A 127672-nucleotide genomic window follows, 5' to 3' on the forward strand; every position below is an offset into this window, starting at 1 on the left:
AACAAGAAGAAGAAAAGCCAGCCAAGTAATGGCTTCCAAAGGCTCTCTCCTCCTCTTTTTGATTTCCGTCATTGCACTCAAGTCCAAAGGTTCTCTGAGTTCTCCTAGCTACCTAACCTCCTGGACAATTTGGATTTATTTTCCTTTTAAAAAGTGCTTGAAGTTGGTGCAGAAATAGCTTGGATCTCATAGTTCTGGAAAGAAGCAAAAGATGGGACACCCCATTCTTTCCCCCCACGAGTTCTAAGCTAGTCTGTTCCCCCACCCCCAAAGTTTCTGACTTTAGCAAGATGCTGCCCCATTACCAGTGTGTGATTGGGAAGGAATAAATCCCAGCCTGACAGCTGCTCCTCCCAACCTCCTGATCTGCAGAACTACCACCCAACCCACCATCAAGAGACACCGCCACTTTTGGGAACAGATCTGAATTGGACATGGGATCGTGTTGCCTTACAGGGGCCTGATCCAAACCTCACTGAGGTCCATGGTCCCGTTTGCTCCAACCAGCCCTGCCTCAGACTGTCCATGTGGTGATAGGCCCTCTGCTATCTCCAGGCTAGCCAAGGGAAGAGCAATGGGCTGTCTAGCTGACAGGCTGTCATTAAAGAACCGGGCTTCAGACCTTCTGTCTGCCATGGGAATCTGGGAAAGGGGTCTGATGCTCCCTTCTCCATCCCCTTACATGGAGGTGGGGGGGGGGCGAGAATAAAGGAGGAAAAGGGATGGAGAGGAAATGGGGGAAAGAGACTGAGTGTCCCCAAAATGCTACAGTCAGCCCTGCTGACTTGGAGAGTTCCTCAGGACACTGGGCATACGCTTTCTGGACAGGACCAGAACAGCCCACCCCCCCCTTTCCTGGCCCATGTTCTACCAGGCCGCTCCAGAAGCAAGAGTTGCTCCCAGGGACACTTTGTATCTGGTAAAAGTCGTACAAATCCTAGAAGCGTGCGGACTGTGCTCTTCTCCTGACCCATGGGCTGGGCTGGGGATTATGGGAATGAGAACCAGGGCAGGGGCCAGCCCCACCGCCTGGCTGAGCTCACACATAATCCTGGCAGCCTTCCCAGGGCAGCAGAGTGTCACAATCACAGTCAACGTAGCTGTTGTCAGCACCCAATGGCAACGGTCACTGGGGGCTATAACGTGAGAGGGAATTTGCTGCCCTCACGGGGCGAAGGACTGGCTGATTGTCCTACCTGGCCCCAGCAGATAATTCTGTGCCACCTCTGCCACTCCAGGTCCCAGTCCCACCAACTTCCCTCTGCTTCCCTCAGGATGGGCAGGCGTAGCCAGAGGCCACAACTCAGAAGTCCATTTGAGACATTTTTAGCTGCTCTAGCCTCCCACAAAGGGAGCGCTGAGAAGACTCCTGGGCCAAGCTCATCCCTAGTGAAACTCTACTGATTCAGAGAGTGCCACCAGTGAGAAATTTGGTCTGTTGGGAGGTTAAGGACTGAGACCCTCAGCGGGGGCTTTAGCTTTTCCTATGCATGGGCCTCAAGGCTCCCTCAGCTGGTGAGGCTTCTAACAAGTTTAAAACAGGGAGGAGATCTTGGCACGAACGCGCCGCAGAGGCGGACGGTGATTTTTAGGAGGCGTTCAGAATAGGGGATAAAGCTCCTCCTTCTCAGCCCTCCCATCGGGGTCAGGGAGAAAGCTGGGAAGGGAATGTTTTGCCCATCCAGTTTTTAAGATTTAAAAAAAAAAAAAAAATTCCATTCGGCACTGGGACAAAAAACTGAGAGCTTTCAGAGCTTCTCAAAAAAGAGAGAGCCCCCGCTCCCAGAATACGCCATAGCCCCATGGCAAGGGCACTCAGCTGGGCTATGGGAGATCCAGGGTCAAGTCCATGTGTATCCTAGCAATGGAGGTTATAAGGAATTCTGGGATCTCTCTCTGGTTTTGACCAGAAATTCCATCCTGGACCTGAGGAACCTTCCCACCAAAAGTTTAATCAGACCTGGTATGTTCCCGCCAAAAGTTTCAATTTTGATGAGTCAACTTTTTCTGACAAAAAAACATCTAGATGATAATTCCCAACCAGTTCCAATCAGGGAAGGGCTGTCCTTCTGCCCCCACATCCAGCTGCTGCCACATGGCCAGCTGTTCACATCTCAAGAACCACATCCCTTCAGTGAAGAGAGCATGCCACAAAAAACAGAGTTGGACAAACAGTAGACGAAATAGCATCAATAGATTTTCTCGCTCTGTCTCACATACACACACTGCTTTGGGTTTTTGTCTTTTTAAGAAAAAAACGTTACAAGCTTTAACAGTATATAGCCCTTGGCCGTCTACAAAATCTGCATTTCTCTCACCCAGACCAATTCAGAAGCTTCATACCTCAAAGGTCAGGAAATAGTCAACCCAAGAGGGAAATGGACTTATGGTTGAGGCAGCAGCTAAGCGAGCATGACATAAGAATGCTGTCATTAACACAGACACACACACACACACAGACACACACACACTCTATCTCACTTCACATTTCCAGTGAGGATCATCTTCTTGGAGAGCTCTGACCCGAGAGACTCCCCCGAGAGACCATTCCTACAGGTGGGCATACCAGTCCAGTCTGATCTGTGTCCGAGGTTACACTGCAAGGACATGAGAAAGCAGTTCAGGTAAATCTCCTAGAAGCTGTATGAAAGGGTTGGATGGGCACAGTTTAGCCGTGGAGCTCTCAGGTGGCTACAGCCTACAGTCTCAGCAGGAATCAGGAAGTTAGTTTCACAGGAGCCCAGAAATCCAGCTGAAAGTCTGTAAGGTGTCAGGTAGCCAGAGAACAGCTCACCCAGTGTCTCAGTAATAGAACAGGAGATTTAATCCCATTGGCCATTGAGATTCTAGGGAGACAATCCTGGGCGGACATTTACAGCTCCTGTTCCCTTCAAAATGGGCCCACTTATTGGAACAGCTTCCATAGTAACCAACCACTCGATCTTTTATTGTAGCTTCAAATGCAGAGCACAACTCAGGCATCTGACACTCCATTCGAGTGCCAAACCCAGAGTGCCCCTCCGGCATCCAGCCAGCACTGCTTAGCTCACCTTTAGCTAAAAGACAAATGTAGTCACTTAGCAGGTTGAGATGGAGCTGATGAGAACAGGAGACTTCTTCCTTTCTTTCTCTGCAGTATATGCCTCCTATAAAGACACTGACTGAGCCTTGTACGGGGATATAACGAGCTAACCAGGATACTTGCTTGCGTTCAGGATGAAGTTTGGAAATATTTCAGGGGAAGTTGATATGGAGAGTCCCAAAGCTGAAGCCATGTTTGTATCCCAAAGTCACTCCTCATCTTTCTCTCCTCCCAACCAACAACAGCCCAGGAGAAGAGGTCCTCTTTGGATGTGGAGGCCGGTTTGGCACCATTTGCTGAGGATCAGACTGCATCAATGGAAGGATTGGGTCCAGAGCCCACAACTCCTCTCCTCCCATTTCGCTTCTCCCCGCAGATGAACATATGGCAGCATATGAATGAATGGAAGAAAATGAATGGGAAGGAAAGAGAACTTGCAAAACACACCCAAACACTTACAAAAAACCCCCATAAATTGTGTAAAAATCTCTCATGAATGGCAAGCAGCAAACATTGGAATGACAGGTCAAATGTGACCCCAAAGAGTCAATAATAAAAAGAGTCAAAATGCTGCATTTCCATGGGAAGCCTAGCATGAATTTGACCCATATGTACATGAAAGTGGACTTCATATGCCATGTTGCTATGAGACATGTTGCTGGTGCATATGGTAGGAGCTTTCATCCCCGCCTTCAATGACTGGGGAGAGGGGAGGGAAGCAAAGGAAAAGGTCCATTCCTTTAAGGAATTGCAGACCTTGGAAATGCAAATGTTTCTAACCTGACAGAGCGCGGATTGGGGACTGTGGTCCCTCTGTCCAGCCTACACCTCTTCTGATTGGTCCTTCAGGAAGTTTTTACGTGGCTGGAGTAAAGGCAATTGGTCACATGCCATCACATAACCTACACTGACCTTTTCTTAGCCAATCCCAAGATACTGTCTCATTAATAACCAGCAGGTGATTGTCTTTTGAAAAAGCAGTTTGCAAGTCTTATCCTAAGGGGATGTGTGTCAAGTAGCTAAGAACAAAAATTTGGCCCACCTTAAATTTCTTACAGTTTGATGGCAAAGGGCTGCTGAGATCTGAAAATAAAAACCCCACTATTGAGACAGAAAGGAAAAAGCCATTCTAACTCTGCAAAGGATGTCTGTGCTACAGAGCAGCCACCTACCCAGCAGAGTGGGCACAACTTAACTGACTAGCCTTATTCCAGAGCTGTGCTGATGTGGCTAGTATATTTATACTTAGGCTGTAAGCTCTTTGGGGCAGGGTCCACTGTTGTGTTCTGTGTTTGTACAGCCCCTAGCGCAGTGGGGTCCTGGTCCATGACTTGGGCTCCTAGCTGCTACTGCAACACAAATAATAAATAGTAATAAAAGACTGACTCCCCCAGCAGCAAAGAGATCTGCAGCATAAATAGCACTATGGACTCGTTCCCCATGAGAAACAGAAGGAAATGGAAGAAAATTCAAGTTGGCCTCATGGCAAAGGTGAACCAGGGCGGGGGCAAAGTAAAGTTACTGCCCAACTTCAAAGGGAGAGTCACAAAAACTGGAGAGAAAACAAATGGAATGTTATCAAAAGTTACTTGAGAATGTCCCATTGAAAAAGCGTTAAATACCCACCCCCAACGCAGTGAAATATGCTGGGAAAATCCTCTTCAATTGCTAAGAAAAGGGAAAATGAGTCATTCCTCTAAACAAGCATGTGTGCACACTCACGTATGTGAGAGAAGGGGCGTTTGGAGGCAACTTATTTCTTATGAGATCACCAAAATTTCTGATCTTGGTTTCTTGAGCAGCACCACCATCCCTCAGCCCCCACACCTTCTCCCCAGTACCTCATTGGTCCTGAAACACACACACACACACACACACACACACACACGCCATCCTATGGAACAGGGTCAGTCAGAAGCGCTTGAAAGGTAGGGGGGTCATCCCGTCTCAAGTCCACATTCTGTCTTTTTAAAAGCATCAGTGGGAGAGAGCACTGGTCAGCAGTACCCCAACTGGAGCTCCCCCGCCAGGCCGGAGGAGAAGTGTAACAGGGCAGGGGAAGAGAAAGACAGAGAGAGATGGGTTTGGTGCAAGGACAGAGAAGGTGACTCAGAGAGAGAAGGAGCGTGCAGGATTTTACAACTGCTGCAGTGGGGAAGGTCTCTGCTCCAGTGAGCCAGACAGACAACTTGGCAGCTGCAGTGCTGAGGGCAGTCCCAGGCTGTGGGGCATGGTCACTTTAAGGTGTCGTCGACATTTTTGAACATGAGGATGGCGTTGTAGATCTTGAGTGCTGGGCCCAGTTTGACGCTCATGATCTTGACGATGTCGGCCTGCGTCAGCAGAAGGAACGCTTCCCCGTCAATCATCTGCAGAAGAGATGTGGGTGGGTCCAGCATGCGTACCAGGCTTGCGGGAAATCTGGGCTCTAGAGCTGCCCATCCCCACTCCCACCCCTCAGGGCTGTGTGCTCAAACAAGAAGCACGCCCTTCAAAGCCGGGGTGGAGACACATAGTTGTGGCTAGCAAGGTGGCTCTTGGGATGGACTAGCTAGGGATGCTACAAGCACGGGACATATGATCCTGACTCTTCTCAGTGAAAAGCCCAGCCTCCTCCCCAGCCCTATCACACTAAGAGGCTGGTAAGTGGCAATGGAAAATGGTGGAACAGAAGGTAAAAATGCAGCCATCTACTAGACAGGGTGGGGTGCTTCTAGCAACCGAAGCACCCACAGTCAGCCGGCCCCAGCAGCTCTGCAAAAATGTCTGAGTGATTCTCTCTCTGCCAACAAGTCTGGGTCAGACGTGCTCTGTGTGTGGGTCAAAATCTTTGCAACCACTGGAGCTGCAAACACAGCCTGGGACGTGGGACTCCAGCTGGGCACATAATCCCCAGTAACAGAGATCCAGCAATAGAAACTGAGGGAGGGTGCGGTGCACCTGGGACTAAGCAGACCCATCAGCCTTTTGGGAGAAGGCTGCAGCACTGCCTACAGAGCAACTCTGCTTCTGCTTCCCCACAGACCCCTTGGAGCTCTCCTACCCCAAGCTCCCATTCACAGGGGACTAGACTTGCCCCATACATGGAGTGTCACCAGATCTATCTATTGACTGTATCTGGATAGATCCATGAGATGCCTTATGTGCACGATAGACAGAAAGACGTCTGAGGTCACTATCAGTGGGTTCTGCTGTAATCGGCTGCCGGTGTTATCCCAAACAAATGCTCTCAAGGACTGTTGCTTTAGCAGCAACAGGGCAGAGTCCCAGAGGCTGGTGGCAGGAAACCATGTAGGCAGTCTGTTCTCCCACCCCCCTCCAACTGCAAATGGGCTTCCTTTGTTCCCCTCACCGACACACTGAGCCCCATTCCCCTTACCTCATCCTTGAAGAGTTTGGCTTGGTCCTCGCAACCTGTTAGCGTCTGAACAAAGCTAAAGACCTTCGAAAGAGACAAGGAGAGAAACACAGAACCATGGAATTAGCCTGCCTGAAATTCCACCAGCAGAGCTCCCTTTTCAGGGTCTAAGAGGACATGCCACAGAGCTAGGAGTCTCCAGAATTCTGCATGCCCTGCTCCAGCCAAGATCTGCTGCTTTCTATATCAGTCGAATGGGATGCAAAGAACCTTTTATTCTAACATACTTGAGTGGAAATGCCTGCTGTCCACAGAAAGGCAACACATGACAGCAGGTATCTCATAAATACACTCACCAAACAATGGGCCCTGGAGCATTTGGGGCCGAGGCCTTAGATCTCTGACAACAGAGCGCAGTGCGAGGCAGCATGGCGAGAGTGTCCGAGAGTGGCTGGGTGGAGGAGTACAGCAATGTTTATCAACAGCAACAGGTGTTAATAAGGAGCTCAGATAGAACTGTGGGTAGGAAGGGGTTGGGATTGACTCTTGGCTCTTTCTCTGCTGATTTGAGGTTTATGTTTTGACTTTAAGTTGTCACTTACCAAAAAGAAAAAAAACCTGATTTATTGGAAAATGTGTAATAAAATAAGTAAGTAAATAGCTGGCTGCTGGCCATGTCCTTGCACAGCCTCAAGCGACGGGTTCTAGCCAAGCTGAAAACTGCTCATCACATGAGAAGAGCGGTACCTCTCAATCAGACTGGTGGCTGGGATGAGTGAGGGCAGCGAGGCCGAGTCTGTGAGATGAGTGGTTCACAGGGAGCAGAGAGCTGGGAGGAATCCAAGGCTGTGGAACCTGTACAACTCCCACTGGCAACCCTCCCTGTTTCCCCCCTGGGGGAAAAGGACACCCTCACAGTCTCCTAACCCTGACACGAACCACAGCATGTGAGCATGCCAGGGAGGGCATGTGCACACAATGAGTCATGTGCACTGGGGGATCTGCACATCTGCCTTTGGAAATCTGACCCTATATTTCTTTCATGCTGTTCTACATTTTTCTCTACTTTACCAGCCCTCCCTGAAACCCCCTCACCTCATCAATGGTCCACTTGGCCACAGTAGCTGCTGTGATGCCAGCCACCCCTGGCAGGAGTTTGCAGTGTTGCTCCCAGCAGAGGGACAGGGAGCGGTCAGGGTGAGCAGATAAGGCCGACATGAAGAGGGCCTGGTGCATATTGTCCGAGGAAATAGCTGGCAAAGAAATTCAAAATGTTATACAAGGCGGAGGGCCAAGGAAATCCAGTATCATCCTGAAGGTCCTACAATGCCTGAAAGAAGTGCTGAGGAGGCATCAGGGCTGAAGGCAGAAGCTGGAGGGGTTTCAGGTATCAGATAAGAACAGTTTGTGCTGTGCTAACTATTGCTAAACAGACAGCATTCTTCTCCGATACAGCAGAACCTCAACCGTGTCAGAATAAAGAGATATTATCAAGATTTCTATTGTGATGGTGTCTTTTTTATTAGAGAGACAAAGTGGGTCAGGTAATATCTTTTATTGGGCCAACTTCTGTTGGTGAAAAAAACAAATTTTTGAGCTTACACAGAACTCTTCTTCAGGTCTGGGAAAGGTACCCCAGGCCTGAAGAAGAGCTCTGTGTAAGCTCAAAAGCTTGTTTCACCAACAGAAGTTGGTCCAATAAAAGATATTACCAGACCCACTTTGTCTTTCTAATATCCTGAGACGAGTATGGCTACAGTAACACTGGAAATCTCTTTATCATGACATTATTGAGGTTACGCTGTATCAGAGAGAAAAAACTGTCTATTTAGCAATAGTTAATGCAGAACAAACTGCGCTTATTTAACTTGATTGTGTCCCTCTATTACAAGAGGTACATATATTTTATAAGTACATATGTAAGGACAATTTATATATCTATCTTTCTATCCATCTCCTTACTTGGATTACTATTAGTTAAACTGAGAAGAATTTAAAGATATGATTTATGTCTCACCATTTCTGCTGTTTGTTTACCTTTTGCATTTTACTTACAGTAGATTTGGGCTGTGACACTAGACTGGTCAGTTTCACTTTCTGTTTATAGCTGGTGTCACTTTCTGCTTCTCCTGCCCAAGCCCCTGGCTGTTGTGTTGTAGGTTCCCAGTGCTATAAGGCGGGGGTATGTTTACATTCAAAAAGTTGGTTCTGTGAATTTTTTTTAGTTAATTATGAAAACCCTTCTGTTCAACAGTCCGTTTTGCAAACACCCACCCACCAACTTTCATTTCAAACCGAAGCTGAATTTCAGGCCAAACTCTGTCCCTTTAATTTTTTACCAAGGTTGGTCTCTTCCCTCACTAAAGGAGTTTAGTAAGGACTTTCCTGAGTTCATTATCAGTGATCTCATTGATTTCACTCATTCAGAATTCTGGAGGAGGGCTCTAGGCATGGCCATTGTCAGATCAGCTCTTGCTGTAAAAGCCATTGTCCCCTAGTGGCCACTCAGCAGCTCATTCCGCTCACAGTGATAATGCACAAAGGGATGGCATGGAATTAGCTTTCAGGTTGTGGCACGAAAGATTAAAAAAAACATTCCAATACATTTGGCTATATTGGTCAGATGCTGAAGTATCGGCAAACCCTCTGGTGGTAAGAGAGGGGACTGCAGGGCAGAAAGAGGGAAAGAAGAGAGCTGGACTGGGATTATATTCAAAGACGCCAGTAAGCATTCATGCCAGCCAGCTACAGTGAAGGGGCACTGCTACAAGGGGGGGGGGGTTGCAGTTTACAATCAGTATACATGCAGAAGGGGCCAGATCCTCCATTGGTGGAAATCAGGGTAGCTCCACTGAAGTCATGGGCAGCTATGTCCATTTACATCACCTGAGGACCTGGCCCCACATCTTGATCTTCACTTTGGTCTCCATTTCCAATCCCAGGGCAGTCCAGCCAAGGCACACCAGCCATTCCAAGGCCACCCCCACGGGTTCAGCACAGGATCCTTCCCAGTCTCTCTCCTGCTGATTTGGAGTGAACATACTGCCTGGGCAAGCGCCTGGTTGACAGCCCTGCAGAGCAAAGCTTTCTGCATCCACAGAACAGGGATAGCAGGAGCAGCACCAGTGGCAGCATTTCCAGACTGCTTTGCCAATGTGCCTTGCTCAGCCCTGCCACTTGGGCTCTAGCCATGAGGGTGGCTCATTCTTTGGCCTCTCAGCTGAGACTGCCATCAGTGCTGGATTTTTTGTTATTGGTGATGCAACATGCCCACCAGGAAATGGACCAATGCTCACCAACTCATTGCACAGAGGCCATCAAAGAGCCTTCAGTGTTGAGGCTTACTGCTGACCTGGGCCAGGTCCAATCTGGTGATATTGGGGTCAAAATCTTTCTAACCCCTTCCCAAGACCTTGGGCCACCCTGACCCTCCCCCCCTCCATGAAAAGACAGCAGCATGGGAAAAATGTGCTTACTTTGGAAATCTTCCTGCTGGATCTTCCGATACTTTGGAGGTCGCCCTCTAGAAAGATGAGAGAGGATTTATTTGCAAGCTGTCTGCTTTACCATTTCAGAGGTGCTGTAGGAACCAGCGTGTTCATTAACTGAACCGCCTATCGGCATAGCGAGGACAGCGCCGTCAAATGACCAACCGCGGTAACAATCCCTTAGCAGGTATTGAACCAAGGACCTCTAAGGCTATGTCTACACTTGTGATTTTAACGGTTATATGTGCATTGTTGTGCCATAACCCCCTATTGTCCACATCTGAAGCAGGTTCCTGAAGGACAGTGTAGTGCAGGAAAGCTAACACGAATGGGGAGTCTGGGTATGTACATGACAGTGCTGTGGCATGGCCCCAGATCTGTTCTACCGCCCAGTGTGGACATGGACAAGGGGTATGTACCAGGTCCACCAGCCCCATTCCCACCATGCATTGATACCTTTGCTGCTTCACCCTTTCCCAAATCTAAAGATCCCTAACGCTGTTGCCAACGGTAGTAGCAACCTGCGCTGAGCTCTTAAGAGGAGTTCTCCCTCAAACTGTATTAATTAGCACCGGCAACCATGGCTTATGCTCCAAGAGCTGAAGTATGGTCTGCAGAGCACACGCGGGTGCTGATCAATGTGTGGTCAGAGTACACCGCCCTCCACGACTTCACCTGGATCAGCAGGAACACACCCCTCTACCGGGAGGTTTCACAGAGGCGGCATTCACCAGACTCCATCCCAGTGCCAGGAGCACATGAAGCCCCTCAGGCTGCTGTACTGAAGAGTGAAGGACTCCAACGATTGCTCCAGGAGAGGCCCTAACACATGACTCTGCTATGATGAGCTGGCCCGGGTGCTCTCCGGGTCTGTGAGAAGTGAGCCTGAAGTGAATCATGACCCCTCCTCAGCTTTGCTGGCCTCAGACAATGGGAAGCTGATGAAAGGCAAGACAATGAAGCAGCGGGGACCACGGGGGAAGTCCCGGAGACCTGGAGGAACAGGAGTGTGGGATTGTGCACCTTGACCCCTGAGCAGCCTGAGGGGGACCCCGAGCCATGAAAGGAACCAGAATCTGAGGCTGGTAAATTACAATAAATCCCCATGCTCCCTGGAAATATCCCCTCTTGCTCCAGAAACACATGCCTGAAGGCGGCCCATCATCTGTCCTGCTGCACCCCAATATGGCTCCCGAACGAGGCACAGCTGCAAATCAATGATTTTACTGAAATGCTATGAACCAGTGTAAAGCATGTAGTGGGAGCTATAACAGATTATTAACAAGCAGTCACTGTGCCCCATGTCTGTGTATTTCTCAGCCAGCACTCTGAACAGCGATAGTCCCTGGGCCATGTGGACTGAGGGGGAAGGGAATAGAACAGTTTTATGACATTTATGATTGCTCAAAGACTTCCAAAACACCCTCTCCCTCTCTCTTTCCCTCTTGCAAACGGGTGTCGTGCAGAAGGGGGTGGAGTGGTTGGTGGCTTGGGTGGTGGCCCGCCTAGGTCCGGGAAGGGAAAAGGAACCATTCGTCTGACCGAGGAAAGCCAAAGCGGTCCATTCTCCCTGTGTCCACTGCAAATATTTATTACTGTTCCCAGTCCCTGCTGCTGGTCTCTCCTCATGCAAAGTCTCTCTGAAGTAGCCAGGAGAAGCATGAGTGGGTGAAGCATCTGCTTTTGTGGTTCTACAAACACAGCGCCTTGTCCCTTAGCAGTGGAGAGGCAACTGGCGTGCAGTGTTAATCCAAAAGTTTAGGGAAGAATATACACTTGGGACTGTTTCCCTGCGCCTTTCAATGGTGTTTGCTGGACACAGGGGCCGGACTTGCTGGCAAGGTGAGGTTAGCGGTTGGATGGATCTTTTCTGTGGTTCTCTGTTCCTCTTCCATGGGAGCTCAATCTGCTAGCTGAGAATACAGTCAGTCAATTGCCTCCCAGGCCTTTAAGCATAATTCAGAAAAATTCTGGTGTAGCAGAAATTCAAGGTGATTCTCCAGATTTAGTGGCAGGACAAATGTGCTTGGTCCACCTTCGTAGCTCACCAGACTCCTCCACTCAGCATTATGTAGAGGGGTGACCATTAACAGAAGCATCTCTGTCACAGATGGCCAGGTTTCCTCCATGAGAGTGAAAAACCTCTTCTCTCTTTTCCATTCCAGTGTCTTGAATGCTGCTAAATTCTCCAGATGATGGCCAGCCATTAAAGAAGAAAGAGGTAACTAGGAACGTAACCCCTGAAAGGAACCGAACACCACCCCAACCAGCCCATTGTTGCACTGTCAATTTGAACAACAGTACTGCAGGTATCTTAACATTTCTGCCCTCAGATCCTTCCTCGTAGGCTGCAAACGCTGTCTGACAGAAGGAGGCTGTGACAGTAGCCTTCCTGGGATCCTGACAAGTATCAATAGTGTGGCCTTCGGCAGCAGAGCTACATGATGTGGGGGGATTCTAGAGGCTCCTTCAAAAGGAGAAATGAAATGGGACGCTGTCCTTGTCTTCGATGTGCCAGGACATTCTATAGGGAACCCGTTCCAGCAGGAGCAGCAGAGGCAGGGAGAGGACGACTCTGGAGGACCTGCTCATTGGCACTGACAGAAGGTGTCAGCAGCACTTCGAGTTCTTAGTGCAAGGGAGGAGCAGGCTCTTAGGCGGGAGGAGGCACTGACAAATCAGTTCATGGAGGGGGAGCAATGCCCAGGGAGAATGGGACCACGCACTCATACAGCCACTGGTACAACTGGTGGGGGAAAGCTTTTGGGGCCTGCCTGCCACCATGGCTGCTGCTCCTCTCAGGAACAGGCAGCACTCCTCCTCCATCTGCCATCCAGGCTGCTGCTGAGGTGGTGAATCCCAGCTGCCCCTGACGGGAGGAGTGTGCTGGACATGTGGCACAACATCCTCCACTGGCACCCAAACCCTCTCACAGGGGAACCCCGAGAGCAAGCAGGAGGGGAACCATGAGCCTGATCCAGTCCCTGTAGCCCAGCCTGCATTCAGTCCCGCAACCCATGCAGGAGACGTCCCCGTTTGTCCCCCCCACAATATTCCACAGCCGTTCCCTCCTTGTTGGGGGAGGGGAAGGAGACACCCACAGACCCTGATGTTTGCCCACTTGCAGGAGATTTTACCTATTTCTGGTTAATTTGTTACTGTTACAAACTGTTTTAACCCTACGTTCAATGTATGTTTGCAAGCAAAAGTTACTGTTCACATCACTCATGTGTACACCTTGCTTTCCAAGTATGATCAAACATGATATTTCCCACACATTAGGGATGGGTCAGCAGGATTCACAGCACGTGACTGGTTGTCTTCTTTAAATGTGTGGTGCCAAAGAAATACAATGAATACTGTCCCAGCCACTCCCCACTCCCCCCCAGCTATGTATTTCCTAATGTTAAAACAAAAAACAACCACAACACAGTTCAAGGGCAATGAGCTAAGCTGTGAAATAACTGTTGCTGTCCAAAGCACCGGAATGAAAATCAGAAGAGAAATTAACAGCCATAAAAGGTGTTTTAGTTAATGATTTAACAGATAATACAAAAGGAAATGAACAGTGAAGATACATGACACTGAACAGAGCTTTTACCACCCACCAACCCCACCCTCCAACAAATCATCACCACTGGCAGCCATGTGTGTACTCGTGCATAGCACTGTATAAGTACTGTGAGCAATGGTGTCAGAAAACACTGTGAAGAAGGAATGTATGAAGCCCCTCCCAAAATCCATACAGAACTGTTTTCAAGCGACTTTAACAATGCTTAATTACTCCCCATTAAGCACCGGGACATAGAACAAAACATTGCTCAATGATTACACTCTCTGCAGCACAAAACCACAGCCAGAAGTGTTAACCTTGAGGGCCTTCACCCAATTTTCTGCTTTCAGTTAGTCACTATCAGCTGCAGGGGATCCCAATCCACCAAGGTATGTCAAAATACCAGTATGTGACAATGCTCTACTGAGCTTTTCCAGCAGTGCCATATCATCACAATAGTGTCCCTCAGCCCAGTCCCAAGTCATCTTCTGGCTCTATGCTGATCCACAATGTACTAGCAAACAGCATCATGAATTTCCTTTGCCCACCAGGAACTAGGAGCAGTGTGCACATAGGTGGGCACCAGCTGCCTGTACAGGCTCTGTGAGCCAGATCTGTCCTGTGCCCACTTGTTCTGAAAGTATTCCCCTTTGGCCTCACATGTTATGCCAGGCACTCCACGATAATGCAAGCTGTGTTGACTTCATTGGCATCCAGACAGGTTTTCAGGCATCGCCAATGAGCTTTCAGCTGCCCAAGGGTGCACTCCACCATCATTCTGCAGCTACTCAGTCTATAGTTGAATTCCCTTTTCTTGGATTGGAAACGTTGGGGTACAGCTTCCTGAGCCACATTAGAAGCAGGTACATGACGAATGGGGGGAAAGAAGCACGTTGTTTCAGGGGAATAGAATCCCTTCTTCTCCCCGTGGTACAATTCCGATCTCCAGAGCATCCTTGTGTCATGAATCTTTCCCGTGAGTCCAACGTTAGGTCTTCCACTAAGCCTTGGAGAATTGTGAATAGTAATCTTTATGGTTCACGTATTCTCTGACCCTTTTTGGTGGTCAAAGGATTGGGATGTGTTCCATTAATGGCCCCTGCACATTTCAGAAACCTCCTCCTCTGAAATAATTTCAGGGACTTTGATTATGGCAACTGCCTGTGTGTAGATTACAGTATTACTATCTTGGCAAACCTGTAAAATCACTATCCTGACAGCTGACTTCCCAACTCAAGACTCTTTTGCAACTGAACAATAGCTGGCAGGTGTTGTCAGCTTACAAAAGGGCAATAGCCACCTGTACTGTACTGGTATGGTTTTCTGAAAATGAGAGATCTGGCAGTGAAAGGTGGGTGTGAGCAGCTTGTACAACTCCATGAAGCTCTGCTTCTTCATTTGGAAGTTCTGCAGCCCCTGGTCATCATCCCAGGTTTCCAAAACAATGTGGTCCCACCACACTGTGCTGGTTCTTCGGGACCAGAAGCAGTAGCCCACTCATGGGAATTCCATTGCTATCCTGCCATTCAACACAACTATTCTATGGGACTAAGTGGATTTTCCTTCACCCTCTCGGTCACCTATGTATCTCTCTATCGTCTTCAATTTTTCTGGACCCATTCTGTCCAATAGCCAATACCGGACTACATGAACTTTTGTCAGCAGGAGCAGAACACTATCTTCATAGACTTGCTTCATTTCTTCAATGCAGTTAGGCAGAAGGGAGAGATAACCGGGAGCTGCTGATGCCAATCGTGTGAAGACAGCATACAGTACCAACAAGGCGGTTTCCCAGAATGTCTCCTGTGCTTCACCCCTACAATAGTAGTGCTATCATCGCATACTGAAAAAGGGCCATGTGGATGCCAGTATATGCCTGTGCACAGAATACACTCACGCTCGGCACAGCATATATGGTCACTCGGCACGGATACATGTGCTAACGGTACCTGGACTATTATCCAGGGCAGCATGCAAATGTAGACATAGCCTAACTCCAAAGCATAGTTTTCTCCCCCCTGAGCTAAAGTACTAACTTCCATTAGTCAGGAACAGCATTACAATAGCTCCCTCAAGCCCCACCTGAGGTCAGGACCCCACAGTCTGTACAAACGCACTGTGGGAGGGAGTCCCTGCCCAAAAGAGTTGCCAGTCAAAGCAGATGAAACTGACAAAGAGCAGGAGGAGAAACTGAAGCACATAGAGATGCCCAAAGTCACCAGCAAAGCCAGGGATGGAACCCATCTCTCAACCCAGCGCCTTGTCCAGTGGGCTGTGCTGCCTCTCATAAGAGCAACATAAGAACATCAGAATGGACCATCTAGCCCAGTATTCTATCTTTCAACAATGGCCAACGCCAGGTGCCCCAGAGGGAATGAACAAAACAGGTAATCAAGTGATCTATTCCCTGTTGCCCATTCCTAGCTTCTGGCAAACAGAGGCTAGGGATACCATCCCTGTTCATCCTGGCTAATAGCCATTGATGGACCTATCCTCCATGAATGTATCTATTTCTTTTTTGAACCCTGTTATAGTCTTGGCCTTCACAACATCCTCTGGCAAAGAGTTCCACAGTTTGACTGTGTATTGTGTGAAGAAATACTTCCTTTTATTTGTTTTAAACCTGCTGCCTATTCATTTCATTTGGTGACCCCTGGTTCGTGTGTTATGAGAAGGAGTAAATAACACTTCCTCATTCACTTTCTCCACATCAGTCATGATTTTATAGACCTCTATCATATCCCCCTTTGGTCGTCTCTTTTCCAAGCTGAAAAGTCACAGTCTTGTTAATCTCTCCTCATATGGCAGCTGTTCCATACCCCTTATCATTTTTGTTGCCCTTTTCTGAACCTTTTCCAATTCCAATATATCTTTTTTGAGATGGGGCAACCACATCTGCACGCAGTATTCAAGATGTGGGTGTACCATGGATTTACATAGGGGTAAAACGATATTTTATGTCTTATTATCTATCCCTTTCTTAATGATTCCCAACATTCTGTTCACTTTTTTGACTGCCGCTGCACATTGAGTGAATGTTTTCAGAGAACTATCCGCAATGACTCCAAGATCTCTTTCTTGAGTGGTAAGAGCTAATTTAGACCCCATCATTTTATGTGTATAGTTGGGATTATGCTTTCCAATGTGCATTACTTTGCATTTATCAGCATGGAATTTCATCTGCCATTTTGTTGCCCAGTCACCCAGTTTTGAGAGATCCTTTTGTAGCTCTTCGCAGTCTGCCTGGGATTTAACTATCTTGAGTAATTTTGTAACATCTGCAACTTTTGCCACCTCACTGTTTACCCCTTTTTCCAGATCGTTTATGAATATGTTGAATAGGACTCGTCCCAGAACAGACCCCTGGGGTACACCACTATTTATCCCTCCATTCTGAAAACTGACCATTTATTCCCACCCTTTGTTTCCTATCTTTTAACCAGTTACCAATCCACGAGAGGACCTTCCCTCTTATCCCATGACAGTTTACTTTGCTTAAGAGCCTTTGGTGAGGGACCTTGTCAAAGGCTTTCTGAAAATCTAAGTATACTATATCCACTGTATCCCCCTTGTCCACATGCTTGTTGACCCCTTCAATGAATTCCAGTAGATTGGGGAGGTATGATTTCCCTTTACAAAAACCATGTTGACTCTTCTCCAACAAGTTATGTTCATCTATGTGTCTGAAAATTTTGTTCTTTATTATAGTTTCAACTAGTTTGCCCAATACTGAAGTCTAGCTTACTAGCCTGTTATTGTTGGGATCGCCTCTGGAGCCCTTTTTAAAAATCGGTATCACATTAGCTATCCTCCAGTCATTTGGTACAGACGCTGATTTAAATGATAGGTTACAAACAACAGTTAATAGTTCTGCAATTTCACATTTGAGTTCCTTGAGAACTCTTGGGTGAATACCATCTGGTCCTGGTGACTTATTACTGTTTAGTTTATCAATTTGTTCCAAAACCTCCTCTAATGACACCTCAATTTGGGACAGTTCCTCAGATCTGTCACCTAAAAAGAATGGCTCAGGTCTGGGAATCTCCCTCACATCCTCAACTGTGAAGACGGATGCAAAGAATTAATTTAGTCTCTCCGCAATGGTCTTATCGTCCTTGAGTGCTCGCTCCTTTAGCATCTCGATCGTCCAGTGACTCCACTGGTTGTTTAGCAGACTTCCTGCTTCTGATGTACTTAAAAACATTTTTGCTATTACTTTTTGAGTCTTCGGCTGTTCTTCAAATTCTTTTTTGGCCTTCCCAATTATATTTTTACACTTCGTTTGCCAGAGTTTATGCTCCTTTCTATTTTCCTCACTAAGATTTAACTTCGACTTTTTAAAGGTTGCCTTTTTGCCTCTCACCACTTCTTTTACTTTGTTGTTTAGCCACAGTGGCTCTTTTTTGGTTCTCTTACTAAGTTTTTTTAATTTGGGGTATACATTTAAGTTGAGCCTCTATTATGGTGTTTTTAAAAGGTTTCCATGCAGCTTGTAGGGATTTTACTTTTGGTGCTGTACCTTTTAATTTGCGTTTCACTAACCTCCTCATTTTTGTGTAGTTCCCCTTTCTGAAATTAAATGCTACATATTGGGTCGCTGTGGATTTTTTTCCCCACCACAGGGATGTTAAATTTAACTATATTATGGTCACTATTACCAAGCGGTCCAGCTATATTCACCACTTGGACCTGATCCTGTGCTCCAATTAGGATTAAATCAAGAGTTGCCGGTCCTCTTGTGGGTTCCAGGACTAGCTGCTCCAAGAAGCAGTCATTTAAAGTGTCAAGAAACTTTATCTCTGCATCCCATCCTGAAGTGACATGTACCCAGTCAATATGGGGATAGCTGAAATCCCCCATTATTACTGAGTTTTTTATTGCAATAGCCTCTCTAAACTCCCTGAGCATTTCACAGTCACTATCACCATCCTGGTCAAGTGTTTGGTAATATATCCTTACTGCTATATTCTTATTATTCGAGCATGGAATTATTATCCACAGAGATTCTATGGTACAGTTTGGTTCAGGCAGGTGGCCATTGTCTGTTGGCCAGCCACAGAGCAGGACAAAGTCTCACTAAACCAGGGCGTCACACAGATGCTCCTCTGTGCGAGGCTGTCCGTTCCGCTGGGCCAGGCTTCTTTTCCGCGCTCCCCCTACCTTCCGTGGTGTCGGGATTTCTTTCGCTGAGGGAAGCCGATCAGGTTCCTCTTGCGGGCCGAGGCCTCAGTGTCTGAGAGATCGGCCTTGAGCCTCCCCTGGTTCTTCTCTGCCAAGGGGCACCCTGAGAGGCAGTAGTGCGCCGTGAATCTCCCCGTCACGTGTCCAGAGCCGTCACAGCCTGGTGTTGGACACTTCCTGGAGAACAGAGGGTAAGTGGGGAGTTACACTCAGAAGAGGCACTTTAAATGAGTACCAGCCCTGGAGAGAGATGGGCAGAGCAGAAGACAGGGAGCCCTGCTGCTTCCCATGCTGCTCGTTACCCCATCTCTGCCCCACCAAACAGCCTCAGCCTTGGGCACTCAGAGCGTGTTTGACGGATAAGGACAAAGTTCCCTGCACAAATCCCTCAGGACTCCAGTCACATGGGCATGCTGCCTACCTGACAGGTCCCCTGTAGCCTGCACAAGCTGAAATAACCCCCATGCCTCATTAACAGCGTCACACTTCCCATGGGAATACCCTGGCACTGCGCGCACTCGCTGAGCAGATCACAGGCACCAGGGGTCATACCATTTCAACTCCTCCCCACTACCCAGACGACTCCTTAGGCTCCAAAGCCAGCGGAGTGAGGAGGGGCGAGGTCTCAGGGGATAAGCTAATGGGCTGGGGCTAGGGAAATCCTCAGGGGCCAGAAGATCCGAGTTCCTCACGACTTGTGGCTTTGCAGCATACCTCTCCCACTGCTCTGGTTCTATGCTGCAGTGCAGGGGCCGGGCTCCCACCATTCCCGATTCAATGGGAGCCTCCTAGAAGTCCCAGGAGAATGGGCCAGAAAAGCATTTGAAAGGGCATAAGGAAGTTTATTGCTACATCTCAATAAACCTACAGTGCTTTATAGTGCTCACTTATCTCAGCTTCTACAACAGAGGGCTAAGCTCCCGCAGTAATGCCCTGCCTCATCAGCCAGGCTACAGATATGATGTTGCACCTAAAGCTGCCTGGCAGGGTGCAGGACCATGAGGCTGCCACTGGTGAGATTCCTGGTGCACATGGGGCTTTTCCAGCCCCACTAGGCTTCTCCACTGTATGTGGGCTTCCAGTAGCAGACGGGGGCAGGTCCAGCACAGAGAATACAAGCCCAGTGGGGGTTAATTTAGCACATGCTACCCCTGCTCCCTGCAGCTACGGGGTCTGTCTGCTCTTGTTTCTCTGGGCCCAGAGGGAGGAGAGAAGGGGTTGCCTTAAGCTAGGGTAGCATCAAGTGGGGCGGAAGGGAGGGCTGCCAGCTGGGTGGGAGGAGTCTGAGGGGTCAGGTGGATATGTGGGCTCGTGGATCTGGAGCCCAGGGGACCCATAGCCAGGTGGGGGCTTCTGAGCTCTGGGAGGCTCCACGGGGCACAGGTCTGCAGCTGCACAGAAGAGCCCCCAGTTGCTGCTCCCACTGCCCGCTGCTGGCCCAGCTGGGCTACAGCCTCCTGCAGCAGCAAGCAGGAGGCCTGGACTGACCCCTGGGCTGCCTGTGGGGAGCTCACCTGTGGTGAAAGCTGTACTTGGAGCCTTTGGTATGAGGGATGCTCTTGCAACCCAAGGTAGGGCAGCCCCCGTGGGCAGAAGCGGCTGGTTCCTTTGGCCCTAGAGCAAATGAGAGACAGGAGAGATGAGGTCATGAGTTCAGAGACCCACCTGCTACCTCAGACTAGCAACGAAGCTGCCAGGTGCCAGCACTTCCCACCATAGGTGCTTGGTGAACACGCTGATTTTAAAAGACTGGTGGCTCTGCAAGTTGGAGCGCTCCTCTGGAACTCCAGCCAGGGCTTTCCCTGCTTCTGGCAGCCAGCCTGCAGGTGAGACAGCTCTTAGCGCTGCAGAAGATCCCAGGCCTCACAGCCCCTAGTGGTGCTAGCTGTGCAGTGTTGAGAGTACTGAACCCCCATATGGGCCCAATCCTTCGCTCCCTCCTCTGCTGGAACTCACATTGAGCTCAGGGAGCTGTGCCCAGGGTCTGCCCCAGAGCCAACTGACAGGTTGCAGGCACGCAGGGAGCAGATCTGCCGAGTGTGAAGGTGCCAAAGGTTGTTACTGCTACTGGCGGTAAGAATAAAAACCTGCTGTTATCAGCGCAGGGACCAATACACACCGAGGGCTTGATCTTGCTTCCGTTGGAGCCAACGGTCCAGTTTCTGCTCTCACTGACACTGGTGTAAAGCTGGAGTAAGTCCATTGACTTCAATGGCCCAACTGCAGATTTGGTCCATTGACAAAACACCTACTGCCGTCACAAGGCGGTGCGGGGCTATGAGATTTGCCGTGGGCATGCTGGTGCCAGCTGCCATTGAGAGGGGTGCACAGTGGGTGCAGCTGGTGTCTGTTCGGATACCAGCCCCGCTCTGTTGGCTTTGCACTGTGGAGTGGGTATTCCTGCACTGCTCACGGCGTCAGTGTGCTCACTGGCCCAGGGGGCAGGGAAAGCACAGGGTTGCTACACGTTCTAGCACTTACCGGGCAGGCGATGTCAGAGCAAACGCTCTCAGGGTGAGGCCTCAGGCACAGCGCCAGCAGGATGGGGCCACGGGGACAGCACTGGCATCGGCACCGGTACTTACTGAGAGGAGGCTGCAGTGGATGTCCAGTTTTTGAGCACCATCCCACGGGATGGATATCCGGATGATCTGCATCGATCCAGAAATCGTAGACATGACTCCAGCCATCAAAATGGACCTGAGGAGACAAAATGACAGGTCACTGTTTAACCAGCACAGTCCCTCTCTAATGAGTATTAAACCCACGTGGACTTCTTGGCAGGGTGGGATTAAAACAGAGGCACTGGAGGGCTGTGCTCCAGGCCCCAGCTCCTGGAGTCATGTGAGAATATCAGAATTTCTAGCCTCTTGGATGATGAAAATGTACCCAGTGTAACAGATGTGTACCAGAGTCTGCAGAGAGCCTGAATCAATCATTCCAAGAGGTGTGAACTGCCCCCATTCATCCTAAACTTGCTGCCACACCAAGGAGGGTCATAGATGTCCTCATGTGGTGATGCCTTAATCTGGGTCTGCTCCTGGGAAGAGAAAAGCGCCAGATTCCCTACGGGGGGGGAGGGGGAGCAAGTGAGCTGGCTGGCCCGTGCGCACACACACACACGTATTTTGCACTGAAATCTTTCTATTAGTCACTATAAGATGGGGGTGGGCAGGAGGTGCAAGCTACAGGGGCAGTTAAGCACAGGCACCAAGCAGAAAGCATGAAACCCACCTTTATCCGGTAATCCTCCACATCTTCCACGCTGGCCACGCGGATGAGGGAGGGAGTCCGCCTGTCCACCACCTCCAGCTTCATGTTGACCAGAAAGCTGTGGGGTGGCCGCTGGGGCAGAGAATGCAGAGGGTCAAAGGGCAGCCCATGAGCTCCTATTTCCTTCACTCTCACTCTCTGTATACCTCCCGCAAACCCTCCCTCCTTGTGGGCGGGGTCTGCCACATCCATCATGGAGCTCTGATCACCCCCTGCTTCTCTCCAACACACTTGCCATCACAGGCTATGTCTACACTTAAAAAAAAACTAAAGGGCCACAGCTACAACTACATTTACCACACACTGTAGACAGAAAGGTGTCACCGTTGCTGTAGGTATTCCACCTCCCTGAGAGGCAATAGCTAGGTCAATGGAGGTTAGGTTGGCTTAACTATGTCACTCAGGAGTGTGGATTTTTCACATCCCAGAGAGATGTAGCTTTTCAGTGTAAGCCAGCCCAGAGCCACAGACCTTCTGGCTTTAGAGGCCTCGGAGCTTAACGAGGTGAACAGAGAGGATAATGGCAATTTCCTGCAATATCTTTGGGAAATCGTACTGCATTATGTATCTGTGACAGAGGGCCATTGGTGGTTCACTACTCTGCATCAGCAACTCTCCTCAGGCCTGACATGCTTACTACTCCTAAAATGCTGTTGTTAAAACCTGTATCTAAAAGATATCACATGAGGTACCACATACAAACTGGTAACACTGTTGTGTGGTGTACATATGGGGTATGTACAAAGAGTTATAAATATGTGCTAAAACTAGGTTCTTAAAATGTGTTTGATAAGCACTTCATTCGCCCAGTCTGCCCTAGAGAAAGGAATGTGTATTTGCCTGTCTGATCAGCCTGGTTGTTAGGCACAGACAATAAAGGTACATTTAAACAAAGCTATCAAGCTAATGAGTGTGGGAGAAGACACCATGGTGTCTACACCCCTGCAAGAGAGAGAAAGGTATCTGGGTTTACTTTTCAAAGAATACATTACAATGGTTTACTGGACTATAAAAAGGAGCGGAGAAAACCTCATAGTTATCCTTCACCAGAGGAGTCAAAGACACCGAGCGCTTTGAGTGCCATGTGTGGCTAAAGAACAGGCCAGCCATGCTGGAAGAATCACTGTGATGATAAAAACTTCTTTGAACAAAAGACTGTAGTTGGTTAAGCCAAGATTCAATCTTAGGGGTGTGTTTTTATTTTTGTTTGTAACCCTTTCTGTCTCAATGCCTTCTACTTGGTAACACGGAAACCTTTGTCCTTGTGTTAATAAACTTGTTTTAATTTTACTGTAAGCCAATGCAGTGCTGCGATTGGAGTAAAGGGTCTGTCAACCCCAGTTACATTAATAAGCTGCTTTGTACTATCTCTTGAAAGAAGCAGTGAACTTGACAAGGTTTTGCGAGTGTTACAGTGAGCAGGGGCTGTGCACTGCAGAAAGACGGCTCTGAAGAACTCGGGAATTGGAGTTCACTGATTATTACCTGCTAGGAAAAGTTTGGACTTGCAGAGTCCTGAATTGTTTGCTGTCAGGGCAGACAACCTGGTTTGTCAGGGAGCTGACACATAGCTTAGCAGCAGCAAAGCTCTCAGTTACTGAGGCTGAAAGGGTGACACAGTAGCTCACAGTTTTGAGAACCCCAGCAGGGTGTCACAATATCACTGTGGGACGGCGATAGTCTGTAATTCCACGGAGGAGGGGGGCCACAGTCCTCCAGGAACTAACAAGAGGGGGGTGATTGGGACAATTCACTCAGGTTGTTACACCTCCAGAGAGCTGCCATCACCTGGAGAGGCTCACAAATACTGGGTCAAAATAGAATATCCAGAGACCAACAGAGAAAGGACTTGGATAAATGCAGGCTGTTTATCCAAGACTCAGGGCCTTCTTTCTGATCCAGCGAATGAACAGGACCCTCTGTCCAAGCAGGTCCCAATCCTTCCCAGCAAGGGTTGGATCGACTTCGGTCTCCTGAAACTCCATAAGATTGATGGGTGAGCTTTTAGCTGGTAAGCTTTTAGCATGCATATAGGAACTTCTATTGTTTTTAATATGTTTTATCTATAATGCTCCCACGTTAAGAATAAATGGGCTTGCTTAGAAAAAGCTGGGTGGTAACTTGCGACTGCTGGCAGTTACATTGTTTATAGCCTTTGGAGAGAAAACAAAGCCCAAACAAAACAGTTAGGCAGTCTGGCTTGCTGGAGATATCACACTGCAGGTGGGGAACCATGCAGCCTGGAAAAAAACCCGTCAGAAGGGAGAGAGACACAGGTCTCTCCCCAAGAGAGGTGATAACTGAGGGGCTGGGAGCCCAGAATCGGTCTCTGGAGTTTAATGGGTTGAACAGGGAGGACAATGGGCATGGTGGGAGCAAGGTTGGATTAAGCCAATGAGAGGCCCAGATCAATGCTGTGCTGATGCATGATGAAAAACACTTTGCTCGGGGCGAGGGGCCTTTTGGGCTGGTTGGATGCTGCTATTTTCTGTCTGAAGGCAGCTTTCAGTGCATTGCGATTATCTCCCATCACCCCTGGTCCTAACAAACCAGGCTGACAATCTGGTTTCCTGGTATCACGCCCCAAAGCCCAGGAGAGAGGGATTCTACACAGCTGCTGTTTCCTTCCCCCACCCAGGAGGCGGCACTTCCCAGGCTAGGGACAATATGTGGCAATGGTTTCTGTGGCTCAGCCCACCAGGCAAACCTCGCAAGGCACAGGCCCAGTTTCCAAATACGAGATCTGGAGCGTGAATTCAAATCCAGTGTCTGCAGGGGGCACGGGCCCAGCACCCCTGCTTTAATGGCCCATGCCAGCATGGCTGAGACTCTATATGAGGGAGTGGCTATGTCAGATGACACTTTAAAGACCCACATGGGAACAGCTGTCTCTCCCAGAGGCCCAGTGCTCACTGGCCCAGGACTGCACCGGCAGAGCTAGCAGCAGGGCCGGGCCCTGGCACTCACCACTTTAAAGGCCCAAGCTGGCACTGCAGATGCTCCGGTTTCCATCAGGTATTTTTCCCAGTTGAAGCTGTCAGGGTCAGGATAGTCTGGACAAGAAAACATGGGCAGGTTGACACCTCTGGGGGTGTCTCACAATTCCCTGCTCCCGCACGGGACTAGTGCAACATTTGGTCTGCACTGGTACCGGAGGGAACTCTGGAAACTCCTGGATGTGTGTCAATTCCTTCTGCGCCCCAAAGTCCACTTCGGGGAGGGGACATGTTAGTGAGTGACACCTGGGCCAGCATCCAAACAGCTTGGGCTCTCCTTTAACTCACTGACAGGCCTGACAGAACCAGCACTCTGCAGGTGGACTATCACGGATACATCCAGGGCAGGGTTTTTTCAGCTCCTCCCCTTCTCCTTAACATTGGCTCCAGCTGGCTGTGGCATGGGGGTAAGACATGGTGTTTTGAGTGCCCTCTAGTGGTAGTTGTCATTATAGTACTTCTTGGTACAGGAAATGCCTGTTGGACTACAGTACCCAGAATCCTTAGCAAGGAGCTGGGTGTGTTCTGTGTTGGGAAAGTGAGAAATAACACATGAGGGATTGCTGGCAGCAGCCTCAAGGCCTGTCCTTATTTTAAAAGATCCCATGGGTAAAATCCTGAGATCCTTATTACTCATGCAAAACTCCCCCAGCTTTCAGCTAAGTCAGGGCGTTAGCACGTGGTCCCAAGTGTGTTTAACATACCACAGTGGGAGTTCTCTAGGGTTCAGCTCACGGAAGCCAGCGACAGCCTGGGATACAGACCCTGGCTGCGTACTCACCTTGAGGAGGCGTGAGGGGTTTCCCATGTGCCTGACACCAGCCGACTGGGTGGATGTACGGACTGCTGGGGTCGCACCTGCAGCACACACATACACGTTCATGGGGGATGCAGGTACAACTCACAACCAGGGCATGCACATGGCAGTCACAACCATGGCAGCACACAGGACCTCAGGAGCCAGGGCAGGTGTCCTGCCACAGGGATGGCACCAGTTGGGACAGCACAACACATTGGTGGCCAGAGCACGGCCTAATAGCCATGTGCCAATCTAAGCATTCTACAACACAGCCTCCTCCTCAACAGAGAGAAGTGGTCCCTATGACTACAAGTCCTGGCAGGGTCAGAGCTACAATATATGGGGCACCAAATTTCCGAGGGGGAAATAAACAAAGCCCCGAGTTTCACAATGGGCCTGTGTGCAAGTCAGGTCTCACTACTCCTATGGTCCCACTGCTGGGAAACGCAAAGCAGTGAATTATTCCCTGCCCCTTTATTACTGGAGAGAAAGACAGGGCCAGCCTGTGAAGTTTCAGAGTGAAGTGGTCCACAGGGCTAAGTAGTGTGTGGGGCTTGAGGCCAATCCTGGACCGTACACTCAGATCCCCGTGGAGCACAGCACACTGGCACCTATAGTTTCCACAGGTCCCACCTCCATATTACAGACAAGGGTGGCGTGGCGGAAATCTGTTTCATTTGTCTGTTCTGTGGGGGCAGCTCCTAGCCCCCTAGAATAGGCCTCAGCTGGACAAAATTTGGGCACCGTTGGCTTGGAGCTCTGCAGAGAACCACAACCCAAACAATAAAAAAACCTGAGTTTTTTAAGAGGAAGGACAGCAACCTTTCCTTCTCCCACAGACAGGGCACGAACAGAGTACTCCCTTGCTGAAGGGGACATGCCTGGAACATCTTCTGGATAAGAGATGAGAGATGGGCGTAATGGCTGAACATTCCCTCTCAGTGCTTTGAAACAAAGAAATTGGTATAATATTAAGAACATAAGAATGGCTCTACTGGGTCAGACCAATAGTCCATCTAGCTCAGTATCCTGTCTTCTGACAGCGATCGGAGCCAGATGCTTCAGAAGGAGTGAACAGAACTTGGCAATTATTGAGTGATGCATCCCCACTCGTCCAGTCCCAGCTTCTGGCAGTCAGAGGTTTAAGGACACCCAGACCATGGGGTCATGTCTATGACCATCTTGGCTAATACTCTTGATGGACCTATCCTTCATGAACTTACCTAGTTCTTTTTTGAACCCGCCTATGCTTTTTGGCCTTTACAACATCCCCCAGCAATGAGTTCCACAGATTGACTATGCATTGTGTGAAGAAATACTTCCTTATGTTGTTTTAAACCTGCTGCCTATTAATTTCATTTGGGGACTCCTAGTTCATGTGTTAGGAGAAGGAATAAATAACACTTCCTTATTTAATTTCTTCACACCAGTCATGATTTTATAGACTTCTATCATATCCCCCTCTTAGTAATCTCTTTTCTAAGATGAAAAGTCCCGGTTTTATTAATCTCTCCTCATGTGGAAGCTGTTCCATACCACTAATCATTTTTGTTGCCCTTCTCTGTACCTTTTCCAATATATCTTTTTTGAGATGAGGCGACCAGAACTGCATGCAGTATTCAAGGTGTGGGCGTATCATGGATTTATATAGTGGCATTAAGATATTTTCTGTCTTATTATCTATCCCTTTCCTAATGGTTCCTAACATTGTTAGCTTTTTTGACTGTTGCTGCACAGTGAGTGGATGTTTTCAGAGAACCATCCACGGTGACTACAAGATCTCTTTCCTGAGTTGTAACTGCTGTTTTAGACCCCATCATTTTATATTTATAGCTGGGATTATGTTTTCAGTGTGCACCGTTTTGCCCTTACTAACATTGAATTCCATCTGCCTTTTTTGTTGCCCAGTCACCCAATTTTGTGATATCCCTTTGTAATTCTTTGCAGTCAGCTTTAGACTTCACTAATTTGGGTAATTTTGTATTGTCTGCACATTTTGCCACCTCACTGTTTACCCATTTTTTCAGATAATTTATGAATATGTTAAACAGCTCAGGTCCCAGTACTGATCTTTGGGGGAACCTGCTATTGACTTCTCTCCACTGTGAAAACTGACCATTTATTCCTACTCTTTGTTTCCTATCTTTTAACCAGTTACTGACCCATGAGAGGACCCTCTTATCCCATGATTGCTTACTTCACTAAAGAGCATTTGGTGTGGGACCTTATCAAAGACTTTCTGAAAGTCCAAGTATATTATATCCACTGAATCACCTTTGCTCACATGTTTGTTGACCCCTCAAAGAATTCTAATAGATTGGTGAGGCATGATTTCCCTTTACAAAAGCTGTGTTGACTCTTCCCCATCCTACTGTGTTCATCTATGTGTGAGATAATTCTGTTCTTTCCCATAGATTCAACCAATTTGCCTGTTACTGAAGTTAGGCTTATTATCCTAACATTACCAGGATCGCCTTTTGATCCTTTTTAAAAAAACAAATCAGCATTACATTAGCTATCCTCCAGTCATCTGGTACAGAGGCTGATTTAAATGATAGATTACATACCACAGTTAGTCGTTCTGCAATTTCATATTTGAGTTCCTTCGGAACTCTTGGATGAATACCATCTGGTCCTGGTGACTTATTAGTGTTTGATTTAATCAATTTGTTCCAAAACTTCCTCTACTGACACCTCAATCTGAGACAATGGCTCAGATTTGTTACCTAAAAGAATGGCTCAGGAATGGGACTCTCCCTCACAACCTCTGCAGTGAAGATGGATGCAAAGAATTCATTTAGCTTCTCCACAATGGCCTTGTCTTCCTTGAGTGATCCTTTAGCACCTTGATCGTCCAGTGGCCCCACTCTTTGTTTGGCAGAGTTCCTGCTTCTGATGTACTTTAAAAAAATTTGCTGTTAGTTTTTGTATCTTTTGTTAGTTGCCCTTCAAATTATTTTTTGGCCTTCCTAATTATATTTGTACACTTGACTTGCCAGAGTTTATGCTCCTTTCTATTTTCCTAAGTAGGATGTGACTTCCAATTTTTAAAGGATGTCTTTTTGTCTCTAACTGCCTCTTCTACTCTGTTGTTTAGCCATGCTGGTACTTTTATGGTCCTCTTACTGTTTGTTTGTTTTTTAATTTGGGTATACATTTAGTTTGAGCCTCTAGTATGGTGTTTTTAAATAATTTTATGCTGCTTGCAGGCATTTCACTCATGATTATTTCTTTTAATTTTCATTTAACTAGCTTCCTCCTTTTTGTGTAGTTCCCCTTTTTCAAGTTAAATGCTACTGTGGATGGTTTCTTTGGTATTTTGCCCCATCAAGGATGTTAAATGTAATTACATTACAGTCACTATTACCGAGCGGTTCAGCTACATTCACTTCTTGGACTAGATTGTGCACCACTTAGGACTAAATCAAGAATTGCCTCTCCCCTTGTGGGTTCCAGGATTAGCTGCTCCAAGAAGCAGTCATTTATGGTGCCTAGAAATTTTATCTCTGTATCCCATCCTGAGGGGACATGTATCCAATCAATATGAGATAGTTGACATCCCCCATTATTATTGGGTTTTCTGGTTTTGTAGCCTCTCTAATCTCCCTGAGCATTTCAGTCACAATGAGGTGGTCAGTGATTTCTACTGCTATACTCATGATGAATTTCTATTCACAGAGATTCTATGGGACCATTTGAATCATTTAAGATTTTTACTATATTTAACTCTGTGCTTTCTTTCACATACAGTAGCAGTCCCCCACCAGCGCAACCTACTCTGTCATTCCTATATATTTTGCACATTCCTATGCATTTTGAACCCTGGTATTACCGTGTCCCACAGATATTCATCATTCCACCAAGTTTCTGTGATGATGCTGCTCTCCAGGTGACAGGATGGGGGTGTGGTGAGAGGGTCAGAGATTGCTGGTTATGATGTTGGACTTAGAGATTCTGCATTTGTAGCAGAATTTAATTGTGCAGAATTAATCCACAATGGGACGGAGCTCAGCTGCAAACTTTGGCTCGAGGACTGAACTTTCTCAAAGTTCAGGTGGGCTCAGAACCAGGGTTTGGTTCAGGCCTGTCTTTAGAGTTATTTTAATAAGACATAGAATCATGGACTAAAAGGGACTGTGGTGCAGAACGATAACACTTAGGCCTGCTTGCTCCCTTTAAGGTTTGACATTTCCTCATGCTTGCAGGAAGAAATTCACTTCCTCGGGACAGTACCAGACAACTGGCGAAGTGCATTATCGACCTCCTGGGAAGCATCCAGGATCAGTCACTGCAGGAGGCAGCACAGTGAGGCAGTGCTGGAAGGTCATGCCCATGTTCTTACCAGTAGTCATAAGTATCATCCCAGTTGTCAAAGTGCACCAGAAAACGATTGTCCACCACGTCCGTCACCGTGGCAACGCATATCAAGGAAGGGTTCATGCGGTCCACAGCTTCTAGTTTCGTGCCCACCTGGAATCCCGTGGGAACGGTGTTCTGGGGAAAGGAGAGAAACAGGGTAGGTGTGTCTGGGCACCAACTGGTTTGCTCTTACGGCTATGTCCCCAGCCCTTCCCCACCATGCCCTGAGCAGCTGCTGGCCGACACCATATGGAACGCTTGAGCGGTAACACTGTGCCCTTCATCTGAGGGGCTCAAAGTGCTTTTAACATTAGTGAATTTAGCCTCACAGCTCCCCTGGGAAGCAGGCACAGGTAAGGAAACTGAGGCACAGGGAATTTACATGACGTGGCTTAGGTACCAGGGGAAGTTGCTCACAGATCTGGGAAGATACAGATGCATCAAGACTGCCAGGCCCCTGCTAGATGCTGCAGTCCCAGACAAGAACAGCTTCCCTAAGAATTAGGGTCTGTAGTAACTCACTTGTTTCAACTATTGCTTTCAAATCTCTAGCAATAATCTTTATTACTAGGGGCTGACGTGAGGAAAGACAGTGGCAGTATTCTCATCCTAAACCTCCGACACCCGCACTCCCACCTCTTTCATAATTCCTGTACTCCCCTCTCATCATGCCCACCTGGTCCGGTCTTCTCAGATATAACATTTACATAAAACACTGTGTCATAAATACTGGACTGACGGAGCTGAATGAGAAATTGTTCCGATAATCACACATCATTTGTTGGTATTGATTTGATCAGTGAGACAATGATGGATTATTATTATTTATTCTTTAAGAGCTGATAAGGCTTTTTTTTTCCGAAAAATTTTGAAAATGTCAGCAAAAAGTATATTTTGTTCAGGGTTCTTTGTATAAATATTCCAGGTATCACCCGCCCCCCTCCCCTTTCTCTCCCTTTTCCATTCCATTTTGCTTCTGAAAAAAGGAGAGAACATGGAAGAAAGAGAGAGAAAGGAAGGATACAGGTGAAAAACTGACCTTTTATTGGTTTAAAAAAAAAATCTAGAAATTTTTTTAAAAAAAGAAAAAAGTTTTCCTGGAAATATTTAAAAAAAAATATTTTTGACCAGCTCTGTCTGTGACTACACATCTACATTTATGGCGGCAGATAGAGTATGGGCACTGCACGTCCAGCTAGCAGGGGTATAAGTAGCAGTGTAGGCAGTGATGGACAGATTAGGTGAGTAGAGTGGAGTAAGTGCGCTACATGCCTGAACCCCCTATTATAAACCCTACACAGTTCTCCACACACCAAGGCAGTGCCTCCCATGGTTATCCTGCTGCCTCCACCCTGCCAGAGCCTTTCTCCACTGCTGGAGCCTTTCACTGCAGCGTGTGTCGTGCCTGTACTCCACATGGCACCTTAAGTGTAGACACAGGCTGTATTAGAGATGGGTCCGAACAAACCTCCCTTATCTGAACAACCCCCAACATTGCTGATGCAGTGACACAGCCACTAACTTACAGTGTTCTTTGTGTGCACGATGCATGAACAGGTCGATACTGTTCTCTGTGGGTCACCCCCATTTCAGAAGCAGCATTACTATGGGGATTGGAAAGGGATTGGGGGGAAGCGGCCAAAGCAAAACTGGTGGGGAGATCCCCTCTGGGGGGAAATGCATGTGAATGTAGAGGAGTTCACTTGGAAGGATCTGCCACTCACATTGTTTGGGGTCACAAAGAGGTGCCTGGGAGCAGCCTGAGCCTTCGTTATCCTCAGATAGTTCATCCAGCTGAACTCCTCCTCCTTGTAACCTAAACACCCTCAGGAAAAGAAGAGACAGAAGCAAATGTACAGAGAGAGCAGCAGCTCCTCCATAGGCCAGCGGGACCTTCAAGGACAGGCGTGGTACCTCTATGCTGTACTTGAAAGCACTGCCTAAGCGTCAGACTGGGGAGCCAACATCCACCCACTGCCTCCTGCCCAGCATCTACCCTTCCACCATCCTGCAGCCCTCATCATTCCCGAATGGGTGCATATGGCAGCAGGGCCGTCCCTCACTGTTCTGGGGCCCTACGCAGCACCCCCGTGGGGGGGCTGGCTTGGGAGGTGGGGGGAACCACCCCCCAGTACTCACTGGCAGCGCAGACTGGGGCCGGGTCGCTGCACTTCCCACCACCAGTGAGTGCAGACCCAACCCTGTTGCAGAGCTATGGGGAGTGGGGGTGGGGCTGGGGCAGAGCAGGGGCCTCGAGAAAAGCCAGGCAGAGGCTGGAGCAGCACGCAGTTGCACAGGGCACCAGGAAATTTGGTGCCCCAAATTTCCTGGTGCTCTGTGCAACTGCGTGGTTTGTATATGGGTAAGGATGGCCCTGCATGGCGGCACAGTGGTTATGGCACAGCCTATGCTCAGAATGGAGAATGTTGAAGTACCGCTACTAGCCACAGGGGCCAAGGGCAATAAGCCCTCTTAACTCCTGTTGGTCTGTGTGCTCGGCCCCTCGCTGGGTCAGGCTCTACGCATCTGCTTTTCAGTGCTGCCCACCATGCTCCTGGCTTGGACCATGACACCTGGGACTAAAAGTCTCAACATCTGAGCAGGATTCAAACCCAGACCTCCAGAGGGGACAGACGCCTACATTAACATACTGTGCCATGCCCTTCCACATGGGAGAATCTGACTCCTCCCCCTGTAGCACCACTGTCTGCTCTTCTCCCTACAGGCCTCCATCCTCGGCTTGAGCACTGATGAAGACATAACCAGCCCTCTCCTGCTCTCAGGGGTCCCACAGGCTCCCACGCATCCTGACTGCCAGCACACAAGGGGAAGGCCCATCTGGAGCAGCATCCACAGTCCTGACTTTACCGACCTCTTACCTTTGGGGGGCTGCAGTTTATGCCCCGTCTCCTCAGACCAGTCAGCAGGATGAATGTTGGGGGAGTCAGCGTTCAGCCAGAAATCATGGCATTCAGAGTAGCCGTCAAAGTGCAGACGCATCCGATAACCACACACCTGCAGCGAGGAGGGGAAGGGAACTGAAGGATGATAGTGCCCCCAGTTGCACTGCCCCGGGTGTGCTCTAACTTCCTTCAAGCAACATGTGCCTAAGAAGTCTGTCTGGCAGCCCACGCACAAGCCCCATCACTTACCTCTTTGATAGCTTGCTGAGAAGGCTGGAGAGCCATATTGACATCCTGGTGTCAGGAATCAGGAAATGCATTTGAAGCCTGGGATTCTGTGCGTTTAACATAGGAACAGGGCAGGCACTGAGCCACTGGCCCCAGTACTTCTACTCTCACCAATAGCGACAGAAAGATTCCGACATTACTGCCAGCCTTTCTTGTCGGGGCACAGGGTGAAACGGTGACGCAGTCAGCACTGGTGTGGATCCAGGGTTATAAAGATCTCACAGTGGCAAATTCCCCCCTCTCTTTCTCCCAAGCATTTTACAAGAGGTTGTTGCCCTGGCAAAAATATGCCAGCAGCAAGAAATAAACAAAACATCTGCTTTGTGGAATTTCTCACCTTGAAGAAGGATTGAGCAGACTTCAGCTGCTGGCCCATGAGTGCTGTAGGTCACGGACTGTGCATCTTATACAAATGTAGTACAGATGGAAGGATCTGGCCTGATAGCCTAGAGTCTGAAGGCCTCTGTTTATCCACAGAATGGGTGCAAATCGGACAGTGGAAGAACAAGCTCCTACTCACTGCCCCACCAATGTGGCTCAGACTGTCCAAGAGTGATCAAATCAAGGGACCACAGGGTACTTCCGTCTCCATGGCCTACTCACTCCTGGGTTCCTCTGATGACCATGCTAATATGGCCGCCAACCGAGATGGTGATTCTGCGATGTGGCCACCCATCCTCTACCAACCCGACTGACACCCCCAACTCACTTGAGCTACACCACCAAACCACCAGAGCATTTCACAACCAGCAGCTTGGCCAGGCAACGGTCTGGGTGACTGCCAGCCAGCTCTGGGTTTGAATGGATGGCCTAACGGCATGACCCACGGGTGGTCTGCTGAGTAAGAGAGCGCTGCATTTCCTTTCTCTCCTGGAAACCCCGCCCACAACACGGTTAGGAGCACGCGTGGGGAAAAGGCCGCGGAAGAGCTGCGAAAGGCAGGCAGAAGCTGTCGGCCTGTAGCTGTGGCTGCACAGGAGGGCACGGAATGGCAATGCCATGCCGAAGACCATCAGAGGAGGGAGGTTCTGGAACAGCCTCCCAGTAAGAGGAATGGGGGCAAACCACGCAACTAGTGTCAAGTTGGAGCTCGATATGTTTATCGTCAGGATCATGTGACCAGGTTCCCTGCAATAGCAGGAGACTGGACTTGACGAGCCAGGAGGTCCCTATCAGTCCCATGTCTTACCTCAGCCACAGTCAGGATAAAGTACATCGAAGGGTGCTGGGGATCGATCCCCTCCAGCTTCATCCCCACCTTGAAGCCGTTCTTGTGCTGGGCAACTGACTGGTACTGAAAACACGAGAGAAATAGATGTGCTCCAATCACCCGTCACAACCCATTGGGGGACGGAGTCCTGGGGTTAACCAATGGGGTTTTTTGTTTTTTAAAGCCATTCTCTGTTTTCTGTGGTTTTGTTTCTCTCATTGCCAACAGGACAAGAAACATGACAGTACTGGCTTGCCATGCATGCTCCCCTGAGCACTCCCTATTGCCTAGCCTGGAGATGAGCCTCCCCTAAGTACAGGGGTGTTTGCAACTGGAGCTATGGGCTCATCTCTTGCCCAGACAAGGACAGGAGAGAGCGGTTCGTAGAGTGAATTAGACTCACGTTTTCCCAGCCAGCGGGCAGATGGCGAAGGTCGGGGTGGGGCAGAATCAAGGGGAAGGAGGAGAAGGGCATTGCCAGGGTCATCACTCTATAGGGCATTTGCTAAGCAAACAGACTTTGAGTGAGGGGCAAAGGTCACAAAAGGGAGAGCTAGAGCAAAGCTGGAGAGTGGCGGAGGAAGATGATTGGTTACCCCAGGATGAAGGATTGGGCATTTCCCACAGCTAGGAAAACAGGAACGAGATGAAGAGGGGACAAGAAGAGACAAAAGGAAAGTCAGGAGAAGAGGAGGCATCAGGAAAGAAAATCCCAACTCACGCCCTGGAACAGATTTAAAGGGGCAGCAATGGCTTTCTGCTCTTCCAGGTAGGACGCCCAGGACCAGCCTTCTTTCTTCTCCTCACTGGAACCTGAGCTCGGCAAAAACACACACACACACGCCAGTCAGAGACACGGCTGAAGATCTGGTTTGTTTGCGTCGGAACCGACCCTTGAGATGGTCCAGGCAAGGGGAAAGGCAGACCAGCTCCCCCCACCTCACCCCAGAGTGCATCGTGCAGTGTCCTTCACCAGCCTCCAACCGCTTTCACCTGCATTTGGAGATAGGGGAAGGCAGAGGTGGGCCTGCCCAGTGAATGATGCACCCTTGACGAAAAGGGCTGTATCCTGCTCTCAGTGACCTGCTCTCAGTGACCTGCTCCCATCCCCACCGCCCTCCAGGCGTAACACTGGACCAAAGCCCTGTCTGTCCGTCTGTTCAGCTGGAGGGGCGAGATGGAAAGCCATCTCCTATGCAGACCAGACCCAGGCCAGTCTTCTTTCTATCCCTTTACATGGTGCCACTGCCTATAGTGAGGGACCCAGGGACAGGCAATAAAAGAATCATACTGTATACAGCGCAGAAACCCCTGAGGAGAACTCAGATACATTCTGCAGCCAGCCAGCATCAATGGCTGAGACTTTCAAAGCCTCCAGTAGGAGAGAAATGCCCAAGTCCCATTCCTTTTAATCCAACCAAAGGTTCAGGAACAGCTATAAAAACAACAAGAGGGAGTCCTCAAAGCAGCCAGAGACAGGCCAGCTCCATTGGCTCAGGGACTAACAATTGGCAAGGCTGAGTGTGAGCTGCTGCATTTGTACTGGTATGTGCCTATCTGAGATGTTTATCTGGCTCTGGTCACAATTTTTAACCCATTAAAAACCCCTGGGAGGAAGGCAAGTGCTACTAGACCCATTGCACAGAATGGGAACCAAGGCACAGAGAAATTAACTGACTTGCCCAAGGTCATAGGAAGTCTATGGTAAAGAAGAGATTGAACCCAGCTCTACCTAACCACTGACCAGCACCCTAAGCCCTAGGCCATCCATCCTCTCTTCACTTGGGGAGCTCTCTGGGGGGAAAGGGACTATAGGAACCCAAATCTTAATCCTATCAGTAGATGCATTCAGAGACTTGACACGGGGACTAGACGGGTCTGAACCAATCTGGCAGTTCCTATGGCTAATCATCCATGCGATACAAGGTAACATCATTTCATCAGGGGACCTCCGGTGGCATCATGAGCTACAGGAGTGCCCCCCCCGCTGGGATGTTGTCACCTGGATGGTGAGCAGATCACTGCAGCTGACTTTTACCCACCTGTAGCTGCTTCTGCATGGGAAGCAGCGACTAGAGACTGCTCTGCCACACCCCTTACCATGCTGGTTCATGCTCCACTCTTCACTCTCCGTGTTGCTGATGGTGGGGTCTCCCCCTGAGTTCTTTCTCTCTTCCTGCTTCTCCTCCTAACCATGAGGATACAGAGAACTGATGTCAGTCACTCACCAGCCTTGTAATGTCTTAGACCTTCTTTGATTATGACGGTGCTCAAGAATTTTTGGGTACCCAAATCCAACAAATGGACAGCCAAAAGGATCTGGCTTGTGAGTAGACAGAAGCTGTCAGAGTGGGATTTGGGAGTGGATTTGAAAGGACCTCACTAAAGATGGATTTATTGTGGGCAGTGCCGTCTTATTTTTTTGGCCTGTTGGTGCTTTAGGCCCCAAAATGAAGCATCTGGGTCACAGAGGCAGATGCACTCTGTCTTTTAAGGATAATTTCTTGGTGTTTCATGCTCACGAGGCCAGGGTTCTCACAGAGCTCAGGGCTGGAGGTTGAAGTGTTCAGCATCCACAATCGTGGCTCGGTTTTCAAGAGTGCTCAGCACCCAACGTCCACCCAGGCGCAGAGTCCTCTGAAAATCTGGCCCAAGATGTCCACAGGACTCGAGGGTCAGTCCCTTTGAATGTCTATTTCTTCCTCTCTCTTTCTGCTCTTTGGAGTTAAGTTGTCAGTTTCTGATTAATACTTGGAGGCATAATTGATATAGCACTGACAATTATAAATAAAAAAAGGGGACACAAACACACACACACGATGGCGGGGCACCCTAGCCTCTCCACTGACAAGTATCTGTTTGTGATCTTGTCCCCTCTGTGCCATCCCTTTCCCCTACCATTTGCTCTGATTCATACTCCTCCTCCTCCGAAGGGCTCTGGTAATCCTTTCTTTTCCGTTTTTTCACCGGCTTGAGGATTTCGGTGGCGTTAGTGCTGCCGGCAGAGTTCTCCACTATGACAGACCTGCAGGGGAGAAGGGATTGTAAAGCCCATCAGCAGAGAGGAGCCAGGCTGCACATTGGGATGTCAGCAAACTTGGTTTGAAGGGGCCTGGCAGGAAGGGAGGTTGTGTGACCAACACCAGACAGAGAAGCAACCACCTTTTCAATCCCTCCTACAGTGCCTATACACACGTACACACAGGCACAAACGTATATGCAGGCACACGCAAACATACATGCATGTGCGTGCACACACACACACACACACACACACAGGCACTGTTCCTCATGATTAAAATGAGCAATCTGCCAAGAACATGTGTCTTCATGAGGTCAAAATTAAGAGATTAGCCTGAACCAAAATCCTGCATCCAAGTATCCTCGAACTTTGAGGTGTCTGAAATCCAAATCTGAATCTAGAACCAAATAGACTGATCTTTGTAATGGTCTGGACCAAATGCCTGGATCCAAGCAACCCAGAATGACGGGGCACTGGAAATCCAGATCTACATGTGGTGGCCTGCCCTCATCTATGAGCTGAGAAATCAGATGAGGGAAAACATGTCCTGCGGGGACCAAGGTGAGGACGCCTTTCCCTGGGGAAGCTTCTCATAGTGCCAGGCGCAGCCCACTCCTGCACTGAGACCATAAACAATCTGAGTGAAAGCTTGGCCCTGCTGAAATCAATAGCAAAACCTGCCCTGACTTCAACAAGCTCAGGGGCATCCTGCGCATTTGCTTGTAGAATAACCTGCCCACAGAAACAAGAGAGGGGTCTCCCAGCCCACAGAGACACACCCCTACATCCCCCTCTTTTCTAGAGAACAAAGGCTGATCTGAGAAAGACAGGGTTTGGCTCAGAGCGTTTCTCCCTGAAGGTGCAGGTTCTTTTTCCCCAACCCGAAGAGTGTCTCCTTTACCTTTCCTTGAACTGCCGATGACAGTGTTCGCTGCAGAATCCCCTGCCCTCCCGGGCCCCCTCCGACACATGTCTCCGGCCGCAGGTATCGCAGTGACACATACCCTCTGCTGTCAGCAGCTTGGGCTGCTCGGACACGTCTGCGTCAGGAGAGAGTGAAAGGGAAGTGAACTCCCAAGGGCGAGAGCCGCCGGGGAAGGAGAACAGTACAGCTCAGAAGACACCTGCCTCCCATGCAGTTCGAGGGTGGGCATGGCACCACACAGATACCCTGGGGAGCTGAAGCTCTCTTTCAGACCTACCCCGGGGCAGGATTGAGGGAGGCACTTTGGAAGCAGGCCCTGTGGTCAGCAGGTTCCCAGAGCCAGTGTGCAGCTCATTGCTGGGCTGGGCTTGGACAGGATGGACCGTCTCACTCCTTAGCAAGAAGATAATGCGGTACAGAGCGTGAGAAAGCCTCATGTAATCTCTGCCTGAAAATGATGCATTGGTTCCAGCCGGCCACTGCGGTTTTGGGACAGGGCAACAGGTCTGTTGGGCTACTGGGCCTCCAGAAGACACCAATGACAAGCGGATAAAGGAGCCTTCTGGATTTCCCATGAGGGAAAGCCAAACGCTCATCTATAGGGGTGGGAGTGAGGATCTTTCTGGAGCGGTTGGGAAGGCAGAACTCTGGAGCCCCCGTGACTTAGCTCACCCCCACCCTCCCTTTCGGGTCTGAGATGACTTCAGAGGAGAGCCACCAGCAGAAACCCACCCTCCCCATGGCCCAGTGTGACAGAGATATTAACATCACCACTGATGCGAATACCGCTTCCCCATGCTTAAAGACATCGGAGCCAAAGACAGCCAGTGTAAGCAAGTGGGACTCCCTCAAAAGCTCCCCAGCCCTGGGCCCACCCACCAAGCCACAGGTAAGAGGAAGTGCCGTCTCTTCCCAGCACTCTGCAAGTCATGGTGCCCAGCAGGGCGCCTAGAGCCAAAATCATGCCAAGCTAGCATCCTTACCCTGAGCAGCAGCTGGATTGTCCCTGCTGGTGGGCGCCACCTCCAACTCCCCATCTCTCTCCGCATGATCCTCCTTTAGAGGCTCCACAGGGGGGATCTTATCAGCACTCACCACTTTCAGCGTCCCATATTCATTTATCCGAAACTGGGTTATTAATGCGCACACACAAAAAAGAAGGAAGATAAAAGCGTAATCCACTAGGGAGTGTGCCACAGGTCCCCCTTTGGGCCCTCCCACAAGGGACGGGAGTCTGGAACAGCCCCAGCTAGGAAGCCTTAGCTCAAGTTGTAGCAGCTTGTGATTTTTAGATGTGAAGGTTCCTAGTTCAATCCCCAGTGTGTCAGCCAAGATGGCGGCCATCACAAAAACATAAGGCATGAAGGACTAATGGACTCAGACATAACATTGGTGACCCATCTCTCCCATGAAGGTCAACCCTTCCCCTGGTGCTGGACATGCCAGGTGAGCCCTGCCAGGTGAGACGGGGCAAAGAACAGGATGGGGGTATGGGAGCTGTAGGGTATCCACCTAGCCCTTTCACTGACCATTCAACCTCAGGGAAAGCTTTTCACTGCCATGGAGACGGCAGGGTTTGGCCTGGTGGCTGACATAGCAGGGAAGGGCAGAGTGCTGTCCAGAGGCTGGGACGGCCCAGAGGAGGCAGGGTGCTGGCTGAGGTAGTGGAGGGGATGGGGTACACTGGTTACCATAACAGTCTAGTCACCGCAGCTGTGTGTTGTGCGTGGATCACTAGCACTGAGCTACCGAGCCAGCCCCAGTAGGTGCTTAGCATAAACACCAGCCAAACTACCTCTAAAGATAGTCCTGATAGGACATGCTTAGGCCAGCATTTCAGTGGTAGGTGCCATGGTTTGGCCTGCAAAAGCGTACATGCACTGGCGCCACAGCTGTGCTCTGAAAGGCCACTGGACCATGCAGAGCCAGTGACGTCTGCTCCTTCAGCATGTGCAGTTACCTGTTTGTGGGCACACCTGCAGCATCCTCCATCCAAAGGCTGGACAGGGATTTAAAGGGTTCCCTCTCATTCTCTGCTAATGGGGAACAGGCTCAGACGATAAAACCCCAAGGATGAACCTGGAGGGCAGGAGCCCAAGGAGATGCTCTTACTGTCCTCATAGGAAAGCAGCTGCATAACCTGCAGTTCATAATTCTCCATGGACGCGCCCAGCTAGAGTTAAGGGTGCTAGCGTACAGAGGTCTGGCTTCCCCCCCACTTACCCTTAAGTTGCTGCCAGGCAGAGTGGCCACCCCATCTTTCCACTCCAGCACCCGGACAGTATTGCAGGTCTGCACCCCGCTGATCTGGGGGATGACGGTCGCCGTGATCGGCTCGTTCCCTGCCCCCCTCTCCAGTCTCTCGGCGCCTGCGTTTCTCTGCGGCTCCCGGGGAAATCGCTGGATCTCTAAGGTGCTGGCTGGGAGGTTGATGGTGGTGGCATTTGCTGGAGAAGGGTGAAAAGATAAAGAGGAACAAACACTTGATATACATGCAGCAGGCGCGGGGTGAGGCAGCAGCCAAATACAGCACAAGGGGGTGAGGGATGCCAGGCACATGGTCTGTGCTCACTCTGTTCGCACATCTGACTCTTAGGTTTGCGCCAGGGGTTTCCTTGAAAGGTGTCAATCCGCTGGGTCTGACCTGCCTTACAGCAACAGCTACTCGTTCTGTGTCCTGTAGAATCAAGCCCCAATTCTGAGCTCAACACATCTCAACGGGGGGCAGGGGGGAAGGGAGCTGCATGCCACCTCTGCAGCCCCCCGTTGAATTCTGGAGGGACACAGGGCAGGAGCTGCAATGGGAGAAGAGCACAGAGGAGGACTGAGGGTCAGGCGGGAGAAGGGAGGAGAGGGGCTGAGCACTGAACTGTTCATTGGGTTCCAGTTAGGAATAACGGGACCTGATTCTCTTTTACACTCATGCCCACTCTGGACCTTAACGCGGGTGCCAGTTACAGCTACACCTGTAAGGCCAGCACAGTGTAAAGGGCCCCAGTGCAAATGAGAATCAGGCCTAGGACATTTTAAACTTCATCTATACCAGTTAGAACCAGCTGGATGAGCACTGGGCCTCTGTCCCTTCCAGCCCTCTGAGTCTGGTCAGCACCCCCATAAGGGCCACGCTGGAGCTGCACTCCCAGAAAGGTGCCCAACTCCCTGGGCTAGGGAGCATACTGGGCACAGGCCTGTGATGGTTGGGAACAGCAAATTACATCCCTAGCTAATGAAAAAACAGCAGCTGCTCCTCACAGACAAAGGTGTGGTCATAGCAACCCAGGTTTTGGTTCCTTCATGGCAGGACTGCTGCAATGGAAGCCACCCAGATTCCCTGATCTGCCCCAGCTGCTCTGCATTGCTCAGATGGTGGAAAGCGACCGTTTTCAGGCTGGAGGCAGCCAGTGGAGAATCCCTTCTGCTCAGGGTAACACGTGCAGGTGTAAAGCTGGCAGAAGTGGTGCAGCCACCTCCAGCAAAAAGGGATGGAGGTAGCGTGCTGCGGGCAATAGAATCATAGAAATGTAGGACTGAAGGGACCTGGAAAAGTTTAGTCCAGGCCCCTGCACTGAGGCAGAACTAAGTATTATCTAGACCATCTGTGACAGGTGCTTGTCTAACCTGCTCTTAAAAGCCTCCAATGACAGCGATTCCACAATCTCCCTAGGCAATTTGTTCTAGTGCTTAACTACCCTGACAGTCAGGAAGTTTTCCTAATGTCTAACCTAAATCTCCTTTCCTGCAATTTAAACCCATTATTTCTTGTGCTGTCCTCAGTGGATAAAGAGCACAATTTATAACCCTTTTTTTTATAACAACTTTTTACATACTTGAAGACTGTTATGTCCCCCCTCAGTCTTCCTTCCTCCAGAATAAAGAAACCCCATTTTTTCATGGGACGTCATGTTTTCTAGACCTTTAATCATTTTTGTTGCTCTCCTATAGGCTTTTTCTCCCCAATTTGTCTACCTTTTTCCTGAAATGTGTCACCCAGAACTGGACACCAGTGCTGAGTAGAATGGAAAAATTACTTCTAGTATCTTACTTCCAACACTCTTGATAATACATCCCAGAATAACGTTTGCTTTCTTTGCAACAGTGTTACACTGTTGACTCATATTTAGCTTTTTTTTTTCTTACGTCATTTTGTATAAGTGCAACTGATTGTTCTTTCCTACGTGGAGTACTTTGCATTTGTCCTTATTGAATTTCATCCTATTTATTTCAGACCATTTCTCCAGTTTGTCAAGTTCATTTTGAATTCTAATTCTGTCTTTCAAAGTGTTTGCAGCTTGGTATGATCCACAAACTTTATAAGTGTACTCCCTATGCCATTATCCAAATAGTTTATGAAGATATTGAACAGAACTGGACCCAGAACAGATCTTGGAGGGACCTCACTCAATATGGACTGTGAACCATTGATATCTACTCTCCAAGTATGGTTTTCCAAACAGTTGTGGATCCATCTTATAGCAGGTTTGTCTAGGCCAGGGGTGGGCAAATTTTTGGCCCAAGGGCCACATCAGGGTGTGAAACTGTATGGAGGGCTGGATAGAGAAGGCTGTGCCCCCGAAACAGCCTGGCCTCCACCCCCATCCACCCCTTCCCACTTTCCACTCCCCCGACTGCCCCCCTCAGAACCCCCAACCCATCCAACTCTCCCTGCTCCTTGTCCCCTGATCAGCCTCTCCCAGGACCCCCCGCCCCAAGCCCCCCCCCAGGATCCCACCCCCTATCCAATCCCCCCTGCTCCCTGTCCCTGACTACCCCCCAGCCCCTATCCACCCCCCGACAGGCCCCCCGGGACTCTCACGCCCTATCCAATCCCCCTGTTCCCTGACCGCCCCGTCCCAGAACCTCCACCTCATCCAACCGCTCCCTGTCCCTGACTGCCCCCCAGGACCTCCTACCCAACCCCCTCACTGCCATGCACGCCACCGCCACCCCCTTACCATGCCGCTCAGAGCGGCCGGAGCTCGCAGCCCTGCTGCCTGCATGGCTGTGGGTGAGGGGGGACAGCAAGGCAGGAGCCGGGGGCTAGCCTCCCCAGCCAGGAGCTCAAGGGCCAGGCAAGAGGGTCCCTCGGGCCGGATGTGGCCCGCGGGCCGTAGTTTGCCCACCTCTGGTCTAGGCTGTTTCCCTAGTCTGTTTAGGAGAAGATCATGTGAGAGATGGTATCAAAAACCTTACGAAAGACAAGATATATCACATCTGCAGCTTCTCCTTTATCCACAAGGCTTGTTACCCTGTCAAAGAAGGATGTTATGTTGGTTTGTCATGATTTGTTCTTGACAAATCCATGTTGACTGTTAGTTATTATCACCTTATTATCTTCCAGGTACTTACAAATTTATTGTTTGATTCTTTGCTCCATTATCTTACTGGGTACTGAAGTTAAGCTGACTGGTCTATAATTCCTTGGGTTGTCCTTATTCCCCTCTTTACAGATAGGAAATATTTGCCCTTTTCCAGTCCTCTGGGATCTCTCCCATCCTCCACGAGTTCTCAGAGATAACTGTGAATGGCTCAGAGATCTCTTCAGCCAGTTCCTTAAGTATTCCAGGATGTATTTTGTCAGGCCCTGCAGACTTGAAGACATCTAACCTGTCCAAATAATTCTTAACTTGCTCTTTCCCTATTTTAACGCCAGATCCTACCCCGATGTTCATTGTCTGATCACAGCTAACCATTTTGGTGAAAAACAAACAAAAAAGGCATCGAACGCTTTGGCCATTGCAGTATTTTCTGTCATCGCCTTTCCCTCCCTCATTGAGTAATGGGTCTACTGCATCCTTGGTCTTCCTCTTATTTCTCAGATGTTTGTAAAATATATTTGTATGGTATAGCAGAGCTCCTCTGTGTCTCTCCTTCACTGGGGTGAATTAGAGCAAGCCTTCAGCTGCTCTAATGTCCACCAGGGCTTCCAGGCAGCTCTTCCCTGCCCCTCCATTTTGTGCAGGCAAAGCTTGGGCTGCAAATTCAGCCCAGCAACTGAAGTTGGCCCCGAATGCAATGGCCCAGCTGCTAAGTCGAAGTCTGTGAGAACGCCCCAGTGCTCTGCACCCCGTCCTGGCTCCCTGATCCTCATCTTCAAACCCCTCAACAGGCTCCATGCCAGTTTCCTACTGGAAACCCTCGCTTGGTCTTTCTGCTCCACTCCAAACTACTGCAAATCAGGCATCGGGCTACTACCTACGCCCAGGATGTACATTGACAGTGATGAGCCGAGCAGCCGATCATACTGACTGGCTGGCGGGTGTTAGCTGCACGTGGGAACCATGCTGGATCATCCCCTCCCCGGTGCTAGTTAACATCCACTTTACCTCTGGGAACTGTACTGGGAACCACTTTGATGCAGGAGTCCTGGGAGAACCACCAGCTCTCCAATGGCCAGGAACATCTCCAAGGAGGCACAAGTCACCCCGTTGGCCAGGAGACAGAGAAAACCTAAGGAAGCACCTTGAAACCCTTCCTAGCAGGGATCACACTCAGGGCTTATGCTGCACAATTGGGTACAGGAAGGAGGGAGATGTGGGGGAGGAAGTGAAAGAAAGATGGGATGGGAGTGAGAGCTAAAGGGAAGGGAGAGAGCGTGCGAAGGGGCTGTGGGGGAGGATATGGCCTAGATAACTGGGCTGTAGAGTTATGTGCACCCATATCCAAGGGCTCTGATCCCCCCTTGGTAGCCCTGACAGTGAACCCCAGGTGCTGTTACCCTGCCAGCACCCTAAGATGAAAGGACAGCTTCCCTGGCTTGCGGTGTATCCATTGGATGGATCAACACAAGATCTTAAACAAGACTAACACTTACAGCACAAGCATGTCCAGAACGCCATCCCAGCCCCAAGTCCTGCTGCATGTCCCGTGGGGGAGAATCTGCTATGCAAATATTTCCTACAATTTACAAGCCTATTATTGTAAGTTGCCTTCCCCTTCCATGGCTGGTCTACATAGAAGATAACAGCCTACTGCTGCTGTCTAATGGAGGTGCTCTCGAGGCTCAAGTGGTAAGAGATCCATCCCAGAGCAGCGGGAGGTGGTGACTCCATGAATGGAGGAAACATCCCAAACTATTTGGAGAAAGGAAGGATAGTTCCATAGTTACGGCACTAGTCTAGGTCTTGGGAGACCTGAATTCAAGTCCCAGCTCCGCCACAGACTTCCTGAGTGGCTTTGGGCAAGTCACTTAGTCTCTCTGTGCCACAGCTGCCTTTCTGTGAAATGGGGGATAATGGCACTGCTCTGCCTCACAGGAGCATTGTGAGGATGAACACATTCAAGATCGTGAGGCACTCCAATACTGTGGTGATGGAGGCTGTCTAAAGTACCACTGATAAATACTCAACTGCCGATGCCTGGAACACATACCTGGGATGATGAAGGCAGTCGCAGGCAGGTGTGCATTCTGCACTGTGTTCTCATTGGCGACAAGATGGACGCTGACCTCCCCAGCGGCATTCCCTTTGGTGCTTCTCATGACCTCCGTTTCCGCTCTGCCATCCATCACCACCCCCTCTGGGCAGGTGGCATAAACCTGGAATCCAACCAGCAGGCATGGAGGCCAGTTAGAGCCTGGGTGGTACGAGCTCAAGGAGTTGGAACACGAGTTCCAGCAGGAGTCCGTCTGACAAACAGCGTGAGAACACTAACTATGGGTGGCTCATAGCACCACCACTCCCACTCTCCCCCAGCATGAGCTCACACGATAGACAACAGCATGAAAGTCATGGCTTTCCCTCAACCATTGCTCAATACATTGTAGCCAAGGCCCTTATGTCAGACCAGGAGAGGACACGGCTTTTCCTGGCATTAGGGACAATTCTTTTTAAACAGCTTGATTCTTTTAACTGAATGGTTAGGAAGACTGAGCTTTGCTATGATGCCGGATTTAGACCGGGATCTACAAAGGGTCCCTTGCCCTGGGCTACTTTTCCTCTAAGTTGCATGGATACGTAGCAGGCCATCAAGGACTGCGCAGATGGGGAGAGGTGCCTCTCCTCTGGCCCCAGCCCCGGAGCTGCCGCAGCCGGGGAGAGGCATCTCTCCCCTGGCCCTGCCTGGCCCTGGCCCCGGGCTGCTGCAGTGAGAGAGGGCTGGGGGGAGTCCTCTCTCCGCACTGTAGCCCTGGGACAGCCGGCACCCCAAACCCCTCATCCCCGGCCCCACCCCAGAGCGCACACCCCCAGCCGGAGCCTAACTCTCTGCCCCAACCCTGAGCCCCGCCCCCACATCCAAACCCCTTGGCCCCACCCCTGCCACACATCACCTCCATATTGGTGCACATAACAAAATTCATTCCGCACATGGATGTAAAAAATTAGAGGGGACATTGGTCCTGGGAGAGAGGCCTGTATGTCAGAGACACCATCAAGTTTCTGACTGGTCCAGCAAGATCAGACTTATTTAGTTTAAGAATTTCAGAGAGGATGACAGATAGGGAGGGTGATATTAGCCAAAGGCTGCATGCCAGTCAGATCTCATCTGAAAAATGGAGATAATAATAAGCCAGGAGTACGGGGAGGGTAAACTAATTAGTGTAATTAAAGAATGTTCCTATGCAAATGAAAGTTGCAATGGAAATGCAAAGATACAATAATAAAGAGCAGGAATAGCGTAAGGGAACAAAGATCTGCAACAGGTCATAATCTAGAAAGCATGGATTCCACAGAGCAGAAGTGTGTGTGAAACAGATAAGGGTCAGTGGCAACATTTTATCAACATGATGCTCTGTTAATTAAGGCCTTGTCTACCTTATAAAAGGTTTGCCAGTATAGCTATACTGGTGTAGCAATATCAGCAAAAACAAAACAAAAAAAAAAAAACCAAAAACCTAGTGTAGATAAAGCTTGTACCAGCAAAATAATTCTTTTGCTTGTATAGCTTAAACCAGTTCCCTGAATGGGTGAGGTAACACAGCATCAACACTGGCACTGTACCGGTAAAACATATGGCATATGTAATTCGGGAAGGTGGTTTTCAGCCACCAAGAGGAAGGGTTTTATTGACAGGACTCAAAACTGAGTGTGGACACACGCAGAGATATACTAGAATAAGGCATGTTTACTGGTAAAGCTTTCTAGCATAGAGCAGACCTGAAAAAGCTAGTCCAGAAAAAGGATTTTTCTGCCAATATAACCATGTCTACCAAGGGAGTATCCTGGCATGGCTATATAAATTAGGGGGGTGATTTTTTCCAACACAGCCATGCCAGAGAAATTTGCTAGTATAGACCAAGCCTAACAACGGAAAAAGATACCCACTGTCAGGGTATCCAACGGATAACGATGACCTGGAAATTGTGCTGATGTTAGGGAACATCAGTTCAGAGACAGGGCACCTGAGAAAGCGAAGACAGGACAAGGCTACCTGTTTTCACACTTGGTCATGGGGGGTGCTTCATATTCCCTTAGAAGGCTCATCAGGTCACAGCTGTTCAGAGCTGGACTCAGGAGGACATTTGCACTACATAACAATTACAACTTCATTGAACCTACCACATCATGAACATCTTCCTCTTTGCCAGTAGAGGATGCTCTTTATAGTAACCAACTATATACACAGACATAAATAAATAGATATATTTATCTTATTACACGGAACTCTCACACAGACTTTCTTCCTATAATGGACTTGAACAATCTTAGTTAACAATATAGTCTTGCCACTCTGAGTCAACTTTACTATAGGAGCTCTGAGACTAACAAATTTATTAGAGCATAAGCTTTCGTGAGCTACAGCTCACTTCATCGGATGCATTTGGTGGAAAAAACAGAGGGGAGATTGATATACACACACAGAGAACATGAAACAATGGGTTTATCATACACACTGTAAGGAGAGCGATCACTTAAGATAAGCCATCACCAGCAGCGGGGGCGGGGGGGGGAAAAGGAGGAAAACCTTTCATGGTGACAAGCAAGGTAGGCTATTTCCAGCAGTTAACAAGAACATCTGAGGAAGAGTGGGGGGTGGGGTGGGGTGGGGGGGAGAAATAACATGGGGAAATAGTTTTACTTTGTGTAATGACTCATCCCTTCCCAGTCTCTATTCAAGCCTAAGTTAATTGTATCCAGTTTGCAAATTAATTCCAATTTAGCCGTCTCTCGTTGGAGTCTGTTTTTGAAGCTTTTTTGTTGAAGGATAGCCACTCTTAGGTCTGTGATCGAGTGAGCAGAGAGATTGAAGTGTTCTCCAACTGGTTTTTGAATGTTATAATTCTTGACGTCTGATTTGTGTCCATTCATTCTTTTACGTAGAGACTGTCCAGTTTGACCAATGTACATGGCAGAGGGGCATTGCTGGCACATGATGGCATATATCACATTGGTAAATGTGCAGGTGAACGAGCCTCTGATAGTGTGGCTGATGTGATTAGGCCCTATGATGGTGTCCCCTGAATAGATATGTGGACAGAGTTGGCAACGGGCTTTGTTGCAAGGATAGGTTCCTGGGTTGGTGGTTCTGTTGTGTGGTGTGTGGTTGTTGGTGAGTATTTGCTTCAGATTGGGGGGCTGTCTGTAAACAAGGACTGGCCTGTCTCCCAAGATCTGTGAGAGTGATGGGTCGTCCTTCAGGATAGGTTGTAGATCCTTGATGATGTGTTGGAGAGGTTTTAGTTGGGGGCTGAAGGTGATGGCTAGTGGCGTTCTGTTATTTTCTTTGTTGGGCCTGTCCTGTAGTAGGTGACTTCTGGGTACTCTTCTGGCTCTGTCAATCTGTTTCTTCACTTCAGCAGGTGGGTATTGTAGTTGTAAGAATGCATGATAGAGATCTTGTAGGTGTTTGTCTCTGTCTGAGGGGTTGGAGCAAATGCGGTTATATCGTAGAGCTTGGCTGTAGACAATGTCCACATATCTATTCAAGGGACACCATCATAGCTCTGGGTTCAGATCCCAGCACTTACACCATGTTGCATCTAAAAAAATATGCTATAGAGCTCAAACAGAAGGTGTGGGCTTAATGTAAAAATAATTCAGTGAGGTTCTCTGGACTATGCCATGCAGGAAGTCAGGCCAGATGATCACAACAGTATCTTCCGGCCTTTAAAAAAAAAAAAAAAATCTATGAACAGCTGGATTCTGGAACCTATTTGCAGAGTATAACAACAACTTCACTAACATAAAAGCTTCTGAACAATAGTGCATAGTCTTGTGTGCTAGCAGGTGGTTTTTGTATGTTAACTAGCTGTGTATCTTTTATATGCAACAGCAACGCACCTGGTTCTTTGCAAAACAAGTGACGCTTGCAGCAAGGCAATTCAGCCAGGTGTTGGCAAATTAGCACCATTGCAGGATTTGGGATTTTATTTTATCTTGTTTCCCAAGGTTTGAAGATGTATTTGTGATAGTTGCAAGAAGAATGTAAAAGATAAGACTGGACGGTGCACCACTGAAGATTTGCTCTAGGAGTGAGGAAGGAGAATATCCAGCTACAAGGATGCAGCTCAGTTCCCGGATCAAAACATACAGTCCCCACCCAATGGAAGATAAAGACTCTAAAGATGCTCCTGGGGAAAATATTTAATGAACACTATCAAGCACCAGGGGCCAGATTTTACAAAAACTCCTAAGTGAGTTAGGCACCCAACTCCTATTGAATGTCAATGGGAGTTAGGCACCTACCTGCTTAGGTGCTTTTGTAAACCCCACTAGGCACCTAACTGCGTCATTAGGCAACTCTGTGAATCTGTCCCCAGATCAGCTACTTAGGTTTTGTGAATGAAATGGGTTTTACTAAAGCTAATCCAGGTCCACTATTTTTAATGGCAGTGAAAGGTATGAGATTTTTTTATTACTATTATTGAAACAATTGCCCAGAAGGAGAGTCACGTCACCAAACCACAACAACATCTTATGCTGGTGCAGGAGAAGTCCAAAGGAAAAGGACTACAAACAGAAAGCAAAATAGACCAGTCTAGTTTCAGTATCCAAGCTGAGAGATAGGCAGGCTGGAGGAGTGCAACTCACCTCACCCTGGTGCAGAGGGCCAGCATGTACATACAAAATCAATTTTTTAAAAAAAGTCATATTATCATAAGAAATATCTTACAAAACCCTGACGGGCTGCAGTGGGACTGAAGCGATGCATGGACTTTGGCTGGCCCACTGCAGAGGTTGTATTTTGTCCTCAACCAACAGTACTCATTTTGATTAGGAACTCTCATAGTTAATATTTTTCCCTTTTAAACACCTAATAATAAATTTAGATTTAGATTTTATTTCCCCCCAAAAAATCATTAAAATAGAGTTCAAGTCGAAACAGTTCATTGTGCTTCCTGTTACAACAGCGAAGTTATAAATAAAAGATATGAAAGTCAGGACATGTGGAGTGAAAGTTCTGCAAACAACCATCCCAACTGTCACCTTCCCCTGCCCCCCCCACCCGCACCCCCGCGCATCACTCACCTAACAAGGACACAGATATACAGAAAACGTGCAGCTAAATCTTGAGATTACAAAAAGTTCAGATGACACTCAACACCTTCCTAGATGTGGGTGGGTGGGGTGTAAAATCCAGCAGGACAGGACAGGATAGGCTGGGAGACAAAGTTACTTCACACCTGAGAGGGTCATTACAGCCAAATTTGTAAAACTGGGGTTCAGTGTTGCCAACTCTCACAATTTTACCACAAGACTAACAATAATTGCTGGTTTTTGTAACTCCCCAGCTAATGGAGTCACATGAATATACAGCAGAACCTCAGAGTTATGAATACCAGAGTTATGAACTGACCAGTTAACCACACACCTCATTTGAAACCGAAAGCATGCAGTCAGGCAGCAGCAAAGACCAAAAAAAAAAAAAAAAAGCTAACACCGTACAGTGCTGTGTTAAACATAAACTACTAAAAAAACCAAGGGAAAGCAGCATTTTTCTTCTGCATAGTAAAGCTTCAAAGCTGTTTTAAATCAAGTTTGCAACTGAACAACCATAACATTTTGTTAAGAGATACAAACAACCTCCGCTCCCAAGGTGTTCATAACGCTGAGGTTGTACTGTATGACAATCTCAGCTTTCATTTCAAAAGAAAAAGGTGGTGGAGAAAAGCTGGAAAATCATGGACCCTAAAGGCTCAAAAACCCCTATATTTACTTATTTTTAAATGTCTCCTGATTTCTGAATGCTTGCTAAAGTCCTAGCAACGCAGCCTTATCATTAGCTGCATCTCTTCATTTCACTCATTTGACTGCAAATGAGTTCTCCACACTAACATCACCATGAGGGTAAAGGTACATCTCAGGCCTGTTTCCAGTGCATGGGAAGCAGACAGGTTGCTCAGGCTGAGTGTGTTTTGGTGCTGTATAAATGGTGCGTTCTGTCACAAATGGCCTGGAAAGGTGAACGGTACAGCTGTTATGAGACCAGTGAGAAATGGTACTTGGATCCAACTGTATCATATGAGAAGGATGATTTGTGGTCTCTACTGGAAGTAATGCCAGGGCTGCAAGTGATCGCCGGGACAACTCTCCACCTTAGCTGTCAATTTGCATTTTCATACCTGCATCAAGTGGAGCTAGAAACTTACTTATAGGACATGAAAACTAATATTAGCACTGATGTGCAGTGGGTGATCATCCAAATTCATCAGCTGAATACCTGCCTCACATAGTGTTGCCAACTCTTGTGATTTTATTGCAAGTCTCACGCTACTTGGGGCTTTTCTTAGAGACCCGGCTCCAGGAGCCAGGTGACTCCGTGAGGGTCTCAGCTCTCTTTTTTTTTTTTTTTAAAAGGGAGTTTCTGGCCTCATGGTTGTAGAGAAAATGTGACTCCTAAAGACTCAGAACCTAAAAGGCAAATATAAAGAACCCAGCTTTTTTTTTTTAAATAATCTCATGATGGGGGGGCCTGAATCATGATTTTTGAACACTTGGGGTCGACAAGACCACTTTAAAAATGATTTCAATGGGGTGACTCATGCTTAAAGTTAGACACCTACAAATCACTTGCTGGTTCAAGGACTAAGCGTGCACTTGGCAGAGTTGGTTTTGTTCAGTATTTCATAGCAAATAACTCTATAATAATCCACACAATCTTCCCCCTCCACCCAAGAATAACTGGAGCACCCACATTTGGGCTGAAATCATAGAATCATAGGACTGGAAGGGACCTCAAGAAGTCATCTAGTTCAGTCCCTTGCAGTCATGGCAGGACTAAGTATTCTCTAGAGCAGTGCTTCTCAAGCTATCTGATGTGGGGGACCAGCAATTTTTTCCCCCAATGTGCGCGCAGACCGGCGGCCGATGGCTCGCAGACCGGCACTGGTCCGTGGACCACCACTTTGAGTAGCACTGATCTAGACCATCCCTAACAGGTGTTTGACAGGCCTCACTGGCTTCAGCAGAGCCAGGATTTCACACTGCATGTGTCTAAACCAAGCCATATTAGATAAAACATGCCTCAAAATCAGCCAGAAGATGTTTCCAAAACCAAAAGAGCTCTCCCATCTCCATCTCAAATTCACGGTCCCCAGCTGACTTACATTTGGGTAACAATTTAAATAAACTTTTCTAGAGCCTCAGACCAACGGGCATTTCTCCAAATCTCCTTTAAAATAGTCCACTGAAGCCAGTTGTTTTCAATTACATGCACTCAGCCCCCTGCAGTGCTAACCCGGCAGCAGGAAGTACCTGCAAAAGTGGAAATGACTCTAAACCAGTGGTTCTCAAACTATTGTACTGGTGACCCTTTTCACATAGCAAGCCTTTGAGTGCGACCCCCTTTATAAATTAAAAACACTTGTTTATATATTTAACACCATTATAAATGCTGGATGCAAGGCAGGGTTTGGGGTGGAGGCTGACAGCTCGCAACCCACCATGTAATAACCTTGCGACTTCCTGAGGGGTCCTGACCCCCTGTTTGAGAATCCCTGCTCTAAACAAATGCGAAAGTGACTTTCTTGAGTTTTACTCTCTAAACTGAAATAAATGCATGAAGTAAACAAACAATTACAAATAAAATAGGATTTCAAAATTCTTCCCATTTAATAACGTAAGGACTGGAATTATTAGCACCATTGGTCAAGGTATTGTTTACAAACACACAATTTTCATAGAGACCGTGACTTTTAATCTCAAAAACTAACAAATTTCTCATGGCAGATGTCTGTTTGTTTGTGTTTGTTTGTTTGTTTGTTTCAGGTGGAAAGTGGCATTCTGAGGAAGGCGGCAGGGCAAGTGGGAACAGCAAGAGGCTTACAGAGGAAAGCAAGTGACCCAATCCCCCCAAAACATTTACTTGAGTATAATGCTCACTGCTGTTACTCCAATACTCTGCATGGTATGAAGCCAACAGGACTGTCTGTTCCTGTGAGCAGCTGTGCAATCAGGCCTTTAGGGAACCCATCATGTGTATTAGTCAGGGCTAGTGACTCCAAAGGAACTACTTGCAGGGGGGAATCCTGCTTTCACTGAAGCCAGTGGCAAAACATAACTTAAATGGGTGCAGGATTAGGCCCTAAACCCTTGATTATTATAGAAGTTCCACTTTGATTCAGTACTCTTAACCATGACGCGTTGTTGTTACTAAGCTCATTGAGCTGAGGGAATGTGGCATAGTATAGGCCAGTGCTTCTCGAACTAGAGCCGCCGCTTGTTCAGGGAAAGCCCCTGGCGGGCCGGTTTACCTGCCACATCCGCAGGTTCGGCTGATCGTGGCTCCCACTGGCTGTGGTTCACCGCTCCAGCCCAATGGGGGCTGCAGGAAGGGCGGCCAGCACATCCTTTGGCCCGCGCTGCCTCCCGCAGCCCCCATTGGCCTGAAGCAGCCTGTGGACGCTGCAGGTAAACAAACCGGCCCAGCCCGCCAGGGGCTTTCCCTGAACAAGCGGCAGCCCTAGTTTGAGAACCACTGGTATGGGCTATTATTTAGCAACTGTATTTCTCTGAGCTTTGCACTAGAAGATGCACAGAAAATGGAAGGTCTTTTATTTTTGTTTTTAAAAACTGTCCACATCATTGCTAAAGCTTCCCACAGAACAGGCAGAGTTTTCAAAAACATGGATTCTTTGTTTCAGATGATCCTATATACAGCACATGCAGTGAGTGCATGAAGTCCGGCTCTTCAGATCACATAGGTGGCATTTGCTCTCCCCTCGGGTCAGCCGTGGATTTGCTGACCCCACATAACCCCCATGCAGAGTAGAGCTCCCTCAGTTTGTACTGTTTGTCCTCCAAACGTTGTGGGAAAGCACAGACAATCTGACAGACAAACAGAAAGCCAATCCAGCAAGGACCACCAGAAAAACAATTAACACTACACCTCTTAAACCACTAGCCTAACGTAAGCTGCAGATACTCCTATCTTGACCACTCAAGAGACCAAGAAAATATGATTGGTGAAATGAGGAAACCTGCTAAGGAACCAGGGTTGGGCCTGATGTCACCATGAGAGAGAGTGAAAGATAGGGGGGGAAATGTCCATGAAAGTTTTCACCCCCAAAGGTTTCCATTTTTCATTTTTAAAAAAAGCTGAAATTAATTTTCCACTGAGCATTAGCTACTCCAGCGCCTTGGGCCATAGTTAGTTGCAGGGTTCTCCCTGTAAACATCTGTATTGTTGATACACGGACTGGCCCAAATTCTGTCATAATTCACGCAACCCCAGCCACAGTGAAGTCCGGGGGAAATTTGCAATGTAAAAATATCCCTGAAATGTCTTGTTGCTTAGAGCCTCGGGGAGGACGCAGAGAAATAGCCCACCTAGGATAACAGCAAGTACAGAAATGTTTTGGGGAGGTGCTAGAAGCAGGCACTTTGCTGAGGAGAGATGCTACTTATGACCCAGCCTGAGACCAAAGATTAATTTCCAATCAGCTTTAATGAACTCTTTGTATAGCTACCACAGTGTCACAGGCATGCCGGCACCCATTGTGCCCCCTGCTGGCCAAGTGGGGCACTGCAGGTACACCTTACCCTAATTTCCTCCTCCTAGATGGGCCCCCTCAACCTCCTCCATACAGGTGGGAGCTTGTGACATGGCTTAGCCCCAGCTAAAACTTAATCCCTTCCAGCATAACGAGAGTCCTGTTCAGCCCTCTGGGCTCCCTTTATGCCTCGCTGCCCTGGGACAGAGTGCTGACCCCCTCCAGGCTACTTCTGTCATCCACTTCCTCTGCGTCTTCCAGGCCCCGCTTCTGGGCATGCCCCAGGCACCCACCTTGCTCCCTGGGGTTCCTCCAGCTAACTTCTCTGCCCTCTGGTGAGGCCCAGGTGTTTATCCGGCTGCCACCTAACCCCAGTTCGTCCTGCCCCCTTAGGCCAGGAGGCAGCTAATTATGGATCATTGAACAGCGCTGGCTAGCCCCAGGCCTCCTCGCCCTTGAAGGCACAGGCTGCCTGCTCCCACAGAGCTATTGCTAAGCCCACGCTTTCAAAAAAAACAAAAATCAAGAATCTGGCCCCCCCAAAATGATGAGATTGGCTTAAAAATCATGAGGTTTCTTTTCATTTGCCTCCTGCTTCCTGAGGCTTTAGGATGTTCTTTGGTGACATTTTACTCCACAACCATGAGGGCTGGAACCTTCCATTGTTTTAAATAGAAGCTGAGATTCTCACATAATCAGTTGCCTCCAGGAGCTGGAGCTTTATGAAAAGAACCAAACAGCGTGAGATTCATGATAAAATTGCCAGGATTGGCAACACATGATTGATGAGATAGAGCAGGTTAGTTGTTGGTTCACTGTAACTTCCACTGTTTTCTGCACTGCCATGGCCAGATTGCTGAAGAACAGGATCCGCTCACAAAAATGCAAAAAGCAGTTGCAGATCCTGCAGCTTCGTATATGAGCTGGCAGCTTAGACCTTGAGACACCCCTTTCCACACGCAGATGCCCAATGGCAGTAACTGCATGGTCATGTGTAATCATGCAAGTGCAGGTGGATCTCTGGCTTCTCTCTGCCTTATCAAATCTGGCCCTGTGTTTCACAAGTGTGGAATTTACTCCCTCTTTGGATCAGACATGGATTTGCTAATCTTGGGCTCCCACCAAACCCCCTCTGTTTTCCCCAGGCTTTTAGGGAAGGGGAGGGCTGGAGTGCGTTGGGTTTATTTCTGTCATCCTTGTTATATTTACATCTCAAAGTGGGACAGGAAGTCCTTTATTGTACTGGATTGTGATTTGCATTGTATATTTTAATTTATCTAATGGGTGCCAAAGCACAGGACCCTGTGGGAGACAGACAGGCAGAAAGACGGCTACCTTCAGCACTAGCTTCAGAAGTGCCACCTAACAAAACAAATGCATGAACATAGCAAAACAAACAAAACCAGTAAATTCTGGGTCAGAAACATTTCTTACCCTGTGGACTAATCTAGCACGACACCTCTGGATGGGACTTTGGCATCACGGCTTGAACTCAGACTTGTAGCTCTATAGACACAAACTTCTGTACTGTCTGAGCTAAAAGATCTGGCTATGCTAGGTATAGCAGACTCAATATGGGTCAATCAGTAACAGAGACAGAGCACCATGCTGAGTAGCACGGGTTACTTCTACATACTCATGAGCTGTGCAAACTGTGGGTTAAGTTTTTAGTGTAACTGATGTAATATTCCAGTGGGTCACCCATCAGCCGACTGATCTGGGATGTCCTATGGGGGTGCACCCCAGCTTATTATTAACATCAACAACTCTGCTTTTTATTTTTTAATTGATCTCACCTCTGCCAAGGTGCTCACTGTTTGGGGGAATTCTAAAATCCCAGTGCAGGCTGCAGGACACAGATGGGGTTTGGCTCAGGTGTTTTTCTGACAACAAGCTCATCCACTTGCAATAAGTCACTTTAGGGACTGGTCTAAGAGAGCCGGTTGTAAGGAAGCTCACTGCTACTGCAGTTCCAGCATCTCCTAGCAGGGGTTGCTGTATGGAGCAGGGCAGGAGCATTGTGGGTAAGCTCACAGCTACTCCTGCTCCAGCCTCTGCCAGCAGGAGGAGCTGTAGCGCACAGCACAGATGACAGTCATTCTGCAGGGTATTTCGTACATTCCACTGACTTGAACATGGAATTAAAACATACACTTACTCCCTGGGTAGATGCATCAAAGATGATGGGAAACACTGTCCACAAATATTCCAAAAAATGATTACATTTTCCTGGGGTCATCCATAATTTTTCTATTAAACAGCTGAGAAATAAATCCAAATTCTGTCCTAAAATCACAGCCCCTTTTCCTGCAGCCTGGGCTATGCCTTCACAGTCACTACTTGGAAGATGAAGGCTGAACGGGTTTCCTGGATTCCGCGTGGCACATGTTGTGTCACTCGGCAGTGGCACAGCGTTCAAGCACCGTACAGTGGAGTTTCACACAAGACTTGAAAACCCCCTGTAAAGAGGAAAATTGCAAAGCTGTACAGCAGCACTGGATGGACTCTTTGGCCACTCCAGCCTCAGTACATCCCAGAAGAATCATTACAAGGGCACAGGATACAGGGACGCTCCCGTCCTGGCCTCTCCCAGCAGCAATGACTGAAGGGAACAATGCAGGAAGGCAGAGTGTATTGGTTCTCCAGTTCCAGAGTCTTCCTGCAGGAGGCACTATTTCAAATAAGGCAGGAGCATCAATTGGCTGTCTGCTCCTATGGTCCAAAACCCCCACAACAGAAGTCACCACAGGGAATGGAGGAGAAGCAAGGAGCCCACAATTTCATAGACCCCCCAGCCTCTCCCAGAAGGAGTCACTGTGAGGAACAGTTTTGATACCTGGCAGACTTACATTCCCCATATAACCACAAGAGGAAACGGTGCAGGAGCACTCCCATAACAAACAATACACCCTGACATATGCTTTTTTTTTTTTAAATGCACTTGTATCATATCCCCCCATGCTTGGTGTAATGGTTTGTGCAGGAAAAAATGCCTTTATTACACATAAATGTCAATCATAAAATGGTCCAAAGCAAGCTCTATACTCCACCTTCTGATTTACTAGGGGCTCCATGTCTGATATTTTATAATAATAGTTGTGTGATCCAGTGTGAAGCACATCTCTGACTCTTGTTCTAAGCTAGGCTCACTCCTTCAGAAGGAAGGGCTCTCCATTTATTCACAGCAAGTGCCTAACCCATCGGTATCCTCAGTACCGAACACAGACATATTTCCCCCCTTGCCTTTCACAAATATATAGCCTGCCAGGCACAGCATTTCCAAGGATGCTAGCACACCAGCCTTTCACCCCGCCCCTCTCCAGCCAGCCGCTGAGAATCAAAATGTGAGCAAGTGCAACAATCTTTTTACACACTAAACCTGTCCCTCCATATTAACAGCACTTAGATAAAATACCAAATTGGGGGACGACGACACCAAAAATGTTATGAATCCTCTGTAACAACGGGGGAGAAAAAATCCAAGTCTACCTGTCCAGAACTGACCTTTCCCACCTCTTTAAAGAGATTACTGTAACACACCTCCTTCCCAAAAAAACAACCTTGGGACCCTTATTGGAGGACCTACACACGCTGCTGCTTATCTAGTGCCTGGATGCAGCCACATGCCATCTGATTTGCAGAGTTGTTCCTAGAGAATCTCCACTTCAAGAATCTCCATCAAAAAATAAATAAAGGAGGGGTGTCATTCCTTGCCCCTTCCCCCGTTGCTCAGCCTGCCACTCTCAGCCTTGCTTGCATTTGCCCCCACGTCTCGGCATTTGGGCTACCAGCAGGGTTGCCCATCAGCCCTTCATTCCGAAAATCCTTTAATATTTTTTAAACATCAAAATGGCGGAATTCCCTCTCTCTTTTTTAAAAAAAAATTCTCTTGCACAAACAGAAATTCCTCTAATTTGGGGAGTGGAAATTGCACGAAGGAGAAAGTTTGCAAAAATGACCCATTTTCTCCCCTCGGAGCTCATCGCAAACCTTCCCCTGTCCTCTCTCCCTCTCCCTCCTGCCTCGCTTCCTTCCAAACTCTTCAACTCATTCGCCTATTTTGGGGGGAGGGAAGGGGGTTTAAAAAAAGAAACCCTCCCTCAGTTTAAACATGGAATAGAAAAAGCATCCCGAGGTTGCAAGCACTTGCATTGTCCCCGCCAACCCCCCTTTGCCTCCTGATTTCCTCCGCTCTTCAGTTGTACTATTCCTCTGCCCATTGCAAAAGGAAAAATAAAATAAAAATCTAGAGGATGTGGTTCCCAAAAGATACAGTACAAAAAAAAAAATAAACCAAAAGGCTGGTGAGAGGAGCTAGTTGCAAAGGCAGGCAAGTGCAATTTTCAACGCAATGCGTGGCATGCAAACCGGGCGCACAGGTGGGCAGAGCACGGCGCAGACCCTTTCCGGGGTGCATTTTGATGATTTACAGAGGTTTATAAATTACTTTCTTATCTGATTCCTTACCTACAACAATCAGCCTGTGGTCACTGAATGCTGAGCCTGCGGGAACCTGGGCTGCTACGCGCCTGCGCACACGCGGGGGGGGGGGGCGGGGCCGCCTGCCCTGCAGAAATGCACGGGCTAAGAAATTGACAAGCAAAGCAGATTTAATATACAGCGAGCGCGCGCGCGAGAGCCGGGTGGGCTGGGGGGAGGGAGACGGGTGCTATCCACGCCGCAATCCCCGTTTTATATAAATATATTATTAAACCAGCGATTAACCCCTCCGAGGCTGCTGTCCTGCAGGGTTTCCGCAGCCGGGGGGGGGGGGGGGGGCTGCTGCTCCTCTGCACATCCATATTTTGATGGGTTGGTGGTGGTGGTGTTGTTCGGTTGGGTTTTTTTTTTTTTTTAAAGATCAGGGTTACATTTAGAATTAATTAATTAGAATTATAAATGTATCAGTTCCATCCCCCCCCCTTCTTTTTTTTAAGTGCCCGTTTCTTACAAGAGGCACCCTAGCCTCTGTCTGTTTGCTCCGGGATCGTCAGCAGTGTATTTTGTGTTGCTGGTGAGGGTGTTTGCAGCAAGGAGACAGGCGAATCAAAATACGCTGCCTAAAACGTGCAGGTTTTTAAAGCCAGGGAGCCTATGTAGCCTGCATTTAAAATAACCCCACCCAAACCCATTCTGGATCCATCAGGACAGCTATACTGGCTCAGATCAATGACCCATCTAGCTGATGTCCTGTTTTCTGACAGTGGCCAGTGCTAGATGTTTCAGAGGGAATGAACAGAACAGGGCAATTAGCCACTGAGCCAGCCCCTGTTGTCCAGTCCCAGGTTCTGGCTGTCAGAGGTTTAGGGACACCCAGAGCATAAAGTTGCATCCCTGACCATCTAGGCTAATAGACACTGATGGGCCTACCCTACCTGAAGGTATCTAGTTCTTTTTTGAACCCAGTTATATTTTTGACCTTCAATCTATTTGGTTTCTGATTGACACGGGAGGGCTATCTCAAATGGATTGTTCTTCCATGGCAAAGCAGAGAGTACCATCTAGATGGGGGTGGGCAAACTTTTCGGCCCTCGGGCCACATCTAGGTATGAAAATTGTATGGTGGGCCCTGAATGCTCCTGAAATTGGGGGTTGGAGTGCAGGAGGGGGTGAGGGCTCCAGCTGGGGGTGCAGGCTCTGGGGTGGGGGTGGGGATGAGGGGTTGGGGGTGCAGGAGGGTGCTTTGGGCTGGGACTGGAGGGTGGGAGGGGGATCAGGGCTGGGGAAAGGGGTTGGGGCACAGGAGGGGATCGGGGTGCAGGTTCCAGGTGGCACTTACCTCAAGCAGCTCCCGGAAGCAGCAGCATGTCCCCACTCAGACTCCTATGCAGAGGTGTGGCCAGGTGGCTCTGCGCTCTGTCCCATCTGCAGGCGCTGCCCCTGCAGCTCCCATTGGCCAGGGTTCCCAGCCAATGGGAGCTGTGGGGGTGGAGCTTGGGGTGGGGGCAGCATGTGAAGCCCTCTGACTGCCCCTACGCATAGGAGCCAGAGGGTGACATGCCACTGCTTTCAGGAGCTGCACAGCGCCACGGCATGCATGGAGCAGGGCAAGCCCCACATCCCGCTCTCTGGCAGGAGCTTGAGGGCTGGATTAAAACATATGGAGGGCCAGAGGCGGCCCCCGGGCTGTAGTTTGCCCACCCCGCTCTAGATGTATCCAGCAAGCCACCACTTGGTGAACTCTATTATATTAACTTATCTGTTGGCAGTGGACAGCAGGATTTCTAACTCTTCTAGAACCCTTTGGAAGCTGCAAGGAGCTTGTGAGAGACACCTGGGTGGTGAGCTCCAGCCGCAGATGTTAGCCACTGAAAAAGGGGATTGGGTATATGACTATTTATCTGCATTTTAAGTGTGACTGACGGTCATACATTGACTGTGAGTATGTGTTTTGTACATCAGGTATCTGGGATCATGGTCTGCTCTTAGATACACCAGGAAAAGCTCACTGAAGCTAGTGGGGTTAGACTGACATATCTAAGAGCAAAGTTTGGCCCCTTGGATGGGATGGCAAGTGGCGATAACTTTCCAGAATGCCTCCCCACCTTTTGAAAAGAATAAAACGTCCAGAGTGGGAAAGAAAACGCTGTCCTGGCTGGCTTCTTGCTGGAGTCCGTGCTAGCAGGCAGCAATCCTGGCCCCAGAGGAACACAGTATTTTTAAAAAGCTTGCCTAACTAGTGGATAGGAGCATAGGACATGGGGGAATTTCCCTCTCGGAGCGAAGTGTGAAATGCAGCCGATGGCACATTTGCATCCAGGGCGGTGAGGTCACCACTGAAGTTCTGTTGTTTTCAAAACAATGCCCAGGCTGACTCCCCGGACTGCGTGTGGCTGATCGAGAGCCGCCTTGGGTGGAAGGGGAAGCAACAGGTCCCCCATTGTCACCGCGAGTAAAGAGCAAGGATTGCGGTGGGCAAGCATCGCTCGCGCTCTGCCCTCGGTACAGCGGCGACCAGGCTTATTCGTACCTGCTGCAGAATCCTCATGGGTGGGATCCTGGAGTTTTTGCTAGGAACGGGCTTGGTACAAGGGCGGTGGAGAGTCAGAGACAGAGGCAGCCTCTGGCTTAACCGACGTGGCGTCCATCGCACCAAACGGCCCTTCGCCGGCTTCTTCCGCAGTCTCGCCTGCTCCCCTTCACCTGCAGAAGCAGCGGGGGAGTGAAATGTACGGACCCCTACGGCTTAGGCAGGGCAGGAGCAGCAGGAGCGAGGCTGAAGGGCAGCAATGAAGGAAACGCAAATCCGCAACTGCCCCTGCCCGAATCCGGTCTGCACTGGAAAGCGGAGTGTAATCGGAGTAACGAGGCTGACGGGTTTACACTGCAAACGAGAAAGCGATTCCGCCGTTAACTTAGCTGCTGGCTTTTCACCGCCCAGGCTCCGGCGGGGAGGTTAATCTCCCCGGCCGCCGCAGCAAAGTCGCTAGATTTTTTCAGATACATTGTCAGATTTACATGTGTGCAGGCAGAATTTAACTCTTCCGGTTGCCATAACAACGCAATACGTTTATTCTTCGACGCGGCCGTGTCAATGTTTAATCGCCTCCCATGATTTTGGAATGTGATTGCAGCGCTTTAGAACTTTGGTTGCTATAACAACTGTGCAGATAAAAATACATATGGCAGCCAGTTTACACTGGCTTTTGGCTCAGGGATTTTCTTCCCCCTTTGAACCGAGCGCAGGGGGACTATTCGGAAAATTAGCGTGAAACGGCGAGCTCCCCCCTCCCCAGAAACATCTCTCTCCCCCCCTCTCCCACGGTAGCGATCAGAGACTTTTTAGATCCGTTTGAACACTCCAGCCTTAATGCTTGTTGAAGTGGGGGTCCTGTACTAATAAGAGCCTTTCGATACGAATTAAAAAGACACGACTCCCCCCTAAGCAGGGTTATTGTAAACCCCCCCCCCCAACTGTTTTATTCATTTAGGGACGTGATTTGTTTTAAACTGAAGTGGAGTGGGGGGGGAGGGAGACTGGAAGCCCCTGGGAAAGCGTTTTAAAATAAAATCAACCTGTCAAAAAATTATTGACCCTGCTTGTGTAAGAGAAAATATCAAGCTGGTCTCTCAGTTTGAATGGGTCTCGTTTGGGGTATCTTGGGAATTTAGACAAAGGCACCAACTAAGGGTTTTGGTTTGTTTTTTAGATCTTGTGTTGGGAGTAAGTAGGTGTCCTTAAATAATAGGACTCTGTTGCACAGTAGTGGTCAAAAACAGCAAACCAAATGTTAGGGTGCATAAGGAGTGAGATGAAAAATATATTACTGAAAATATAATGGCATATATAGAAATCAATGGGGCATCCTTATCTAGAATGATGTGTTCAGTCTTGGACACCCAATCTAATATTAGATAGATAGATGGATACTCACATTTTTACACCTCTCCCACACCTTTTGTTTTGAAATTAGTAACAAAGAATCAAATTTTTCAAAATATTTAAACTAATTCTATAGTTAGTAAAAAAAAAAAAGAGGGGGGAGGAGGGGGGGGGCTTTTCATCACAAATTTTCCAAGTGTGTCAGTTATTGCAATCACAATTTTGAAATTTTAAATTTTTACTCAGATTTTATTCACACCTATCCATGAGAGAAGAGAAGAATGAGGAGAGACACAGTAATAGTCTTCAAATACATAACAGGTTGCTAAAAAAGAGGACAGTGCTCCATCCACCCATGGTAGGGCAAAAAGCAATTTGCTTAATTTGCAGCAAGGGAGATTTAGGTCAGATATTAGGGAAAACATTCTAACTATAAGCACTGAAATAGGCTTCCAAGGGAGGTTGTGGAATCCCCATCATTGTAGGTTTTTAACAACACATTAGATAAACATCTGCCAGGGATGGTTGGGCACACTTAATCCGACCTCAGCATGGGCAGGGATGACCTAGAGGACCTCTTAAGGTGTCTTCCAGTCCTACCTTGCTATGAGATATTAGGAGTCCAGAAATGGAAGATAAAAATTAGAGACATGAAAAAAGACTTTCATATGAAGAAAGACTGAAAAAATAGGGTCAGTTTAGCATAGTCAGGAAACAATGAAGAAGGGACATTATGGAGATATATAGACCAATAAGATGGTAGAGAAAAGGGGAGTAAGACACTCCTGTTGACCCTTTCCTATCATTCAGGAAGAAGACAAAGCACATTGAAAATGAAATTTAAAATTGAGGAAAAGCAATACTACACAACACTCAATTAACCTGTGGAACTCACTGCCACAAGGCATCAAAGCCAAGGCCTCTGTGGGAATCACAAAAGGGTTAGCTCAAAGCTAGCACATGTACATCTATGTGAGCTGGAAATTACATCTTTATTGCAGAACATAACAGCAAAGCTCAGACCCAGTGACCTAGATATATTCATCCATCCATCAAGGGACATCCTAGTGACTGGATTCCTCTGCTAAAAACTGTCTCTACCTTCATGCTTACCTAAAAGCCATTGGGGAACAGCACTAAGTGGTAAGGACTGTGACCCATTTTTGTACCAAAATGAAATGCAATTAACCAGTCGCCCAGTGCTTCTTTGACAATGTGTTACAAAAATATCAGAACCCAGGCTTTTGTGCTTTGCTTTTATTCCTTTTGCCCTGTGTGCAGTAGCATGCAGAGATTCCCTTTCATGTACTTGCACAAACTCCAGAGCCAGTCTGCCCTACCTTCCTTGCTGCTGCTGAAAGACATAGCTGAAACCGATGTGCTTGAAAGTCATTGTAAAGGACAAGGAACAAACATCTTCCTAGCTGCCAAACCGTGAAGCTTCTGCATTCTCTCCAGTGCCGGACATTTGGTTGTTATAGGTCTCACCTACTTAAGCAAAGCTATATGAAGTAATCAGGGAGTTCTGTATGCTTCATACACTGCAAGTGTCCCTGTGACAAATAAAATATTTACTCTTTAAATCTCCTAAGACTCAGGCTCAAATGTGACTTAGGTGAAGAAGTGGGTGGCAAAAGGGCTTGAAGAACAGAATGTTTTCTCTCTAGGTCACCAATTCAAATCCAGCCCAGGTCAACAGTAACTGAAAGTCATTCCCACCTGATGGTGACCTGTGGTTTCAGTGCAGTTCCTCTTGGGCAGGTGTGTCTGCATTACAGAATGTACTGGACACTCAGGTTGGCAGCTGAATGGGAAAGGACCATGGACATGGAACTTCAGATGTGGTCATTCCAGGTCCAGGCTGAAGCCAAGAGACCATATTGCTTCCGTTTCCTGTGCCGGGGATGGAAAGAGAGAGAGAGAGAGAACTCCACTCCCTGCAGCTGTCAAGCTGACACCTTGAAGCAGCTCTCCAATCACTTCACAACTTTAAAATAAACATACCAAAAAATCCCGGGGGAGATTGGGTGGGCTGAGTCTGTTCGGCTTAACTCACTCTTGGGAGGAACTTGAGGCGTGACCTGCAAAGTGCTGAGCATGCTGGTCCTGCTTCAGCACATGCTTTAACTTCCAGCGCTTGAGCATTATGGGACTGCTCCCAGCACTGTGCAAGAGCAAATCCTTGGCTGGCACCATTATAAAACACTGACTCCAATTGCTTAGGCAGAACCGGATGTCCGCCTGGGAAAGTCCAGTCTGGAGTAGCAGGGCCCAAGGTGTTTTGGCAGACCTGTCTGGGAGATCAGGCCTGGCACAGAGACCAGCACCGAGGTGCCTTCACAGAACAAGAGAGGGGAAGCTTGCACCATCTTCCCCCATGCTGGGCCAAATCCTGCTTCATTGAAGTTGACAGCAACATTCCCACTCACTTCAAGGAGAGCAGAACCAAGCCCATGCCTCTGATAGTCCTGTCAGTCTTGCATCTCCAGGAGCACAGAATCACACAGCTCCTCCTACACACTCCAACATCTTCATCTGTTCATAAAAAGAACAAGATACCCAGTTCAGGGATTTTGATGAACTAATCAGAGCTGATCATTGGAGTTGGCTTAATGCACTCAGGGCTTTAAATGAACTTTCTCTCTTCCTTTTTTCCCTTCTTTCAGTGTCACGGGGGAAATTATTTGTAGCAATGGTTGCTTGTTCTGCCAGCTTTACTGTACTGGGGAATTCACATGTAGCTTCAACTCCCGGAGAAAGAGTCAACTCAGTCATTTTGAGAGAAGCTGACTCATGGAAGACAGAACATTCCATCCTCACTGCTAGCAAGACGTGCAAAAAGCATCATGTTCCTTGAAAGCAGTTTACTGTGAACAATCAAAATTTCAGACACTTAAGAACAGGAAGCAGTGAGGCCTAGTGAATACAGCACAGGACTCAGGAGACCCGAGGTCTATTCCATGCTCTGCCACTGGCCTGCTGGATTACCTTCGGCCAGTTACTTCACCTTGGTATGTGCTTGTTTCCCCTTCTTTAAAACAGAGATAATCATACTGACCTCCTTGGTAAAATGCCTTGGGATTTACAGATCAAAAACAGTATATAAGATTTCTAGGGGCTTTTGCTTGTTTTTATACACACACACACACACACACACACACACACACACACACACACACACACACACACACACACACACACACACACACACACACACACACACACACACACACACACAACTCAGTGCTACTGGACTTAATTGGGCAGGGCAGGGCAACGTTTAGTAAGAATTCCTCTGGCATGGGCCACGACGTTAACCTCAATGCATTCTTCTCTTATTGACATGGATGTAACACAGAATTCTAGAGTGCGTGTGTTTTAATTTAACATGATGACCCTAAATAGGACCTGAGCCTGCTGCCAGTGAAGACAAGGGTACAAATCTCATTGACCGAAGTGGGAGTGGCATGGGGCCCTCAGAGCCTTCTGAATGGCTAAGACCTGACTGTACAGTAGGGGATATTTTCACGAGATGCAAAACTGAATATAATATTCATATTTACAATTTGGTTGCCCTCCCACCACGCTCTGAAGAGAGAAATTGTTTTCATCTTTATTCCAAGGCTTTATTTCAATCATATTTCATTTCTCAGCTTACCTGATCCTCGGAAAACTTCTTAAAATGTTGGTAAATACAGTGAAAGTTAGCCTTTTAATGGGCTTTTAAGAACATTGCATTTGCCTCTAGACATTCATATGATATTGACTGCAGTGTCTGAGCAGCTGTACATAGTGATGTGATCCTGGTGGATGGAAGGCAGTTACATTTGGGACAGAAGTGCTAAAAAATTGTTGACTAGGGACGCTCAAAGAAACATGTTAAGCCTAGTTCTCTCTGGCCTTGTCTTCACCAGGAAAACACTAATGTTCTTACCTCATACTAGCTAACATGAGGTGGTAAAATCCTAGCAAAGACCAAGCTTTTTAGTTTAAACACAAGGTAAGCCCTAAACTCCCTCACACTCCTTATTTCCACCTGCTAACACATCGTAAGAACACACCCTCTCTGTGTAGACTGTCCAACTGCTATGCACACAACCATTGAGCTATCAGATACAAAGGTGTTGGTCAGCTACTACCCCAGAGCCACAGAGAGCTCTGCGTGGGATATCTTTCCTTCTTCTCTTTTCTCTGGGGGTAGCAGCATGCCCTGCTCGTTCATTCCTCCCCTCCTGGGAAGACACTTGTTTGATCACTCCTCCTGTTAGCCACCAAGTCTGGGGCTCCATTCCAATTAGCTCACATGCCGTTTCCCTTCTGCCCACAACCTGCTGGGAGACAGAGGAAGATGTGACCTATGGAGAAATGTTGGTGGTACAGGAAAAGTGTAAAACTGAACATTCCACCTCCTAAGTGTCCGCCTTTGCCATGCTCACCCCACCAGTCACTTCCTCTCTTGCTAGAGAACGGGGGATGACATGGAGGTATACTAGAAGTGAAGCAATGTGATTCTGGTCTGGAGTGGGACTCAAGAGCCCTAGGTTCTATATTCCTGGCTCTGCCACTGACTCACTCGGTGACTTTTCCCACCAGCTGCCTCAGTTTCCCCAGCTGTAAAATGAGGATGATGCTACTGACGTCTATTGAAAAGCACTTGGAAAACTATGGATTAAAAAGCTCTAGCTAAGAGTCAGGTATATTACTGAGTCGTCTCACTCTGTGCCTCAGTTTCCCCATCTGTAACACAGGGAAAACAATACTTCCTTTGCAAAGCACTGAGATATATGGATAAAAAGTTTTATGTAAGAGACATTACAAAATTTCTTCCCTCTTGGGCATCAAAAATGGTGGAACGTGATGTCCAAAATATTTACACATTGCAATTATACTGTCACCCCAAGAGGAAGCAGTCTTCCATTACCAACTAACAGATCCAGACTACGTTTTATTAGGTTCTTTCAAATTGCTTTGTTTTAGCCTTTGTTTATGCAAATTCCCTCCAGATGCTACCTTATCTCAAGGTTTCTGTTTAAGTCAGCATTCCACCTTTAAAAACTAAAAGCAAGGCGAAAACAGCATCTCTTACAACTCTCGCGTTATCAGAGTAAGGGTTAGAGTTACCTTTCACTCTATCCTTAAATTGACTAAGACATCTACCCCCAGATCCTCCTTTTTCTCTTCTTCCACACATTCCTACTTGGCCAGTAGCACGTGCGCACGCACACACACACACACAATTCTACACTCCTTTTCATAGGAGAAAACAGAAATGCATGCATTTGAGGCCAGAATTGGGATACTAATGTTCTTTACTAAATTTGCCCCACCCCTCTCCAGAAGTCTTCACTCACCCAGCAAACTTTTCACTTGCTCAGAATTTTCCAATAACTAATTTTGGGCTGAAATGCTCTGCGCTTGAGTCCTGCTCAAAGGCAAATGTTTGACAAATATTTAAGCCTATTTCATGAAGTCATTACCAAAATTTCCTATTGCAAATAATTATTTACATTATAGTCACACCAATATGTGAAAAACACTTTCCATGAATAGATGATGATGCAGTCCTTGGTCTGAAGAGTCACACGCACGTAACTGAATAATGGATGCATTCAGGGGTGAAAGTAACTTAAAGGACTTGCCGATACCCCCGAGTCCTGACGGGGGAGTGTAGCCTCTACCGGAAGAGGCAGGACCTTTAAAGGCCTGGGGCTAGGGCTGTGGTAGCAGCAGCTGGGAGCCCTGGGCCCTTTAAATCACCCCCTGAGCTCCCAGTTTAAGAGTTGTCTGAGAGCCCTGGGGCGATTTTAAGGACCCGGGGCTCGAGCTGCCAATACCACAGCAGAGCCCTGGGCCCTTAAAATTGCCAACGGAGCCCCGGGGGTCCAGCAGCAGGGCGCGGGACTCCGGCTGCCGCTACCCTCGAGGGCCTTTTAAATTGTCCCCGGAGCCCTAATGCTGGAGCCCTGGGGTAGCGGCAGTGGGGCTCCGGCGGCTATTTAAAGGGCCCAGGGTGGTAGAGGCAGCAGGAGCCCTGGACCCTATAAATAGTTGCCGGAGCCCCACCACCACTACCCCATGACTCTGGCAGGCTCCAGGGGTTATTTAAAGGACCCGGGGCTCCTGCTGCCTCTACCACCCCGGGCCCTTTAAATCATCCCCGGAGCCTGCCAGAGTACAGCGGCAATTTAAAGGTCCTGGGGCAGTAGCTGGGAGCCCCAGGCCCTTTAAATTGCCACCTGGGGAAGCCAGTCCGCTCTGGTACGGCGCACCGGCTCTTGCCGGCAGGGCTGGCAGGTTTGTAGAAATTTTGGTGGTGCCCAGAACCTGCCCCTGCCCAAACTCTGCCCCCCCCCAAACTCCACCCCCCCACCTACCCAAGGCTCTGGGAGGGAGTTTGGGTGGGGGAGGAGGTCTGGGGTGCAGGCCCTGGGTAGGGCAGGGGATTGGGGTGCAGGGGGGGTGAAGGCTCTGGGAGGGAGTTTGGGGATGGGAGGGGGTGTAGGGGTGAGAGCTGTGGGGAGTGGCTGGGGATGAAGGGTTTGGGGTGTGGGAGGGGGTTCAGAGTTGAGGCAGAGAATTAGGGTGCGGGGGGGATGAGGGCTCTGGCTGGGGCTGGAGATGAGGGTGTTGGAGGGGCTCAGGGTGAGGGCTGGGGGGGGAAGAGGGCTCTGACTGGGGGTATGGGCTGTTGGGTGGGGCAGGGTTGGGGATGAGTTTGCGGTGCAGGCAGGCTGCCCCGGGACTGGAGCCAGAGAGGAGAACTCCCACCAGCCCTCTCCCCCCTGGCAGCAGTGAGTTCTGGGGTTGGGGCCCCCCTCTCTGCCCCAGCAGCACACTCACTCCCACCATTGTCGCTGCATGTGCTCCTAGGGCCCCTTTCAGGTCCAGGAAACTCCCTCACCTTCCCTGTGGTGGGTGCCGTGGGCTGCCATCACACATGCACCTCGTCCCCTGCTGCTGCCCCTCACTGTAGCCTCACTGGGGTTGGGGGAATGTGGTTGCCCCTTGCCCAGAGTGGGGAAGGAGCAGCGACTGTGGGCAGGGGGGGGATTAGCTGTACTGGTGGAGGGTCCCGCCAGAAAATGAAAGGGTCTGAGGGGGAAGGGCAGTCTACCCTGGCAGTGGTGGATGGGTGGCACTAGGACCCTATGGCAGCAGGTGATGCAAAGAGGCAGCATGGAGCTGCAAGGGAGAGACAGGGACACTCTGCTCCAGGACCCATGGAGGGGCGAGATCAGCAGCAAGGGCCAGGGGACATTCAGAGGGGTGTGTGTGTCTGTGGGGGGTGGGAGGGAGCAGGTAGGACCATGGGGAAGACCCTGCCCCCAATATTGGTGGAGCCAGGCCCCTGCGGCTATCAGTATATGGTTGCCGGTGGGTGTACTGGCTTACTTTCACCTCTGGCTGCATTTCAGAACCTTGTGTGTAAGTGGACCAAGTTATAGAGTACATCCATAAAAATCTTCATACTTCCATTATATATCTACAACCCATCCACAATGCATCAACCACACACTACCTTTTGGGTAAGGCATACTGTTCTGATTGCTATTGTCTACTGCCTCTTAGATAGGTCAGTGCACCTAGCTTGTTTACACAAGATTGCACTGGTTTTGTTTGTAAACAAACTGATTTCAGTTTAAAAGGGATTTATTGTTGTTAGGTTAACCTCTTATTTTACTGGATTAAGCTAAATCCAAATGAGCCATGCAACTGAAATGAAAGTGTCCACACACAAACTTGCACTCCTTCAACCTAACTGATTTAAGCAAACAAACACTTTTAGTCACAATAATGCAAATGTGTGTGTAGACATAGCCTTCTTTAAGAGTTAAGAAGTGCTAGCTCTGTTCTGATTTTTACTCATCTCCCTCTCTTCAAATAAAAATGAAAGAAAAGTTTGTCATGGCAATGTAACAGGTATTTAATAATAAATAATAAATAATAATAATAATAATAATTAAAAAAAATCACAAGAAGTCAGGCAATGGAAAAGTTCCCCAGCACAATTAACTCATAGCACTACACCCAGTAATATTTATAGTCTGGTTTTCCCCCTAAATATGCAGCTTAATATATTCCTGTTACTATTAAATATACACCATAAACCAGACAGGAAATGCAACATGGTTAAATTGGCTTTCCGATGGGAGCCTGACCTTTCTTGTTGCTCAACGTATTGTAATTTCAACTGCACCAATGCCATTTTATTACCATAGCTTTCCACATTTATTACCACCATAACTCTCCCCTCAAGGACAATCCTGAATGTAAGGACTTCTGACTTTTGAGTGCTTCTAGACCATTGAGCCAAATTCCCACTTTTTCCATCTTCAGCTCTTTGATTTATAAGCATGCAGAGATTTCATGAATGTTGGCAATGCCAACCCAATAACAATTGGACTTTGGAGAAGCAAAAGCTGGAAACAGTTCAACAAAAAGCTACTCTGTGTATGAAATATTAATTCAAGTAGGTATCTCACACATCCCCAGTCTCCATTCGGGATTCAAGGACGCTTGCGAGGACTGGGTAACAGCTGACTTCCATTCAGAAATGGAGTCTTCATATGCAAAGTTTGTAGATGGGTCTTTTTTCATAAACCGTTTATATATTTCTGTCTATTAGATTTTCCAGCTACTCCCTGTTCCATTCCAGTTGTGATACCACAGCTTCATGTTCCCTGCATGAAATGCTTTGATGTGTAAAATAAGAAGCTACAGAAGCATATCTAGATTTTTTTTAAAAAAAGTTTTGTAATAAATGCATCAATACAGTAGATTTGTATAATGTAAACAGCACTTTAAAACAGTAAACATTTGCTTTAGAGTAGCAGAATTTGCTCTAGCCCAGTACATCTTTCTGTGCTTTTCTATGCAATAATTGCAGAACATCCAACTAGTCATTGTTCAATTTGCCGGTAACCCAGCAGCATGCTCAGTCCGCCATATGCTTCATAAGGCAATTCACCAGGGTATGCCTAAAGCAGGATATTGTTATTGAGGCTGGCACAGATTGTTGATCTGTTCCAGAGCCTTAAATTGACATAAGATCCACCCATCCATTGTGAAACTTTCAGGACTTGTATTGGAGCGTTTTGGATTTACCTACCTTAGGGTAGCACTTGGATAAGAGCGGCCCGCTTGCAGTAGGCACTGCACACACGTAAAAAAGAAACCTTGCCACAAAGAGCTTACAAAGCATTTATGTTATTCTTACACCCAAAATGACTACAAGTAAAGTCTTTAAAACACAGCTGAAAATCAGGATTGGAAGCTCCCTGTAACAGGGTCAGCTCCTGCCTCTTATGAGCGCACCCTTTCTCTGGTCCATAGTGCCTGCAAACATTTCTTTTTCTCAGGACAGCACCCACCTCTTGCGGACAGCCCCCTTTTCTTGGTTGAGTGTGAGCTTGCTTTTATTTTCTGGTCATGTATCATAGAACTGGAAGGGACTTCAAGAGGCCATCTAGTCCAGTCCCCTGCACTCAGGGCAGGACTAAGTATTATCTAGACCATCCCTGACAGGTGTTTGTCCAGCCTGCTCTTAAAAATCCTCAGTGAGGGAGATTCCACAACCATGAGCACACCCCTCCCCTCAGCCAATGTTCTCATGCAGATCTTCAGCATTCTGGGGTATGCAAGTTGTTAACACGGCCCTGGTATGGGGACATAGCTCTAAGGCTTCTCCCATAGGTACTGCCTTCTTCAAACACCCAGCTGGGGCTCATCTCGATACCTACAGCTGGTGATGTTTCACCAGGCCTCCCTGGGCTCAATCTGCAACAAGACCAGCAGGACCCATCTTGGTACCCTCGCGGGCCTGGCCATGTTCTGTGCCCAGTCCCCTTGGGCCTCACAGCCTGCCTGCACTGACCTTCCACTGGTCCTGCTGCTCTTCCCAGAAGCCAGGCACCCGGTCTTCAGCAGCCTTCCCTGGGCTTCAGTCCTACTTGCAATGAGCTCTCCAGTCAGCTATCCATGGTACTGCTTCTCTTCCCACCAGCCAGTCTTCACTTCTCAAGCTCCACACAGCAACTGAGCTCCCAGCTCTCAGAAGCTTACCTTATATAGGGCCTTTCTGCACCCTGATCGATCTCTCCAGCAGCCTGATTGGCTGTTCCTCTGCAGCCACTCTAGGCTGTCTGGAGGACTTCTTGCTGCTCTTATTCTGGGGCAGGGTGAGGTAGGACCATGAGGCCCCCAGCACAGGAACTCTGGACCTAGTCCACTGTGCCATATTCCCAAACAGGTTTGTGCCTTACTATATACTATTAACTATCCTTGATTAGAGAGCACTCTAGGACAAGTTTCACTGGTTCGGGAGGGAGGGCAGGGGAAGGAGAGGAGATAGCCTCACATGTAGAAATGTAAGGTTGATTTAATGTGTTTCCCCCTCCATGCATTTGACTGAACCTTTCCATCAGTATTATAGCACCTGACAAATGGGGTTTACCTAAAGCATCATTCTTTAAAACTCATGAACTCACGTTTATCTTGTTTGGAGGCAAGGTGAAATGTTTACATCAGATCAGCAAGCGTAGCTTTAGCTACACCAGAACAACTCAAGTAAAAGCTACTTCAACTTCTCACATGATCAAGTTGCACTTGCTCAATATCTGTGCTACCGATATGGTACACCTCTAGTTTTCTTCCCATGAAGATTTCAAGACTTCCTGGAAAAGCAAAACACGTGACAACCTACTGATGATGGCCCTCAAAGAGGATTTATAGTTATAAGAATCATTTCTAGGAAAACTCATGTAACAGTAATGATAAATGCAAGCACTTTGAAGTACTTTATTTTCTTAACTTTTTTAGGCAATTGTAAACCTTAGAGACTGAAGAATTCTTCTGTTTATGCACAGAACATGTAAGATACAAAAAGAAGTAGCTTCCTCACTACATTTCCTTTTACCTATCTACATGGCATATGGTAAAATTCAGTCTCTTGAGCTAGGCTCTCTTTGTAGAGATAAATACAGATGGTGAAGGTAGTGATTCTCTAAAACTAGAATAGCAACCTCCATTTTGCACAGGCCACCAAAGAGGCATATGCTGTTAAGAACTGTCAGCAACCAAGGTAAGAAGTGAGAGGTTGGCTGTTTGATCAATTACTAATACCAAGTTGTAATGGTCTCAGGCAGACATTCCAAAGAATAATTGCAAGAGCAATTATTATTAAGCTAACAGCATCTGGCTGGCACCTATACTAAAACAAGAGATTAAAAAGAATATTGCCTTAATAAAAAGAAAAGGAGTACTTGTGGCACCTTAGAGACTAACAAATTTATTAGAGCATAAGCTTTCGTGAGCTACAGCTCACTTCATCGGATGCATTTGAAGTGAGCTGTAGCTCACGAAAGCTTATGCTCTAATAAATTTGTTAGTCTCTAAGGTGCCACAAGTACTCCTTTTCTTTTTGCGAATACAGACTAACACGGCTGCTACTCTGAAAATTGCCTTAATAACTAAATGCAATGGGAAAAGAATGTAAGAGGCAGGCTTGTGACATTTCAGCCACTTTTACAATACACAAAGAAATCCTGGCTTTTTGTTTGCAAAAAAATCAGGAATTGTAAGGCTGTTTTGCTAAGGATATCTTGGCAATATAGAAAGAATATCATGACCCTAACACCCTATGTGAAGGGTCACAGACGGAAGTATTCATTCTTTAACAAAAGATCTTTCTCCCAAATGCTAAGTACTGAAGTTCTATAGCTAAAAGTTTGAATAGTTCTCCAGTTGCCATAGCATTGCAAAATAAATGTAATGAAACTTGATAAACATTTCAGTGCTGCTGTATACAAAGAAAGGACATTAGACCGATGCCTCTCCTCACAGTATATCACCTTTAAGAAAAAGCCTTTTACAAATGCAACAATTGCTACCTCCAGCACATGAGAAGCATGGAACTACTGCATCCCTCCAGACTTACCCATTAGCATTAACAATTTAGTGCTTATGTAGCTATTTCAACGTGAAGAACCAGTGTTAAGGCTTTCAATATTCTCTCAGACAACCCAATTATATAGGTGGAGTTGTGTTTACATAACAAAAATCAAAAGGGCGCTCCACAATACAATTGAACGAGTGCAGTAGTAGTAAGAAGGAGTACTCGTGGCACCTCAGAGACTAACAAATTTGAGCATAAGTTTTTGTGAACTACAGCTCACTTCATTGGAAAGCTTATGCTCAAATAAATTTGTTAGTCTCTAAGGTGCCACAAGTACTCCTTTTCTTTTTGCTAATACAGACTAACACGACTGCTACTCTGAAACCTGCACCTCCATTTACCCTGGATACCCTGGTTATGGGGAGATGGAGGGAGGCTGGGGCTATAGAAATACCCAGAGGAGGATACAGGATGGGTTGAAGAAGATTATAAGGGAAAATAGGAATGGAAAGAATTTGCAGCCAGAGGGAACAGGGGAGAGACTGGAGAATAGCACCGTCACCAGGAAAAGGCAGGTCTATGTGATCGGGGACTCTTTATTGAGAAGAATAGACAGGCTTGTAACTAGAGCTGATCCAGAGAATAGAAGGGTGTGCTGTCTTCCGGGTGTTAAGATACGGGATGTAGACCTGAGGTTGAAAAGGATCCTAAAGGGAACGGGAAAGAATCCCCTAATTATCCTTCATGTGGGAACAAATGATACGGCTAGATTCTCGCTGGAAAGTATTAAGGGAGACTATGCTAGGCTGGGGAAGACGCTTAAGGAAATTGAGGCTCAGGTGATCTTTAGTGGGATCCTTCCTATTCCTAGAGAAGGGCAACAAAGGTCTGACAAGATTATGACTGTCAACAGATGGCTTAGGCAGTGGTGCTATAAGGAGGGCTTTGGGATGTATGGCCACTGGGGGGCATTCACGGACAGAGGACAGTTCTCTCGGGATGGACTTCATCTGAGTAGGGAAGGAAATAGACTTCCAGGATCAAGGCTGGCACAACTGATAGAGAGCTTTAAACTAGGAATTAGGGGGAGATGTCCAGGAAATCTCCACGCCAGATTTTAGCATTGAGAGGGAAGAAGACGAAGTAAGAAAGGATACAGCCGTGGGTAGGAGAACGTATATAAGGAGCAAGTGCGGTGTGGATACTAGTCTAATAGGTTATACTGGCTGTAGAATGACTGTGCCTAATAGGGTACAAAATGTGAGCGAGGCCAAACAGCAAAAATTAAGATGTTTGTACACCAATGCGAGGAGCCTAGGTAACAAAATGGAGGAACTAGAGCTACTGGTGCAGGAAGTGAAACCAGATATTATAGGGATAACAGAAACATGGTGGAATAGTAGTCATGACTGGACTACAGGTATTGAAGGGTTGTGCTGTTTAGGAAAGACAGAAACAAAGGTAAAGGGGGTGGAGTAGCATTGTATATCAATGATGAGGTAGAATGTAAAGAAATAAGAAGCGATACAATGGATAAGACAGAGTCCGACTGGGCAAAAATTACATTGGGGAAGAAAACTAGTAAAGCCTCTCCTATGATAGTGCTTGGGGTGTGCTATAGACCTCCGGGATCTAATCTGGATATGGACAGAGCCCTTTTTAATGTTTTTAATAAAGTAAATACTAATGGAAACTGCGTGATCATGGGAGACTTTAACTTCCCAGATATAGACTAGAGGACCAGTGCTAGTAATAATAATAGGGCTCAGATTTTTCTAGATGCGATAGCTGATGGATTCCTTCATCAAGTAGTTGCTGAACTGACTAGAGGGGATGCCATTTTAGATTTAATTTTGGTGAGTAGCGAGGACCTCATAGAAGAAATGGTTGTAGGGGACAATCTTGGCTCAAGTGATCATGAGCTAATTCAGTTCAAACTAAATGGAAGGATTAACAAAAATAAATCTGCAAAGGGTTTTTGATTTCAAGAGGGCTGACTTTCAAAAATTAAGGAAATTAGTTAGGGAAGTGGATTGGACTGAAGAATTTATGGATCTAAAGGTAGAGGAGGCCTAGGATTACTTTAAATCAAAGCTGCAGAAGCTATCGTAAGCCTGTATCCCAAGAAAGGGGAAAAAATTCAGAGGAATTAGTTGTAGACCAAGCTGGATGAGCAAGCATCTTAGAGAGGTGATTAAGAAGAAGCAGAAAGCATACAGGGAGTGGAAGATGGGAGGGATCAGCAAGAAAAGCTATCTAATTGAGGTCAGAACATGTAGGGATAAAGTGAGACAGGCTAAAAGTCGAGTAGAGTTGGACCTTGCAAAGGGAATTAAAACCAATAGTAAAAGGTTCTATAGCCATATAAATAAGAAGAAAACTAAGAAAGAAGAAGTGGGGCCGCTAAACACTGAGGATGGAGTGGAGGTTAAAGATAATCTAGGCATGGCCCAATATCTAAACAAATACTTTGCCTCAGTCTTTAATAAGGCTAAAGAGGATCTTACGGATAATGGTAGCATGACAAATGGGAATGAGGATATGGAGGTAGATATTACCATATCTGAGGTAGAAGCGAAACTGAAACAGCTTAATGGGACTAAATCGGGGGGCCCAGATAATCTCCATCCAAGAATATTAAAGGAATTGGCACCTGAAATTGCAAGCCCATTAGCAAGAATTTTTAATGAATCTGTAAACTCAGGAGTAGTACTGAATGATTGGAGAATTGCTAATATAGTTCCTATTTTTAAGAAAGGGAAAAAAAGTGATCCGGGTAACTACAGACCAGTTAGTTTCACATCTGTAGTATGCAAGGTCCTGGAAAAAATTTTGAAGGAGAAATTAGTTAAGGACATTGAAGTCAATGGTAAATGGGACAAAATACAACATGGTTTTACAAAAGGTAGATCGTGCCAAACCAACCTAATCTCCTTTTTCAAAAAAGGACAGATTTTTTTAGATAAAGGAAATGCAGTGGATCTAATTTACCTAGATTTCAGTATGGCATTTGATACCATGCCACATGGGGAATTATTAGTTAAATTGGAGAAGATGGGGATCAATATGAACATCAAAAGGTGGATAAGGAATTGGTTAAAGGGGAGACCGCAACGGGTCCTACTGAAAGGCGAACTGTCAGGTTGGAGGGAGGTTACAAGTGGAGTTCCTCAGGGATCGGTTTTGGGACCAATCTTGTTTAATCTTTTTATTACTGACCTTGGCACAAAAAGTGGGAGTGTGCTAATAAAGTTTGCAGATGATACAAAGCTGGGAGGTATTGCCAATTCAGAGAAGGATCGGGATATTATACAGGAGGATCTGGATGACCTTGTAAACTGGAGTAATAGTAATAGGATGAAATTTAATAGTGAGAAGCGTAAGGTTATGCATTTAGGGATTAGTAACAAGAATTTTAGTTATAAGTTGGGGACGCATCAATTAGAAGTAACAGAAGAGGAGAAGGACCTTGGAGCATTGGTTGATCATAGGATGACTATGAGCTGCCAATGTGACATGGCTGTGAAAAAAGCTAATGCAGTTTTGAGATGCATCAGGAGAGGCATTTCCAGTAGGGATAAGGAGGTTTTAGTACCATTATACAAGGCACTGGTGAGACCTCACCTAGAATACTGTGTGCAGTTCTGGTCTCCCATGTTTAAAAAGGATGAATTCAAACTGGAGCAGGTACAGAGAAGGGCTACTAGGATGATCCGAGGAATGGAAAACTTGTCTTATGAAAGGAGACTTAAGGAGCTTGGCTTGTTTAGCTTAACTAAAAGAAGGTTGAGGGGAGATATGATTGCTCTCTATAAATATATCAGAGGAATAAATACAGGAGAGGGAGAGGAATTATTTAAGCTCAGTTATCAATGTAGACACAAGAACAAATGGATATAAACTGGCCACCAGGAAGTTTAGACTTGAAATCAGACGAAGGTTTCTAACCATCAGAGGAGTGAAGTTTTGGAATAGCCTTCCAAGGGAAGCAGTGGGGGCAAAAGATCTATCTGGTTTTAAGATTCTACTCGATAAGTTTATGGAGGAGATGGTATGATGGGATAATGGGATTTTGGTAAGTAATTGATCTTTAAATATTCAGGGTAAATAGGACTAATCCCCTGAGATGGGATATTAGATGGATGGGATCTGAGTTACCCAGGAAAGAATTTTCTGTAGTATCTGGCTGGTGAATCTTGCCCATATGCTCAGGGTTTAGCCGATCGCCATATTTGGGGTCGGGAAGGAATTTTCCTCCAGGGCAGATTGGAGAGGCCCTGGAGGTTTTTCGCCTTCCTCTGTAGCATGGGGCATGGGTGACTTGAGGGAGGCTTCTCTGCTCCTTGAAGTCTTTAAACCATGATTTAAGGACTTCAAAAGCTCAGACATAGGTGAGGTTTTTCATAGGAGCGGGTGGGTGAGATTCTGTGGCCTGCGCTGTGCAGGTCGGACTAGATGATCAGAATGGTCCCTTCTGACCTTAGTATGACTCCCTCATGTGAACTGCACCACCATCAACTTAAACAGCAAGCACCAAGAGTTTTTTTTAAATACTAAAAAGTTCATAGGAAGATAGGACTGGAAGAGACCTCCTTGGTCATCAAGTCCAGTTTCCATGCTATTACTAGTAACCTCAATTGGTTAATCTGCAAGATTTGGAATATTTTTAATTCAGTTTTGTTTCATTCATGAGGGTTATTCTCTCCTGACAGAGAAACAGTGTGAGATGATTCCATAAGAAATTTCACCCTAGAATTGGCATACCAAACTATTTCAAGTGTTTGTTAACGAACTGTGCTTGCAACTCATGTTTCCTTAGTTGTATGAATTCCAAATATATCAAAACTAAGACGATCCTTCAAAAAAAGGGGGCATATATTTCTGCTATTTGATCATCATCACTCAAGTACAGATACACACATGAAAAATCACATCCTTTCTGGCATGCATTATAGAGGAACATTTATTCTAATCAGTGATCAAAAACTTGCTCTAGAACATTAATTACAATACTGTAGCACAATTCCCATTTAGTTATGAGGTGACAGTTTCGGTAGGAATGAGAAATTTCCACTAAGTTAAAGCAGAGAAAGGTCACCAGCATAAATTTATGCAGTAACATATAGTCATTTATCAAGGCCTTCCAGATACTTTACGGCATGCCAAAACTAAATTCTATGGCAAGGACTCCAGATTCTGCAGTTCAGAATGGAAGTTCCAAAGCAGCTTCACTGAATACAGTACTAGCCTTTGGATTATTCTTTGCTATCACATTTAACACATGATTCTTACGTTGTGTGTTCATACTGAGGATGCATAAACTGAGTTGTAGTCCGTGGGAAACTAGGGTTGGCAGCTAGATGGCTCGGAATACGTGGGAGTGTGTGTGGGACAAGCATACTAGGTGGATGTTTCTGTCAAAATATCGAGCTGTGAAATAGTTCAAGTGCGTGTGTGTCATCTTCAGGGTCTACCATGAACACCCAAATGTCAGGCTGTTGGCAGACTAAGAACTTGTATACATGGAAAATCTAAGCAATGTGCTGATAGCCTGAGGATAGCTGCAGTGGCTAGTGGAATGGTAGGAATGCTAGCATACAGCACCCTTCAACATTTAAGACTTTCTAGTAAAGATGCCCTCTCTCTCCAATATTCTCCTTACAAGCAAAAGGAGGAAACACACATGTTCATTACAAGTTGAGATCATGGAACAATTCTGTGAGAGGAATGTGGCAGCAAATTCTGCTGTATCCCAAAATAACTTGGGGTACTGCCTATAGCCAAATTGAACCTGACACTTTTCCTGCAACATCTGAAATTCCAAAAGAATTTAGCACTAAATAATGAGTCAGTAGATGTGCCTCTGCTTCAGACTGACTGGCAAAGGCCTGAGGCAACATTATACTAAAACAGGAGTTCTCAACTTTTTTCTTTTAAAATTGAGCTATGCTCAGCTCCTTTTAAAAAATGAGCCTTTCCAATGTTATCTAGATGGAACTTGGGCCATTGATTCCAATAAAGGGGATTCTACTTTAAATAAATCATTCCTTTGATGCTGCTGTCTAATGGTGCACATAGGTGGACACTGTTTCCCAAATGCGGCCCCTAGGGGCTTTTCTTGAGACCACAGCATCCTGGGCAGTGACTGAGGTGGGAAGTAGCACTCCTCCTGCAGGGCTGCAAGTAGGGGCTGGTCCCTGCCCCCTTCTGGAGCCAAGAACACTGTAGGAGCAGGCAACCAGTGTGAGTTCCCCACCTTCCTGGGGATGATGGGACTTGGGCTTCAGGCTCCATCCCTGGGGGGATGGGCAGCAGGATCCTTCCCCTAGCCGTAGGGCTTTGAAGTCTGGCCCCCGGGATGTGGCCCTGGGCTCACCCCTGCACATCATCCCTGGCCCCCACTGACTCCCCCAGTCCCCAACCCGTGCAGCGGAACCCCAGGCTCCAGCCCTGGTCTACCCACCCCGTCACGCCTGTCTCTTGCTGCTTCCTTTAGCACCCCATTGTCCCTAACAAGTCTACTGTGAAACGTGATATTAAATATACAAATAATCACTTTTCACAGTAGACTTACTAGCTAGCAAATCTTAAAAAAGCAACCACACAATGAAAACATGCACAGCACCTTACTTGTGTTTCTATTCTGTTTTAAGTCCAGTAAAGAACAGACAACTTCATATCTTTATTACGGAGTCTGCAAAAAACCCTACATAAATAAATTACAATGATTTGGACACACATGTGCATATTTGTTTTTCCTAAAGTCAATTAAGTATTTTAGGAAAAATAGTCAGAGCAGCCACCAGCAAGAGTTGGTGGCCACACTATGAGGCCACCCAAAAATTTGTTGAAAACTCCCAGGGGCTAGGAAACCTTTTAAAAGCACATACCTGAACCACAAATGGTCCAAAGTTTTCAGAGCTCTCTCTCTCTCTCTCATTTTCAGCAGCAAATAATGCTAGCAAGCACTGCAAACTGATGCTCTTGGCTGTGATGCCATTGACTGAAACTTGACCCAGCAACCCCACCATTGCGACCCTGTGAGCGAGAGGGTTCAACACTACCCCCTCCTCCGCCCTTGAAAGTCTCACTCCTCAACTAAGATTCAAGGCATTAGAAGAAATAATTTGCCTCAATGACATACATTGGTGTCTTACTAAAGAATGGAAATACTATTTCAAAATCGATCAAGCAAATGGTTTTCTTTAAGGGATATACTTTCAACCAAGCTGAAATCTACCTTGTCTGCAGGTGTTGCTTAGGCCTATAAAATAAACACCAGGGACAGAAATACAGGCGCAAGATGCACCCACATAAGGGAAGCTTTCAGAATATTTATCCCTGCCCACAATTAAAATTTTCTCAGTCAAGGAATTTAAAGACCAAATGTTACGTTGGTGTAAGATCAATACCACATGTAAAAAACTACAGTATTTCTTGCCACATCTCATTTGTTCTATCAAGAAACCTGACAAGTTCTCTACACAGCAAGTATCTACCCCAGAAGAAGCCACAATTTGTCATGGAGGTGGATCCAACACAATACAGCCAGAAAAGAATTAAGCTATACTGTAATAAAAGCACAAGAGTTTGAGTCACTGATTTAATTTTATACAAGTAAAACTACACATTGTATAAAGATTACAAGGCAGTTCTAACGTTTGCTAACGCATGTTACAAAAATCAATTTAGCTAGAAAGGGGGCTTTTGGGATGGATTCTACTCCAAAATTTAAGTGAATTGGCAACTCTGGTTTAGCAAAGCCTTCTGTTAAGACTAGAACTCTAGCTCCAATACATTAAGATCCCATAGGTTTAGATTCATACATAATAGCATTGTGGTTCTCATATTTTGAAGCAAAGTGGGTGTTAAATGAATCATAGGGGAAGGAAGGCAGCTTTACTCAGTTTTACATACCCAATAGGTAAATATTTAGAGGCCTGCAAACAAGACAAGACACTAACGAAAGACACCATTGTGTCTGAGAATTGGAGTGTCCTGGAATTCAAGCAAACTAAAAAAAAGTCACATTACTTTCATTATGTGAACTTAGTTACTTATGAGTGTAGGCAATCCTGCATCATGTCAAGCTACAGAGTAGTACCTTTATTAGCTTTTTAATACAATCATTATAGGGAAAGGGAAAAGAAACTTTTGGCAAGCTGAATTAAGATACAGCACAACTGAAGTGCTCCAAATTGAGTTTATTGCTGGTCTGAAATTTGTCTAGTTTTATGTTAACCATATGTCCAGTTCACATTCTGCTTCCACAAATTAATATAGTCACATCATCTATACTGACCTGTTCAACAAGGCTGTCTGTCATGCCTCTGGTAGCAAGCCATAACCCATTAAACTACTGAAGTCCATAATTTTAAAACAGTGGAAAAAATTAGGAATAATAATGTTCTCAAAATGCCTGAACTTAAGCCTCATACTCAAGAGTATTTTTAATATAAAAAACCACTTTCCACCCAACAGCAGATAAATTATTCCTGCTGAAATGCTATAAAATTAAAAGTTTAGCTTAATCTCTACAAAAAGGGGGGCTTTTCCTGCTTTGTACATTTCTGTACAACCTCATATTTTCATCAAATTTAGATACGAATCAAATCTTTATGCCTCATTACTTGGTTCCCAGGCCATTCCCTTCTGCAAGAGAAGAAACCAACTTCTTAAGTACTAACATAAAAGATTAATGGCCTGGCAAGTAGGAAAATGTTCCATAATAGTGTGCAAAGTAAGAGGAGAGTTCTAGTCTTAATCTCTTGAACTAGATCTTGACCGTGAGCGAGATTTTGAGCGAGATCTGGAGCGGGACCTTGACGCAGCTCTTTTGGGTGGTGACTCAGAGCGAGCCTTGGCAGGTGGCTGCTGCTGTGGCGATTTGGAACGAGACCTACTCCTTGACCTGGATTTAGACTTAACCTCTCCTTTACCATTCTCTTTGGGAGAGCGAGACATAGACCTAGACCTGCTGCGAGACTTCTCAGATTTCTCCTTGGATCTGCTGCGGGAGCCCCGGTCAGACTTGGGTTTAGATTTGCTCTTTGATCTAGACTTCCTGCTTTTAGATCTGGAACGTGAACGATCTTTGCTTCGTGACCTGGATTTAGATCTTTAAAAGAACACAATCTTTATTCAACATGAACTGATATGTACCCATATCAGTTCTACATACAAACAGTTAACAACTAAAGGTAATAATTGATGGATTAACAGAAAGCACCATTACACAGACAAATTACTCACCGTGAGCGACTTTTTGAGGCACTACGGGATCTGCTGCGGCTACTCCTACGACTTCTACTTCGTGACCTTCTTCTAGATCGTGACCTGGTGACATTTCAAAAGGTACCTATGACATTCTATAACAATTTCAGGGATTTTTTTTTTAGCCTGGTATGTCCTGCTCCCCCCTTACTTTAGCAAAGCCAAAGTGTCTTACAACGTAGAATTTTTAGCAACAGGAGTGGCCATACCAGAGCAGATCATTGGTCCATCTAGGTCCAGAATACCATCTGTCACAGTAGCCTATACTTGATGTTTCAGAGGAAGGTGAAAGGTCTTCCCCATAATGCACCTGGTCAACTATGCAATGTTACATCATGGAAAAACATTCCTTCCAGACCCCTGGGAGTCATCTTATCCCTGAAGTATCAACAAATTATAAAGGTAATGATTACTCTTAACATTAAGAGTACATATAATAGGCCCTCTCTTATTAGAGCTAATAGTCTTTGCTATAAAGCTCAAGAGTTTCAAAATTACCTTGACCTGCTGCCAGAGTAAGATCGCCTGTGGCTTGTCCGTGGCTTGTCTTCAACCAGCCTGATTTTCCTGCCATTTATCTCTGTGCCATCCAATTTGTCCAGAGCACGCTTCATGTCAGAGTAAGACCGGAATTCAATTACCCCTTCATTTGTGCGTTCTTTGTGAGCATCCGCATAGGTTACCTCACCAGCTTGCCTCATGAAATCCTTAGAAAGCAGAGAGTTACATAACTATTTCACATTTATGCAGTGCAACTAGGTCACTAAGTCAAATCTGAAGAGATGCAAAGAACTCTAACAGTCTAAATAGCCATGCCTGAATACATTTAAAAACATTTCTGCTAAATAATGAAGAACATTCAAACTAAAATGAAATATTTTATTGTTTTCTGCTAGTCACAAGTGGCTCTATTAAGGGATTTCACATTAATACATACTTTTAAATCCTGCCAACTACAACGACTGGAAAGGTTTTCAACAATCAGTCTGTATTCTGTACGAACAGGTGGTCCATATTTATCTCTTCCTGATTGTCTCCGACTGCTATATCCACCGCCTCCACCACCCCCACCTTTATTGTGCAAAGAAAGAAAGTTAGATTCTCACAACGTGAAGGCAGCTAAATGTTCTGAAAAAGTTAGTTAAATACAGATTATATTTACTGCAGTAGGACTTTATCTTTCTAAACCTCCAACAAAGCTGCAATTTTGCCATGATCTATATTAATGGCAAATCAAACAGACTAAAATCCTACATGTCTGTGCTCCTAAGAACTGTTAGAGAGTGACTGCTCCTTTATTAGATTTACCTTGCTAAGTTTTATTTTACAGAACATTGTAAAATATAAAACTTAACTGATTACATGCATTTCTACATTTTACAAAAACGTTTACTAGTTACGCTAAGTACTTACATCACAGTATGAGGTTTTTGGTGGTTGGCCACAAAACACGCAAGGTAACAGTCACCTAGTTCAGTTTAACCAGTTTTGTCTAACCCTTGGAATCCTCACCATCACCCTGCGTCTAATGGCAAAAGGCTGCTGTCGTCATGGCTTCCGGTAAGGTCAGCCAAAGGGTCATAGGGCAAGGGTCACACAATGTATGGAAAAGCCATGGCCAATCAGGAAAGGCAGTCATCTTAGCCTCAGTGGACACAGCCTCAGCCCCACTGGTCACTTTTAAATTGAAACATCAAGGACTTGTTAAAAAGTTTGAATTGGACATGCAACAATTTTCAACAACATACATTTGAATTTTTAAAAACTTGTAAAAGACAGAGTCCCACCCACCCAACAACACAAGCATCTAGAGCAGTGATACTCAGACTGAGGCTCACGAGCCACAAGTGGCTCTTTAATGTGTCTCTTGCAGCTGTTTGCAGTACATGATATTAAAACACTGATTTCATTATTAGCCAATCTGGATACTTCTACTATGTTACTAACCAATTATAGTTGTTAAAAATAATACTTGGTCAGTCACTTTGTGGTGAGAATAATATATATACATAAAAACTAAATATTTCCCATCATACTGTTTAAATATGAATAGTACTATAGTAAATGAAACAATGAATTCACACTACTGTGGCTCTTTTGGGTAATGCTGATCACCAATTTGGCTCCTGAATCACGGAGGTCTGAGTATCATTGATCTAGAGTTTACTGAAAAATATATCACACTTACTACTCTTAAATTTCAATACCATGCCAACTAAATGACAGTCGGCTGAATTACTCATACTGTATAGCAAGAACTGCACAAAATGAGTTTCCCCCTTTTTACAAAACTTCCCATGTTTCCTACAATCTGTCTCAAGTCAACCCTTCCCTCCCCCACCACTAAATTCTATATATTCAATTGAAACATTACAGTTCACAGCTGAGTGCTTCTACCATACCCAAATATGTAACTTTTCATTTAAAAGCTTCCAAATATTTAAGTGAAGATAACCAATCTCTTCTAATAGAGAGCAGGGAATCCTTATTAGATTAAGACTACACTTAAGCTTTGCAAGTAAAATTGTCCCCCTAGTCTGCTTCATATGCAGTTACAGGTACCAATGAGTGCCGCTCTATTCTAGGGTACCTAAAGCGCAAGGCGTGTGCTAGCAAAAAGGTTAGTAAAGCAAAGCTTGGCAGGTCATCCTGCAGCCAGCCTTGCACAAAGAGTACCCCCAATAGCCAAGCACACCATGCCTGGTGAGATGATCGGTGCCACCCCTCCCACACCCCAGGGGGCCGGCCCCACGCCCCCAGCAGCCCTCTGCAGACGGGACACGCGGCCAATGCAGTAGTGACTGGCCGAACATCCCCGCCCCCAGCTACGATCCGGGGCAAGGAGCTGTACTCACTGCGGCTGCTGTAGCTGTACCCGTCCCTGTCCCGGCGGGGGCCCCGGGCGTGCTCCACTATCACCCGCTCCCCGCACAGGTCTTTGCCGTTCAGCTCGTAAACGGCATCGTCGGCGTCGCGGGAGTCCTCGAACTCCACGAACCCGTAGCTGCGGGGTCAGAGATCGGCCGTCAGGGAGCGAGGCTCGGTCCCCACGGCGCCCCGCCCCCGGGAAACTAGGCAGCCCCGGGGCTCCGCGCGGCGGGACAATGGAGCCAGCCCCGCCGCAGCGCCCCCGCTCCCCGCCGCCATTTTGAACGCGGCGCCACGCGGCAGCCGCGGGCCCCACCACTGGCCTCTTAAGGGCCCGGCCATTGCCCCCTTCCCGCCAGGGGCCTGCTCAGGACGAGGCCGCGCTCTCCCCCCAAACTCCCCCCCCCCGCCGACCCGACTGCCCAGGGCGCCCCCCCACCTCACCCGTTCTTGAGATCGACCTCGAGCAGGCGGCCGTATCCGCTAAAGAAGCGCTGGATGTCCTTCTCCCGGACGTGGTAGCTGAGGCGCCCGATGTAGACGCGCGGCATCTCCGCAGGGCAGAGGGGAGGCAGGGCGAGGAGAGCTCGGTGCTGCGCGGCCCGCACCGCACCGTCCCAGAAGCGCGGCCTGCTCCACAGCACAATGGCGCCCGCCGCCCGCGCACGCTTTTATACCGGGGGCGGGGCGAAGCTCTATACGTCACCACGGAAAACGTGCGGCGCGCCGAGGCGCATCTGGAGGTGGCGGAGAAGGGAAGCTCTCTCTGCACATGCGCCTAGCGCTTGCACATTTTCCATAGCTCGGGGGAGCGATTCTTCTGCGCATAATTTCCCTGCGCAGACCGAGCGCTGCTCTTATACGCATGCGCACAACTATTCCCTCAGGTTGGGGTAGGGCTGCAGCGGCAGTGATTTCACTAGTGCCTGTGGAAAGCGTTTGCCGCTCTTTCCTGTCCCAGGCCGCGTCCGCACGCGCGCGCCGTCCCTGTCGCAGGCCGCGTCCGCACGCGCGGGGCGCGCGCGCCGTCCCTGTCTCAGGCCGCGTCCGCACTCGCGGGGCGCGCGCGCCGACCCTGTCACAGGCCGCGTCCGCACTCGCGGGGCGCGCGCGCGCCGACCCTGTCAGAGGCCGCGTCCGCACGCGCGGGGCGCGCGCGCGCCGTCCCTGTCACAGGCGGCGTCCGCACTCGCGGGCCGCGCGCGCCGACCCTGTCACAGGCCGCGTCCGCACTCGCGGGGCGCGCGCGCCGACCCTGTCACAGGCCGCGTCCACACTCGCGGGGCGCGCGCGCGCCGTCCCTGTCACAGGCGGCGTCCCTGTCTCAGGCCGCGTCCTCACTCGCGGGGCGCGCGCGCCGACCCTGTCACAGGCCGCGTCCGCACTCGCGGGGCGCGCGCGCCGACCCTGTCTCAGGCCGCGTCCGCACGTCAAACGCGACAGCGCTGGAGCTGCGGTGCTTCCATGTAGACGCTCGCAACAGCCGTCGGTGGGGTTCTCCCCTCGCCGTAGGAAATCCACCTTCCTGGTGCCCGGGCAGCGCTACAAATTTAGGTGGGTGGAAGCCGCCTTGCATTGACTTAGCGATGCACGTGTCCACGCTTCAATTTGTTGCCTATTGCGGTAAGTGCCCTGTTATGCCGACATAGTAACATCAGGGCCCGGAGTGGCGTTGAGCCCTGGTCACTGAGGGACTGAGGCTGACTCAGTGAAAGTGTAGATGCCAGTTACCTATGCCCACCCTCACAGTCCTCCAGCAGCTGTCCCACAATGCTCCGCATTGCCCGCACTGGTCACAGTTGTGAACTCCACTGCCCCAGGGTCACGGAGAGCGGAAGTCCCCCTTAAAATCCTGCACGTTTTTGAAATGCTTTTCCCTGTTTGCAAAGAGAAAAGGAGGACTTGGGGCACCTTAGAGACTAACAAATTTATTAGAGCATAAGCTTTCGTGAGCTACAGCTCGCTTATGCTCTAATAAATTTGTTAGTCTCTAAGGTGCCACAAGTCCTGCTTTTCTTTTTGTGAATACAGACTAACACGGCTGCGACTCTGAAACTTTTCCCTGTTTGTCTACCTAGATGCCGGCAAACACACCTTAGCCGCCGCTCTCTGGCGTGAGCAGCTGCCCCTGCTGGCTGCATGCTCCCGCTGTTCTCTGGAGTACACAGGCGATATTGGATCCCCTGGGCCCGTGGGGAGACAAGGCTGTGTAGACAAAGCTTCGGGCCATCCCTAGGAAAGTCAGCATTTCCAAGCAAAGGACCTTAGAGACCAGGAACTGGCTCGTTGTTCCTGAGGAATTTCTCAGTCTCAGCTCTTCTGGTTTCATTGCTCCAGGCCTTTTTCTGTCATCTGCTCTTTTGCCTCCCCAAGAGAGTGTTCTTTTCACTCATTTAACCCAGCTCCCAAGTCACTGATTGAGCCAGATTCCCTGACACTTTCTTCCCCAGTGGGGCATTGCTACTCTCACTACACTTTCTTCAATAATTTCCTGTGCTCTCCAACTGACCCATAATCCACTGCCCCAACTGATCAATAACCATCACCCTCACCTGCACTATAATCAACTGCCCACTCCCAACTGTCACCCCTGCTACACAGCAGCTGCTTACCCAGCCTCAAATGCCCACCCTTAAGCTCCCGAGTCCCAACTGTCATTCCCAACTGCTTGATCCCAATTGTCACATCTAGCTGCCACAGAAATGGCTGGAATCTCATATTCTGCACCTTCTCTTGTTCATTACATACAGCCTAAAGTTTACTGCTTCAAATAGCTTACACAAAGGATAAGAAGATCTTGTGTGAAGGCACAAGAGTGCAATTCATGGGAGCTTTTCCCACTCTTTCCGCTGATCTGCTGCATGGACCATGGACCACCAGTTTTCTGTGTCTTAATTTCTACATCTAAAATGGTGATGATAATAAATACCTACCTCCCAAGAATGTTGTGATATTAAATACATTAGTAGTTGTTACACCCTTAGCTACTATGGTGATGAGAGCCATAAAATGACGTAGGTAGAAGTACATTTTTTCCTGTGACCCCCATTACCAGATGCAGGAGAAGAGGGTGATTTTTCACTGCATGTGGTACTGGGGTCCACCAAAAATTCTTGTGAGGTTTGAAGGAATCTTCCAGGCTTTCTTTACAGGGACAGCCATTTATTAAAATTGCAAATCCATCAGAGCAGGGACCTTATTTTTTAAATTTGTCTGTAAAGCACCTAGCAGCTCTGGGTGCTATTGGGCTCCTGTTGTGTTAGGTGCTGTACAAGCACAAAAGTAGTCATTGTGCCAGCCCCAAAGAATGTACACTTATCACATTCCCTCTCCCAATTTCCCCTTATCTATTTGAAATAATAACAACATCCTTCTCCTGATATAATAAACCCAGTACATCAGCCTGCCTTCTTCTTCCCAACAGTGTTGTCTCATAATACCAAGCATCACTGTTACTGCCTCAGGTCCCCCTGCCTCCATGTTCCAAAAATTCAATAAAGAAAGAAAAACATGTCCTTTTTCCAGAAAATTTTAAAATATTAAAAAAAACAACCTATTTTCTCCTATGCTGAGATTTACCGGTTTTATCCACATGAAATGTAAGCCTCATATGCTTCTAATTCTTCATTATGACTCTCCTGAGAGCATTAACATCACTAATATAACCAACTAGAGGCTCCAACAATTGCCTTCAAACCTTCACAGTGATCAGTTAATCTGTACCAAACTAATTTCTGAGTTTGTGTTGGAGAGGCAGAAGTCTCCAAGACTACATTTTTCTGATACAAGAAAGTGCCTGATTCGTATACTCTAATTTGCAACATGTGAACCATCCTTCTCCCACTTAATGGAATATTTAGCATCAGGAGATTTTATCAATGCTATATTTTTCACTGTATTGTAGAAAGACTTGCACCTATGCAGATCTGTCTGTTAGTGTAAAGGCTTGTTGTTTTTTTTCATACATTGTCACTTGGAATATTTGTTTATGGGATAATTTAGCAATCAATCTTAGTAGGGAAAGCTGTGAAGCTACCTATAGAGAACTCCGACAGGCACAATCTATTCCCAAGCCGTTCAGCGAGACTGCACATGATGCCCTGTGCCATCCTGCAGCCCTTTGAAGTTTAACAAGTTTCATTAGATTACCACATCAGCCTTAGAATGGACATGTATTTAGATGTCTAGCTGGATCATGTGCTACAGTACTTCACAGCCCTCCTCAAAGTCCTTACATGTAGTATTCTACATAATAGCGTGACTCTTGGGAGAATTCACCCCTGAGCAGCAAACACTTTGTATCAGCTTAATTTGCACAAAGTAGCAACCAAGGGACCACTTAGTCCGGCCTTGTGTCAGGTCTGCTCTGCATCTGCAGAATCCCTTCTCCGCTCCGCCCCGCACTAGAGTTGCTAGGTGTCTGGTTTTTGACTGGAACGCCTGGTCAAAAATGGACCCGGGCCGCTCCGGTCAGCACTACTGACCAGGCCATTAAAAGTCTGGTTGGCATGGGGCTGTCAGCTTCCCTACTTGGCTCCGCATGGCTCCCTGGAAGCGGTGACAAGTCCCTCGGCTCTTAGAGGGATGACCATGGGGGCTCTGTGTGCTACCCCCGCCCTGCCCCGAACGCCAGCTCTGCAGCTGCCATGGGTCGGGAAACGCAGCCAATGGGAGCTGAGGGGGTGGCACCTGCAGACTGAGGCAGCGCATAGAGCTGCCTGGCCTGGCTACATCTCTGTCTAGGAGCAGAGTCACATGTCACCGCTTGCAGGGAGCCACCCAAGGTGAGTGGCACCCGGAGCCTGAACCCCAAAACTAACCTCCTGCACCACAACTCCCTACCCCAGCCCTGAGCCCCCTCCTGCACCCTCTCTTTCACTCTGAACCCCTCATACCCAGACCCACCCCAGAACCCACACCCCCAGCTGATGCCCTCACCCCCTCCTGCACCCCAACCTGGTGAAAATGAGCAAGTGAGTGAGGGTAGGGTAGAGCAAGCGACAGAGGGAGGGGGGATGGAGGGAGGGGGGGCGGAGCCTCAGAGAAGTGGCAGGGCAGGTGTGGGGCCTCAGGGAAGGGGCGGGGCAATGGTGTTCGGTTTTGTGTAATTAGAAAGTTGGCAACCCTACCCCCTACACACACCTGGAGCAAGAGACCTTCCAGTGCAATTGGAGGGGGGCAATTTTAGAAGCAGGCTGGAGGAGGGGAGCACACCAAGGCAAGAAGTGGTGTGACCAGGACAATCATGTGTCCTGGCAATTCTTCTTCCTGCAGTGGCTCATCAGCAATCCTAAGGGCTTTCTTGGCATATTTTTGAAAACTACTTTTTCCCCAGCAACCCCAGAATGTGGGAGGTGCAAGCTGCCTCCCCTCCCCTCCCGCACCATCACAGGGATGTATCTGTCCCTTTATATGGAGATAGAGAAGTATGAATACATGAGATTCAGTGGCAGCTGAAGTGGCAGGATCTCCTCACTCATTAGAAGAATGAGAAATGAGGCACAGAATAGCGCAGAGAATTGTTCAGGAAAGTCCTCGTTCTAATGGTTATTGTGGCAGCACCAATGTGGACCTTTCTCATTTGCAGTAATGAAGTCATTAGCAGCTCAGGATACAAAACAAACAGAAGCTCATCAAAATAACCCAAAACACAAGCTAGACAGTAGACCATCTAGGTACAGCATGTTGTCAGAAGCTAAAATAACCAAAAAGGCAGAGTCCTGTTTCAACTTGAATTTTTAAAAAGCATCCATGGATGTGTGTGATTTCTCTTATGCCAATGTAAACAAGGAATAACTCTACTGAAGTCAATGGAATTGTGCTGGTGTGAGGCCCTGTTACTCTAATTTTGTTATTGCAATAAAATTCTTTCCAAGTAGTAGATGATTTCCTACAAGCATGCACAACTAAGGTAACTGAGTTCTTCCACTCTTATCCTAAGATATCATGGCCTTTTGTCTTATGTCTGGGCAGCGTCACATACGCATCATGTCTGGACAGCAAGCTATGAAATAATTGCTATTGGTCAGAAAAGGGAATTGGGCAAAGTATTATTATTACTATTTATTATTTGTACTGTGGTAACAACTTGTAGGAGCCCCAGTCATGGACCAGGGACCCATTGTGCTAGGCAATTTATAAAAACAGAACAAAAAGATGGTCCCTGCCCCATAGAGTTTACAGTCTACAGAAATTCTGTTTAAGTCATTCATGTTCTCTTTTAGATCTGTACCTTCAGCAAGGAGATTATGTATAACAACTATCTTAAAGTGAAGGGTGCATTCACACATCAGTTTTGATGAGGTTCTAATTCAACTCATAACATGGTTTCACCTAACTCATAAGATCCATTTTGCCAGCTATATCCAATAAGAGGAGATGGCTCACTGGTTTCAACATCAGAATTAAAACGTATAAGTGTTTATGAATGTTTATCTGAAATTGCGCCAGTGCCTAGAGCATAGAAAAGGCACATTCTAAAGATAAAAGGAGATAGTTCAATTAAATACCTCCTGTGGTAGCTTCCATAGGCCCCAGTTTAAGAAAGCACTTAAACATGTACTTAAAGTTAAGCCTTAGAATGGAAAGTTAAGCATTCACTCAAAGGCTTTCCTGAATGTGGATGTTCTCAGGATCACAGATTCAGATTTTAAAACCAGAAAGGATCCATCATGATAATCTAGTCAGACCTACTGCACATTGCAGGCCACAGAACTTCACCCAGCCATTCCTGTAACAGATCCCTAATCTCTGGCTGAGTTATGGAAATCCTTAATTCTTGATTTAAAGATTAAATTACAGAAAATCCACCATTTACTCTAGTTCAAACCAGTGAGTGACCTATTCCACCTTCTACAAAGGAAGGTTTAAAAAAAAAAAAATCACCAGGGTCTCTGCCAATCTGACCTGGGAGAAAATTCCTTCCCGACTCCAAACATGGTGATCCATTAGACCCTGAGCATGTGGGCAAGACCCACCAGCCAGACACATGTGGAGAATTCTCTGTAGTAACTCAAAGCCCTCCCCACCCATCTAGTATCCCATCTCTGGCCATTGGAGATATTTGCCAATACCAGTCGCAGATGAGCTATATTGCATTGTAGGCATGGCATCTCATCATGCCATCCACTCCATAAACTTATCAAACTCAGTCTTCAAACAAGTTAGGTTTTTTCCCTCACTACTCTCTTGGAAGGCTGTTTAAAATCTTCACTCCTCTGATGGCTAGAAATCTTAGTCTAATTTCAGGCCTAAACTTATTGATGACCAGTTTATATCCATTTGTTCTTCTTCCAGCAGTGGCCCTTAACTTAAATAATTCCCTTTCCTTCCTGGTATTTATTCCTCTGATGTATTTATAGAGAACAATCATTCTCTCCTCAGACTTCATTTTGTTAGGTTAAACAAGCCAACCTCTTTGTAGCCTCTCATAAGGCAGGTTTTCTAGTTGCCCTTCTCTGCACCTGTTTCAGTTTGAATTCATCCGTCTTAAACATGGGAGACCAGAATTGCACACAATACTCCAGATGAGGTTTCACAAATCTCTTGTATAATGGCAACAACACCTTCTGTCTCTACTGGAAACACCTTGTCTGATGCATTCTATGACTATTAGCCTTTTTCACAGCCGCATCACATTGGCAGCTCATAGTCAACCTGTGATTGACCAATACATCCAGGTCTTTCTCCTCCTCTGTTTCATCCCCAGCTTATAGCAAAAATTCTTGTTGTTAGACCCTAAATGCATGACCTTGCATGATTGTCATCCTCTTTCTATTACTACAGCCTTTAAGGTCATCCAAATCTTCTTGTATGATCTTCTGGTCCTCCTCTGTATTGGTAATACCTCCAAACTTTGTTATCTGGTCCCCAGACCAGTCAATGAGGAACTCTACTAGTAATCTCCCTTCATCCTGGCAGCACATCTTTCAGTATGACCCACTGTAGTCTCTCCTTTAATTAGTTCCCTACCCACCTTTGAACTGTCATATTAATCCCCATCATCTCCAATTTAACAATTTCCCATGTGGAACTGTATCAGATGATATCTTACCAATATCCAGTAATGCAAGCACGCAAGTAATCAATCAATGCAAGGAAATACAAGGTGCATTTCCTTTAGAAAATCAGTTATCTTCTCAAAAAAAGAGATCAGGCTGGTCTGATATGATTTACCTTTTGTAAAACCATGCTGCATTTATCCTAATTACCATTCAATTTTACATCTTCAACTGCTTTCTCTTTCTAAATTTGACCTAAACATTGCATAAAATTGAGAGCCTAATGGGTCTGTAGTTTTCCAGATAATTTGTTTTCCTTTTTAAATATAGATACTGTATTTGCAAGTCTTGTCTCATTGGGTCAACCCCTGAGTTTACAGAGTCACTAAAAATCCTAATATTGGTCTTGCAAGTTCATGTGCCAGTTCTTTTAATATTCTTGGATGAAGATTATCCAGGGTCCTCTCACTTGTTCCCACTAAACTGTTTGAGTTTGACTTCCACTTCAGATGTGATGATTTCTACCTTCATATCCTTCTTCCTATTAGCCATCCTGCCACTGTTCACAAGTTCCTCATTAGTCTTATTAAAAACTGAAGGAAAGTATTTGTTCAGGTGTTGGGCCACACTTAAATTATCTTTAATCTCCACCCCATCCTCCGTATTTAATGGTCCCACATTTTCTTTACCCGTTTTTATTTATATAGCTAAAGAACATGTTACTAGTGGTTTTAATTTGCAATGTCCAACTCCGCTTGGCTTTTGCCAGTTCTTACTTTATCCCTGTACTTTCTCACCTCCAAGAGGTCGCTTTCCTTGCTCATCTGTCCCATCTTCCATTCCATGTAGGCTTTCTGCTTTCTCTTATTAACCTGTTTAAGATGCTTGTTCATCCAGTTTGGTCTGCAGCCCTTCCCTTGTGAATTTTTTCCCCTTGCTTGGGATGCAGGCTTCAGGTAGTTTCTGCAACTTCAACTTAAAGTCATTCCAAAGCCTCCCCCACATTCAGATCTGAGTTCTTCAGTCCAGTCCATTTCCCTAATTAATTCCCTTAATTTTTTTTTTTTTTAAAGTTTCCCCTTTGAAAATTAAGGACTCTACCTATTTTTGTTTATCCTTCCATTTAGTTTAAATTGAATTAACTGAGGATCAGTCCAATAATTATCACTTCCCACACCCCCAGACCCGACTGATTCCTTCATGGGCTTCCTTGCTTTTCTCAGAAAGATCTCTGCAGGTACTATTACCATTATCCTCTAGGTACAGGATCTCTGGTGAGTAAGGATGCTCATTTCAGTCTCTGAAGAACTGTTAGCCCCTGGCATACAGAATTTCCTTCCAGATTCCCACAAGAAGATGAATTCTGAATGGAAGAGACCCTCTGGCCATGAGCTCTCTGAGCTATCAGCTGCTGTTCATGTCTTCTCTTTCTGGCTTTGTTTTTGGGAGGATGTCCCAGAAGATTCTTTTGAAAGAAAGAAAAAACAATGGTCCATTAAGGTAATGATCCATAACCATACTGGCAGCAAGTAAACAGACAATTACAATACTTTCCAGCCTGTCTATTTTTGTGGATGCAAAAAGGTGCACTGGTCCTGTGAAATAATATTGGGATATTCAGGACCATATGCTTGTTTCTGTCAGGACAGAGACAGTTATAACACATCTGGAAGTAAACAAACAAAAGAGAAGAGAGGCAGAGGAGGGAAAAGATAGAGCGAGCAGCAGATCAGTAGTCTTGTTATGCTTGTCTAAAGCATGATAATTTCAATCTGTGGCAAACTAAAGCAGATAAACCAAAGTCACCTCATATGACTGACAGAATAAACAAATCTCATCTCCCAAAGGAGAACCATTCATGGCAACCAAAAGGCGGATCGAGGGAGAGGAGAGAGGGCAGAACAACATGGAAAATGCTTTGTGAGTCAGGCTACCAGCTAGGGAAGAACAAGAGGGAGATCAGCACTGATCAAACCTGTCCTGAGCATGGTCTTCAGCCCGCTGGGGTGTTTGTGTACCCCTCCCAGTTAGTAATAACCATGCTTTGCTCTCCTTCAGCACCTTCCAGCTTCAAGCACTTTGCCACCATCAATAATGAAGCTCAGAGAGGCCAATTGATTTGATCAAGATCACAGAGCTAGGAACAGAACCGAGAGGCCTCATTCTCAGTTAATGTATGTGCACTTCACCCAGGGGTAGTTAAGGTAGCTTTAAGATACCTTTGAACTCCCCTTATCCTGGGGTCATTCAGGAGCCTGCTTGGCCCCCAGAGCTAGAACAGCCTCAGGGCTTCTCTAACATATACTCTGCTTCCTATAGTCCCCTATAGGCCCTAGGAAGCAGACAATAGCTGTAGAGCAGTGGACTCTGGTCACATCTCAGACACATCCCTGGTCTGTCCCACTGCTTTTATACCCGTCTCATTCCCTTGACTTTGATGGAGTTACTATTGGTTTACCCAGGTGCAAGTTAAATTGGATTCATTGGGGCTGATTCAATAGCCCTTCTTCAGGGGGACCTCTCCCCATGGGGAATGCCACAGAGAATTACACCAGCACATTAGTTATATAACCCTAGCTGCCATTCTGATTCACTGAATATTAGCAGCTGCTCTGCCCAACTATAAATTGCAGACCTGTAGTGCAAACCTTTGGTGCATGTCATATGGGTCCTTAAAACTCAGAGAGAGAAAGATAAGAATTACTGTGGCTGAATGCAGTTTGCAAATTGGAAGGTATGAGGAGGATCATAAAAAAAAATTACAATCAATCTTTCCTTTCCTCCTTAAGGGTGAAGAGCTCCAATATCCTGCTCTAAGGGCTCAGAAGTCTGTAATAAATCATAATCTGCTAGATACAAAATCAGTGGCCTGGTAACCTTTTATTAGATCCTTTATTGTTAGTCCAAAAAAAGGATATCACATCATCTAATTTGTCTGTTCTGCTGAGAACTAATATTTGGATACTGATTATTCCTTATAATCTGTTGTTGAAGGAGCCTTCTGTGCGAAATTGATGGTCTTTTCCCAGACCTTGCCAGCAGGGGAAATAACCATATGTGAGTGTCTCATGCAAACAATATAAAATATGCATATCATGCATTTATTATGCACTAGCTGTTTGTAGAGACTGGAGTGTCAAGGAATCATTTGTGCAGCTACAGTTAATAATTGGACAGTATTTTCACTATGCTTCTCCCACACATGCGCTTTCCAGTTGCGTTTCTACTAAGGTCATTACAGAAAGCCAGATTCTGATCCAGCAATTGACTCAAATACATTACAGGCTGAAACATGGTATACTAGCTGTCAGGATCTACTGGTTTGTAATGGTTCTGCAACCGTTGTTCAAATGAATGGCATTGACATTGCAGAGGGACTTTAGACCAATAGGCAAAAATGGAATCAATGACCTAGGCTAGAGATTTTGTCCAGGTCACTGGAGTTAATAGTATCTACCTAGGTGCTTCTCTGGCCCCTGTAACACCTGAGCGCCTCATGGTCTCTAAAGTATTTATTATCCTCACAATAGTCTGCTGTGATGGGAAAGTATCAACACCCTCAATTTACACATGGGGAACTGAGAGACAGTGATCTGAGAGACACTAGGTCATACGGTAAGGCTCTGGCAGACCCTAGCTCTGTCAAGCCCCAGGATAGGGCCTTAACCACTGTGTTAGCCCAACCTTCTCATACCTAGGAGAGTCATCGGGGGTAAGGCTTGCTTTGTCGGGGGGCGGGGGGGAGGAGGAGGGGAAATCAAATGACCCAGCCCAGGCAATAGGAGTGTTTTAGAAATGGGTTATTGCACATGCATATGTTTTAAATAGATCATTTTCCCAGGATTTTTACTCCAGTGGTCACATGACTCAAAGCACAAAGCTCCAAAAGTTATCTTCACTGAGTCAGTGATGTACAAACTAAAAACTGCCTCAAAATAAGCCATGGCACAATAGATGTTAACTCCCAAGTGCTGCCAATGGAACTCATTTGTCTGATGTACTATAGCTGTTCCTTTGGAACCATCACACTCAGTTAGATCAGCAATCTACTAACAAGTGTCTAAAGCCTGGGATTTGGACCAGATCCTGCCCTCTTTACTTGTGTGAGAGGCTATTGAAGTGAATGGGACTACTCATGTGAGTAAGAGGGTATGTCCTTTTCTCCTTGTCTTTTGGGTGTGTATCCTCAAATGCCCTGTGGATACTCGATGGATGCAATCTCAGAGGTCTCCAATTCAAGAACATTTAAACACATGCCTACATTTCACTGATTTCAGTGGGATTTAATGACATGCTTAAAGTTAGACAGACATTTGAGTGCTTTCCCAAATAGGGATTCAGTTTTTCCCTGGGAACACTCCAGCTAAGCATAAAGGCTTCTAGTAGAGATTTGAGTGGCTGCCTGTAAGGCTGGGAATTCCAAATATGGTCAGAGGATTCCCTTGTGGCTAACTAAGACAGGAGTATAAATTCTGAGATCCCAACTTTCTTGGATTGTATAACTCATGGATGATACATATTGACCTGGTCTATTTCAGTTCATCCCGCATATACACATCTTTCCGAATGTCAATTTAATAGCAAGTTTCACAGCATGCAACGGAGGCCTGTAGCTAATACCTATTGCCTAAGATTTAAAAAAAAACCAAACACCTGATTAGAGGAGTTTCCATTTTGGATGCCCAACTCAGGATGTTAGGGAGGGGTGCTTAACATTTTCTGAAAACCAGGCCCCTATAAAGCATCTTAAGTTCAGCACTCTATAGCACTACTGGAGCTGGTCAAAATTCCCCATTCCCAGGCTGCAAATTTTTAAAATTTGCTCCAACTCCTCTCCCCTTCCTACCCCCCAACAAGATGAATTGTTTGCAAAAAGAGAGTCAAAAATTAGAATGAAATATTTGCTATCTAGAAAGCTGGTAGAAATTTTCCAAACTTCGACAAAAAGGGACAAATTTTAATAAAAATTTCCATAAAAAAAATTCCTATTTTTCAACCAGCTCTAAACACTTGTCACCAGGAGTGGTGAGTTGTATGGGCCTGTGGCGCCTGTGCTCCAGGAATATTCAGAGCATGGGGGCCTGGCTCCACCAATGTTTGGGGCCAGGTCTCTCTGGCGGGCCTGTCTGCTGCCCCCGTGTGCCTCCCGCAGTGTGTCTCCTGGCCCCACCTGCTGCCCCCAGGGGATTTAAAAGGGCCCAGGGGCTCCCGCCACCACCACCGGCAGTGCAGCAGGGTTAAAGCTGTTCCCTGCTCCATGCGGCGCGTGTACCACTCCCAGAAGTTGCTGGCACTTCCCTGCAGCCCCTGGGGATGTATGTCTCCACGCGCTGTCCCCATCTCAAGCACAGACTGCACCATTGGAACTGCAGCCAATGGGAGCCGTGCCTATGGGCAGCAGCATGTGGAGACTGCTGGTGCCCTGCCTAGGAGCTGCAGCCAGAGGGGTGTGCAGGTCACTTTCAGGAGTCTGCCTGAGGTAAGCACTGCACCCCAACTCCCACCCAGAGTTTGCATCCCATACCTAAACTCCCTCCCAGAACTCACCCCCCTGCCCCAACCCTGAGCCTGCACCCAAACTCCCTCACAGAGCCTGAACCTCAAACCCCCTGCCCTGGGCCAATGCCCACACCCCTCACCCAAACTTCCTCCCAGAGCCCACCCCCTGCCACCCTCCTACACCCCAACCTCCTGCCTCAGCCAAGAACCTGCACTCCAAACTCCCTCCCAGAGCTTTAGGCAGGTGGGGGGGGCAGGAGGCGAGGTGGGACTTGGACCCATTCTGGACACCACCAAAATTTATACAAACCTGCCACCGCAGCTTGTCACTTTTGAGAATCTTTGCTGCCTTGTACAGCATTTTGCTGTTGCTAATCCCCAGAGTGCCCAGTAGAGGGTGCTGAAGCCAATACACAGTGCTTCAAATTCAGTTTCATTTGTCCTGTGACCTCAAGTCAGGCCACCCTTATGGCTATTCAGCAGAAAACTGACAGCTTCCGTTTGCAGCATTGTTCCTCATTTTAGGAGTCATCTTAGCCCCAGGAGCAAGTCTACCAAATTTCTGGGATCTGCACAGAAGCTGCAGGGTTAGGTTCCGAGCCCTCAATGTGCACTTAATGCAGTGGCTCTCAAGCTTTTTTTTTTTCCTTAAAAAAAACACCACACACACACACACTGGTGACCCTTTTCACATAACAAGCCTCTGAGTGCGACCCCCTCCTTATAAATATATTTAAGTGTTCTTAATTTAACACCATTATAAATGCTGGAGGCAAAGTGGGGGGTTGGGGTGGAGGTTGACAGCTTGTCACCCCCCTGTAATAACCTCATGACCCCCTGAGGGGTCCCAACCCCGTTTGAGAACCCCTGACTTAATGCATCGCACACAGCACTGCAATAAATTTGTTAGTGTCTAAGGTGCCACAAGTCCTCCTTTTCTTTTTGAGGATACAGACGAACACAGCTGCTACTCAAACCTGTCAGTATTCTGTACTGATAGGGAGCTGTTTCATGCTAATGCCACTAGGTGGCAGTATATGTATAAAAAAATAAATAAAAGAAACCAGCCAGCCTTCCTCCTTGTAGACATTAGCGTTATCATCAGAAACACTAGGTAATAGATTTGACATGCAAACATCTTCAAACATTACAGAAAAGCCCAGCCATTGCATAGGATCAGCCCACACTATTCTAGGCAGCTACAAAAAAAAAAATCTAGGCCAAAGTTATTCCTTTTCCCCCCCCCAATGACTAATGGAACCGAGGAACAATTCTACCTTGCTGATTGTAACACAAACCAACCAGTTGTTACTGCTTATTATCTGGCAGAAACAGGGAAATTCCAGGCCTGATTTTTTTTTTAAAATCCATTTGAAGTGGAATTGCCATGTTCCTTCAGTGACCGGCAGAAAGTGCTGGGGAGCCCAAGGTAATTTGGGTTCCAATCTTTGGTGGTCTGGTTCTTTACAATACCTTGCACCTTGTTCTAAACTCCACTGCAATATCCACGCATCAATCAGCCTGGATCCCAAGCCCATAGCACTGGAACACTGTTCTAGGTTTAGGGGTCTGCAAACCAGCTGCATGGCCATGTTGCTTCCCCTGGTTGTTGTCTTGCTTGTGTTACCAGTTTGATCATTCTGCCTTTCATGTGGCCTACCTCTCAAATATGCCTCTTTATGAGGGACTCCAGGGCCTTCATTTTAAACCCAAATTTACTTCTGGCCATTTGGAGTCCTGCTTTCAGGCCTCTCTGATCATGCATCTGAAGTGGGTTTTTACCCACAAAAGTTTATGCCCAAATAAATGTTAATCTTTAAGGTGCCACTGGACTCGTTTCTTTGATTATAATTTCTTAAGTCATTGGTTCAAATCCAGTCCAGGGCAGTCATGGCTGAAATTTGTTACTAAATGATGCCTATTTGGAGGACTATGTGAAATGAGCTTGTTGGTTCTCTAGGAACTTGCCTGAGGACAAGTGCATCTAGAGATAGCCACCCTCCCATTATGCCTGGCACCTAACAGTCCCATTTACCATCTCAGCAGAAAGGCCAAGGGTTGAGGGCATGGAGACTGAGCTGCTAGAGGTGCAGATCAGGATTGGGTGATGCTGGCAAGATGATGTTGGGAAAGCTTGTACTCATTGCTTGTGCCGAGCATTTCTATGAACAGAGACCGTCAGTGTCTAGTTTTCCTTCAGACCAGTATAGCCAAGTGGCCAGAGCCCCACAATAGGAGCCAAGAGGCCAGGGTACTATTTCTAGTGCTGCCACTTGCCTAGTGGGTGATCTTGAGCAAGTTGCCTCTCAGTTTCCCCATCTATTTAAAAAAATAAAAAACCCACACAGGATAATGATACCAAACTCCATTGTAAAATGCCTTGAAATCTACCACTAAGAAGTGTTAGCTAAGAGTTATCCATTATTGTCTAGGGCTGTCAGCACTGAACAGAAGCATTACTGCCAATGGCAGGCATTTAGAAATCATGAGTCAGAACAAAACAATGAGATGGTTTGTCTTTAAAAAAACCCCACATCTTTACACACAATACATTTGAGATCCTTTTACTTTGCTGGTTTTGAGCTTTCAGGTTATGCTAGAGTTCCATTTTCCAGTTTTTTTTTCCATAATCAGGTGGCTGTAAACTTCTATTTTTTTTGTTTGTTTAATGAAAGCTGAAATTCTTACAGCTCCTGGAGCTGGAGTTTTCAATAAAGTTGTCAGGATTGGCAGCATGGCAGAAGAAATGCTGATTCCAGACATCCCAGAAAATGCTGTTTATATTAAGGCAATTAATCTCAGTTCTTTTTAAGCCTCCTTGGCTTTAGTTTACCTTACAAACCTCCTTTTGAATCTTCATTTTCCATGAAGTCCCAGAGCCTCGGGTCCTGGCAGGCTACGTGCTGTGCTCACTGGTATGGGTCACAACTCATTCAGCAATTTTTAAGAAATCCTAGAGTTTTAAGCAGGAAAAAACAAACAAACACCCTTTTGGGCTAGAAACACAAGGGAGGACATCTGCCCGAGAAGGCCAAGCTGCCAGGGGCTCCATCAAACCACAGGGAAGGAACTCTGCTTGCCACAGAGTGGCATTTAATTACAATAGTTCTAAGAGGGAAAGAGCGTTTAGCCCTGTGCAGCTCTTCCCCAGCTTCCTTGAACTGAGCCACAACCCCTCCTCCAGTCAGGAGGTCCAGCTTCCTCCTTATCCTTGCAGCTAATCAGGACATCCACTGAGATTGCTCCACATGTCACATTTTGCTCTGATGCAATTTAAGGCTTGAGCCACCTCCCTCTGAACCAAATGGGCGTCTGTCCTTTGACTTGAGCAGGGAAGATGATGATGCTTATGGTAGCATCTAGAGGCCCCATATGAGACCATCGTCCCATTGTGGTCAGGTGCTAGAAGAATAGAGTGAAAGAGTCCCAGCTCCAAATTGCTTACAATTACAATAGGCAAGACAAGCAACTGATGGGAGGGGAAAGAGGCACAACACATTTCCCACCTCAGTGGCAGAGCTGGAAGCAGAGATCAGGTTTCCTGAGTCCTAATTTAGTGCCCTAGAGGTGGGCTGGGCCCCAGCAAAGGGAATGTGCACAATAGTTCTTTTCCATTCATTTGGGTGTAGTGATTCATACACTGGGATAGAATCTGGGTGGCATTCCATGGAGCTCAGAAACTAGCAGATGGCAGCTATCAATATATTGGATTATCCTAAAAGCCAAACGAATAATGAAGGATAAGAATACCAAAGCATAAATTCTTAGATTGTTACACATGAGCATAGCAAGGCTGACTGCCTTACATGGATGATCTTCTGGCTATATCTTTGGACAGAGGTCAGCAATGTTGGCTTTATTTCTCTCTGCCTCAGACTAAAGTGCCCAGATTTCAAAAGTAACCTGGTGAATCCAATGCAACATCACTGGGTTATGCCACATGTACATAGGGACACAAGACTGGGAGAGACTTCCTGGGTCATCATATCTAGTCATGTGATATCACAGGAAACTCAATCCCATTCACAAATTTGTCAAGATCCATCTTAAAACAAATTGAGTTGTTTGCCCCCACACCTCCAATTGGAAGGCTGTTCCAAAACCTCCCTCCATAGATACAATTATATTTAATACTATTTATGGGCCCAATCCTGCAAGTCAGACAAGAATTATAGCATTCAAAAACCAGTTGGAGAACACTTCAATCTCTTTGGTCACTTGATTACAGACCTAAAAGATGGCAATTCAACAAAAAGACTTCAAAAACAGACTCCAATGAGAGACTTCTGAATTGGAATTAATTTGCCAACTGGATACAATTAACTTAGGCTTGAAAAAAAGACATTACACAAAGTAAAACTATTTCCCCATGTTTATTCTCCCCTCCCCACTGTTCCTCACATGTTCTTGTGAACTGCTGGAAGTGGCCCACCTTGATCATCACAAAAAAGTTTCCTCCCTTACCCCCCCGCTCTCCTGTTGATAATAGCTCACCTTATCACTCATTACAGTGTGTATGATAACACCCATTGTTTCATGTTCTCTGTGTATATAAATTCTCCCCACTGTATTTTCCACTGCATGCATCTGATGAAGTGAGCTGTAGCTCACAAAAGCTTATGCTCAAATAAATTTGTTAGTCTCTAAGGTGCCACAAGTACTCCTTTTCTTTGTGAAATGCTCCAGCTACTCTTGAATTCACAGAATGATCATGGGTTTGCAACTGTGCGTGTGTTTTTTGTCAGCTGATGGTGGTGGCCAATTGCTAGAGCAGACAGAAGTCCTAGCACATTGGTGGGTATTGTATAGAACAATAATGAAATTTGGAAGAGTCCCCTTCATCCCCCATGGATCCTGAATTGTCTCACATCAGAGACTCCAATAAGACCTTTGTGGATCAAGAGCCGTAGCTCTGGAAGGTAAGTAGGGTTGTCAACCATCCTGGATTGGCCAGGAATCTGGAATCAGTGGCATTGATCTCCTGGTGACTACTGAAAGCAATCTGAGAGAATTTAATAGGTACAGTACAATTACTGACATTACATCATGTTGGGGGGAAAAAAATCTCCCAGAACAGCTTCAGTCAGAATTGGCAACTCCAGAGCTACCAGGAAGTTGCCCCTCTCTGGCCAGGCCTTGCTGCGTTTTAGCTGGAGGTTACCTACTGCAGATCCTACGAGTTAATTCTTCAATCACCAGTATGGCTGTATGACTGGCATCCTCAGTCATCATCAGAGGGGATGTACCCGACTACAACCTTGATAGACATGGGGATCTGGTCAGGTTCCACCCCCAGCTTCCACTGCCCAATCTGCTCCAATTTAATGTCAATGTTATGGGTTCGGTGCCAGTTGGATTGAGCCTTAGACCATGATTTTCTGAAGTATCTAGTGATTTCAGGTGCTGTAGGTTCTGGGAGCCCAAAATGAAGCACTTCTGTAGGGCCTGATTACAAGGGCACATGTTCTGAAGATCAGGCCCCATGACAGCGTCTAAACTTAAAATTTAGGCCCTTGTAATTGCATGTAACTTTGGAGAACCTGGGCTGCATGCCTCTCATCGCAAGAGCAGGAAACCTTCCAACATACAGCCTTGTCAACAGGGTTGCCAACCCTCCAGGATTGTCTGGGAGACTCCAGGAATTAAAGATTAATCTTTAATTAAAGATTATGTTGTGTGATGAAATCTCCAAGAATATGTCCAACCAAAATTGGCAGCCATAAGCCTGGAAGGATCAGCCATTTTACTGTGGAATGTTCCAGCTGCTCCCTTCCATCATCAGTAAATGTTTCTATAATGACATGGCCTTAGAGACTGTAAAAATGGTACATGCTCCCTGCCCCAAGAGCTCCATCATGCCATTTATTCTCCCTGAGGCTGACTATCATACATGGATGGTGTGGAGGTTAAATGTGGACTGTGACTGGAATCCTGGACTCCACTGCTCCCTGCCACAGAAATAAGTGCCATTTAGGCAAAGCTCTAGCAATGGGTAGTGCAGAGCCACGATGCCCCAGGAGGAGCAGAGAGCCACTAGCTACTCCCACCCCTGGCACCCCATGCAGTAGCTGGCTCTGTGCAACATGATCACAGTCATGGCTCCTCCTCTTTGTTCCTCCCCTGCCCTTTCTGAAGCCCGCATCTCCAAGAGATTGGGGCAGGGCAGAGACTGCTGTTCTGCCTGTCCTTGCATGGGCTGTAGCAGAGGCAGGTTGCATCTTACCCCTGCACTCCAGCACCACAACATGCTGGTATAAAGGCAAGGTAGAATCTGGCCTAAAGAACATGCCATCTCCTACCCATCCATGAGATAATATGCCCTCAATATAGGCTTAGAGCTGAAGTCCAGCCAAAGGGATGTTTTTGCAAGCTGAAAATGCAGTCAGCAAGGCTCCTACTGTATTATGAGGTCCACACCAAACAAAGCCATCCCTGTTCCCTCAAAGCCCATCTGTCCTTCAGACACACTCCCATCCCTGCTAGGCATGGCAGAGTAAAGCTCACGGGATGGTTTTTTTGAAATCTTTTTAATTAAAAAAAGAGACCATTTTTAACCAAAATCAAAACATTTAGAAAAGATGTTCATTTGACAAATTCTCAGAGAAAAAAACCCATGTTTCTAAACAAAATTTTTCTGAAACTGAAATTTTTCAAAAATCCCATTTTGTTGAAAATATTTGGTTTTGTTCAAATTTGGAATGAAAACAAATAAAAATTTCCTATAAAAACAAAACTCCAAGTTCTAGCCAGCTCCACTGCAGAATCTCCTTCAATATGTCAAGGGCTGTTATAAACAGGACATTGATTAATTGTTCTCCATGTCCACTGAAGATAGGATAAGAAGCAGTGGGTTTAATCTGCAGCAAGGGAGATTTTGGTTAGATATTAGAAAACAAACCTGTCTAACTACAAGGATAGTTAAGCTCTGAAACAGGCTTCCAAGGGAGGTCATGGACTCCCCATCACGGGAGGTTTTTAAGAACACATTGTCAGGAATGCTCCAGGTTTGTTTGGTCCTGCCTCAGCACAGGGAGCTGGACTTTATGACCTCTGGAGGCCCCTTCCAGCCTGACATTTCTAGGATTTTCCTAACCTAGGGCTTCTGTGGGAGCTCTGCTCCTTACAGTTCTGCCTACAGGCTGCTGTCTGTAGCCTTGCACTCCCCAGCTCTCCATGTGAGAGCTAAGAAGAGTCACTATGTAGACCAGTGCATACAACCCTGCCTGATCCTGTAGCCTCTCAGCCTTGGCTGGGAGGCAACTGATTATGTAACAGGTGCGCTAGACCCACCTCCCCTCTAAGGCCCAATCACCCTGTAACTGCAATATAAGTAGGGCCAAATCAGCACCTGCTGTAACCTCATTGTCTTGGGGCGTTTACACCCGGAATCCATATGCTGTCTGTTGTAGCATTATGGGTGGCAATCAAGTAATTAAAGGTGAAAGAGCTATATGAATAATTCATTCCTAATAGCAGTCCTGATGCAATCCCCACTGGAGTCAATGAAAAGAATCCCATTGATCTGGCCCCAGCCCTCTATACTTCAGAGTCGTCGCATGTATTTTTCCACCCCTCAGCTAAATAATTTGCCAGTGAATTGGTCTCTTATTTGACTATCCCCTAGTTACAGGATTAGAGAAGCAGTGATGGGTATTTCCACAAATTATTTTAAAACATTTTCCTACAAGGTGTCTATACAGGGGGCAAAGTTTGCAAGCATTAGCGCCCTGATTTTTCAGAGGGGCTATGTATACATAGCTCCCATTGACTGCAAATGGAGTAACAGGTGCCCAGAATCTCTAGTCACCTGACCCAAGGTCATTTTATAGGAGTTTTATCAGTTTTGCCAATAAAGAATGGGACATTTTTTCCAGAAGTCCCCCAATTTTCTGTGAAAAATGACCAAAACCTGAATTTAAAAACATTTTCTTGTCCTCCACTTTTTCCTCCCATTTCCTGTTCTTTTCCAGTTGTGGCATGAAAAAGGGAAAGAAAGGGAGCAACAAATAAGAAATTGAGTTTTTCTTTAATTAAAAAAACTTGGAAAATGTGTTTTATTTGAAACTTTCCATGAACTTTTGTTTTCTCCCCCTGCCCCATTTTTCATTAAAAGGTCTTTCCGAATGAAAAAAATTGATGTTTCTACTTACCAAAAGTGTTAGAAGCTAATTCTGAAGAATTAATATTGGCTGCAGTTTAGCCAAATGCTTAAGCAACATAGTGGCTAGAGCACTGCATGAGCACTTAAAAGAACTGGGTACTATTCCCACTGGTATCTGTGTGGCACTGTGCAAGTCACTTTACATTAGTGTGTCTCAATTTCTCCATCTACCTCTTTTGCAAAGCACTTTGAGATCTACTGATGGAGAGGGCTCTATAACCATTATTAAGCTTGTGTTTAACTTTACTTCAATGGGTTTTGGGCATCTGGTTAACTGCTTTGGTGAATCAGGGTCAGAATTGGGTGGGGGGGGGGAGACATTTAAGGAAAGTGGGGCATTTGGTAGAAAATTGTGCTGTCTGGTTATTTCATGGGATTGCAGTTTTTATTTTCTTAAGTCTCTTCCAGAGGTGTCTAGTGTGCTCAGAAAGGTGTCTTTGGCTACTGGGAAGTTTGTGAAGTCTGGATGATCATCACATAATGGGGATAGCTCTACCAGCCTTCACCCCTATAACTTGGTATTCTGAACTGCAGATTCTGCACTGGTTTAGATTTCTAAATTGCAGAAAGGATTGGGTCACACAGCTGGAATGTTTCAGTGACTGAAAGGGGAAAGACTTTCTCCCCCCTTCTAGGAAAGAATGACCGGTCCAATATTTGCTTCTTATGAAGAATCCTTACCTGGCTTTTTACATCTCTGAAAAAAAACTTCAGGCTGTTATGCAACAAAAACTGTTTATAGGGGTCTTTATTCCATTCTGCAAATAAAACATTTAGCCCTGTTCTTCTCCCCCCCCCCCCACACCGATTATCTTTGATCCACAAATCTACACAACACTAGCCCCTGCTCATTCTTGGGCCTTCCTGTCTGTCACTTCTCATCTCTGGCTTTACATGTTGGTTGTTCCCTTTTTTCAATCCCTCAGTTTTATATTCCCCGCCCCCACATGTGTCTCCTCCTTTGTCTCTGAAGTGGAGTCATTCCAGACAAGGCTGGCTCAGCAGTTAGGGTACCAGGCTTGGTATTCAGAAGACCTGAGCTGCAGCAGGCAACAAGGCATCATGACTTTAGAACAATTTCATGGTATCTTTAAACTGCCCTGCAGTGTTGCAAAGCCATCCACACACCCACAGAGAGTGGAAGCCAATGCCTGAGAGCCAGAAAGAGAAACAGCCATATGACAATAAGCAACAGTTGCATTAACAGAGTCTTTCAATGGGAATCACAGGGTAAGTGAAGGAGGGACATTGTCAGAGCATGAGGCTAATATGGCCAGTGCCCTTTAATTTGGTCACAGGATGTACACCAGTAAATATCGGAGCTTGGCTATTTGGCAATGAGCCACTCAAAGTTCATGCTGTGTGGCAGCTGGGCCAGGTAATCTACCTTTTACAGCCAATTACATTGTTTTATGCAAATTAGCTATACAGAGTATGGTGATTGGTTGAGTTACCATGGCTATCAGAGTGGCCTAGGACACCTGGCGTGGCGGAGATGCATGCCTTGCTGTAGCTATATACTGCAGGGGTGCGATTCGTACAGTCTAAATGGCTGAGAACTTACATACTGGCTGGTAACAGACTAAATCCCAGTGCTGATTGAACCTGGTGATATTCTGAACAAAAAGAGCTCTCAACCAGGCTTGCTGCTCTTTCCATCACTTCATGCTGATCCAGACATTCAAGGCTTCAGAGTTGCAGTCCAAGCCAAATTGGGCTAACCTCTGGGGGTGAGAATGTATCTAAAAGTGTCCACAGTGATAATCCCCTTGATGACATGGGGATAGCTGACATACACTAGCAAAACAAAGCCAGCCAAGCTGGGGGGGGGGGGGGAAATACACCTCAGAACAGGAGTGATATTACTAAATACATGGCACATCTCTAGGGCCATCTACCTGTGGATCTCAGAGCACCTTCCAAACTTTCATTAAATGAACCTCACAGCACCACAAAGTAGGTGTTATTGTGCTCATTTTACAGATGGGAAAATTGAGACACTGAGTGGTTGGGGCAAATTCTTACTCGACACCCAAGCTCTGTAGCTGGGATGAATGCTGGTGGGTGGGGGAAGGCTTCCTCTTCAAGCTTATTGAGAGGCTGTTTTTGCCCCATGATGGAGGAAACCCAGCACAGCCTGAAAGCAGCCCCTCCATGAGTAGATTGACAGAAGGAGCTGGGCACATGTGGATTCTCTAGCCCTTGCCTAGTTCTGCCCATGGCACCTGCCCACACAGCAAGGCCCATGGTGCAGAGCTCTGGGCAGTGTAAGGGCTGTAATCCAGTCTACTCCCTTGTGCAGCAGAACCACAGCATGGGGGTCTCTGCAGTAATGGAGGCTGCATGTGACCCTATGTGACTCAATGCCAAGAGTGGAACCCAGAATGCAACTCCTATACCTGTGCTCTAACCACTAGCCCAAATTGCCTGGAAAAAAAAGCAGTAGCAATAAGGCAATGAGCACCACAGAAATGCGCAGGGCACTTTGAAAGTCAAACATTATTAAAAACCCCATTAAATATGAGCTCTTTACATTTTGATTTGAAAGCTCCAAAAGAGATTTGGCTTTTAACAGCAGCATGGAAGGCTCTCGTCTTAAAGCAGCTTCCACATAGGACAAAGGGTTGGATTATCAGCTTCAGATCTCAGAGAGTAACTGGGAAAATTAAAAAGTAGGCAAAATGAAGGTGGGGGGGACGTGGGAGCACTGGTACCAAGGAGCTCAGGGGAAGCCAAGGTTCTCTGAATCAGCACAAACCCTGCAAAGGGATTTCACACCCTGAGTAATATGATCAGTTCTTCTTTCCCCAGTAATGACAGGTTTCAGAGTAGCAGCCGTGTTAGTCTGTATTCGCAGAAAACTTTTCCACCAAATGCATCCGATGAAGTGAGCTGTAGCTCACGAAAGCTTATGCTCTATTAAATTTGTTAGTCTCTAAGGTGCCACAAGTACTCCTTTTCTTTCTCCAGTAAGAACTTTAGAAAGCAGCATAAAAATTAAATGCCCAAAACATCAGTACAGAGTTAAGGCTGCCCAGAAGCCTTCCAGAATGCAAATAGTGGCTAAACTGAAAACTAGAAAGCAAAGCGTTAAAGAAAAACCTCTAAAAATTGGGAAATACAAAGTTAAGGTACACACCAGCCTCACAATGCAACCTTACCTCTGAGCCTTGAACTGGTGTCCATAGCCACTAGGAATGGTTCAGGAAGGGGCATGCCCCAATAAGAAGGATGAGATGTTCTATGAGAATGTGTTTGTGTTGTGCTATGCAGATCTGTGTTGCTGCATTTATCTGCGTGCACTCCTGCTGCCTCTTGTCTGAGGTGGAGCGGAACAGTGAATTGAATGGTGGAGGGATAAGTTGGCACATCTTGGCAAGGCTGCAACTGTGATATAATGAGGGGCATGTGTACTTCAAATGATCAGCCTCAAGTTTTGTAGGTTGGGTCTCCAGAGTGGATGCGGGTGTCTGCTTGCCCTGGGAATTGCCAGCAGCTTGGTGGCAGACATGGCTGTGGATTCTGGGGCTTAGGGAGGGTGAGTGAAGTCAATATCTCAGGACAAGGCTGAAGGGGTGGTCCCAGTTAGCAAGTCTGGGGCAGTTTGTGTGGAGCAGCTCCCATTTGCTATGCCACATCTAAAACTGAATTCAGCCATAGCCAAGAAGGCATTAGACCTTGTCCTGTGGCACTCGTGCGCTCTGTTCCCCAAGTCTTCTATAGCATCTATACTGGAGAGTGCTAGTGTGTGCGACACTAGTGTGCTGGGGCATTGCTCAAAGAGGGCATGACAGCTGCATCGCCAGGGTGGCATAGACCTTAACTTCATTTCTTGGTTTTCAGAGGTTTAAGTGTAGCCATTCTCCACACTGGGAAGGCATGAGGCAACACAGGACAACCTGAACTCTGCATCAGCAGAGATTGGGGACATTTAATGGAGTTGGTCTTTAAAGAAAAAACAAACAAACAAACAATTGTCTCCAGTAGCACTGTGAAGAGTGCATGTACCAGCTGGAGGCAGGGAGAGACAGAAGAATGGAGTTGCAGGGTCCTTGGGCCTAGCATATGGGGAATGGGATCTACCCACAACCCATTCCTCTTAAATGAGATGTTCTCAGCAGAATGAAAATGCTGCCTGTAGATGAACACAGCCTGAAACATAGGAACTACTCCCTTCATTTCAGTGGGTTTACTCATGCTCCTCCATCCCCCATGCGTCAGTGCTTGGGGGCTTGTGCTGTGCACCAGGCATGCCCACCTTCAACTCCTCACCCTGCTCTCCGCACTGTGTGCTTGGTACATGCTCCCTCAGAGCAGGCCAGTTTTCAGCTCCCCAGCCAGACAGAGCAGGGCTTCACCAAATGTTGGTTCACATGGAAAGAGGGGGTTTCAGACACCTGCAGAAGCACAAGTCCCCCAGATCCAGCACAAACACAGGGGGGACAGAGGGGCTCAGATCCCTCCAGAGGGGGTGGGCCCCCAGATCCTGGCACACACATGGGGAATAGGGAGAGGGGCTCAGACCCCCTGCATCCCAGTACATGCATGGAGGAGAGAATGTGGGTATAACAGGCCCCCGGACAGGCTCCTCTGAGTACCTCTGCCTGCCACCACACCCCTCTTCTGTTTTCTGCCCTCTCAGTCCCACAGTTCCCTCTGGCCTGATGACCACCCCCTTCTTCCCATCCCCAAGTGTCCTCCTCCCCTTGCCACAGCCCCGAACTCCTCTCCCCGTTCTCTTGCTGCTCCCTGCACTCACAACCCCCACTAACACATCTCACTCCCCTGCCCCCCCATTCCTCCTGACTGCTCCAAGCTCCCCACCCATGTTCCCAGTCTCTGCACCACAAAAGGTTATAAGAATCTAAAAATGTTACGAGCACTTCGCATGCTGTGCAGCAGGAGCCAATTGCTCTTTAGATCACACCGAGCTCCATTGTTCCGGAAGGTGATTATTTTATCCAAATCACCGTTCATCTTCCTCTTAGTTAACCAATGCTCATTGATTAACCAGTGCAATGACTCTGCTATGATGATCCCCCAGGTGGAAAAGTAGCAACATGCCCAGCAGCCCCACTCAAATGGGCACAGACCATGTGTAATTTATTAGCTTTCAGAAAAAAAGTTAGAGCCCTTTCTAAATTAGCAGGTCACATTTGCCAAAAGTGCAAAACAAACCCCACCCTTGATCTGTAGCAACATGTTTACAGATCATTTGTAAATTTCTGCCAGGGCCAGGGTTCAGACTCAGTGCATGGGCCTCACTTAAGTTCAATGACTTTGTTGTACCCACTTCAGCCACCCAGCTATGGTGACAATAGGCTGCCAGGAGAAATCCTTGCCTAGGCTTGCTGCACGTGTGCATTTCAATCTCTTTGGCTCATGAGGTTTAGCATGAACCATCGTAGAGAGCTAATCTCTTCCTTTAGTAATGCTGTGGGCTGGTTAAAATTCATTGCTAAGGGTTGGGTGTAACAATGATCTTTCATGCCAGATAAACAAAGTAGTGACTGAAACAATAGCACTAGTACCAAACACACAGGCACATGGAAAAGGGGTTTTGAATGTGGGGGCTAGGGCTTGGATTAGTAGAACTGCTTTTGTGGGAGAAGCAGCAAAAGAGACAAAGCAGACAATGACAGATGTGCTGCTAATGCAGCCCTGAGAGAAAGGTATCTGGGCACAGAGTACTGCCTGAAAAGTTTCAGAGTAGCAGCCGTGTTAGTCTGTATTCGCAAAAAGAAAAGGAGTACTTGTGGCACCTTAGAGACTAACAAATTTATTAGAGCATAAGCATTCGTGAGCTACAGCTCACTTCATGCATCTGATGAAGTGAGCTGTAGCTCACGAAAGCTTATGCTCTAATAAATTTGTTAGTCTAAGGTGCCACAAGTACTCCTTTTCTTTTTGCCTGAAAAGGTGGGTGTGGAACAGTGAGTAAAGGACAATGTTTCAGTATTGCTTCCCTAAAGGGGGAGCGGGCGCTGTGCACTAGCTGAGATAAATGTTGACCAACTGAGATCAGTTGGAGACAATTAGAACCAGAGTTTGAGCACCAACGTAAGAACCTGTTGAGTGTAAAATGCTGTTTTGAGGGGGGTGGGGAGAAGCCTATATCTCAGGAACTCCTGGCTCAGTTGACCCCATATTTGGGCCACTACCATGACTCAGTACCCCCAGGAGGCAAAGCAAATTTTGAGACACTGAATAAGCACAGGGATTTTAGTGCACTTAGAAGAGTCAACCTTGAACAACCTCCGTACTGTAACTACAGTGGTGCTAGTACTCTACTACAGTGTAGCAAGCCCCAAAGAACCAGATAGGATGAACCAATCAGTCATTAAAGAAAAGGCAAATAGAGTAACAAGACAAAGCTCAGACATATACAGGCAACTCTGACACAGGGCAAAAACCTGCACCCTCAAGGGCCAAATGGCACCTACATAAGTAATTATACTCTTTGAAATGATAAATAAAGTGGTATAAGCCCATACTGTGGATACAGTTATATAATTAATTAGGTGCTTTCAATTAATATTCCCCTTCCCTTGTGGGAATAGCAGTAACTATCCCAATGTAAGGCACCTTTATACAGATATAACTATGTCCACACTAGGGATTGTACTGGTATAACTATATGGTTAAAAACCACCACCCCTAACCAACATATTTATACAAGTAAAACTTTTAAGTTTAGACTAGCCCAAAATCTGCAATATCTCCATGTCCCCAAAATCACTCTCCCAAAGCAACAGATGAAACAGAGCCATCTCACCCTGCCCTAGTATTGCCAAACCCAAGTCATGAGTTAGGCTGCAAAAAATCCATGAGATTGGCATAAGAGTCAGGAGATTAAAAAAATACATTGAGTGTTTTATTTGCCTTGGGTTTCTCAGCCTTTAGGGTGCACAAGGGGCATATTTTCAAGATTCTCTCTGTAACCATAAGGGCTAGAAGTTTACTTTTTCTTTCTAGTGAAAGCTGAAATTCTCCCTTATTCACATGGCTCCAGGAACAGGACTTTAGGAAACAAACTGAGGATTACAAAACTGATAAAAATCTTGTGCTGGAAACACTCCATCCCACAAAATTTTAGTTAGCGTGTTTCATTTTTGCACAACCTGAATGTGTCAAAGATGTTCCCAGCCCAGGCAGAGCAATTAATCATTCCAGACATGAGTCAGAGCCTGAGGAGTCTGCTGAACATTAGTTTCCACTTTCATTTAAAAAAAATAAATAAAAAAGTGCACCGCTTCCAGGAAAACCAGGGTTTCTCATGCTAACCAGAGCCGGTCTGGAGCACAGAATCTCAGCATTTATCAGAATGCCAATGGGACACATCAGCTGGCGGCTGATACAAGTGCTACAGAGACCGAGCGGCAGCCATGGGAAGACTAGGCTAGGATATTTGAAACCCCAGCCAAACCAACTGCCAGCACAGCAGTGCTTAGTCAGAGCCATTTCTGCAAGCTGTGCAGCTCTCTGCTGACCACTTTAGCTGCCCAAGCAAATCATCAAGTTGTAAAGTGTACTCAGGAAACAATAGTGCATAGTCATGGCTGGGTAGCAGGGCTGCTTTGAGACCCTGAATTCAATATTTTGTTAAAAGCTAAACCCTGGCTTTAAGCCCAGCTTGCATTGGAGGGAAAGCACAGGCCATGTGCTGCAACTGGAGCCCCAGAGAAATTCCAGCTGACTCTACAAGAATCTCTCCTGGGCAGGGGCACCTCCTGAAATTTTTCACATGGGACACACAACTGAACCATGCCCACTGTAGATGTTGCAGTATCACTCAGGTTTGGCACAGTGGCCCTCTGTCATGACAGAGGGGCCACAGGGCCAAATTTCAGTGAGTGGCACTCCCCCTATGCCAGGTTGCAATGCCCACTCTGTTTGGAGGCCCTCTTAAATCGGGGTCTGGTGAAAACTCCCCCTTTTTGCTCCCCCCCCAGCAGCCCTGCCCCAGACAACGTTACACACTGGGTGTAATTGTGTATGGTTGCAAACGCCACTACTCCTGTGGCCAAAGGAGAGCCCACTGGAAAGAGAATCCTGCTATCCACTGGAAAGTTACAAACACACACTCCGTACCATGCTGGAGTGGCTCAGCCAGCTATGGGCCTGCCCTACCTGGGCACTAGCTTAGAGCAGCCTTTGTGTGTAGGGAATATGAGGACTGACTGTGGCTCCTCTTTTGCACATTTGATGGCCGCCATCTTGGCCAAGACACCAAGGACTGAACTGGGGCCTCTAGAGTAAAAAGAATCCCAGGTCTCTACAGCCTGAGCTAAAGCTTCAGGTGCTGTAGCTAAGAGCTTTAATGGGTTTGCCTACTCTGTGGCTTGGGCACAAAGAGGGACACAATTCAATGGTCAATGTGTGTATTTACACCCACTTAGGGGCCTGCCAACATGTGGTCCGAACCCTTTCAGGGGAGCCAGAAATACCAGGTGCCTCATTGCATTCCATTCATTTGTATGGTCATCCTGTCAGCAATAAAGCTGCTAACATTAAATCCAGTTTCATAGGTGTACACTAGGCACACCCTTGCTATTGAGAGCTGGAAGCAGAATTAAGTGTGTTTTTGTGATTACCGGATTGACACCACAGCCCCTTGGTGGATATCCTTTGTGGTGTGTTCCTTACAAGAGGGGCAGAATATCAAGAAGTTGGATCAAAGAAGTGTGAATCAGGACTCTGCAGTTCAATTCCCTGCACTGACACTGATTCACATTGGGAACAAGTCAGGTAATCTCTGTGCCTTTCACCATCTGTGAAACAGGGATAATAAACACTTCCCTTCCTCCCAGGGAGATTATAAGGCTTAATTAATGAATGCATGTAAAGTGCTTTGAAATCCCCGACAGAAGATTATGTATAAAGTGCAGTATGTTATTGCTGTAGAGTCCTGCGGCTGACCAGGAGGGACATTACTGGCTGAGAGAGCAAAACAGGTGAGGATTTGTCATGGGGGGAAAAGTGAGTTTCCCACTAGGTACTGTGGGGTGAAATCATCGCCCTTGCCCGTACACAGATGCATGTGGAACTGACAGAAGAACCCCGCATGGTGTGCAGCACAAAGGGACTCAGACTAAACCACATGCTCCCTTTGCATTTGGACTGAGATAATTTTCTTAGGCTCTCATGTGCTGTATAAGTGCAAGAGATGGATTAGATGTGAACCAGGTGAGGGGCACCCATGAAGTTGGGCAGAGGCTGCAACTACAATCCAGAGACTGCTGCAACATCCACTCCCTGCTTGTGCTTCCCCTCTAGGCAGCATATATGATCCAGGCAGTTGGCTGACTCCCTGGCCTCTCCCCTGCCACTTACCAGTTCACACATTGCCCCTGCTCTGAGCATCCAGACAGATAACTCTGGTGGGACTTTAACCCCTGATTCACAGGGGGCTGCGCAGTCCACAGAAGGCCTGGCCATGCCTAGCAACTCTGCTGCAAACTGGTCCTTCCCCAGCCATCCAGGGGATTCTATCTTAAACCACACTGAAAGCTGAAGTCCTAGCCTGATTCACAGGAAGCATGGTCTGCAGAATCAGCCCTCACAGCCTGATGAGACCCCTTATTCTCATTTGGGTCTCAGCACAGGCCTCGTGCTAACTCAACCCTATACATTCCTGCAGCAGAAGTTGCCAATTCACCCTAATCTTGTGACAGATGTTGGACAGTGGGATCATGCATTGGGGCAGTGAAGCCATGCCATTCATAATGGCCAATGTTTTGTGGCTTTCCTTTGCCATTTGCCTTTTAGTGTAAGAATTCATGTGCTACTTCATGCAAACCATGTCCCCCAAGTTCCACTCCCATTTGTTCCTTTTATAAGCTTAACAGGACCCTGCCCCCCCCCCCCCCCACACACACACATCCAGCCTGTTACCAAGAGGCATTTCCCAACATACAGCAGCACAATCAAAGCCACTGGATGAAATTCACTCTAGTGCAAAGGACGCAAATAATTTTCACAATCTCAGTGTACCTTTGTCCCTTCTGTTCTTTCCCTGTGCCATACAGTGGTTTAGTCTGAGGGCCACAGTACATTGGTCTAATTCTGGTTATTAGGTTTAGCATGGCATGGATGTGGCTGGGTGGCCTGTGATATACAGCAGGTCAGACCATATGATCTGATGGGCCCTCAAGCCTTCAACTCTATGACTATGCACCACTTATGTCTTACCTACGCTCTCACGGATACATAAGCCAGATGCCTGTTCTCTGCAGAGGGGTGAATTTCACCCACTGGAAATTACAGCTGGCACTGACAGAAGACAGTGGATTGGTTATGGGTTGCCTCTCACCTCTATAGTATTGGTTCAGAATGCACCCAGAGTGCTAGTGATGGAACATTCCCAACAGGTGATGGTTATTTGGTGGCCAGTTCCATAGGAGGGAATGTCTCCATCCTGTTCCTGGTGGATGAGTGCTCACATCAACAAGCCGCCCCCTTTCTGGGGGGCTCTGCAGAGATCATGGACAGAGTGGGCTGGGGAGGCTGAACTACTTTACTCACTCTTAAAAGGGAGTTCCATCAGGTCAGGGTATTGATGCAGTGTGGGGGTGAATCCTGGGCTGTTGCTTGTACAGAACCTGCTCTATGGATAGGTTTCAGAGTAGCAGCTGTGTTAGTCTGTATTCGCAAAAAGAAAAGGAGTACTTGTGGCATCTTAGATACTAACAAATTTGAGCATAAGCTTTCGTGAGCTACAGCTCACTCCATGCATCTGATGAAGTGATCTATAGCTCACGAAAGCTTATGCTCAAATTAATTTGTTAGTCTCTAAGATGCCACAAGTACTCCTTTTCTTTTGCTCTATGGATAATGGCCTTAGGCTCCAGGGCTGTCAGGCTGACACCATTCACCAGGGCTAACATTCAGAGCAGAAGAAAATAAGATCAGTGGAGTGTTCCATTAACACCCCTACCTGGCAGCACCAGGATACCAATGGGAGCAGTACACATACCATAGACAGATGCACAGACAGCTAAAGAATAGATTCTCCATGTGCTTGTGCTCTTTTGGTGAGACGACAATGGGGGGAGGGGAAGTTATTCATAACCTTGCAGAGGGCTGATATGGATACTGTCTTGTCACCAGAATGAGAAAGCAGACAGAAAGTAGTTGAGATGACTGGGTCATCATCTCCTGTGCTGTAAGAAATTTCACTATGTGGCAGCAAACACGGGAAACAAAAACAAAGGCCTGGCCCAACCCAACCCATTGTTATATTCACCCCCAACTGCCACATCCTCAGGCATAGTTTCATGGGCACATTACAATCTAGTGAATTCCAGGTCTATGCTTGCAACAGAGAGCAGCTCTGCATTTTAATTCTGCTAATTCCAGCCTGATGGATCACTGGAGGATTAAGCCTGATTCTGAACTGAATCAAGATCAGTTCATTTCCCTGGAAACTGTTTTGTTCTGTTTGGTTCTCTTTTCTCAGAGGTTTTCCTGGTGATCATAGCCAGTACAGGCCGTGTACTGTGGATTAACAGGGATCTGAAGTATCCAATCACCTGAAATATCTGACTTTTCACATTTAACAGACACTTGAGACCACTGCTGTGCTAGGAACAGATAAGACCACATCGGTGTAGAAATAGGATATTGACAAGCCATTTTTCAAAAGTCTGTTATCTGATCCCTAAATCTACAAAAATATTCATTACACTCACCCTAGTCCCCCCCACCCAACATCATTAAATTAAAGCTGTAAAGTCAAATCTTAATTCAGCCCTTTCTTGCAGTTACATTATGTTACAAGCTTAATTACATGATCACATACTATTTTTTTCCATAGGCCTCATTCAATGTACAGGCTGGATGGTGCTCATTTAATGAGCTCTTCAATATTTTGCTTTTTATCCATTGGTGAAGGTGTGGCCCCAGCCTTCATTTACCGCTCAGTATTCCAACCTGCTCTGAATGATTAATTTCCCCTTATGGGCTTTACTGCAGTTATCACCATAGTATCCGAGTGCTTCACACACATCACAAGAATGAATTTATGTTAACACCTGAGAGAGGCGAGGGAGGTATTATTCCCATTTTACAGATGGGGAAGTGAAGCACAGAGAGATGGTCAGAAGTGTCCATTCCAGTTCGGCATCCAAAACTAGCGACACCCGAGACCCGACTTTTAAAACACTTAGCCTCAAACAGCTCCCATTGACTTCAGTTGCAGTTTTAAGTGTGCTGCATTTCCACAAACCGGATACCAGGATCTCAAGTTGGCCAGTAGTTACAAGTTCCCATTTTCTGGGAGCCCAGCTACAAAAAGTGACTCACCCAGCATTACACAGGAATTCTGTGGACCAGCATAGATTCCTTGCTTGCTCTTTCTGCCATCCCTTGCCTCATTTGCCACACACCTTCCAATGTCCACAACAAATGAAGCAGGGGTCATACAGCCAACATCTTTCTTCACTACATAACCCTGATTCATCCCCAGAGCTGGTCCCTCCTGTGCACAGAATGAGACAGGAGGGCTGTGGAAAAACAGTATGTGATCATGTAATTAAAGATTCACTCATCTCACATATGCACAGCCTCAGCTCCCCATCTGAAAACTGGGGATGATTATACCCCCTCATCTCACAATGGCGCTGGGAAAATAAACTCTATGTTTATGAAGCACTCAGCTTTCCTCTAGCTAGGGACTGAATTAGCCAATAAGACCTGTACAAAGTGATCAAAATAATGGATGGAAGTTGTGTTATTTTGCACTGAGAGTTGTAGAGTTTTTGATCACATTCCATGGAAAAATCCAGTTAGCCAGAGACTGAACTATATGGAATGTAACAGTAAATAAACTGACTTTTTTGCCTGTCACTATGATCACTTGTATCAACCAAATATTTGTTTCCATAGTAAAAAATGTACTTCATAAGGTAAGAATCAGAGAGACAAAGAAAAAAGTCCAAACCCATAAAATAAAGAAGCACATAAAAACAAGTTATGCTATCGCACAGCAGGTCAGAAAGGTTTTGTTGTCCCTGCCACTTATCTGGGGAAACGTTCTGCTCAATTAGCACTGGGTATTAGTGAGTGTAGTTGATATCTGAGAACACTAGAGGGAGTGTTGGGAAGGAATCAGTATGGGAAGCAAGGCTAAAAAGAAGTCAGGCACTATTTGGGTATATAAAGTGTAAAACATTGTCACAGCCCCTCCCCATCCCCAATCAGTATCGCCAGGACTTCATACTCAAACAACCCCAAATTTGCACCACTAACTCTACTCCACATCCTGATGAAACACAGCAATTTCCAAATCATTCAAGTTTCAGAGTAGCAGCCGTGTTAGTCTGTATTCGCAAAAAGAAAAGGAGTACTTGTGGCACCTTAGAGACTAACACATTTATTAGAGCATAAGCTTTCATGAGCTACAGCTCACTTCATTGGATGAAGTCTGATGCATCCGATGAAGTGAGCTGTAGCTCACGAAAGCTTATGCTCAAATTTGTTAGTCTCTAAGGTGCCACAAGTACTCCTTTTCTTTTTGCGAATCATTCAAGTTAGCATATAGTCACAAGTCACTTTTAGAAGTGCTTAGAAAAATAGCATATTAACTAGAGCAGATCTACTGCTCCATTGTAACACAACATACCAGATTTCCTGAATAGCACATCTACTGACTGCTTGCATGTGCCTACATTTTCTCTCTGCTGTGCAATGAGTCCTCAGTGACTTACTCCTCCAGGTGAGTCACCTACAGTCTCAGGGCTTGTCCTGGTTGAGTCCCAGCAGCTCCTTCTTACCCCCAATCCCTTCCAGCAACTGCTGAATCTGAGATCGATCGATCGATCGATCAGCCAGCCAGCCAGCCAGGAGCAGCATTTTCACTTCTGCAGCTTTAGGCTGCAACTGTTCCCTATTTTGCACAACAGCTCCTTTTATGTGGGCCTGCTGGGCCCTGATTGGATGCTCCCTGCAGTCCTGCTCTGATTGGCTGTGTCCCACACAGCCTCTCTAGGCTGCTTGGAGGACTTATTTCCACTGTTTCTTTAGGACCCTGAGGTCTCCAGCAAGGGGCCTCAAAGGGCTGGGCACACCCCATCACACACCTCCCTTCTCAGGGCAGAGACTGCTGGGGCTCTCCAGACAGAGAGGTCTGGGAGAGAGAGCTCTGATTAAAAAGGGGGCACAGAGACTACTCTTACCAGCCCTCCAGACAGAAATGTCTAGGAGGGAGAAAGCCCTGCTAAACCAGGGCGAAAGACTGGGGAAGGAGGAACTTTCCCTGCAGTAGAACCGCCACCGGCCTGAGCTAATTTGTACCTTTGCATAACAGAGTCAGTTCACCACAGCAGGCCGGGGGCGATGAATGTAACATCCAGATGGACTTTATCAGCCACCAAAGTGGCTAAGTAGGCAGCTAAAGGGACAGGGATTTATATAACTCAAAAGCTCATTAAACCTTCCTCCAAAGGCCGAATGTTCCAGCCAACAATAGTCTTAAATTAAATGTTGGGGCCCTTTAAAATTGCTGAATGAAGGTGCCCTGCAGATCTTTCATAGCGGATTAAAGGGTACAGCAGGCCCAACAACACCTTCACTCCTAGGCCTGCCGAGTTTTCCCCGTGCAAGCTCTGCGGGTTTGGGCTCTACACCGGAGCCAGACAGAGCAGGCAAGCGGCAGCACAGAGGAAGGGACACTGTGCTGCATCCTTCCCCAGCACCCGATGGGGATGTCTCTGCTGGCCCCTGAGTAGCAGATCACACAAATGCCTGCTCCACTTAGTCACTGAATGTCCCCCCACCTCCCGGCGTGCTGTGGAGAGCAGTCGTCTCCTAAGGGAACCAATTTGCCAGGTTGCATGATATGCTTAGGACACACAACGCAGAGGCACTGGATCTAGATCCCTGTAGAGCTGGAGACAGCCATAGGCTTCTGGGGCCATGGGCGTCGACTTTTCAAACTGCCAGGGAATGCTTGATCTCTGTGTCTGCCCCAGGGCCTGCCCTCACTTCACCCCTTCCCCCAAGGCCCCACCCGTGCCCCACCTCTGCCCACCCAGTTCTGCCCCCTCCCCCGAGCGCACCGCGTTCTCACTCCTCCCCACTCCCTCCCAGCATGCCACGAAACAGCTGATCGCAGCGGGGGGGAGGCGCTGATCCGCAGAGCCTGCCAGCGGGCAGGAGGTGCTGGGACGGTGTGGGGGGGTGTTAGAACATTACGCACTTTTAAATGACCGTGTCCTCTAACAGATCAGCGACTTAATAACTAAACCACTTTAACCGGGACAACTTTCAGTGAGGAGTGACTTGTACAACGGAGCATTATGCTACTTCACAGGGCTGTGGTGAGGTTAAATACATCAGTGACTACTGTGAGGTGCCCACATGCTACGGTGATGGGGGGCCATATAGGTACCATAGATAGAAACTGCAAAGTTCGGCTTAGGCCCTCAAAAGAGAGCTCTTGGTAAGGTTTCAATGGTGCATAGGACCTGTGCTGGCCCGCTGCACAGGGGCACGTTTCTCCCAAGCTGCACTAGCACACGTGGATCAGATAGGCAGGAATACCACCATCTAGTTTGTGTGCACATATGCCACTTGCCTGCACGTAGCTGAGGTGTGGCAGTGTGCCACACAGCACCCCCGGTGTCCAAGCAGGCGTTTGAAACTCTTGAGAGAGGAAGGATGATCCAGTGGTTGTTATGACACTCACATGGGCCCCAGGAGACCTTGGGTTGGGGTGAAAGTAAAACTGATCTCTTACCGGTACAGGGGGTGCGGTTTCGGCACTGCCTGGCCCACCCCGGGCCCTTTTAAATTGCCAGCCCTGGGGCAGCTGCTCCTTTTGCCCCTCCCCCCCCGTCGGCGGCCCAGAGGGGTGGAAAAGAGGCAACGAAATAAAAGTGCTGCCACGGCAGCGCTTTAAGCAGCGTTCTTTGCTGCTGCAGCACTTTAACGTTGCTGCCCCTTTTGTGCACCCCCATCAGTGGCCCTGCTGCTAGGGACCTGGCACAGCTGCCGATGGAGGGAGTGAGAAAAGGCAGCGACGTTAAAGTGCTGACATGGCAGCGCTTTAAGCAGGATCCTTTAAAGCCGTGCCGCGGCAGCACTTTAAAGTCAGCTGTACAGGCAGGTTCCGGCAGCCACTTTTTACTGGTACGCCGTACCGGCAAGTCCCTTAGGCCCAAGTGAGGAGCCTAAATACCTTTGTGGATCCAGGCCTACATTCTCCATCTGTAAAACAGGGATGACAGCAGTTCCCTATCTCCCAAGGGATGTGGGGAGGCTAAATACACTCATAATTGTAGGGTGCAAAGATTCGGTGGTGATGGGAGCCACATAATTACCATTGACAGAATCTGCAATGATTTCTGCTTCTCAGCACAATGTAATTTGTAGGTGTTTTGACCCTGGAGTGATCTGTCATTAGCTCAGACTTATTTAGATTTTTACCAAGCTCTTCTCCAAAGGCTGAGGCCTACATAAAAATCATTTGTAAAACACATGCAAATCTCCAATCAGCTCATTGCCATTTTGAACGATCCTTCCCTCTCCATCAGCCCAGGTCAGCCCAACAGGTCACAGTTTAATCCCCTTATTCACAGTCTGTAGTACCTCACTTCACCCCAGTTCTGACTTTAATGGGACCACTTGTGGAGCAAGGTGCTACTCAGTGTGAGTCAGGGTGGGAGAATTTGGCCCAGTGTAATTATTCTTGAAGCAAAAAATGATTGCAAATATAAATTGGCAAAATTTGTCAACATATGCCCCTAACTTATGCCTGCAGAGTATGTACAGCAGGTGCATACAGGTGATTACACGTATGTAACACCCAAGGTCCTGTGCTGTCTTGTACGGAGCAGGAAACTGGAAAATACTAAAGATTGCTATTGCTATAGGTTGGGTTAAACCCCATTTAAACTGGTGGATGTAATCTTTGCCCTTCATTTAAGGTAGTTGTAAGAAGCCATTAGTTCCTTTTTGGAATCAGAAAACTGAAACAATAGCAGATTCCACCCAAAAGGCACATGCAAGACACATGTGAGCAAAAGGGTTTTACAGGAGTGTGTGTGAGAGAGTGAAGCAGTGAGAAAAGACCACAGAAACAGACTGAAAGAGAAGGAACAAAAAGACAAAGACACGGTCAGAGCAAGAACTGGGAGCGTGAACCTGAGAAGGAGCCTTGAGATAGAGCTTTTGGGGCTGAGTGCTGGCTGAAAGAGGCTAGGAACTATGACCAAAGAAATTATCTCCTGTTGTTCCATCCCTGTGTGTTCAGGACTTTGTACATTCTTTGTAAATTATCAGGATTGCATCAAAGATACCTGGCTCCATCCTCAATTTCCCTTCCCAACGGAAACAATCCGCAGGACCTTGAATATTGGCTATAACCTGCAGGACCCTGAATTTTGTCTAACGGCTCAGATCAAAAAGGGGAACAGTATAGTAGGCTATTCTATAGGGCTCATCCCCTTATTAGACAGTGTCTCACAAATTTCCATTCATTGAGCCTCTCAAAAGCCCAAGGAAGTGTTATGATGTCCATCTGACAGATGGGGAACTGAGATTCAGAGAGATCAATTATAGGTGTTGAGCTCTTTTGAAAATCTGGCCCTAACAGACTTACCCAAGGTCACCTGAGGAATCTGTGGCAGAGTCTGTGGGCAGAAGTCAGCTCTCCTAAAGTCTATTCCAGTGCCTTAACCTAGCCACAGGACTATCTCTTCACCAATAAAGCCAGCAAGTGGCTATACAATTCCCCTGGGGTGTTAACGTCTGCCCTTTTCCTGATGGCAGTCGGGTGCCTCTGTGTGGGGCTGGTGCTCTTCCACAACTGCCAGGAGACAGTCTAAGATGCCAGATGTTTTCTCTCTCCCCTTTGAAGGGTCTCCGGGTGCCTGTTCATCTTAACTCCAGCTACCAAGAGCTGAACTAGCTACTACGTCTCCACTTAACTCACTGGAACAATAAAGCCACATTTACAAAAACAGACATCCAAAGGCGTTTTACTTTCATATCTCCCTGCGTCTCTAACTCTGACAGAGCCCCGCCAGTCCCTTCAGCATGCTTTCTGAAGTGTGGCTGTGCTCTCACTTCAATGACCCCAACCGATGTCACAGACTTCACTCTGACTTCAGCTTGTTCCCATATAATTTCCATTTTCTTTAATTTCTTCACATTGCTTCTCTTTCACTCCCCAATCCCTGCTGATAAGGGAGATAAACAAAATATTGATTCCCATGCAGAGCTCATAACATTTCTAAGGAGAGACCCTCTCCGATTCTGTACAGCTAGCAGAAGTAATCAGGCTTAAATGATGTGATTGACAATGAGCATGTGGGGCACGTCTGGAACTGAACAGGGATCATTTAGGCTGAG

General features: G+C 46.9%; 3 protein-coding genes and 1 long non-coding RNA gene across 7 annotated transcripts; 1 reads left to right on the forward strand and 3 right to left on the reverse strand.

Annotated features, from left to right (window-relative positions):
* Positions 1–2175: 2175 nt before the first annotated feature.
* On the reverse strand, positions 2176–59878 carry L3MBTL1 (L3MBTL histone methyl-lysine binding protein 1). 2 transcript variants are annotated; one of them, XM_038370272.2, is made up of 22 exons: positions 59772–59878; positions 45806–45971; positions 40661–40884; positions 39421–39565; positions 38414–38552; positions 37389–37515; positions 36591–36678; positions 35212–35303; positions 34470–34574; positions 32969–33104; positions 31814–31905; positions 30073–30224; positions 25713–25789; positions 24903–24988; positions 21897–22007; positions 21248–21362; positions 20177–20276; positions 18642–18839; positions 9917–9963; positions 7536–7693; positions 6462–6524; positions 2176–5451 (listed from the first exon to the last, which is right to left on the reverse strand). In XM_038370272.2, exons 2-22 carry the CDS (start codon positions 45939–45941, stop codon positions 5317–5319), a joined length of 2526 nt encoding a protein of 841 aa, XP_038226200.1. In that variant the 5' UTR covers positions 45942–45971; positions 59772–59878; the 3' UTR covers positions 2176–5316. The 2 variants fall into 2 exon arrangements, with proteins under 2 accessions (XP_038226200.1, XP_038226199.1); XM_038370271.2 differs by having other exon boundaries at positions 31814–31914.
* Positions 59879–83109: 23231 nt separating this feature from the next.
* On the reverse strand, positions 83110–88506 carry SRSF6 (serine and arginine rich splicing factor 6). The gene is made up of 6 exons (XM_038370135.2): positions 88106–88506; positions 87649–87797; positions 85731–85864; positions 85292–85500; positions 84773–84856; positions 83110–84638 (listed from the first exon to the last, which is right to left on the reverse strand). The coding sequence occupies exons 1-6, from the start codon at positions 88210–88212 to the stop codon at positions 84281–84283; spliced, it is 1041 nt and encodes a 346-aa protein (XP_038226063.1). The 5' UTR covers positions 88213–88506; the 3' UTR covers positions 83110–84280.
* Positions 88507–88526: 20 nt separating this feature from the next.
* LOC122456393 lies at positions 88527–90604 on the forward strand. 3 transcript variants are annotated; one of them, XM_043495565.1, is made up of 2 exons: positions 88527–89215; positions 89740–90604. In XM_043495565.1, the coding sequence occupies exons 1-2, from the start codon at positions 88527–88529 to the stop codon at positions 89777–89779; spliced, it is 729 nt and encodes a 242-aa protein (XP_043351500.1). In that variant the 3' UTR covers positions 89780–90604. The 3 variants fall into 3 exon arrangements, 2 of the variants coding, with proteins under 2 accessions (XP_043351500.1, XP_043351501.1); XM_043495566.1 differs by having other exon boundaries at positions 90412–90604; XR_006275312.1 differs by having other exon boundaries at positions 88605–89284.
* Positions 90605–103511: 12907 nt separating this feature from the next.
* On the reverse strand, positions 103512–123201 carry LOC122456394. Its single transcript, XR_006275313.1, has 3 exons — positions 122943–123201; positions 121625–121824; positions 103512–104875 (listed from the first exon to the last, which is right to left on the reverse strand). It is a non-coding gene; the product is annotated as an uncharacterized LOC122456394 (long non-coding RNA).
* Between the last annotated feature and the right edge of the window lie 4471 nt (positions 123202–127672).

The sequence above is a fragment of the Dermochelys coriacea genome, chromosome 13 (genome assembly GCF_009764565.3).
Source record: "Dermochelys coriacea isolate rDerCor1 chromosome 13, rDerCor1.pri.v4, whole genome shotgun sequence".
Classification (NCBI taxonomy): domain Eukaryota; kingdom Metazoa; phylum Chordata; order Testudines; family Dermochelyidae; genus Dermochelys; species Dermochelys coriacea.

Excerpts from the sequence above, each read along its gene's own strand:
- L3MBTL1 (XM_038370271.2), bottom strand. The coding sequence starts at position 45,941 with ATGGATGGCAGAGCGGAAACGGAGGTCATGAGAAGCACCAAAGGGAAT. Across the intron at positions 25,790-30,072 it reads GATGATACTTATGACTACTG|GTGCGACCCCAGCAGTCCGT; the intron begins GTAAGAACATGG and ends TGTGTGCTGCAG. Across the intron at positions 20,277-21,247 it reads TCCACTGCAGCCTCCTCTCA|GGCCAAAGGAACCAGCCGCT; the intron begins GTAAGTACCGGT and ends CATTTGCTCTAG.
- SRSF6 (XM_038370135.2), bottom strand. The coding sequence starts at position 88,212 with ATGCCGCGCGTCTACATCGGGCGCCTCAGCTACCACGTCCGGGAGAAG. Across the intron at positions 85,501-85,730 it reads GTAGTTGGCAGGATTTAAAA|GATTTCATGAGGCAAGCTGG; the intron begins GTATGTATTAAT and ends CTGCTTTCTAAG. Across the intron at positions 84,639-84,772 it reads GCCTCAAAAAGTCGCTCACG|ATCTAAATCCAGGTCACGAA; the intron begins GTGAGTAATTTG and ends GTTCTTTTAAAG.
- LOC122456393 (XM_043495565.1), top strand. The coding sequence starts at position 88,527 with ATGCGCACAACTATTCCCTCAGGTTGGGGTAGGGCTGCAGCGGCAGTG. Across the intron at positions 89,216-89,739 it reads GGGCAGCGCTACAAATTTAG|ATGCCGGCAAACACACCTTA; the intron begins GTGGGTGGAAGC and ends TTGTCTACCTAG.